This window comes from Scyliorhinus torazame, chromosome 8 (assembly GCF_047496885.1).
Source record: "Scyliorhinus torazame isolate Kashiwa2021f chromosome 8, sScyTor2.1, whole genome shotgun sequence".
Classification (NCBI taxonomy): domain Eukaryota; kingdom Metazoa; phylum Chordata; class Chondrichthyes; order Carcharhiniformes; family Scyliorhinidae; genus Scyliorhinus; species Scyliorhinus torazame.
The window spans coordinates 55,893,706-56,010,732 of record NC_092714.1 but is presented as its reverse complement, the minus strand read 5'-3'; the positions used below and the strand labels follow the sequence as shown (position 1 = coordinate 56,010,732).

General features: G+C 46.4%; 2 protein-coding genes across 6 annotated transcripts; one reads left to right on the top strand and one right to left on the bottom strand.

The window, feature by feature from the left end:
• Nucleotides 1–21,710: 21,710 nt before the first annotated feature.
• LOC140427854 (uncharacterized) lies at nucleotides 21,711–70,007 on the top strand. Of its 4 annotated transcripts, none has more exons than XM_072513642.1 (12): nucleotides 21,711–21,837; nucleotides 29,168–29,234; nucleotides 32,084–32,160; nucleotides 36,609–36,669; nucleotides 38,280–38,423; nucleotides 48,795–48,862; nucleotides 50,973–51,077; nucleotides 53,402–53,492; nucleotides 55,373–56,859; nucleotides 66,778–66,838; nucleotides 68,309–68,381; nucleotides 69,082–70,007. In XM_072513642.1, the coding sequence occupies exons 1-12, from the start codon at nucleotides 21,718–21,720 to the stop codon at nucleotides 69,125–69,127; spliced, it is 2,400 nt and encodes a 799-aa protein (XP_072369743.1). In that variant the 5' UTR covers nucleotides 21,711–21,717; the 3' UTR covers nucleotides 69,128–70,007. The 4 variants fall into 4 exon arrangements, with proteins under 4 accessions (XP_072369743.1, XP_072369744.1, XP_072369746.1 ...); XM_072513644.1 differs by lacking the exon at nucleotides 21,711–21,837 and adding an exon at nucleotides 21,980–22,172; XM_072513643.1 differs by lacking the exon at nucleotides 38,280–38,423.
• Nucleotides 70,008–75,682: 5,675 nt separating this feature from the next.
• Nucleotides 75,683–98,192, bottom strand: LOC140427853 (T-cell receptor-associated transmembrane adapter 1-like). 2 transcript variants are annotated; one of them, XM_072513640.1, is made up of 6 exons: nucleotides 98,081–98,192; nucleotides 96,474–96,587; nucleotides 91,691–91,730; nucleotides 84,354–84,412; nucleotides 82,257–82,318; nucleotides 75,683–77,805 (listed from the first exon to the last, which is right to left on the bottom strand). In XM_072513640.1, the coding sequence occupies exons 1-6, from the start codon at nucleotides 98,082–98,084 to the stop codon at nucleotides 77,497–77,499; spliced, it is 588 nt and encodes a 195-aa protein (XP_072369741.1). In that variant the 5' UTR covers nucleotides 98,085–98,192; the 3' UTR covers nucleotides 75,683–77,496. The 2 variants fall into 2 exon arrangements, with proteins under 2 accessions (XP_072369741.1, XP_072369742.1); XM_072513641.1 differs by having other exon boundaries at nucleotides 77,500–77,768.
• Between the last annotated feature and the right edge of the window lie 18,835 nt (nucleotides 98,193–117,027).

Here is a 117,027-nt window from a genome sequence, read left to right as displayed (position 1 = left end):
ACTTCCTTGCTTTCATATCACATTGAGCTTAATTTTGCTGATATTTGTAAAACGGGCCTTCTGGTTTGAATTTGGTTTGCTTTGTTTGAGTGTTGGAAAGAATAAAGGATTTCTCAAGGTAAGGAAGCATCCTATATGTGTATGCAGCTGGTGGAGGCAAAGGACTGGCCCCAATATTAACGGAGCTGGGGAGGCCAAGGTGGAGGGGTGGGTGGCTTATCATCAACAACACTGGAGGGTGGTCATTGCCTGTGTGGAGGGTAGTTTTGAGATTGGGTAAGTGAAACAACTGAGGATGGGGGGCACTTCCGGCTCCAGGAGTGCTAGTCAAGAAGGGTGGGAGGCAAGAAACTACAGGCCAGTTAGCTTGTCTACTGTTGTGGGGAATGTGTTAGAATTGATCATTAAGAGGTTATAGATGGAGCTTAGACAAGCTCATTAATTGGGAACAGCATGGTTTTATGAAAGGAAAATAATGTTTAACCAATTTACTAGGTTCTTTAAAGGAGTAACATGTGCTGTGAATAGAGGGAAGCCTACAACTGTTCTTGGACTTCCAGAAAGCATTTGATAGAGGGCTGCATCAAACGTAATTGGTAAATATAAAAGCTCATTGCGTAGGGGATAGTAGAATAAAAGAGAATCCCTACAGTGTTGAAGGGAGCCATTTGGCCCAGAGAGTCTTTACCGACTGAAAGATCACCCTACCCAGGCCCACTAACCGTTGGACACTAAGGGGCAATTTATCATGGCCAACCCACCTAACCAGCACATCTTTGGACTGTGGGAGGAAACCAGAGCATCCAAAGGAAACCCACGCACACACGGAGAGGATGTGCAAACTCCACACAATCACCCAAGGCTGGAATTGAACCAAGGGCCCTGGTGTTGTGAGGCAGCAGTGTTAACCACTGTGGCATAGTGGTTAGTATATTAGTCTGGATTGAAGATTGGCTGGCTAACAGAACACAGCGAGCATGCCTAAATGGGTCTTTGCCTGATTGGCAAGATATGCTGAGTGTAGCCCCACAGGGCTCAGCTTTTTAAATTTACAGCAATGACTTAGATGAGGGGAATGAAGGCATGGTAGTGATGCACGATCAATTGCACAAAAACTAAAGTTGGGTACAACTGTGGCTTTATTACAGTCAGATGCGTGGCCTCCTGCTGCAGCTGGTGAAATGGCAGGGCACTGGAGGTCATGCATATTTATACAGTTCTCCGTGGGCGGAGCCAGCCGGCAGGAGCTACCGGCGAACCTGTATTGCAGGTCCTACCTTACATCTCCTAATACACTGGTTCACCACATTCACCCCCTGTTAAAAGTGAGTCTGGCGGGGGTGACGTGAAACTATACAATTAGTGCAATTATGTACAGTGGTAGGAAAAGAAAAGTCCATGTTGACGGTCCGGAGTCCGTCAAAGGTTCAGCCGGTCCGGTGCTTTGGTGCTTCGTTGGGAGTGGCACAACGGCGGCGGTGAAGTCGGTGGTGGAGGTGGCACCAATGGCGGTGGCGGCGTTGCTGATGCTGGCCAGTCATCGGGGAACTCCGGGAGCGTGCCGAAGTCCTCTTCTTCCTCTTGTGCGGAAAAGGGGAGGGGGGGGTGGTCTGGTGGGGTCAATATTGGTGGGGGTGGGGGGGTGGGTGTGTGTGTTGGAGTGGAACCTGACGGTGCCAGGTCCCAGAGTGGGACAGTATCTTGGCGGCCTTTGGGGATCTTAACGTAGCCAGATTGAGGGTTGGCGTGGAGCAGGTGAACCCTGTCCACCAAGGGGTCCGCCTTGTGGAGTCGGACGTGCCGACGGAAAAGGACAAGTCGTGGAGCAGCGAGCCAAGTCGGGAGCGACACCCCGGATGTGGACTTCCTGGGGAAGGTAAAAACACTTACATGGGGTGTGTTATTAGTGACGGTGCACAATAGTGACCGGATGGAGTGTAGAGCATCAGGGAGGACCTCCTGCCAGCGAGAGGCTGGGAGGTTCCTGGACCATAGGGCCAGCTGGACGGCCCTCCAAACCGTCCCATTCTCCCGTTCTACTTGCCCGTTTCCCCGGGGGTTGTAGCTGGTCGTCCTGCTGGAGGCTATACCCCTGCTGAGCAGGAACTGACGCAGCTCATCGCTCATGAATGAGGATCCCCTGTCACTGTGGATGTAGGTGGGGAAACCGAACAGAGCGAAGATGGTGCTGAGGGCCTTGATGCCGGTGGCAGACGTCATATCGGGGCATAGGCTGGCGAAGGGGAATCTGGAGTACTCGTCGACCACACTGAGAATGTACGTGTTACGGTCGGTGGAGGGGAGGGGCCCTTTGAAATCCACGCTGAGGCGTTCAAACTGGCGGGAAGCCTTCACCAGGTGCGTATGGTCTGGCCGGTAGAAGTGCGGCTTGCACTCCACACAGACCTGGCAGTCCCTCGTGACTGTCCTTTCTTCCTCGACGGAGTAGGGCAGATTGCGAGCTTTGACCAGATGGTACAATCGAGTGCTCCCCAGGTGACAAAGGCTGTCGTGTAGGGCCCGGAGTTGGTCCACTTGTGCGCTGGCACATGTACCTCGGGAGAGGGGTCTGGGGGCTCGTTGAGTTTACCGGGGCGATACAAGATCTCGTAATTAAAGGTGGAGAGCTCGATTCTCCACCGCAATATTTTATCATTTTTGATCTTGCCCCGCTGTGTGTTATTGAACATGAAGGCTACCGACCGTTGGTCCGTAAGGAGAGTGAATCTCTTACCGGCCAGGTAATGCCTCCAATGCCGCACAGCTTCAACGATAGCTTGGGCATCCTTCTCGACGGATGAGTGTTGGATTTCAGAGGCATGAAGGGTGCGGGAAAAGAATGCCACGGGTCTGCCTGCCTGGTTTAGAGTGGCGGCAAGGGCGACGTCTGAAGCATTGCTTTCTACTTGGAAGGGCAGTGACTCGTCCACTGCGCGCATCCCGGCCTTGGCGATGTCTGCTCTGATGCTGGCGAAAGCGTGTCGTGCCTCGGCCGCGAGGGGGAATTGGGTGGTCTGGATGAGTGGGTGAGCCTTGTCCGCATAGTTTGGCACCCACTGAGCGTAGTAAGAAAAGAACCCCAGGCAGCGTTTGAGGACCTTGGGGCAGTGGGGGAGGGGAAGTTCCATGAGGGGGCGCATGCGGTCGGGATTGGGTCCGAGAAGTCAGTTTTGGACTAGATAGCCGAGAATAGCTAACCGGGTCGTGCTGAACACACACTTCTCTTTGTTATAGATCAGATTGTGAAAAGTGACAGTTCGGAGGAATTTATCGAGGTTGGCATCGTGGTCCTGCTGGTCATGGCCGCAGATGGGTCAGTCTTCACAGTGGAGAACACAAATAACATGCCAGTGACTGATCGAAATAAGGATATGATAGGTGAGGACCTTGAGATGATTGTAATCAATAAGGAGGCAGTATTGGGCAAGCTAATGGTGCTAAAGGTAGACAAGTCTCCTGGCCCTGATGGGATGCATCCCAGAGTGTTAAAAGAGATGGCTAGGGAAATTGTAAACGCACTAGTGATAATTTATCAAAATTCACTAGACTCTGGGGTGGTCCCAGAGGATTGGAAAGTAGCAAACGTGACACCACTGTTTAAAAAAGGAGGTCGGCAGAATGCAGGTAATTATAGGCCGGTAAGCTTAACTTCGGTTGTAGGGAAAATGCTGGAATCTATCATTAAGGAGGAAATAGCGGGGCACCTGGAGGGAAATTGTCCCATTGGGCAGACGCAGCATGGGTTCACAAAGGGTAGGTCGTGTCTGACTAATTTGGTAGAATTTTTTGAGGTCGTTACCAGTGCAGTAGATAACGGGGAGCCAATGGATGTGGTATATCTGGATTTCCAGAAAGCTTTTGACAAGGTGCCACACAAAAGGTTGCTGCATAAACTAAAGATGCATGGCATTGAGGGTAAAGTAGTAGCATGGGTAGAGGATTGGTTAACTAACAGAAAGCAGAGAGTGGGGATAAATGGGTGTTTCTCTGGTTGGCAACCTGTAACTAGTGGGGTCCCTCAAGGATCAGTGTTGGGCCCGCAGTTGTTCACAATTTACATAGACGATTTGGAGTTGGGGACCAAGTGCAATGTGTCAAAGTTTGCAGACGACACTAAGATGAGTGGGAAAGCAAAAGGTGCAGAGGATACCGGAAGTCTGCAGAAGGATTTGGATAGGTTAGGTGAATGGGCTAGGGTCTGGCAGGTGGAATTCAATGTTGCCAAGTGTAAGGCTATCCATTTTGGGAGGAATAACAGCAGAATGGATTATTATTTAAACGGTAAGATGTTAAAACATGCTGCTGTGCAGAGGGACCTGGGTGTGCTGGTGCACGAGTCGCAAAAAGTTGGTGTGCAGGTGCAACAGGTGATTAAGAAGGCTAATCGAGTTTTGTCTTTCATTGCTAGAGGGATGGAGTTCAAGACTAGTGAGGTTATGCTGCAATTGTATAGGGTGTTGGTGAGGCCGCATCTGGAGTATTGTGTTCAGTTTTGGTCTCCTTACCTGAGAAAGGACATATTGGCACTGGAGGGAGTGCAGAGGAGATTCACTAGGTTGATCCCAGAGTTGAGGGGATTAGATTATGATGAGAGGTTGAGTAGACTGGGACTGTACTCATTGGAGTTTAGAAGGATGCAGGGGGATCTTATTGCGACATATAAAATTATGAAGGGAATAGATAGGATAGATGCGGGCAGGTTGTTTCCACTGGTCGGGGAAAGCAGAACTAGGGGGCATAGCCTCAAAATAAGGGGAGGTAGATTTAGGACGGAGTGTAGGAGGAACTTCTTCACCCAAAGGGTTGTGAATCTCTGGAATTCCTTGCCCAGTGAAGCAGTTGAGGCTCCTTCTTTAAACGTTTTTAAGAAAACGATAGATGCCTTTCTAAAGAATAAAGGGATTCGGGGATATGGTGTACGGGCCAGAGAGTGGAGCTGAGTCCACAAAGATCAGCCATGATCTCATTAAATGGCGGAGCAGGCTCGAGGGGCCTCACCCTGAAATTCGGCGGGCCCTTACCCCCCTTTACCATTTGCGGCCTCGCGACCCTCAAGGTTGTTCCCCCCCTCCCGTTTTGCCAATCTAATTGCGCATTGCAAGCCCGTTGCCACTAGGAGCAGATGGTACAGCACCCAGGACAAGACCTTCATCAGATCCGAAGTCCAGCGGCTGCTTAAGGAGGGTATTATCGAGGCCAGCAACAGCCCCTGGAGAGCCCAAGTGGTAGTGGTTAAAACTGGGGCCTACTCCTGTTCCTAATTCTTATGTTCTTATGTTCTTATTATCTTAGTACGGAAAGGTGGCCCGCAAACCGTACTGGTCGGCCATTCGGTCCATCTCTCTTTGGAAGACCGAAACCCCATTTGTGACACCGAAAGGGACCCTAAGGAAGTGGTAGATGCGACCGTCCACCTCAAAGGCCGTGTATGGCCGGTCCCACTTCCGGATGGGGAGCTGGTGGTAGGTGGATTTCAGGTCAATTGTTGAGAAGACCCGGTACTGCACAATCTGATTGACCATATCAGATATGCGTGGGAGGGGGTACGCGTCGAGCTGCGTGTACTGATTGATGGTCTGGCTGTAGTCCACGACCATCCTGTGTTTCTCCCCAGTTTTAACCACTACCACTTGGGCTCTCCAGGGGCTGTTGCTGGCCTCGATAATACCCTCCTTAAGCAGCCGCTGGACTTCGGATCTGATGAAGGTCTTGTCCTGGGTGCTGTACCATCTGCTCCTAGTGGCAACGGGCTTGCAATGCGCAATTAGATTGGCAAAACGGGAGGGGGGATCAACCTTGAGGGTCGCGAGGCCGCAAATGGTAAGGGGGGGGTAAGGGCCCGCCGAATTTCAGGGTGAGGCTCTGGAGGGTGCACTGGAAGTCCAGGCCCAACAGGAGTGCAGCCCAAATGTTAGGAAGGGCAGAGAGGCGGAAGTTACCAAATTCTACGCACTGGACCGTGAGGGTGACTGTACAAAAGCCTCGGAGCGGGACGGCGTGAGATCTTTTGATTGGCAGGGAGGACCGCGAGGGAGCAGCGCCTTACCGTATCTGGGTGAACAAAGCTTTCGGTGCTCCCGGAGTCCAGCAGGCACGAGGTCGCGTGGCCATTGATTTTAATCGTCGTCTATGCGGTGGCCAGGTTGTGCGGGCGAGATTGGTCCAGCATCATCGAAGCAAGCTGCGGGTAGCCATCGGATGCTTCGGGTGGCGAGCGTGTGCGGTTCCGATGTCGGGCTGTCCGGAGACCCTGTGGGGGACAAGATGGTGGCGCCCATGGTGCGCACATTGCGGGGTCGGGACAAGATGGCGGTGCCCATGGAGCGCACATTGCGGGGTCGGGACAAGATGACAGCACCCATGGGGCGCACGTGGCCGAAGGGGGGCAAGATTGCGGCGCCCATTGGTCGCACATGGACCCGGGAGGATAAGATGGCGGCTCCCATTGTATGCCTGGCGTGGGGGAGGGGGCGATAGCGGGCGCAATCGCAGCAACTGCGCGGGCCTGGCACACAGCCGCGAAGTTGCCCTTTTTACTGCAGGCTTTACAAACGGCAGTGCGGGCCGGGCAGGTTTGGCGGTGGTGCTTCTGCTGACCACAGAAGTAGCAGCGGGGACCCTCGGGGTGCGCGGATAGGCGTGCGGCGCAGGCGTATTGGAAAGGCAGGGCCCCGGCTGAGGAGGTCGTCGGCGGGGTCCAGGAGGGGTAGGAAGGAGTAGAAGGGTGGGCAGCGCGGCGGGAGGGGTACGATTGTACGTTACGGGATGCGACCGTCATAGAGAGCGCCAAGGTTTTCGTCTCTGCCAGTTCGAGCGTGGCCCCTTCCAGTAATCGTCCGACACAATCCCCGTCACGAAGGCATCGCACATGAGGAGATTTGCGTGTTCGGCGTCCGTAATGGCCTAACAGTCACAGTCCCGGACGAGTGGATTGAGGGCCTACCAGAAATCTTCGATGGACTCACCAGGTAGTTGCGAGCGGTTGGCGAGTACATGCCTGGCGAAGAGCATGTTCGCCTTCTGCGTGTAGTGTTCCTTAAAGAGTTCCATTGCTTTTATATAATTTGTGGCGTCTTGGATCAACGGGAACACGCTGGAGCTCAGTCTGGAATACAGGACGTTTATCTTCTGAGCCTCCATTGGCGCAGGGTCCACCGCGTTGATGTAGGCCTCAAAACATGCTAGCCAGTGAGTAAAGTATTTTCTGGCATCGGGCGAGTGCGGATCCAGCTGCAGGCGATTGGGCTTAATTTGGATATCCATTCTGCGGAAAATCTGACTGTAATAAATTGATGCACGATCAATTGCACAAAGACTAAAGTTGGGTACAACTGCGGCTTTATTACAGTCAGATGCGTGGCCTCCTGCTGCAGCTGGCGAAATGGCAGGGCACTGGAGGTCATGCATATTTATACAGTTCTCCCTGAGCGGAGTCAGCCGGCAGGAGCTACCGGCGAACCTGTAGGGCAGGTCCTACCTTACATCTCCTATTACAGTGGATCACCACAGGTAGCTAAATTTGCAGATAGCACAAAGATAGGCAGGAAAGTATGTTGTGATGAAGACATACAGAGTTTGCAGATGGATGTAGGTATGTTAAGAGTGGGCAGTAATCTGGCAGTTGGCATACATGGGAAAATGTGAAGTTGGTCATTTTGGCAGGAAGAAGAGAAAAGCAAAGTATCACTTTAACAACTGCAGAATGCTGAGGGATCGAGGCGTACTCGTGCATGAGGCACAGAAGGTAGTATGCAAATGCAGCATTTAACCAAGAAGCCCAATGGAATGCTATCCTTTATTACAAGAGGAATTGAACATGAAAGTGAGGATGTTATGTTTCAGTTATACAAGGCACTGGTGAGACCGCATCTCGCATACTGTGTGCAGTTTGGGTTTCCTTACTTAAAGGAAGATGAAAATGTGTTGGAGATGGTTTCGGGAGGTTTAGTAGATTGATACCTTGAATGAGTGGGTTGTCTTATGAGGATAGGTTTGAAAGACTGGGCTTGTTTCCAATAGAGTTAGACGTGTGAGGAATGAATTGTTTAAGTTTATAAGATCCTGAATGGTATTGTCAAGGTAATTGTTGAAAGGATGTTTCCTCTTGTGGGTGAGTCCAGAACTTGGATTTGGATTTTGTTTATTGTCATGAAGGTACAGTGAAAAGTATTTTTCTGCGAGCAGCTCAACAGATCATTAAGTACATGAAAAGAAAATACATAATAGGGCAGCACAAGGTACACAATGTAACTACATCGGGTGAAGCATACAAGGCTGTAGTGTTAATGAGGTCAGTCCATAAGAAGGTCGTTTAGGAGTCTGATGACAGTGGGGAAGAAGCTGTTTGAGTCTGTTTGTGCGTGTTCCCCGACATTTGTATCTCATGCCCGATGGAATAAGTTGGAAGAATGAGTAAGCCAGGTGGGAGGGGTCTTCGATAATGTTGCCAGCTTTCCCCAGGCAGTGGGAGGTGTAGATGGAGTCAATGGCAGGGAGGCAAGTTTGTGTGATAGACTGGGCTGTGTTCACGACTGTCTGAAGTTTCTTGAGGTCTTGGGCCGAGCAGTTGCCATACCAGGCTGTGATGCAGCCAGAAAGGATGGGCGCGATTCTCCGCTCCCGCGACTAAGTGCCCACGCCGTCGAGATTCACGAAGGCGCGAAACGGCCCCGATCCCGACCGATTCAGGGCCCGAAAATGGGCTAGGATCGGGGCCGCGAGAAACCCGGGGGGGGGGGGGGGGGGGGGGGCGTGTCGCGAAAGCCGCGTCATCACCGCGCGACGCCCGAATGACGCGGCGCTGCATCATAAATGGCGCGATCCGCGCACAGAGGACCCGGAGGAGAAGAGAGAGGAAGAGATGGCTGAGCCCCGACGAGCAGCACCGAGGTTCCGGGACACGGATCTGGACACCCTGCTGGATGGGGTTGAGCACAGAAGGGACACCCTCTGCCCAAGATGTGGGCATCGCCAGCCATCCAGCGCGGTGTGGCGCTGTTAGCATGAGGTTGGCACCGCTGCGAGTGCTGTGGGGCAGACCCCCCGGACGGGGAGCAGTGTCGGGCGAAGCTGCACGACCTCACTCGGGCTGCCAGGGTAAGTGCCATGAAGGAGGGAGGAGGAGGTTCTGGGGCCCGTCCCGGTAGCTCCATCAAGGGACGTCCCGGTACACTCGGCCTCCCCCCGTTTAGTCCCTGGCGCATCTGGTGGGGAGCGGGCAGGTCAGGGTGGCACCACGCCATCCAGCACGCCCGCCGAGCAGCCTGGCTCATCGAAGCCGGGCCGCCCCAGGAAACGTGTGCCGACGGGGAGCCATGTCGAAGGGCATGATTCTCAGCAGTCCACCTCCACTCCTGCTGTACCATCTGGGAACACACCTAGTAGTAGTAGGGCCAGTAAGGTAAAGAAGTTAGGCACGTAAGAAGTTGGCACGGGTGCAGGGCACAGTTTAGTTCTAGGGGGTAGGGCACCTATGTTAATCACACAAATAAACTCACTGTTGAATTTGACTTGTAAGACTGTGTGCTATGTCCGGTGCCAGGGGGCTCGTGAGGGTGACCGAGTGGCGCTGTGGTTAACGAGTGGTTCAAGGTTTGTTCCGGATGTGCTGACCCTTTCCCCCCTGCCTCCCATAATCGGACACCGTTGTCCTCGGTACACCGACGCCAGCCACCCCATACGGGCATGTGGTGAAATATCCGTCACGAAGGCTGTGACCACCGGAGTGCATGGTTCAGCTATGGCCATGAGTCAGACCTCGGCTGGCGAATCTGAGCACACAGCTCATCGCAGAGCGGGCCGTCATCACTCAACATGGCACTGATCACACCCGCTTACCCAATCATCACTGTTGTGCAATCCCGTTGTGCCGCAATGGTAAGGTGATGTGGAATTGGGGCCGTGAACGCGGTGCGGGGGTGCAGGGGGGGCGGGGTGGTGGGTGCCTTGTGGTGCCAGTGTGCAGGAGTGACGGTGCAAGTGGCAGTGTTCAGCGAATCCCACCCCCACAGTGCGTGAACCGTGCGGCCACAAACGCGTCGCCTGCCCGCTGTCTGCGGCGGTGCCGTTGTGCAGCCTCCTGGATGTAACCAGCACCCGGGCATGGGGACGTGCACACCATCGATGACACCCTGGACCATCGGTATCCCGGCCACCTTGGCGAATCCACGTGCCGGTGCTTCCTGCTGTGCTCGCTCCTCGTGGAATTTTATGTACCTGTCCTCGATGGCGTACAAGGCGTCGGTGACGGCCCTGATGCACCTGTGTGCCGATGCCTGTGATATCCCGGAGAGGTCCCCACTCGGCGCCTGGAAGGAACCGGTCGCATAAACGTTTAGGGCCACCGTCACCTTGACAGAGACTGGTATCACGTGTCCTCCACCAGTTCCAAGTGGTGCGAGGTGCGCCACAAGGTGGCATATATGTGCGACCGCCTCCCTGCTGAACCGTAGTCTCCTCCTGCATGTGATGTCTGGTAGGGCCTCGAATGACATTCTGTCACGGTACACCCGCGGCCTTGCTGGACGCCTGTGGCGCCCTGGCACCACCATCAGTGGATCCTCCTGCTCCACCTGCTCCTCTTCCTCCTCTTCCTCCTGCTCCCCCCCCCCCCCCCCCCCCAAGCACTTCCTCTGCATTCCTTGCCGTCAGGGGGGTCAATGTTCCCCTCGGCATCCCGCTGTACATTCGGGTCCTGAGCGCCTGCGGCCTGCGCGGCGACGACGGGCCACTCCGCGGCCATCCCCTCTGCTGCACCGGCAACCGCTGCATCTGCAGCCACTGTGGGCCGTCTGACTCTACGCTGCCGGATGGCAAACTCCAGAGCTGCGGCTCCAACCACGGCAGTGAACATCGCTCTCTGGTTGGCATACATGGTGACCTGCAGGAGGGTGGTGGGGGGGCAGAGAAACGACATGTTACACAGAGGTTCTTCCACACCTCGCCAGCCGGGTTGCATGGGATACCTGTGGGACGGTGGCCTGGTCGCGCTGCAGATACGCAGCCAGCCTAACACCTGGTCACTGTCTGCGTCCAACGGTCAGTTCACACCATCCTCCTCACTAGTGTGCCAGTCGCCTGTGCCCATCAGCCACACGGCAACCTGCAGCCGTGTCCTCGTATCCGTCCTGCCATATCAGGGTGGCTGACATGTGGCATCCACGGATGGACGATACCATCCACACTCTCCCTCACCCCACTTGCACACTCTCCCTCGTCCCCCCTCCCACCTGTACATTCTCCCTCATCCCCCTCCCACCTGCACACCCTCCCTCACCCCCCTCCCACCTGCACACCCTCCCTCACCCCCCTCCCACCTGCACACCCTCCCTCATCCCCCTCCCACCTGCACACTCTCCCTCATCCCCCCTCCCACCTGCACACTCTCCCTCAACTCCCCTCCCACCTGCACATTCTCCCTCATCCCACCTCCCACCTGCACACTCTCCCTCATCCCCCCTCCCACCTGCACTCTCCCCCACCCCCCTCCCACCTGCACACTCTCCCTCACCCCCCCTCCCACCTGCACACTCTCCCTCATGCCCCCTCCCGCCTGCACACTCTCCCTCATCCCCCCTCCCACCTGCACACTCTCCCTCATCCCCCTCCCACCTGCACACTCTCCCTCATCGCCCCTCCCACCTGCACACTCTCCCTCTTCCCCTCTCCCACCTGCACACTCTCCCTCATCCCACCTCCCACCTGCACACTCTCCCTCATCCTCCCTCCCACCTGGACACTCTCCCTCAACCCCCTCCCACCTGCACACTCTCCCTCATCCCCCCTCCCACTTGCACACCCTCCCTCACCCCCCTCCCACCTGCACACCCTCCCTCACCCCCCTCCCACCTGCACACCCTCCCTCATCCCCCTCCCACCTGCACACTCTCCCTCATCCCCCCTCCCACCTGCACACTCTCCCTCAACTCCCCTCCCACCTGCACATTCTCCCTCATCCCACCTCCCACCTGCACACTCTCCCTCATCCCCCCTCCCACCTGCACTCTCCCCCACCCCCCTCCCACCTGCACACTCTCCCTCACCCCCCTCCCACCTGCACACTCTCCCTCATGCCCCCTCCCGCCTGCACACTCTCCCTCATCCCCCCTCCCACCTGCACACTCTCCCTCATCCCCCTCCCACCTGCACACTCTCCCTCATCGCCCCTCCCACCTGCACACTCTCCCTCTTCCCCTCTCCCACCTGCACACTCTCCCTCATCCCCCCTCCCACCTGCACACTCTCCCTCATCCTCCCTCCCACCTGGACACTCTCCCTCAACCCCCTCCCACCTGCACACTCTCCCTCATCCCCACTCCCACCTGCGCACTCTCCCTCATCCCCTCGTTGGCCGCAGCCTTCTCGGGGAAGCCGACCCGGTCTCCAGGAGCTGCGGAACAGTCCGCTCACCTCCTCACTGGTCAGCGTCAGCCAGCACGACTGGCTGACGACTTTAAATAGCAGGTGTGAACTGCGACGGCGTGAACTGAGGTCACGCCGTCGGGACTTCGGCCCATCCGGGCCTGAGAATAGCGGGGGTGCCAGAGAATCGCCATTTTGGGTGTCTCGGGCGATTCTCCGGCGCAACTCGACGGGGCCGTTCTCGCCGCTTGGGTGAATCGCTTGGGTGAATCGCGGGAGGGCGTCGGACCGACGTCGCGGGACAATTTGGCGACCCAGGCGATTCTCCCAACCGGCGCGGGAGCGGAGAATCGCGCCCGATGTTTTCTATGGTGCATCTTTAAAAATTGGTAAGAGTTGGGGGCCATGTTTTAAAATTAGGAGTTTCCGTTATTGAACAGAGATGAGGAGAATTCTTTTTCTTGAGTGTTGTGCAACTTTGGAATTTTCTGCCTCAGAAGGTAGTGGAAGCAAGGTCACTGAATATTTTTAAGGCAGAGGTAGATAGATTCCTGTTAGGAAAGAGAATTGAAGGTTATCAGGGGTAGATGGAAATGTGGAACACAAGACAAACAGATCAGCCATGATCTAATTGAATGGCGGAGCAAGCTCAAGGGGCCAAACAGCCTACTTCTCCTATTTTGTATGTTTGTATGAAGGAACTGACCTGGCAGCTCTGATCTCAGATTAGCCGTCAGGAAGTTATCAGGCAATTACTTTGATGTTCGGCCTTTGCCTTTTTTTGGAGGATCCTTGTACATGGTCTGATTTCTGACCCTTAAAAGTTAAAGGGGTGAGAAGGACATTCTAGTTTATATATTAACTAATTTTATTTTCTCCTGAAGGCATACAGTTGGAGTAGTTAACTTGGTGCCAAGGGAAAAAACAGTAAAACGGGGAAGTAAGAATACTGGTGCAAACTGCCTTTTCCTTCTAGTGCTGATTTTTGTCCCTATGGTATACCAAGGGTAAGGGATGGGGTGTGTGGATAAGAGTGATAGTGTTGGACTAGCTAATCTTTCCCTGCCTGTCAATCTTGCACATTAGTTATTCTCCCCAAATAAGGGATATCCCATTTTTGTTGCACAAACTGCATCAACTACCGAGATTGACTGAGGAAGGTTCCTCTCGTATTCATTCCTGCATTACAACTGCATTGACTATACTTTAAAATAACTCATCAGTTGAGAGCATTCAGTGGTAGTGAAAGGTACTACATACATGCAAAAAATTTTCAAGAAGTTGCATACCGCCTGTGTAATGCTGCACATTCACAAACTTTATTAGAAACACCAAAGAATTTTGTGATGAATGTAGACATTTCAGATGTATTGTATTATAGGTATTTGGTGCAGTAAGAGTTAGAAGCCTGGGCTAGAGTGTGTTTCACTGCTGCAGTCATGTTTTAAAAGTAATCCTAGTTTGAAAGGTTGGGAGCCAAGGGTGCAAATAAAGCATCGTAAAATATTTTGGGTTAATGGCATTTTGTTTTGATTAAGGGAATTCCCTGTGGAATTAATTGGATTTCAGCTTGGTAAGATGATGTCAAAACTGGGTGGAATGAAGGTAACAGACATTTTGTTGGAAAAGCAAGTCAGCGCAATTCTGGATGAAGCTGTGATGACAAGTCAGGCAGATTGCTCTCTGCAGTTCAATTAAAAGAGATTAACAGTCTTTAAAGCAGTGCAGACTTTTCTGAAAACAAGGGGGGGGCTGATGCAAGCTGAGGAACAGCTTCTGAAGACATACCACCAGAGTTTCTGCATGGGTCTGACAGGAGTCAGATCTTGGCTTTAAAGCAGTATCAAGAGATCTCTCTTTCTCAAAGAGCATCTCTGTAAAGCAGGTATTACTGAATGCCATTGGCAGTTACAGTGGATTAAGAGCTGAGATTTTTTGTTATTGTTGTTTAGGTGGGAATAAAGATAGCAATTAAGGGTGTTGTATTCAATATATTGAGTAGTATTGTTTATGGGGTAATTGTAAGCTATTTTCTAGTGTGATGTTAAAGATTTTAATACCATGTTAGTAATAAAGTTTGTTTTAATATACCATTTCCCTATTTCATTGTGTAATCACTCCTGGAGCTAAGTATCCTTTCCTCACACTCTTACAAAATTAAAATAAAATATTAGGGTTTCTGTCTAGTATCCAAGCTTCTGTTAGGGTCTGGTCTGGGATCGTAATAATTTATTAATTTAAAAAAAAATGTATTCTCCTTTTTCACATTTTTTCCCAAATTTACACCCAATAAACAATAATCAGTGACGAATGTAATGTCAATCCCCATATCAATAACAACAATTCCATCCTCCCACCAAATCCCAAACATTAGCCCGCATGTTCACATAAACAAATGACAAAAAGGAATTAGGAATCACCCACAGTCACCATTAACACATCCAGTCCCTCTCCCCCCAACCCTCCCAGCCCCCCACCCCAAATGTTCAATGTGATCCAATTCTCGAAAGTGCATAATGAATAGCGCCCATGATTTCTCGAACCCCTCCATGCTTCCCCTCAGTTCAAATTTGACCTTTTCAAGCATCAAGAATTCCAACAGGTTCCCCGCCACATCAGGGCACAGGGTGGAGAGGTTGATCTCCACCCTAACAGGATCCGCCTTCGGGCGATCAATGAGGTGAAGGCTACAACATTTGCCTCCGCACCCGTTTCCAACCCCTGCTAGTCCGACATCCCGAATATGGCCTCCTGAGGGCCCGGGTCCAGTTTCACATGCACCACTCTAGAGATTACCCTAAAAACCTCCTTCCAGTAATCCTCTTGCTTTGGACAGGCCCGAAACATTTGAATGTGGTTTGCGGGCTCCCCCCCCCCCCCCCCCACAACATTCACACACATCTTCTACCCCCTCAAAGAGCCGGCAATTCCTTGCCCTTTTAAGGTGCGCTCTATACACCACCTTCAGCTGCATCAGCCCCAACCTCACACACAAGGTGGAGGCGTTCGCCCCCAGGAGCACCTCACACCAGAACCCCTCCTCCATACTCTCTCCCAACTCTTCCTCCCACTTTGCCTTTATCCCTTCTAGTGGCGCCTTCTCCTCCTCCAAAATAGCCCCGTACACCGCCGATACTACCCGCTTCTCCAGTCCCCCAGTCGTCAGCACCTCCTCCAGCAATGTGGAAGCCGGCTCTACTGGGAAGCTCTGTATCTCCTTTCTGGCAAAATCTTGAACCTGTATGTATCTAAATATTTCCCCCTGCTCCAGCCCATACTTCACTCCCAGCTCCTTCAATCCCGCAAAACGACCCCCAAGAAACAAATCTTTTAGTGTCCTAATTCCTTTCTCGTCCCATCTCGGAAAATTTCCATCCCACTTCCCTGGCTCAAATCTATGGTTCCCCCAAATCGGCATTTCCCTAGACCCTGCCCCCAGCCCGAAGTGCTGTCGAAACTGCCTCCAAATTCTCAACAAAGCTATTACTACCGGACTCCCTGAGTATCTCCGTGGGGCAGTCGGGAGCGGCGCTCTCGCTAGTGCCTTCAATCCCGACCCCCTACACAAACTCTCCTCCATTCTGACCAATTGGGAGTCAACCCCTCTGACCAAGCTCCACACCTTCTCGTAATAATTTATTCATAAGAACTGTACAGCAGTACAGGAACTACACAGCTGCAGTTTCACAGACTTCATTGGAAACACAAAAGGATTTATTAATAAGAACTGTACAGCAGACACACAACTGCACCTAGACCTCTACATGTCTCCTACCTAAGAGAGGATACCACCATCTGGGGTGATTACCCACTCTGAGTCCCAATTTGTTCCCAGGCAATGTGACTCTTACTCTGCTGTGTTGCTCTTAAAGGGACAATTGCCACAGCCTGCCTGTAATTCCTGGAAAGTTTCCATGGAAAAAGGGAGTTATTCTTCCTCTTCTTAGGATTGGCAAACCTCTATCTAATCTCAGCACAATACCCAACCAAATAAACAATTTGCAGCCAACCAAGCTTGAGCCTTAAAGGTTCAGCACCTGAACATTTATGTTGCTGTCCAAGAAGTATTTTGGGCGGTACTCTTTGATCCTGAGGCTAAGTGTTGATGCCGTCGGAAACGCTCCAGCTGCTGATCCTGGCGTAAACTGAGCGCCGTGGGATCCGCGCATGCGCAGTGGCACCGGCGCCAATGCGCGCATGCGCAGTGGCACCAGCGCCAACGCGCGCATGCACAGTGGCACCAGCGCCAATGCCCACATGTGCAGTGGCTCCCCTCGCCACGCCGGCCCTGACGCAACATGGTGCAGGGCTACAGGGGCTGGCGCGGAAGAAAGGAGGCCCCCAGCCAGAGAGGCCGGCCTGCCGATCGGTGGGCCCTGATCGGGGGACAGGCCACATAGGAGATACTAATATCTGATCGAAGCAACTTTGAGGTTGGAAAACTGGAACAATGATGAAGGGGTACATACCTGAAATGTGAACTATAAAACAATGAAATCAATCCCCTCTTGCAGACAGTTCAGGAGGGGGTTGTTCACTTTATCAGAACCCTAGACAGAACTGCTCAGTTCCAGCTCTCAGTTCATGTATTGAGTTTCAAGTCACAAATAGAATGTCTCTGCTGTCAAGCATGACCCCAGGCTTCCAGTTGTTTGGCACTTTAAAGCAGCTCTCAGGTACACATTTCTTTCTTTGGCCTGCTGCAGGGTTCCAGTGAAACTCAACACATATTTGAGGAACAGCATCCCACCCTCCGATAAGGCACTTTGCAGCCTTCCAGACTCAACATTGAGTTCAACAATTTCAAACCATACATGCACTTTGTCCCCAATGTTGATTTTTTTTTGCCTTATGCTGGTTTGAATTTTGTTTTTCATGTTTATACTTTCACACAGAGGTGTTAATTGTTCTGGCATTTATACTCATTCTGGACTAATGCCTTGTCTGACAGTTCAATATCAGCTGCATTGTCATACTTGGATGTCTGCTCAACTGAAACTGTTGACAGTTCCAATGATAGCTCCTGCGGTTAACTCCTCATACACAGACTTTTTTAGATTACCCAATTATTTTTTCCAATTAAGGGGCAATTTAGCATGGCCAATCCATCTACTCTGTACATTTTTGGGTTGTGGGGTCGAAACGCACACAGACACAGGGAGAATGTGCAAACTCCACACGGGCAGTGACCCAGAGCCGGTATCGAACCTGAGACCTCAGCGCCGTGAGGCAGCTGTGCTGACCACTAGGCCACCGTGCTGCCCCTCATATACAGACTTCATAATCAACCCAATGTTGATTATGCTGCAGAATAATACGGGCAGCACGGTAGCATTGTGGATAGCACAATTGCTTCACAGCTCCAGGGTCCCAGGTTCGATTCCGACTTGAGTCACTGTCTGTGCGGAGTCTGCACATCCTCCCCGTGTGTGCGTGGGTTTCCTCCGGGTGCTCCGGTTTCCTCCCACAGTCCAAAGATGTGCAGGTTAGGTGGGTTCGCCATGATAAATTGCCCTTAGTGTCCAAAATTGCCCTTAGTGTTGGGTGGGTTTACTGGGTTATGGGGATAGGGTGGAGGTGTGGACCTTGGGTAGGGTGCTCTTTCCAGGAGCCGGTGCAGACTCGATGGGCTGAATGGCCTCCTTCTGCACTGTAAATTCTATGATAATCTATGATAATTGGGCAATTAGAAAAGTTTGATGATCCTCTGGCAACAGGGGGCATAGATCACTCACTGAGGGTGGTGCTCAGAACACCCAGAATTAGTTATATAGGTATGGAACAAGCAAACCACGGTAGCACAGTGGCTGGAACGGTTGCCTCACAACTCCAGGGTTCCAGGTTCTTCCCGGCTTGGGTCACTGTCTGTGTGGAGTCTGCACGTTCTCCCTGTGTCTGCGTGGGTTTCCTCCGGGTGCTCCAGTTTCCTCCCACAAGTCCCGAAAGATGTGCTGTTAGGTGAATTGGATATTCTGCATTCTCCCTCTGCGTACTTGAACAGGCGCCAAAATGTGGCAACTTGGGGCCTTTCAGAGTAATTCATTGCAATGTAAGCATTACATTGTCACAATAAAGTAAGAAGTCTTACAACACCAGGTTAAAGTCCAACAGGTTTGTTTCGATATCACTAGCTTTCGGAGCGCTGCTCCTTCCTCAGGTGAATGAAGAGGTATGTTCCAGAAACATATATATAGACAAATTCAAAGATGCCAGACAATGCTTGGAATGCGAGCATTAGCAGGTGATTAAATCTTTACAGATCCAGAGATGGGGTAACCCCAGGTTAAAGAAATGTGAATTGTGTCAAGCCAGGACAGTTGGTAGGATTTTGCAGGCCAGATGGTGAGGGATGAATGTAATGCGACATGAATCCCAGGTCCCTGTTGAGGCCGCACTCATGTGTGCGGAACTTGGCTATAAGTTTCTGCTCGACGATTCTGCGTTGTCGCGCGTCCTGAAGGCCGCCTTGGAGAACGCTTACCTGGAGATCAGAGGCTGAATGCCTTTGACTGCTGAAGTGTTCCCCGACTGGAAGGGAACATTCCTGCTTGGTGATTGTCGCGCGATGTCCGTTCATTCGTTGTCGCAGAGTCTGCATGGTCTGGCCAATGTACCACGCTTCGGGACATCCTTTCCTGCAGCGTACGAGGTAGACAACATTGGCCGAGTCGCACGAGTATGTACCGCGTACCTTGTGGGTGGTGTTCTCACGTGTAATGCTGGTATCCATGTCGATGATCTGGCACGTCTTGCAGAGATTGCCATGGCAGGGTTGTGTGGTGTCGTGGTCACTGTTCTGAAGGCCGGGTAGTTTGCTGCAAACAATGGTTTGTTTGAGATTGCGCGGTTGTTTGAAGGCAAGTAGTGGGGATGACCTTGGCAAGATGTTCATCTTCATCGGTGACGTGTTGAAGGCTGTGAAGAAGATGTTGTAGTTTCTCCGCTCCGGGAAATGCTGGACGACGAAGGGTATTCTGTCGGTTGTGTCCCATGTTTGTCTTCTGAGGAGGTCGGTGCGGTGACATCAATAAGTTCCATCCAACCATCAGACTCACCATGGACTACTCTCCAAAATCAGTTGCATTCTTGGACACACTCGTCTCCGTCAAGGACGGTCACTTCAGCACTTTGCTTCACCGCAAGCCCACGGATAACCTCATGATGCTCCACTTCTCCAGCTTCCACCCTAAATATATTAAAGAAGCCATCCCATATGGACAAGCTCTCCGTATACACAGAATCTGCTCAGACAAGGAGGAGCGTAACAGACATCTACAGACGTTGAAAGATGCCCTCGTACGAACGGGAGATGGCGCTCGACTCATCGATCGACAGTTCCAACGCGCCACAGCAAAAAACCGCACCGACCTCCTCAGAAGACAAACATGGGACACAACCGACAGAATACCCTTCGTCGTCCAGTGCTTTCCCGGAGCGGAGAAACTACGACATCTTCTTCACAGCCTTCAACACGTCATCGATGAAGATGAACATCTTGCCAAGGTCATCCCCACACCCCCACTACTTGCCTTCAAACAACCGCGCAACCTCAAACAAACCATTGTTTGCAGCAAACTACCCGGCCTTCAGAACAGTGACCACGACACCATACAACCCTGCCATGGCAATCTCTGCAAGGCGTGCCAGATCATCGACATGGATACCACCATTACACGTGAGAACACCACCCACCAGGTACGCGGTACATACTCGTGCGACTCGGCCAACGTTGTCTATCTCATACGCTGCAGGAAAGGATGTCCCGAAGCATGGTACATTGGCGAGACCTTGCAGACGCTGCGACAACGAATGAACGAACATCGAGCGACAATCACCAGGCAGGAATGTTCCCTTCCAGTCGGGGAACACTTCAGCAGTCAAGGGCATTCGGCCTCTGATCTCCGATTCACCTGAGGAAGGAGCAGCGCTCCGAAAGCTAGTGACATCGAAACAAACCTTTTGGACTTTAATCTGGTGTTGTAAGACTTCGTACTGTGCTCACCCCAGTCCAACGCCGGCAACTCCACATCATGATCTCCGGGTAAGCGTTCTCCAAGGCAGCCTTCAGGACGCGCGACAACGCAGAATCGCCGAGCAGAAACTTATAGCCAAGTTCCACACACATGAGTGCAGCCTCAACCGGGACCTGGGATTCATGTCGCATTACACTCATCCCCCACCATCTGGCCTGCAAAATCCTACCAACTGTCCTGGCTTGACACAATTCACACCTCTTTAACCTGGGGTTATCCCACCTCTGGATCTGTAACGATTTAATCACCTGCTAATGCTCGCATTCCAAGCATTGTCTGGCATCGTTGAATTTGTCCATATATATGTTTCTGGAACATACCTCTTCATTCACCTGAGGAAGGAGCAGCGCTCTGAAGCTAGTGATATCGAAACAAACCTGTTGGACTTTAACCTGGTGTTGTAAAACTTCTTACTATATTCACCCCAGTCCAACGCTGGCATCTCCACATCATGTGACAATGAAGATTATTATTATTAAACCCCTCAGCCTGGGAGTGTAGGCTCGGCTAATGCTTGCACTTGTGCTCAGGTCACAGGATGTAACGGAGTGGCCGAGCTGCCACCATTCTGTCATGTGGTGTGGGGAGGTTATGGGTGGAGATACACATGGTGGTCACACATCAAACGAATTGAAGACTGGGTATCCATTTGGTAGCCAGGGCTCTCTGGGAGCTTCCTATCCTTAAAGAGTGCTAGCTGTGTGCTGGGGAATCCTTTAAACCTAGCGCCTAGATTACTGAAGCTCTAAAGTGGGGGAATCAGAGGTTGCTGCTGCGCCGACAATCCAATGTTAAACCCGTGCCTGCACAATACAGCAGATCAACACGCCATTGGTGTCAGTGAGCCCAATGCGCTTTCCCCACAAGATATCAGGCATTGCCGATTTCTGGGATGATTCTGCCTTTTGTCTCTTCATTATTGCCGCTCCCTTTGTCATTTAATCCCTGCTGCCCCCTACCATATCCTGGGTCTTCACTTTGTTCTTCCTCCCCTTTCGATGGAATAAACCCCATCACATTTTCTTCCGGTATGGAAGAAATCATATTTGACTGAAAACATTAACTCTGTTTCTCTCTCCACAGATGCTGCCAAACCTGCTGAGCATTCCCAGCAGTTTCTGTTTCCATTTTAAATCTCCAGCATCTTCAGCAACATCCTGTCATGCCTACGTTGCGCATGCGTGACCGTCAGCAAGCGCCTGTCATGCCTACTATGCGCATGCGTGGCTGGCGAGCTCCCACCCCCCATTCCTTTGGACCAATGAACTGCGTTGAGACGTCAGTTTCCTGTCAGCCAATCAGAATGCACGCTGCTCCGGTTTGAATGACCGGCGGTTGGCGGGGCTCGAGCCCGGCGGCAGCGATGGGGGAGCGTGATGTCTACCAGAGCCTCAAGTGCAATGGCTACAAGTTCATGCAGGCGTTGGAGCGGATATTTGAGAAGGTAGTCAGAGGCCTGAGCAATGAGAGCTCGATAGTTTGTACCGGGCTCGGTCGGTGCCTGCTTGATTTTGCAAACTTCAACTGCGAGCTGCTGTGAACGGGCAGTGGTTGGTGCTGATGTGGATATCCCTACGCTGGCGGGTCAGTCAGGCCCATTGCCCCCTCTGGCAACCTAGGGAGTGGGGGAATCAATCAGCCAGCCCACTGTTCCCTTAGCGCTCCTCTGCACTGCGGTTGGGCAGAGGGATTTGTCAGGGTCCTGCCGCTGGGAGGATGTGTCGGTTGGTTGAAGAATGGAGTTTGTATTGATGCACTTTGATAGAAGAGTGAAATGAGGTAATATAAACGAACTAGTGCCATTTTTAAGGGGATGTATGAAAGAAATTATCTGGTTCTGTGGGTTCTTGCATAACGATGAGTCCGATCCCAGAGCTGCATCTTTGACACTTGGCAAGAGTTTCCGGGAGAAGCGATTAGCCCTTGGACTCCAGATCGCTGGTATTTTCTTCTCAGGCTCCATTTCCTGGCCTCCCCCCTGCCGTCAGGTGCCCTCGAAGAATTGTGTTCCTTCAATAATCTTTTTATTGTCACAAATATGAAGTTACTGAAAAGCCCCTAGTCGCCACATTCCGGCACCTGTTCAGGTAAGCCGGTACGGGAATTGAACCAGCGCTGCTGGTCTTGTTCTGCATTACAAATGTGCTATTTAGCCCACTGTGCTAAACCAACCCATATATCAGGAGGTTCCTGCAAGTAGGTCTCTTCTGAGCAAGGGTGTCTCAGATGTTGACGCTGCATTTCTTGACGTAAGCCTTCAGGGTGTCTTTGAAGCGCTTCTTTTGCTTTCCTCATGTTCGGAAGGCTTCCTTGAGATGGGTGAATTGCTTTGCAAGTTCGGACCCTGGCGTCCTAAATGCATGGTAGGCCCAGCGGAGCAATCCTACTGCCAAGGGGAACAGTGTTTCTTTATTCATTCTATCAAAACCTTTCATAATTTTGAATACTCATGTTAGATCGCCCCTTGAGCTTTACTGCTTTAAAGAGCGCAACCACAGTTTTTCCAGCTTTTTTGCATGACTGAAGATTCTGATCCCTGTTAAGCAAATATCTCCTGCACTTTCTCTAAGATGTCAGCAGCCGTCCTAAGTTATTGTGCCCAAAATAGAACGTGTTACAGCTGAGGCCTAATCAGTGTTTCTATAAAGGTTTATACTAATTCCCTTGCCTTTGTTCTCTTTCAACAGCTTATATAAAATGTCCAAAGGTGATTGAAAAGATGCTATAAAGTAAAATTGGGTGAGCCGCCACACGAAGCGGTGTTAAAGCGGTCCAATACTCTGCTAGTCTGGGGCAAGACCAGAACGTGTGGGCGTGGTTGTCTGGGCCTCCTTGGCACCATTCTCATCTATCCTCTACCTCTGGGAAGGACCTATTCATTTGGGTTCTGGTCAAGTGGGCTCTATGTTCCACTTTTAGCTGTGTTAGGTTGAGCCTTGTGCATGTGGAGGTGAAGTTGACCCTGTGCAGTTGCTCCAGAGTCCCCACCCTATTTAGAGCCCCAAGTCGTCCTCCCACTTCTCCCTTGTCGCGTCCAGTTTGGCGTCGGCCCTCTCTCAGTCATCCATACATGTCGCTACAGTTTCTCTGCCTAAGATGTCTGCGTCCTGTCATTCTAGTAGTGGCGATCGTGGGTATGTTCTTGTTTCCTTCCGTAGGACGTTTTTGAGCTGCAGGTACCTGAATTTGTTGCCCCCTGTTAGTTGAAATCTTTCCATCAGTTTGTCTGTGTACATATCTCTAACTGTCAATGTCCCCCTGTCCTGCCATCGCATTTTAAAGGCGCACCCACGGTCTCTGGCTCCTTTATCCATCCCATTATTCTTTCTGCTGTCGCTGCTCAGTGGTAGTCCTGCAGGTTTGGGAGGTTCTGTAGGACCTTCTTTGGGATCCTTGCATTCCCCCACCCCCAACACACACACGCACGCATCTGCCATAATTAGTTTGTCCAGTGAGTTGAAAGAGGCCTTGCGGGTATAGATCGGGATGGATCTAAGGAGGAAGAGGTACCTGGGCAGCATGTTCATTTTGATCATCTGCACTCTCCCAGCCAGGGAGAGAGTAGGAGTGTGTTCCATCTCTGCAGGTCCTTCTTAACTTCCTCTGTCAGACTGGTCAGCTTCCATTTGTGGACCCCTGTCCAGTCATGGGAGATTTGGATCCCCAGGTAGTCGAATTTATGTCACGTTTGATCTTCTGCGACCATCTCTGGTACGCAGTTCTCAAGCCTCTTGGTTAAGATCTTGGCCAATATTTTGGCGTCTGCATTTAGTAGCGAGATGGGTCTGTATGAACCGCACTCTGTTGGGTCTTTGTCTTTTTTTTCTTTAATAAATTTAGAGTACCCAATTCATTTTTCCAATTAAGGGGCAATTTAGCGTGGCCAATCCACCTACCCTGCAAACACGGGGAGAATGTGCAAACTCCACATGGTCAGTGACCCAGAGCCGGGATCGAACCTGGGACCTCGCCGCCGTGAGGCTGCAGTGCTGCCCGTCTTTGTCTTTTTTAGGTATTAGCAAAACTGAGGCTTGTTCCAGCATAGGAGGCAGCGTGAACATCTCCCACAGGTGCAGGGCCAGTGCTGTCGCAAATTATTTTGTCGAAAGTCCTCGGGAAACCGTCCAGTCCTGACGCCTTCCCACCTGCATGGAGCTAATACTCTCATGACCTCTCCCAGTTCTAGTCGTGTCCAGGCCCTGTTACCTGTCCTCCCTCATGACGTGCATGTCCAGTCCATCGAGGAACTGCTTCATCCCCGAATCTCCTGCTGGGGGCTCGAGGTGCCAAGTCCCCGGTAGAAGGCCTCGACGGCTTTGTTGACCTTGCCTGTTTCTGTTTCTAGTGTGCCTCTGCGATCTCTGTGCAATTTCCCTTGTAGCTGCCGGTTTTCTCAGCTGATGCGCCAGCAGGCGGCTGGCTTTGTCTCCGTATCCATATAGGGTCCCCCGTGTCAGGCAGAGTTGGTGCAATGCTCTCCTTGTGGAGCGCAGGTCAAAAGTCCATCTGTAGCTTTTTCCTCTCCGCCAGGAGCTCTACGATGGGGGCCTCGGAGTATTGCCGGTCCACATCCAGTATGGAGTCAACTAGCTGTTACCAAGCCTCCCTCTTGTCCCTATCTTTTTATGCTTTAAAAGCGATAATTTCTCCCCTGATCACAGCCTTTGGTGCCTCCCAGAATGTGGAAGGTGAGACCTCCCTGTTCTGGTTGTTCTTTATGTATTTGTCTGGCCTATGATATTTTCTTGCTGACAGCCTTGTCAACCAGTGAGGCCATGTCCAACCACCATGTGGGGTTTTGGGCACTGCCTGTCTCCAAACTCACATCCATATAATGTGGGGTGTGGTCGGAGATTATGGTTGCAGAGTATTCTGCCCTGACCAGCCCCGGAAGCACCGATTTTCCCCACTACAAAGGAGTCGATCTTTGAGTATACGTTATGTACTGGGGAGAAGAAGGAGAACTAATGACTTCATTGCCGATGTGGAGACCCGAAGCAATGAAGCCCATGTGGCCACCCGGGCTGCCATTGAGCCGTGGATTGGTTTGCTCAAAATGCAGGTCCAATCCCTCAACTGCTCTGGTGGTGCCCTACAGTACCGCCCCCCCCCCCAAAATACCTTGTGTTGCCTGCTTGTGGTGGTCTGCTGTGTCCTCCACAACCTGGCACAGCAGCGGGGAGACGTGGTGGAGGATGAGGAACACGTGGCCACCTCCAACAAGGACGAGGATCATGAGGAGGCACCGGACCGGCAGGGGCTGGAGGACGATCCTGGGGAGGAACCGGACGACGATCCAAAAGTTACAGGACGGCAGCGGCGAGGGTCCGGCAAGCCCGGAGGGTCAGCAGGGCCCTCATCCTCACACGGGACTTGGCCTGGTCCATCAACGCTATTTTCTCAAGGTCTGTGTTACATCAATCCAGGGTGCTGGGACTGTGTCGGCATGTCAGTGGGTCACTGTCGAAGGCAGGAGGGGTGATAACCCGCAGAGATCTAGGGCAAAGGTTCAGAGGTCGGTCGGCCTGCAATGTGGAAGAAAGTGACAGAGACATCATGCTGGTTATGGTAAAGAGTTTTTAATGTTTCATGCAAGTTTCCAACACTGACCCGCTCTCCTGATGGTGCCAACCCCATTTCCCCCAAAGTCCTCGGTGATCTTCAACATGGTTAGCTTTCCTTGCTCTACCACTGCATCTAGGTGTGTCTCCAGGATGGACATCAGAGGTGGAGGCAGCCTGCTCCTTACTGTGGCCTTCGATGCCGGAGGGCGTCAGCGCACTTAGAGGCACATGCACAGTACTGTACAGGGTACTGACTGCGAAACGTGGCATCGCCAGAAGGGTGGAACTCGTGGGAGCTGGTGGCCACCCTCCCCACTCCATGGGATAGGTCCAGGTTGGCCCCCAGCGTCCCTCCTCCCACTACAGTTGTTGTCCGAAGGGCTCTGGGGTTCATCTCCGAGAGGGGCATCTGGACTGAGCTCTGGCTGCCCCTGAGCCACCTGGCTCTGCCAGCCCTGGCGGCTCCTCAATGCCTGCATCATGGTGTTGACGCCCTCGATGATGCTCCTCAGTGACTGCGACATGCTCTGCAGTGCCTTGACAAATATGACTGGGCCAAGCTCCTCAGCTATTCCAATCTGAGACTGGGACATGCCTCACGGTGCCTCATCAGGGTCCCCCATCGAGTCGGACATTCTACCGAGGCGCACAGCCATGCACCAGGCTCTTCACTGTGGTTGCCACCCTAGCAGTGTTGGCCTCTGCTGGCGCCACCTTCTGCACCCTTCGCCTCTGGGACTCCTCTAATCGTCTCTGGACCTGCCGGAAGGTCACTGACATCTCCCTCTGAATGTTATTGCCGCACCCTAACATCTTCAACAGCTCTGGGTAAACATGTCCCAGTGGCTCAGCTGGGTCCTTGGATTCAGCTGACCTCCGGTGCTGGGTGGGGATGGTACCAGGTGCAGACGCTTTGGGGCGGGTGCCAATTCACCCATGCAGCCTGGTGCAGATCGTTGACGTTGCAGCACTGGGTGCTGGTCATCCTGTCTGATCTGACAGCTTCTGCTGCGGCAGCACTGGCTGCCCTCTGGCTCACCCTCTGTTGGGGGGGGGGGGGGGGGGGGGGGGGGGTGCAGAACATCACTCCTGCCCTCGACAGGCTCTAAGGGCCTCCCCTGGTCTGCATCCTCGAACCATGGGGCCGGTTGTCTCGGCGCCATGCTGCGAGCTGAGTGGGGTTGGCTGTGCGAGTGCAGTTAAGTGCTGCTCTATCTTGTTAGCGGGGACGGCTGGCGAGTCCCAGCGAACCGGCTGGCGAGCCTTCATTTGCAGCATGATGCCCGTGTGGCATCCTTAAGTGGACCAATTGACGTGGTATTTCGGTGACGGTCTCATCAGGCCATGTGCGGGGAAGCTTGTTGCAGTTCCCGCTTGCTACGACACGTGGAGACCTTTTGAAGAATCAAGCCCATTACCTCCAAGCAGATACTCAAACGTGGGAAAATGTGCCATGTTGCAAAGTGAGAGCTGTTTTCCCAATTAGTTTATTTTCAAAGGCACAAACACTCGTGGAGCATCGCCTTAATTTATTTACTTTCTTGTGTTCAGGATATTAAGATGCTAATTAATGCCAACCAAGAAGTCGAGGTCCGCCAGGCATTGAATATTCTGTAGTTTAGCCACTGGTTTATTCTTCTTCATAAATCTTCGATCTCGTGTCGCATTTCTTAGAAGCGCTTTAACAAAGTCCAGCAACTCCGCCAGTGCATTTCTCAGCGTAGTAAGATAACCTTTGCTGAATTAGCAGAGTGAATTGTCAGTGATTGAAACCACCAGTTTGGATAAAATTAACATTTTATAAAAACACTCATTACATGTTACATATCGAGAGTTTTAGCACAGATTGCTTCTTGGTGCAGAATACAATTAAATGCACAGAACTCATTATTTGGATTGTCACTCAGGATTTTTTGTTTTAACCTTGCAGCTACTCCTGCCTTTCTGCTCACCAAAGATCATGCTCTGACTTTTGCAATGCTCACCGCCATACTCCAATACTGTTTTTACACTGTTAAAAATATCTTCCCCTTCAGTATCAGTATAGTAATTGGCAATAACTCCACAAATTTCTTCTTGCATTAATATTATCATCAGTACCACGAATGAACACAGCTAACTGTTACGTCACATAGGTCCATGCTTTTATCAATTGCTATTGAAAAGGCTGTAAATGGTTTTACCTTATCCTGGAGTTTATTTGTCGTTTTTTCAAAAAGCTAATATTTTGAAAAAACTTGCTTGTCTGGACATACAATGTTCGCAACTTTCATCATGCATTTTTAACAAACCCTTCCTCAGAAAATGACTGAAAACGCTGCAATTTCTTTCACGATTACAAAACTTGCATTTAATGCTTTGTCACTTATATTGAGCACATTTATGAATGCATATTGTTGCTTTATCAACAATTGTTACAATTCTGCCAGCATGTCTTCGGGTGTATTGCCTGTGTCCTTGCCATATGTATCAATGTGGAATGATTCACAATGTGGTATTCTTTGGCAACATACTGTTTGCAAACAAATTAAGCATAGAAGCTTTCCACTTGCTTTGTTTTAAAAAAAGTTTCCATTTGCTTAATGCATGGCATTATTTATCAGTTTTTCTCTTCATAGACATAGTTAAGTATGTTTTTATGTTACAAGTAATTCTGCAGCTATCTACACATGCTGAAATGCAGTCATTGAATGAATACCAGTTAGGAGCAATATCGACCTAAATTCCACACTCCAGATAAACTTGCCTGCGCAGTTGGTTATACTCTGCAGAGGCACATGCTGCCTCATCACCGTTAAGCTCTCCCCAGCTTTTAATGTTTTTTTCATGGAACAATTTGGTGTAACTTTAGAAATGTTCAGTGGGCCGCACAGCAACATTACACGGGTCCGATGCAGCCGTAAGACATAGGAGCAGAATTAGGCCATTTGGCCCATCGAGTGTGCTCCGCCATTCAATCATGGCTGATATGTTTTTCATCCCCATTCTCCTGCCTTCTCCCCATAACCCCATATGTTGTCTCCCCATAACTCCATCGGTTGTATCTTTGACTCCTCTGAACTAAAGTTAAAATATGTAGATTTCAGTGTGTTTTTTTAAAAGGTATATTTATCATACATTTTATCAAATGTAAAAAATAGCACAGATTTTGTATGTAGTTTGACCCAATCGAATGGACATATGAGTGAAATATTTTTGGGTTTCTTGTAGTACGGCCAACCATTTGAAGATGACCTTGTTATTAATCTTGAGGATATGACTGTTGATACTCCATCAGGTAAGACAAAATAATGTGCCACATAATATCTTCTAGGAAACTTGCAGGTCTTTTATTATTCTTTCATGGGATGTGGGAATCACTGGCAAGGTCCGCATTTATTACTTGTTACCCATCCCTCATTGTCCTTGAGCAGAGTAGCTTGCTAGGCCATTTTTGAGGTCAGTTAAGAGTCAACAACATGATTGTGGACCTGGAGTCACATATAGGCCAGACCAAGTAAGGATGGCAGATTTCCTTCCCTAAAGGACGCTAATGAGCCAGATGAGTTTTTATGACAATGAATAATAATTTTGTGGTCCCCAATACTGAGACTAGCTTTCGATTCTGGGTTTTGTTAAATGAATTTAAGTTCCACCAGTTGCCATGGTGAGATTTGAACCCATGGCCCCAGAATATTAACCTGGGCCCCTGGGTTACTGGTTCACTGATATTACCACTGTCATATTTTTGCAAGTGAGGTCAGAGGGGCTAGAGGTTTAAGGAGATTGTTTGTAATGACAGAAAAAAAGTAATTTTTCTTTGGCCTTTGGTCTTTAGGACAGTCCTGACTCAGTGGACAGTTTTGATGTAGCCAAACTGTTATGTCTAATGTGGTTCAACCAAATCCTGGTATTGGGTGGCTATACTAAGTGTGTCCCCGATATCCTCTGGTCTCTCCCCATTGGTTTTGTGCAAGCAAAGAAGGGTCCCATGGTCAGGAGTATTACTGGGTCAAGGTTTTAGCGGTAGCGTTTCGGACTAGTTGAGCAGATCCGTAGTTGCAGAAGTCGTTGTAGGAGTGGGAACAACAGATAAAGAGGAGTTTATAGAACATGTAGATGGATTAAACAAGGTGAGATACTCCTAAGGAGGAGAAGCTTCCTGACGATTAGGAGGAAAGTAAACTGATGAGGGTTAGACATCAAGAGGCTTGATTAGAGCAGGTGGGTGAAAGTTTAATTCGATGTTTCATGTGCCAAATTTCAGTCAGAGCCAGATGTCAATACAACCTTCCATAATAAGGACGTTTAATCACAAACAATACACAGGGAAATGTAGTATTTGTTGTTTCACTGACGAGAGTTCAAATGAGTTGTGGCTGATAGGGTGGGCTGGATGGAAAGGCGATTAACCAGGTTAGTCTCCTTTGAATGAGTTGGCTGGAAGATTGGTGACAGAGGAGGGTGGATTTAATGTTCTGAGTCCATGTTATGTTTATGGACTCAGCGTTGGCTCAGTTTCTTTCTCCACAGATACTGCCAGACAGGAGTTTATCCAGGATTTTGTATTTTATTTGGATTTTCTGCATCAGCAGTATTTTGTTTTTATTTTAAAAAAATTGTAGTTAAGCCTCTAATCAGATTTGGATGTAACTTTCTGTGGCTTTTAAATGAAGCCACTTTTCACATGGTGACTAAAGAATTAAGTGTAATGTTAATTCCTCGGAACAGTGATCAGAACATAAGAATAAAGAAAAGAACAGCACAGGAACAGGCCCTTCGGCCCTCCAAGCCTGCGCTGACCATGTTGCCCGTCAAAACTAAAATCTTCTACACTTCCGGGGTCCGTATCCCTCTATTCCCATCCTATTCATGTATTTGTCAAGATGCCCCTTAAACGTCACTATCATCCCTGCTTCCACCACCACCTCCGGCAGCGAGTTCCAGACACCACTACCTCTGTGTATAAAAAATTAAAAAAACTTGCCTCATACATCCCCTCTAAACCTTGCCCCTCGCACCTTAAACCTATGCCCCCTATTAATTGACCCCTCTACCCTGGGAAAAAGTCTCTGACTATCCACTCTGTCTATGCCCCTCATAATTTTGTAGACCTCTATCAGGTCGCCCCTCAACCTCCCTCGTTCAGTAAGAACAAACCAAGTTTATTCAACTGCTCCTCATAGCTAATGCCCTCCATACCAGGCAACATACTGGTAAATCTCTCTAAAGCCTCCACATCCTTCTGGTAGTGTGGCGACCAGAATTGAACACTACACTCCCAAGTGTGGCCTAACTAAGATTCTATATTGCTGCAACATGACTTGCCAATTTTTATACTCAATGCCCCAGCCAATAAAGGCAAGCATGCCGTATGCCTTCTTGACTGCCTTCTCCACCTGTGTTGCCCCTTTCATTGACCTGTGGACCTGTACACCTAGATCTCTCTGACTGTCAATACGCTTGAGGGTTCTACCATTCACTATATATTCCCTACCTGTATTAGATCTTCCAAAATGCATTACCTCACATTTGTCCAGATTAAACTCCATCTGCCATCTCTCCGCCCAAGTCTCCAAACAATCTAAATCCTGCTGTATCGTCTGACAGTCTTCATCGCTGTCTGCAATTCCACCAACCATTGTGTTGTCTGCAAACTTACTAATCAGACCAGTTACATTTTCCTCTAAATCACTTATATATACTACGAACAGCAACGGTCCCAGCACTGATCGCTGCGGAACACCACTAGTCACAGCCCTCCAATCAGAAAAGCACCCTTCCATTGCTACTCTCTGCCTTCTATGACCTAGCCAGTTCTGTATCTAAAAGAATTAGAGGTTATTTATGTTCCTGTGGGAAAGTACTTGCTTTCTACCAACTTCCGTTCTCCAGAAAGAGTGAAAATACAACCTGCTGCCGGAAGACTAACCTTGGTGGAGGCTGATGTTGAATCAGGCTGACTTAACCTAACCTGTATAGGTCTTTTTAAGTAGGAAAAATGTCGAGATTTCATGCACTGAAAATCTGAAATCACTTGCTTAGCTTGACTGCATTTGGGAACATCAATTTAAGGTGATTTTGATATTTTATTTTCATATTTATAAAGTGAGAGATTCAGTAATGAGAAAGTCTTTATCTTTTTAGGTCCAATAGTATGGTGTCCCATTGACTCTCCATCTTGTCACCTGAGAAAACAAACCAGAAATAAGCCCAAGGAAAAGGTACGTATGAATAATGTATCCTGGAACATTTCCTGTTGCTTTTCAGTTAATTTACCAGTATTACGATGCACTAATGTTGATTTGGAGTTTAACGGATAAGTTTTGATTTTGGATATACTTTTCATAGGAACATGGGAATTAGGAGCAGAAACAAGACATGCCTATTTCAAAAATTGGCACTACTTTGAATTAGATCGTATGTGTAATGGAACCTACAGTATGTAAGGAGCCTACAAGGGAGCAAGCTATCCTAGATCTGGTCCTATGTAATGAGAGAGAAATAATTAATGATCTCATAGGTAGGGATCCTCTCGGAAGGAACGAGCATAGTATGGCTTAATTTAAAATACAGATGGCGTGTGAGAAGGTAAAATCCAATACCAGTGTCTTGTGCTTAAACAGAGGAGACTACAATGGGATGAGGGAGGAGTTGGCTAAGGTACATTGGGACCAAAGACTTTGTGGTGGGACAATTGAGGAAAAGTGGAGGACTTTCCAAGAGATTTTTCACAGTGCTCAGAAAAAATACATACTAGTGAAAAGGAAGGATTGTAGGAAAAAGGATTATCAGCCATGGATATCGACGAAAATAAAGGAGGGTATCAAATTGAAAGAAAAGGCATTCAAAGTGATAAAGATTAGTGGGAAACTAGAGGATTGTGAAATCTTTCAACGTCAACAGAAAGCCACGAAAAAAGCTATAAAGAAAAGTAAGATAGCTTATGCAAGTAAACTAGCCAGAATATCAAAACAGATAGCAAATGTTTCTCCAAATATTTAATACGAAAAAGAGTAGCTTAGGTAAACATTGGTCCTTTAGAGGATGAGAAGGGGCTTTAATAATGGGAAATGAGGAAATGGTTGAGGCTTTGAACTGGTATTTTGTGCCGGTCTTCACAGTGGAAGGCACAAATAACATGCTAATAATTGTTGACCACGAGGCTCTGGGAGGGTTTCCTGAGCTTCAAGGATCTGGAGGAGGAGTTTGAGTTGCCAGATGGGAACGGGTTCCGGTATTTACAAATGAGGGATTTTGTGCGGAGGCAGGTTTCGACCTTGCCACACCGGGGATTACAGGATAAGGTGGTGTCGAGGACAGGGGTAGGAGGGAGCCTCGATAGGGATGATGAAGAGAAGATGGGAAGAAGAGCTGGGTGGGGAGCTGAAATCCGGATTATGGGAGGAGGCCCTGAGGCGAGTCTGCTTCCTCGTTGTGTGCCAGGCTCAGCCTGATACAATTTAAGGTGGTCCACAGGGTGCACATGACTGGCTTGGATGAGCAAGTTCTTCGAGGGGGTGCAGGATCGGTGTGGGCGCTGTTCGGGGGGTCCTGCGAACCATGTCCATATGTTTTTGGCATGCCCGAGGCTGGGGGGGTTTTGGCAAGGGTTTGTTGACATCATGTCAGAGGTATTAAAAGTGAGAGTGGTGCCGAGTCCAGAGGTAGCGACCTTTGGTGTGTTGGAAGATCCGGGAGCCGAGGGGGTGAGAGAGGCCGATGTCCTGGCCTTTGCCTTCCTGGTGGCCCGGAGACTGATCCTACTAGGATGGAGGGACTCAGAACTCCCGAAGTCGGGAGTATGGGTTAGCGACATGGCGGCGTTTCTCAGACTTCGAAAAAATTAAATTTGCCTTGAGGGGATTGTTGCAGGGGTTTGCTCGGAGGTGGCAGCTCTTCATCGACTTCTTAGAGAAAAATTAAGCTGTCAGCTGGTGGGGAGAGGAGAGGCATGTGTGGCATGAGTAAGGGCAGGAGAATCAATAGAAGGGGGGGCTGGGGAAGGTGGCCATAAGACCATAAGACATAGGAGCGGAAGTAAGGCCATTCGGCCCATCGAGTCCACTCCACCATTCAATCATGGCTGTCTGTGTCAGCCATGTTGGCTGAGGTTTGTTGCCTGGGGGTTTCTTGTTCTGTTCTTGTTGAAATTTGAGGTTTAAAATTCTTAAAACTTTAAATGCAATCAGTGGCTAGTGGTTTGCTTTGGGGATCAGCATTGGGTTCGCAATTGTTCACAATTTACATAGATGATCTGGAGTTGGGGACCAAGTGTAATGTGTCAAAGTTTGCAGACGGCATTAGGATGAGTGGTAGAGCTAAGTGTGCAGAGGACACTGAACGTCTGCAGAAGGATATAGATAGTTTTAAGTGACTGGGAAAGGGTCTGGCAGATGGAGTTCAATGTTGATAAACGTGAGGTCATCCATTTTGATAGGAATAACAGCAAAATGGAGTATTATTTAAATGGTAAATAATTGCAGCGTTCTGCTGTGCAGAGAGACCCGAGTGTCCTTGTGCATGAATTGCAAAAAGTTGGTTTGCAGGTGCAGCAAGTAATTAAGAAGGAAAATGGAATTTGGTCCTTCAGTGCTTGAGGGATGGAGTTTAAAAGCAGGGAGGTTATGTTGCAGCTGTAAAGGGTGCTGGTGAGGCCACACCTGGAGTACTGTGTACGGTTTTGGTCTCCTTACTTAAGAAAGGATGTATCGGCACTGGAGGGTGCGCAAAGGAGATTCACTACGTTGATTCTGGAGTTGAGCAGATTAATTTAAGAGGAGAGACTAAGTAGACTGGGACTATACTCATTGGAATTTAGAAGAATGAGGGGGATATTATAGAAACATAAAATCATGATGGGAATAGATAGGATAGAAGCAGGGACATTGTTTCTACTGGTGGGTGAAACTAGAACTAAGGGGCAGAGCCTCAAAATAAGGGGGTGCAGATTCAGGACTGAGTTGAGGAGGAACTTCTTCACCCAAAGGATCATGAATCTGTGGAATTTCCTGCTCTGTGAAGTAGTTGAGGCTATCTCATTAAATGTTTTTAAAGCAAAGGTAGATAGAGATTTGAACTGTAAAGGAATAAAAGGTTACGGTGAGCGGGTGGGTAAGTGGAGCTGAGTCCACAAAAAGATCAGCCATGATCTTATTGATTGGCAGAGCAGGCTCGAGGGGCCAGATGGCCTACTCCTGCTCCTAGTTCTTATGTAATCTATTCACAGAGAATCACAGAAAAATACAGTGGTCCTTTGAGCCTGCTCCACCATTCATTATGATCAATAGCCTAATCCCACTTTTCCCTCATATCCTTTGGTCCCCTTTGCCCTAAGTGCTTTTTGAAAACATGCAATGTTTTTGCCTCAACGACTTCCTGTGGTAATGAATTCCACAGGCTGACCATTCTCTGGGTGAAGAAATTTCTCCTCATCTCTGTCCTAAATGATCTACCCCATATCCTCAGACCGTGGCCACTGGTATGGACACACCCACCATCGTTCCTGCATCTACCCTGTCTAGTCCTGTTAGCATTTCATAGGTTTCTGAGACCCTCCCCTTCATTCTACTGAACTCCAGCGAATACAATCCTAACCAATTCAATTTCTCCTCGTACATCAGTCCCGCCATCCCAGGAATCAGTTTGGTAAACCTTTTGCTTCACTTCCTCTAGAGCAAGAACATCTTCCTTACGAGAAGGAGACCAAAACTGCATGCAATATTCCAGGTGCGGCCTCACCAAGAACCTGTTTAATTGCAGCAAGACATCCCTGCTCCTGTACTTAAATCCTTGCTACGAAGACCAATGTACCATTTGCCTTCTTTACCGCCTACTGTATCTGCATGCTTATGTTCAGTGACTGGTGTACGAGCACACCCAGGCCCTGTTGCCCATTCCAATCTCCTAATTAATGGCCATTCAGATAACAGTCTGCCGTCTCATTTTTGCTACAAAAGTGGATAACCTTGTATTTCTCAAAATTATACTGCACCTGCCACTCATTGGTCCACTCACTCAACTTGTTCAAATCACACTAAAGGATCTCTGCATCCTCCTCACAGCTCACCCTCCCACAAAACTTGATGTCATCAGCAATTTTGGAGATATTTCATTTTGTTCCCTCATTTAAATCATTAATATATATTGTGAGGAGCTGGGGTGCCAGCACCAATCCTTGCAGTGCCCTACTAGTCACTGCCTGCTCTTTGAAAAAGACCCGTTAATTTCTAATTTTTGTTTCTTGCCTGCCAACCAGTTTTCTATCCAGCTCAATATACGATCCCTAATCCCATGAGCTTTAATTTTACACACTAATCGCTTCTGCAGGACTTGTCAAAAGCCTTCTGAAAGGCCAAGTATACCACATCCATTGGCTCCCTCTCGTCAACTCAACTATCCTTGAAGAATTCCAGTAGATTTGTCAAGCATGATTTCCCCCATCATAAATCCATGCTGACTCTGTCTGACCTTGCTACTATTCTCGTCAACTCAACTATCCTTGAAGAATTCTGGTAGCTTTGTCAATCCTGATTTCCCCCATCATAAATTCATGCTGACTGTCCGATCCTGCCACTATTTTCTATGTGCTCTGCTATAATATCGTTGATAATGGATTCTAGAATTTGGAGAATCAGGGGAAAACATTTTTTTGTCGTTGTGTATATTTCAGTATGAAAAACTGTATGAATCTGATGAGAGCCAGGAGAACCTAATGAGCACCAAGTTATCAAGTAAGACAAAATATTCTTCCTATTATGTTTGACTGTGAAGTTGTATTTGTGAGGAGCAATGCATACGGAAAAATGATCAGCTGTCTGTAAAATATTTAAAGTTATAATTTCAAACTTTAGTGTGAACACCCATGCCACTGCTTCATTCTCATCATCAAGAAACACAAATTGAAATATTTTCTTGGATCAAAGATGATGACAACATTCCCTAAAGTCCCTCTGCTATGGTTGTGTTCACTATGGTTTTTAATTTCTTGCTCCCATGTACCCAACCTGCTGGGACTTCTAATTTAATAATCATCTGCAAACTTGGATGTAGAAGTCTATTCCTATGGGTTACTGGCAGATATTGATTGTTACAACCTGCCAATCAAAATGTTTCCTTTTATTCCTGCTCTGCTTTCCACTTCCTAACCAATTGCCAACCCATGTAGCAGGATTGCTTCCAATTCTTGTGCATTTCCATTTTCACTGATAATCTCTTGATGTTGAACCTTATCAAGTGATTCCTGAAAGGCTATAGACCGTCCCTTGCACTCGGTGCTGGTGACTTCACAGAAAAAGTGAATGGGAGCCAGACAAAACCCACCCTTCCAAAATGTATGCCAACTCTCTCAACTCCATAAATAGTCCTCAGTCACGCTGTCCATGAGAGATTCCAGTAACTTCCCAAAATTGAAAAATTTGCAAATCTATAGAGATTTGGTTTTCTCTCTCCCTCAACATAAGAAAAGGAGCTGGAGTGGGACATTTTGCTCTTCCAAGCTTGTTCTGTCATTCAAGATCATGGCTGATCTGATTCTGTACTCCACCTTCAGGCACTATCCCCACATCCATTAACCACCCAAAAATCTATCCACCTCTATTTTGTAAATATGCAATGACTGAGCATTGCAGCCATTGAAGTAGAGAATTCCAAAGACATTTTTGGATGAAAACATTTCTCCTCATCTCAATCCTAAATAGCACGGTGGTGTGGTGGTTAGCACTGCTGCCTCACGGCGCTGAGGATCCAGGTTTGATCCCGGCTTCGGGTTACTGTCCGTGTGGAGTTTGCACATTCTCAATGTTTGCGTGGGTCTCACCCACACGACCCAAAGATGTGCAGGCTAGGTGGATTGGGCACGCTAAATTGCCCCTTAATTAGAAAAAGAATAATTGGGTACTCTAAATTTTAAAAATAAATCTCAATCCTAAATAGCTGAGACTGCCTGTTCTAGATTTTGCAGGGAGGGGAACCATTTTTTCAGCATCTACCCTGTCAGTGCCTTAAGAATTTTGCTTTGATTAGATCACCCTCCCTTTTCTAAACTCAAGGGAATTTAAGCCTCATCTTATCCTGAGACCTGCCTAGTGAAGCTACGCACTCCCTCTGAGCCCAGTATGTTCTTTTTGGGGACCAAAACTACACCGTAATCGATATGCCGTGTATAATTTTAGTACAATTTCCAATCCTTTTGTAGCAAAAGCTAGCATATTATTTATCTTCCTAATTGTTTGTTGCATCTGCATTAATAACATTTTGTGATTCTTGTACAAAGTCACCCAGATTCTTCTGAAGACAGACATTTTTCTAGTTTACTATAGTTAATTCATTTCTCATCTCATAGAATCAAAGAATTTGCAGTGCAGAAGAAGGCCATTCAGCCCATCGAATCTACACCAGCCCTTGGAAAAAGCACTCTACTCAACCCACACCTCCAGCCTATCCTGTAATCGTGTAACCCCAACTACCCATTTTTTGGACACCGATGGTAATTTAGCATGGCCAATCCACCTAACCTGCACATCTTTAGACTGTGGGAGGACAATGGAGGGCCCTGAGGAAACCCAAGCAGACACTGGGAGAACGTGCAGACTCCACACAGACAGTGACCCAAGCTGGGAATCGAACCTAGGACCCAGGCTCTGTGAAGTGACAGTGCTAACCACTGTGCTACCGTGCGGCCCATCAAAGTTTGCCTTATTAATATTTAAAACCCTATTTTGTAACTCCCTCCTTTGCATATTTAATATTCAATGTCATCCCCATCCCAGACACATCATGATTATCTTGACGTAGGTAGGAAAGCAGTTGAGCTCTTACCTCCACGCTATACTTACAAAGTTTTCATTGCTGATCGAACTGACTGAAATCCCTTTTTAATATAGAGATCATTATTTTGTTAATATTGCTATTCCCCTCCTAATTTTCTATTTTGCCTGATGATCCCATTGCCTGGAATACTTCCCTCCAATCATGCTCATTTTGTAGCCAGGGTTCTGTCTAATATGTTTCTTGGGTCCCATCAGTATATTTTTTCAGGTGAATTTGCACTTGTAGCTTACTTTTTTTTTTGAAAAATATTTTTATTGAGGTATTTATATATACACAACAAACAATCACAAGTCAACCCCCTCCCCACTGCTGACATCCTAACTATTCTCGAAGAAGTCGATAGACGGCTGCCACCTCTGGGCAAACCCCTCCACAGAACCCCTCAAGGCAAACTTTATTTTTTATAACCTGAGAAACTCTGCCAGATTACTCACCCACACCCCCTGGCTTTGGGGGCCCCCTGGGTCCCTCCATTCCAAAAACATCCGTCTCCAGGCCACCAGGGAGGCATAGGCCAAGACATCAGCCTCTCTCACTCCCGGGTCTTCTGATACTCCAAAGATCGGTACTTCTGGACTCGGAACCACCTTTATCATCAGGACCTCCAACATAATGTTGGCAAACCCCTGCCAGAATCCCCAAGCTTCGGACATGGCCAAAACATGAGGACATGATTCTCTGGCCCACCCGCACACTGCCCACAGCTATCCTCTGCCTCTTGAAAAAACCTGCTCATCCTGGCCACAGTCATATGTGCCCTGTGGACCACCTTAAACTGGATAAGGCTAAGCCTAGCACACAACGAGGATGCATTCAGCCTCCTCCCACAACCCAGCCTTCAACTCCCTACCAACTCTTTCTCCCACTTGCGCTTCACTATCCCTACCTATCGGGGCTCCCGATGTAATTTTATGTAATTCTATGCAAATGCATGTAAGATCTTTCTGACGTATTTTTTTTCTCACTTTTTTTGAGCTGCATTGGCAAGTTACCCTTTTCCCCAAGAACCTCAGCTGCTCTCTTTTAGATATGAATCAGTATGTCCATGTAACTGTTGCTTCGCCTCAAAAATGGTTCTAGCGGGTGGAACAGATGCGGGAGCACAAAATGGCGGCCAGCTCGGATCAGGCAGCGTGGGCCCAGTGGTCGCGGGAACAGCAGGACTTCCTCAGAAACTGCTTTGCAGAGTTAAAAATGGAGATGCTGGCCCCGATGAAGGCCTCAATGGAGAAGATTGTTGAGGCCCAGAAGATGTAGGAAAAGGCGATTAAGGAGATCGAGAAAAAGGTCTCTGATAACGAGGATGAGATACTTGGTCTGGACGTAGGGGTTGAGGCACATGATGACTTGCATAAGAGATGGCAGGATAGATTGGAAGACCTTGAAAACAGGTCCAGGAGACAAAATCTGCGAATTTTGGGCCTCCCTGAGGGTGCGGAGGGTTCGGATGCGAGTGCATTTGTGACCACGCTGCTGGGGACTCTGATGGGGACGGGGGCATTCCCTCGGTCTCTGGAACTGGACGGGGCGCACAGAGTCCTTGCAAGGAAGCCCAAGACTAACGAACCGCCGAGGGCTATGGTGGTACGATTTCACCGCTTCTCAGACAAGGAACGTGTCTTGTGGTGGGCCAACAAGGAGCGGAGCAGCAAGTGGGAGAACAGTGTAATTTGCAGATACCAGGACCTGGGAGCAGAACTGGCCAAGAGGCGTGCTGGATTCAACCGTGCTAAGACAGCCCTCCACAACAAAGGCGTGAAGTTCGGGCTGCTTCATCTGGCAAGGCTTTGGGTCATGTATCAAAATCGTCATTACTACTTCGATACACCAGACGAGGCGTGGACATTTATTAAACAGGAAAAGCTGGACTCGAGCTAAAGGGCAGCTACACTTTGATGAAACACTCTGGTGTGGATGTGTAACATGATGCTGTCCTAACATAAGATTGAGAGTAATGTTAAACGCTTGAGGGGGCTGGGGAGGTGGCTGGAGGGACCTATGTTATGTTATTTCCCTTTTTTTCCCCCTGTTTCTCTGGCCATGCTCTCTGCTTTTGCGGAGCTCAGCCACAGAGGGGGGAAGAGGGCCCCTATACTTAGGGCTGCTCTTCATGCATCTGGAGCTGCTTCTTTTATGGGGCCGGGTTAATGCCCGGGGTTTGTTTGTTTTGTCACTGGGGGGGGGGGGGATTCTTTGGGGGATGTAAAGGCAGTTAAATTGGGCTTTCCATGGGAAGAGAGGGACCCGAATAATGAGACAACAGGATGATCGGAGACAGAGGCTGGAGTGTCCGAGGTCAGCGTGGGTCAGCTGACTCACGGAAGCGTAATGGGGGGGAGAATGAGTGTTAAGCTGGTGCTTGAATTGGGGCGGGGGGGGGGGGGGGGGGCCTTCAGTGGGACGGCTCGAGTAAGCTTGTGGCTGGCCGCAAAAGGGGGCTTTCAGTGGGAGGGCTCGAGTAAGTTTGTGGCTGGCCAAAAAAGGGGGATAGTTAGTCGGTTGGGGGGTGGTAACCCATCCAGGCTGATCATGTGGAATTTGAGGGGTCTGAATGGGCCGGTCAAGAGTGTTCTCGCACCTAAAGGGGTAAAAGGCAGACGTAGCCATGCTACAGGAGACTCATTTAAAACTCGCAGATCAAACAAGATTGAGAAAGGGGTGGGTGGGCCAGGTGTTCCATTTGGGGCTGGATTCAAAGACCAGAGGGGTGGCAATTCTGGTCAGTAAACGGGTGGCATTTGAGGCAGGGAGTATTGTGGCTGATAAAGGGGCAAATACATAATGGTGAGTGGAGAGCTGCAGGGGACCCGGGTGGTGTTAGTGAATGTCTACGCCCCAAACTGGGATGACGTGGAATTCATGAGATGCATGCTGGGTAAAAGCCCGGACTTAGAGTCACATAATTTGATCATGGGGGGTGACTTTAGCACAGTCATTGACCCTGTATTGGACCGGTCAAAGTCCAGGTTAGGAAAGCGACCGGCAGCGGCGAAGGAACTGAGGGGTTTCATGGAACAGGTGGAGGGCGTAGACACATGGAAATTCGCTCGGCCGAGGGCGAAGGAGTTCTCTTTTTCTCTCCCACGTTCACAAAGCTTATTCTCGTATAGATTTTTTTGTTGTGAGTAGGGCGTTAATCCCAAGGGTGGAGGGGACGGAGTCCTCGGCTATTGCAGTCTCTGACCATGCTCCGCACTGTGTGGACTTGCGACTTGGTGAAGAGAGAGGGCAGCGCCCACTCTGGAGGCTAGATGTGGGACTGCCAGCGGATGACTAGGTTTGTGGGCGGATAAATAGGAACATCCAAAACTACTTGGAAACAAACGATACGGGAGAGGTAACAGCGACTACGGTTTGGGAGGCTCTGAAGGCAGTTATCAGAGGGGAGTTAATTTCTAGCAGATCCCATAGGAAGAATAAAGAAAGAGCGGAGAGAGAGAGGCTAGTAGAGGAGCTACTCGGAGTAGACCGGAGTTACGCGGAGACCCCCGAGATGGGGCTATTTGTATGGGCAAATAAGACCCCGCGAGTAAAGAGACTGTTTCTAGAGCGCAGTTGGGGGGAGGGGGGGCTGGCGCTGCCGAATATTTGCAGCTACTACTGGGTGGCGAATATAGCCATGATTAGGAAATATGTATTGGGCGGGGGTCCATATGGGAGCGGTTAGAGGCGGCGTCATGCAAAGGCACCAGCTATGGGGCACTCGTAACGGCACCTCCGCTGTTCTCGCCGGCGCGCTACTCCTCATGTCTGATGGTGGCGGCGGCACTAAGGATCTGAGGTCAGTGGAGAAGGCATAGGGAAGTGGAAGGAGCCTCAGTTTGGACCGCGATACGCAACAGCCACAGATTTGTTCCGGGCAAGATAGATGGAGGGTATCAAAGTTGGCATAGGGCAGGTATTAAAAGGATGGGGGACCGGTTCATAGACAGGACTTTTCTCAGCTTGATGGCGCTGGAGGAGAAATTTTATCTGCTCCCTGGAACTGCCTTCACATACCTTCTAAAAAAGAAACAGGTGGTGACATTTCTGTTGCTACCCCTACGTAGGATACAGGATAGGGTGGTCTCTGGCACCTGGGTAGGGGAGAGGAAGGTGTCGGACATCTACCAAGAACTACAGGAGGCTGAGGAAGCCCCAGTGGTGGAACTTAAGGGCAAGTGGGAGGAGGAGCTAGGTGGGGAGCCGGATGCGGGCCTGTGGGCTGATGCCCTAAGCAGGGTTAATTCCTCCTCATGTGCCAGGCTTAGCTTAATTCAATTTAAGGGGGTCCACCGGGCGCACATGACGGCTGCGAGAATGAGCAAGTTCTTTGGGATTGAGACGAGATGTGCGGGAAGCCCAGCGAACCATGTGAAATGAAATGAAAATCGCTTATTGTCACAAGTAGGCTTCAAATGAAGTTACTGTGAAAAGCCCCTAGTCGCCACATTCCGGCGCCTGTTCGGGGAGGCTGTTACGGGAACGGCCCCATGGCCGTTACATGTCCATATGGCTCTCAAAGAATTCTGGCAGGGATTCGCTACGGCCATGTCCAAGATCCTAAACCCGCGGGTGGTGCCGAGTCCATAGATAGCGATCTTTGGTGTGTCAGACGATCCGGGAGTTCAGGAAGCGAAAGAGGCCGAGGTTTTGGCCTTTGCCTCCCTGGTAGACCGGAGACGGGTCCTTTTAATGTGGAGAGATTCAAAACCCCCGAGTATGGAGACCTGGGTTGGTGACATGGCTGGGTTTCTATGTCTTGAGAAAATAAAGTTTGCCTTGAGAGGGTCCATGATGGGGTTTTCTCGGAGGTGGCAGCCGTTCCTCGACTTTCTAGGACAGCATTAAAATGTCAGCAGCAGCAGCAATCCGGGGGGGAGGGGAGGGGAATGTTCACTTACTGCATATTCTTTTTTTTAAATATAATGTTAACGTTCACCTTGTTTTGTTAAATGTTGTTAATGGTTATGTAAAAATTGTTATAATAAAAATCTGAATAAAAATAATTTTAAAAAAGCATTCAAACCCTCCACCACCGACGAACTGGCAGCCATGTGTAGCATCTACAAGATGCACTACAGTAACACACCTTCCAAACCTACTACCATCTAGAAGGACGAGCAGCAGATAACTGGGAACCCCTCCACCTGGAGGCTCCCCTCCAAGTCACTCGCCACCCTGACTTGGAAATATATCATCTGCTTCATCAATGACCTCCCTTCCATCATAAGATCCTTCCTTCACTTGTCGCTGGGGCAACATCCTGGAACTCCCTCCCTAATAGGACAGTGGGTGTACCTCAAGAACTGCAGTGGGTCAAGAAGGCAACTAGGAATGGGCAATAAATGCTGGCCTAACCAGCAAAGCCCACATTCTGTAAAAGAACAAAAAAAATAATATTGTACTGTTTTCTCCCTTGGGTAACCACTTGTCCTTCAGTGCCTTCTAGTTGCTCAGTTACCATCTGACACCCTTTTTATCCACATCGCTGGGACCTAAAGGAGGTGGACTGTTGGACAAATTCAGCTGCCCAAGTGATTCCCTTTCTACCATGACATGGGGCGGGATTCTCCCCTACCCGGCGGGGCGGGGGGTCCCGGCGTGATGGAATGGCAGGAACCACTCCGGCATCGGGCCGCCCCAAAGGTGCGGAAGTCTCCGCACCTTTAGGGGCCAAGCCCTCACCTTGAGTGGCTAGGCCCGCGCCGGAGCGGTTTCTGCTCCACCGGCTGGCGGGAAAGGGCTTTGGTACCATGCCAGCCGGGGCCGAAAGGTCTTCGCCGGACGACGCGGGTCCACTCATGCGCGGGAGCGTCAGCGGCTGCTGACGTCATCCCCACGCATGCGCAGGGGAGGGGGTCTCTTCCGCCTACACCATAGTGAAGACCATGGCGGAAGAGAAAGAGTGCCCCCCCCCCCCCCCACGGCACAGGCCCGCCCGCGGATTGGTGGGCCCCGATCGCGGGCCAGGCTACTGTGGGGACCCCCCCCCCCCCCGGGGCCAGATCGCCCCGTGCCTCCCCCGGAGCCTGCCCGCGCCGCCTTGGCCCACCGTTCAGAAGGTGGTTTAATCCACGCTGGCGGGACAGGCATTCCAGCAGCAGGACTTCGGCCCATTGCGTGCTGGAGAATCGGCGGGTGTGGGCCCGCCGACCAGCACAACGCGATTCCCGTCCCCGCCGCATCTCTGGTGGCGGAGACTTCGGGACACGGCGGGGGCGGGATTCACGCCAGCCCCTGGCGATTCTCCGCCCCGTCCGGGGCGGGGGGGGGGGAGGGTAGAGAATCCTGCCCATCGTTCCTACCCTGTTTCCCAATCATCAACCAATCTCCTTTGCCAACTGTGCTACTGTTGACGACCTGTGTGGTGAAATCTGGAGCATCTTCTCCAGGAAGCTTTCTCCCTCGTGAATTTTGTGGATTATGTCCAATTGACTCAACTGTGCAGCTCCATTTTTTGTTCTTTTTTTTAATTTAGAGCACCCAATTATTTATTTTCCAATTAAGGAGCAATTTAGCCTGGCCAATCCACCTAACCTGCACACCTTTGGGTTGTGGGGGTGAGACCCACGCAGACACTGGGTGAATGTGCAAACTCCACAGACAGTGATCCAGGGCCGGGATTCAAACCCGGATCCTCAGCGCCGTAGGCAGCAATGCTAACCAGTTCAGCTCCATTTTCAAGATACTTGGAAATCTAAACCTATCAACATTTATTTCCACCAAAATCAAGTACATGCAATTGTTTTTTGAGGAACTCTTCCTTGCTTTCCTAAATCCAGAGGGATAGATGAGGCCAAAAATTTACTGTTAGAGTGTAATTAGATAAAACGTCACTTCACTGGGAGAATTTACCAGTGCGTTTGTAGGAGTTCAGTAGGAATAATTCTATCCTTAAATGCAACCTTCTGTCTGTCTTCCAAAACATCATCATTGTCATAATCATCTACGAGTTCTGACAACATTTCTCAGTTTTCTGAGGCTTTGCTGAAATCACAAAGCAGAAGGTTTCTCTGAACTTTAGATTTGTCGTTTTTTGGATTTGCTGGTTTCCATGTTCGAGATTTATGTACACGTCTTACCATTGGGGCTTTTTTGACCAGAGGATTTCCCTTCCGTAATCATCTTGACAATACCATTTTTACACTTGCTAATAACATTTCTGCGTAATGTTCCATTGGTTGAAATAACATTACCCACATGAGCAGTACTGTGTATTTACCAGAGTCTGATTGGATTCTCAAGGGGATTTAATTTTCTAAGCTGCATTGAAAATTTCACATTGTGGCTATTTTAATTTGTGAGACACCCCGTAGTCCAAGAGAACATCAAGTAGTTGATTGAGACGACTGTCAATGCATATTGGATGCTTGCTAGATATTAGGAACTTCCCACAAGCAATATATAAGAGCAGCACAACTCTCCATGAAATAATCAAATGGTGTACACTCTCAATTGGATATGTTTTTTTAAAAATATATATTTTATTAAAGTTTTCAAACACAATTTTTTCCCCTTACAAATCAAAAAAAAAAAGTAACATGATAACTGCAATATAACATTGTTTAACTAAGATGGTAAACTAACCAAATAACACAAAGTAATACTCCCCCCCCCCCCGCCCCCTCTCCCCCTCCAAAAACCCAAACAATTTACCCCCCCCCTCCCCCTGGGTTGCTGCTGCTGGCCATCTATCTTCCCTCTTTAACGTTCCGCTAGGTCGTCGAGGAACGGTTGCCACCTTCTGGTGAACCCTTGAGCCGATCCTCTCAGCGCAAACTTCATCTGCTCCAGTTTTATGAACCCTGCCATATCGTTTATCCAGGCCTCCAGTCCGGGGGGTTTCGCTTCCTTCCACATGAGTAAAATCCTACGCCGGGCTACTAGGGATGCAAAGGCCATGACATCGGCCTCTTTCGCCTCCTGCACTCCCGGCTCATCCGCTACTCCAAATATAGCTAACCCCCAGCCTGGCTTGACCCGGACCTTCACCACCTTCGAGATCACTCCCGTCACTCCCCTCCAGTGCCGGACACAACCAAAACATATGTGTGTGGTTCACCGGGCTTCCCCCGCACCTCCCACACTTGTCCTCCACTCCGAAGAACCTGCTCAACCTTGCTCCCGTTATGTGTACTCTATGCAGCACCTTAAATTGGATCAGGCTAAGCCTGGCACACGAGGAAGAGGAATTTACCCTGCTTAGGGCATCAGCCCACAAACCCTCCTCAATCTCCTCCCCAAGCTCTTCTTCCCATTTTCCCTTCAGTTCGCCCACCAACTCCTCCCCCTCTTCTCTCCTCTCCCGGTATATCCCGGTACACTTTGCCCTCCCCGACCCACCCCCCCGAAAGCACCCTGTCCTGGATCCCTTGTGTCGGGAGCAGCGGAAATTCCCTCACCAGTTGTTTCGTGAACGCTCTCACCTGTATATATCAATTGGATATGTTGATAGCTTTCTGGCAAATTTTCCAATTTTGAATTGCCTCACTGGGGTAGAAGGGCCGAATGGAATGCTGGGCTTTATATCTAAGAGGCTTTGATACAGAAGTTATGGCGCATCTTAACTTTAAAAAGCCCTTGTTAAACTGCACCAGCACTGCTGCTTGTAGTTATAAATGCCTTGATAAAATATTTTCTTAAAAAAAGCGTATAAACATTTCTACACGTTTGGAAGTCTTAAGACTAGGGGAGATGGCCAAACCTTTCACGGGTAAATTATGAAATACTTTGATAACGATGACAGAAGTTCTCTCTTTGTAAGTGGCAGCTGATGCTAAATCAACTATTAATTTTAAATGAGAGTTTTGTTTATCAAAGGACATGCGGCAAGGGTGCGTACACCCCAATGATCAGTAATGACATATTTGGATTGTTGAAAAGACACATGGGAGTTGAATTGCCTGCTCCTGTTCCAAATAAGGCAGTTTGCATTATGTCAACTAACTTTGTTTCCTAAAGTCTGTATCCCAGTTGTTGAGCTTAAAAAATACTTTTAAGGCTCAGGCAGACAGGATCATTTTCAAGTTTCTAACATTGGATTACAGCTGCCTGAACAGTTGTCCAATTAGAAATTTCACAAGTATTTGTGTACGGAACTGCAGTATTACTGTGGATGGGTCATATAACTCAGCGCCATCCCAAACCTAGGACATGGATGTTTAACGATACCAGTATTTTAGCTAGCATTAGGGATAAGTAGACCATAGTCTGTGTTAAACTCAGGGTTTCTCCGATAAATCGCAATCATGAGTTAGGTTTTTTAATTCTTACCTTCCTGAAGATGATAATGCTGGGAAATGAGTGTACCTTCTTGCATCAGATAACAACTTCAAATATTTTGAACACTGCCAAGCTAGATGGCATGAAACCTATTTTTCAAAAGGGACTCCTTTTTCCTCCTTTCAACTTAATTCACAAAGATTTCTCTCAGCATCTCAGCTGTTTGTTCTCAATTCTGCTGAGAAAACATGTGCTTAAACATACAACAGGTTGACTTGTCATGTGACCACCATCCAATTGACTGGTAATTCAAACATGATTGTGCATTCCAGTTGAAGCTTGGTAAGATCAGATACCAGAATACTCCTTTCAACCAGGGTCTCAATGTTCAAGCAGTTAGATTTGATGCAATGTCTCCATCCAGTTGAGTATCTGGACATTGTCAATGGAATAGGAAATGTGATTCATTGTTTTGGGGATTTTGCAAACGTCGGCGTCCCCATCTCAGTGGGGTTGGAATGTGAAATGGATTGTAATGTAAATTGGGTAGTCACCTTGGCTTTGAGTTCCAATCATTTAGTCTGTTAAAACCTAATTCATGTTTCCAACCGGTGGATTAAAAATAATTATTTGGCATAAAGCCCATCTTCATGACAAGCCCCAGCAGGATTGCGCAGTATATCTCACTGGTGAGGGAATAAGCAGGCAAAAATATGGCAGAAAATAAATAAATATATATATATATATATATATATATATATCAAAGTTATATTATCTTGTATGTGTTTAAAGTGAACTAAGAGTAACTTTTTTAAAATTAAAGGTCGAACAGATCCGATGTCTGATATTGAAATTTTAAAAGATGGAAAGTGCATTCAAAGTACATCCAAGGTACGGTGTGATCGATGGTGATATAAAGGTGTATGTATTAAACTGATTTCAAATGTTATGTGGACCAGATGCATAACATCAATGGTCCCAAGTTCATAAAGAATGGTCCTAAGTTCATAAAGAATTGAAGTGGGTTTCAAGCCATTGAAAACCAAATCACCCAATTCACTACCGTTGGCATTTATTTTCCTATTGTCATAAAATTTGTTTTCACAAGCAGCATGTTAGATGTTGTTTGAGAAACACACATTGGCCAAGATATTAGGACAAACCTCCTTGCCTTTTATTCTACATCTACCTGAGGGAACAGACAAGGCATCATTTTAAAGTTTAATCCAAAAGACATCCTTGCTAATAGTGTATGCCTCTCGCCATACAGCACTAAAATATCAGCCTGGAATAAAAATCTCTGCAGTAGAACTTGAGCTCACAGTGTCCATATACAACAAGAGCTTGACAACATTCGGACTTGAGCTGCTGTGTGGTGCAAATGTTACTTGCCACAAGTGCCAATAACGATCTCCATCAAAAGAGAATCTAACTCTCTTGCTGGGCATTCAGCGGCATTACCATTGTTGAATTCCCCATTATCAATATCTTGTAGGTTTCCATTGACCATAAACTGAACTGCAACAGCCATATAAATACTGTGGTTACGAGAACAGGTCAAAGGTTGGGAATTCTGTGGTGAGTAACTCGCCCCGGACTCCCCAAAGCCTGTCCACCTTCAAGCCAGGAGTGTGATTGAATACTGTCCACTTGCCTGGGTGAAGGCAGATCCAACAACATTAAAGAAGCTCAACACCATCCAGGGCAAAGCAGCCCAATTGACTGACCCCCTATCCATCTCCTTAAGCATTCGCTCTGCTGCCATTGTGCATCAGTGGTGGAGAGTGTGCACCATCCATAACATGCAATGTAGCAACGCACCAAGACTTCTTCAATGGCACTTTTCAAACCCACAATCTCTACCACCTAGAAGGGCAAAGGCAGCTGATGAACGGAATACCACAAGTTGCCCTTCAAATCAGGCATCATCGGAACTATATTACAGTTCCTTCACTGATGCGAGATTGAAATCCTGGAATTCCCACCACCTAACAGCACTGAGTACCTAAACCACATGGACTATAACAGTTCACAAAACTCTACCACTTTCTTGAGGGCAATTAGGTATGGGCAGTAAATGCTGGCCTAGCCAGCGACACGAACCCCCCCCCTTCCTCTAATAGATTAAAAATATCTTCTGTTTCGGAGGAGAGTGCGATACCATTGAACATCCCATACGTGATGCAAATTTGATGAGCATCTTTATTTGCTACCTTTATTCTGGCTTATATCGTGGTGGCTGGTAAATAGAAATGGACTGATTAGATGCAAGGAGAAACTTCAGAGAATAAATAAGGTATAACCTTGCAAAGCAGACTAACGATTCCCACCTTTGAACCCTGCTGGTCATGCCTGTATTGGCAAAGATGGCCCAATTATGATTTTCTTTGAAATCTCATAACTTGATCATTTGTGTAATGTTAATGTTGACAGCTCTTGTACAAACATTTGCCTGAACCAAAGTGGTATCTTTTGCAACAGTCCATTAAAATCTTTCTTAATTTTGCCTTAATTGCTTTGCTGTCACCTTTTTTGACAATGCTTGATTGAAGTATTTTGGATCAGGATGATATTTTAATCCTTTTGCATACTCGGCATGAATAACATGTAATACAATCTGAAAGAATCCCTACAGTGCAACGGCGGCCATTCGGCCCATTGAGTCTGCACCGACCCTTGGGAAGAGCTCCCTACCTAGGCCCACACCCCCACCCCATCTCTGTAACTCCACCTAACCTTGTGGACACTTGAGGAACAATTTAGCATGGTCAATCCACCAAACCTGCACATCTTTGGACTGTGGGAGGGAATCAGAGCACCCAGAGGAAACCCACGCAGACACAGGGAGAACGTGCAGATTCCACACACAATTGAACCCGAGTCCCTAGCACTGTGAGGCTTCAGTACTAACCACTGCCACTGTGCTGCCCAATCGTGATTTTTAAAAAAAAAATCTTATAACTTGAGCAATTATGTAATGTTGCATTTTTTTACCTACTAGCTGCAAACCTGTATCTCCTTGGGGAATATGAATGTGGGAGATAAATATAAGATAGATGTTGACATACTGACTACCAGCAATGGTAATCTTGAAAAGCAAGTCTTGGTGAGTATCGCACTTGTATGTATATTAAAATACAGTATTTTCATTGTTTGGGAAGTGATGAACTTTATGGAATTAACAATATTTATGCAAATAGAAAAATCAAAGTCGATATTTAAAATTTGACCATAAATATACAGAATATTGCTATTAAATCTGATTTAATTTTAGTAATTAAATTTGTCACAGCATTAGGATGCTTAGTCACACTTTAATGCTATGACTAAATCTTCAAACTTGATACTTGGTTTCAAGGATCACTAGTGATGTACTAATATTTTGTAAGCCATCAGATTCGTAGAACTCTACAACGCAAAGTCCATTTCAGCCCACTATGTCTGTGTTGCCTTTTTCAATGTGTAATTCGTTTGTACCATCCCCTGCCCTTGAAAAATGTTTTTTATTTCAATATTTATTCACTTCCCCTTCAAGCAGTCATTTATTCTGTAACCACCCCTCTTTATTGGCGGGCATTTCATGGCCAACACCTTACTTTAAAATAAAATCTTGTTCCATTGCTCTTTTGATGATGCACTTAAAATTGATGCTCTCTAGATTCTGACACAATAGTAGGTGCAGTGTTATCCAGCTTGTCATTTCAGAATCCTGCAGTTTTTAACATCTTTGTCAGATTTCCTCTTACCTATTTTTTGTTCGAATGAGAATAGCTCCAGGTTTCTCTAGTTTAATTTCCTCTTGCCCATTTTTTGTTCTAATGAGAATAGCTCCAGGTTTCTCTAGTTTAATTTCCTCTTGCCCATTTTTTGTTCTAATGAGAATAGCTCCAGGTTTCTCTTTTCTCTCTATAACTGAAGCCTTTTAGATTTAGGATTGTTCTAAGTAAATCTCCTTTGCATCCTACTCGCAGCCTTGATATCTTTTACATAGCAAGGTGGCCAAAAAGGAACACCATATTCTCACTCTGGCCTCAACACTGATTTACAATTACCCTGTTTATAAAATCTGGAATCCTATATGCTTTTTTAAAGTTTTATTAACCCAAGATTTGCTTCCATATACAGGTTGAAAATCCTATATCCAAAATGCTTGGAGTCAAGTGTGCATCAGATTTTGGAATTTTTCAGAATATACTGCGCATGTGCTGCGTGTGTCGGGAACTGTGCATGTGCAGAACATTGAGAACTGTGCATGTGTGGTGGGCGTGGGAAAAGTGTGGATTTCAGAAGTTTTCAGAATTTCGGATAAGGGATGCTCAACCTGTACTGTACCTGATTCACCTGAGGAAGGAGCTGTGCTCCAAAAGCTAGTGATTCCAAACAAACCTTTCGGACTTTGACCTGGTGTTGTAAGACTTCTTGCTGTGCTCACCCCAGTCCAACGCCAGCATCTCCACATCATGTCAATCTGTACTGATGCAGTTTTCTGGAGTTTGAAAGCATGTTTGTGTACTGATCCACCCTAACTGGAAAGATTTACCAAAATGATTTCCGGAATGAGGGATTACAGTCAACTGGATAGATTGGAGAAGCTAGTGTCGATCTCCTTAATGCAGGGAGGACTAGGAAGGAGCTTTAATAGAGGTGCTTAAAATCCTAAGGGTTTCGAGTGAATAATGCTAAACTGTTTTCAATGGATGAAAGGCCAATAACCAGATGACACCGCTTTAGTGTTTAGCAGATGAACCAGAATCAACATTTGTAAAACCTTATATGGAAGCAGAGCCTCTGAATGTGTCTAAGGGAGAGGTAGTTAGATTCTTAATAAACATGGAGGCAAAAGGTTATTGAGGGTAAGCAGGAGGTTTCAATAGGATCAACAGTGGAGCAGGCTTGAGGGGCCGAGTGGTCTACCCTTCCTAATTTGTATGTTCGTATGAATGCAGGCTGTGTGGAAGCTGATTCAATAGTAGCTTTCAATAGGGAAAAATCAGAAAAGAGAAAACATTTCCAAGATTATGGGAAAATAACTAGTGGGACCTGATTGCTCTTTGTAGAACCGCATTGACTCAATGGGCCAACTGGTGTAGCATTCTACAATGAAATCCTTCATATTAGCCATGCTGCCATGGAAAGGCATCGTTAAGAAATCGGTTTCTTATTCGTAGGGAATTTTGAGTGGAGAGCAGCTGCATGTTTTTCGCACATGTCCTAATAACTAGTTTCAAAACAATATTGGCGATGGTCCACCACAAAAGTATCTCGAGACGATTATTTTCCCAAGGGACACATATGACCTACGCTGTTAGGATAACTGGATCAAGGTATTGTTGGTTAGCCTAATATGCAGTGCAGTGTAAGTGCTTTTAAATAAAAAATATACAAAACATGTGTATTTTCTTGTCTTAACCATTAAATATCTTTTTAAAGGTGGAATGTGTAGGGAGGACCAAAGATAAACCAGTGATCATGTTTACTCCTATGTCGAAGGCAAAAGTTGGACTGTCACGTGTTTATCCTGGTATGGTTGTGTAGTAGTTATACCAATGCTGCCTAAGATTCTGTAACCACTCGAGCCATTAATTATTTTAATTATCAAAAATGTGATTACCATAAGACATAGGAGCAGAATTGTGGCATTCAACCCATCGGGTCTGCTCCACTATTCAATCATGGCTGATATGTTTCTCATCCCCATTCTCCTGCCTTTTCCCCAAAACTCCTGATCTCCTTGTTAATCAAGAACCTATCTATCTCAGTCTTAACGACACATCCCTTCAGTGTGAGCCTGTGCCCTTGGGTTCTAGTTTCTCTGACTAGTGAAAGCATATTCTCCACGTTCACTCTATCTAGGCCTCTCAGTATTCTGTAAGTTTCAAGGAGATCTCACCCATATCCTTCTAAACTCCATCGAGTACAGACCCAGAGTCCTCAACTGCTCCTCATATGACAAGTCCTTTTTTCCAAAGTTCATTCTTATGAACCTCCTCTGGACCCTAATCCAAGGTCAGTACATCGTTCCTTGGATGCGGGGGCCCAAAGCTGCTCAAAATATTTCAAATCGGGTCTGACCAGAGCCTTGTACAGTCCCAACAGTACATCCCTGCACTTTTATTCTAGCCCTCTCGTCATGAATGCTGATATTACATTTGCCTTCCTAACTGCCAATTGTTCCTGCATGTTAACTGTAAGAGAATTGTGAACTCGGACACCCGAGTCACTTCGTGCTTCTGATTTCCGAAGCCTTTTTTCCAAAATTCTTTCTATAATTTACTATCTATTATATTTGTTCTTTTCGGCATTGAATATTTTTGTCTTGATTCTTGTGCAAAAAGAAGCCTGTAGACATAAAATTACTTGGTGCTAGAGGTAACAGCTGTGCTGGTCACCTCTGTAAGTGTGACAAGACATCATCTGCAGTTATCTTGGCTAATGGGCCAGGGATAAGGTAATAGACTGTCATTCTATCATTGGCGCTGTGTGAGCTGTGACACTCCACTGCCTTGTCCAGCTTTTAATATACATTGTCAAAACCTGAAACCCCTCTCTCTCACTTTTTAAACACAACATTCAAGCGCAGCTTAATCCTAAAATATTTTCTGGGGGATTAAAGTTCATAAAATGTGACCGCTTCTTGGGACCTTTAAGCCTAGTTACATATAAGGTACACTGGGCAAAAACTGTAAACACGAAGAGGTTCAAAGGCTGTGAGGGATAGTAGATTTATTTTAGATTATTTCAGTATTATGCTGGCATTTTTGAAGCAGTATTGTATTTTTGTAAGCGAGCTAGTTTCCTGCTCTGAATCATCTGATCTTTTCCTAAAAGTAAATAATTTTTATTGTAATAGCACCTTTAATGTACGATGGTGCTTCACAGGAGAATTAATTTTGACGTGTAGTCACTTATGTATGCAAATGCAGCAGCCAATTTGGAAAAACAGGAATCCATCCATAAGTAAGCAGTCAGTCTGAAATTATCCATGGTTAAAATTTCTGGCCATTTTAAAGTACTTTACATCGTGAAATTTCAACACTGTTCCTCAGGTAACTTTTGTTTTGTCGGGGAAGATTATTATATCCATGGCAGCTTCTCATCAATTATCTATTCTATTCTAAATTCTATTCTATTCTATTCTTAGGTGGATTGGCCATGATAAATTGCCCTTCGTGTCCAAAATTGCCCTTAGTGTTGGGTGGGGTTACTGGGTTATGGGGATAGGGTGTAGGCGTTGACCTTGGGTAGGGTGCTCTTTCCAAGAGCCGGTGCAGACTCGATGGGCCGAATGGCCTCCTTCTGCACTGTAAATTCTATTCTATTCTATCAGCTGGTTTCTGATGGCGCCAAATGTGGTTTGTGCTTATTTTGATGTCTTATGTGTATAATTTCTTTATCTCTTAGACTGCAGTAATGACTTTCAGCCAACACTTTCTGAAGAATTAAATTATTTGTCAACATCGGAACGTGATGACAAAGAGGATTCAAATTCAATTTCTTCTGTGTCCTCTGACCTGTTGTTGGTGAACCCACTTTGTGAACTTGGTAGCAAAGAGCTTTCTTATCCAGTCAGGTTTGAAAAAGATAGAAGCAATGTTTTGGATTTGGGAGAAACTATTTCCGCTTGTATCAATGATGGTTCCGTGGAAAGCCATGATGATACATCTGGTTTAAGTGATACAACCCTTATTGATATCTACCCAAGTATGCTAGCTTCAATGAGCAACTTGCTTGACCGTAGCTACAGGACACGGGTTGCCTCGAGGTTAATAAAACACTATCGACGTCTCCAGTTGAATTCATGCAAATCAAAACTAAATACAACTCTAGATGAAATAAGAATGAAGGCCAAGATGAATGCCCAGACATTAAAGGAGATGAAGGGTCATCCTGTTGTTGAATTAAAGGCATGGGCTGGCACCAAACATATGAATAGAAAACTTTCTTCGCTGAAGAGATGCAAAATCGCAGAATGTAATCCTGACACAAGTTTGTCTACGATTGCTGCTGAAGATTTTATGGCTGCACAGGCAAATTCAAAATCATCTGAAATTGAAACTTTTGAGTTTAGAAATTCATACAGTGATGCAAATTACTCTCAGCCACTACTGCTAAGCCCTTGCAAGCCAAGAAGTCCAATACCAATTACAAATTGCTGCAACATGAAGAAAACTTTAGGTTGTGTAGTAACTTCTTTGAATGGACAATCTTTGCCCCAGCTGGATACTGTGATTGACTCCAGTTTCAAATGTTTGAGCACCAAACCCAATATGGCAAAGGAACAATCGCCATGCTCAAGAATCATTCTTAACCATGCAGCAAACGCAAAACAGTCTCCACTGAACAACAGTACAATGACTAAAGAGGATTCTGCAGTCGCAAATTTCAGCAGATCACCATTTAGAATGCATTTGTGCTCAGGTAACATTTCCTATACTGGCCAAAGAAGTAAATGGAGGCATTCATTTTCCTCTGAGAGTTCCATTCCAACCATGTTCCATTCTATAAAGAGCCCATTTAATACTCAAGAAAAAGAAATGGATACATTTGAATCCATGTATCATAATTTGGTTCATAATTCCTTCTCTCTTTCAACCGTGAAGCTTCCCAATATTTTGAATGTCTGTTCTGTCCCTGGTAAAACTATTACATCAATGACATCTGTTACAAACTCGCCTACCCAGCTATCAAGGAAACGGGCTGCCTGTATTGCCCAGTTGCGGGAAACTTCTCGATTACCATTAAAGAGGTTCCGCTCCTTCCCAGAGTCCTCCAGTTCAAGGCAAAGTAGTCAGAAAATGTTGCTGCTCAATACTGTATTACAAGAACAGAATTACGACTCTACACAAATGAGTGCTTTTCATTCCCCGAGACGCCAGCAGTCCAGAGAGGTGAGGTCCTAATTGTTTTTTAAACCCGCATGCTTAGTTTCATACAGATGAGTGTTAGCAGGATTTTAATAAAATAATCTACTGATATTTGAAACATCCATACTGTGCCCAACAAAGATTCATGACCCGTACATCGTGCCTAACAAACCTCATTTGAATTTTTTGAAGAATGGCTACGGTAATAACAGGAAAATATCTATAGATATTATTTATATGGGCTTTCAGAAGGCATTTAATAAAGTCCCACATAAAAGACTGTTAACTGAGGTTAAGCCCACGGAATTGAGAGAAAATTACTCTCGTAGCTGGGAAATTGGCTGAGTGGCAGAAAGAAGGTTAATGGATAGGTACTCAAATTGGCAGGACGTGACTAGTGGTGTCCCACAAGGATCTGTGATAGGATCTCAATTATTCACATTATTCATTAACGACTTAAATAATGGCATATAAAGTCACAGTCATATATCAAAATTTGCTGATGACTCGAAGTTTGGTGGCATTGTAGACTAGATGACAACATAAAATTACAAAGCGATATTGATAGACTAGGTGAAAAAGCAAGTGTGAGGTTATCCATTTTTTTTTTACCAGAAAAGGATAGATCAGGGTACTTTCTAGATGATATGAAGCTAAATTCAGTGGATGTCCAAAGAGACCTGGGAGTTCAGGTGCATAGATCTTTAAAATGGCACGAACAAGTGCAGAAAATAATCAAGAAGGCTAATGGAATGCTGGCCTTTCTGGCGGCACACTGGTACAATGGTTAGCACTGCTGCCTCACAGTGCCAGAGTCCTGGAGAGGGGGTGCAACATAGGTTCACCAGAATGATACATGGACTTTAGCGGTTAAGTTATGAGGAAAAATTACACCAATTAAGCCTGTTTTCTGTAGAATTTTGATTGTTAAGGGGTTAAGTCTTCAAGATCTTAACAGGAGAAAACAGGGTAGATAAAGATAAACTGTTTCCACTGGTTGGAGACGCTAGAACTAGGGGGCATAGTCTAAAGATTAGGCCATACCATTCAGGAGAGATGTTACAAAGCACTTCTGCACACAAAAGGTGGTAGAGGTTTGGAACTCTCCAACAAATGGCGATTGTCGCTATATCAGTAAATTTAAAATCTGAGATAGATACATTTTTGTTTTTAAAAAAAAGACATATGGTTTTGGGCCACAGATAAGCCATGGTCTCATTGAATGGCGGTGGAGCATGTTCAAGGGGCTGAATGGCCTACTCCCATTACTGTGTTCCTATTAAGACCATAAGACATAGGAGCAGAATTAGGCAACTCGGCCCATCAAGTCTGCTCCATCATTCAATCATGGCTGATATTTTTCTCATCTCCATTCTCCTGCCTTCTCCCCATAACCCCTGATTCCCTTATCAATCAAGAACCTATCTATCTCTGTCTTAAAGACGATCAGTGATTTGGCCTCCACAGCCTTTTGCGGCAAAGCGTTCCACAGATTTACCATCCTCTGGATGAAGAAATTCCTCCTCACCTCTGTTTTAAAGGATCGTCCCTTTAGTCTGAGATTGTGTCCTCTGCTTCTAGCTTTTCCTACAAGTGGAAACACCCTCTCCACATCCACTCTATCCAGGCCTTGCAGTATCCTGTAAGTTTCAATAAGATCCCCCTCCCCTCATCCTTCTAAACTCCAACGAGTGCAGACCCAGAGTCCTCAACCGTTCCTCAAAAGACAAATTCTTTATTCCAGGGATCATTCTTGTGGACCTTTCTGGACCCTTTCCAAGGCCAGCATATCCTTCCTTAGATATGGGGCCCACTGCTCACAATACTGTAATTAACAGTGGGGTTACAGATTTTCATTGTCACAAATTAGGGTTGTATCTGGAGTAGGTGATAAATATGATGAGGCTTCACTGAGGCAATTAAGAGTACTGCATCACAAATTACATTGGCTTAGTTCTGGGTAGTGATACCACAATACTAAATATGCACTTAATAACAAAACTAGCCACTGTCTGTAACTAAACCACAACTCAATTTGAAGATCATGTGAAATCATGAAATCTAAGTTGAGAATTAAGTTTATTTGCATTGAGCTTGAATAGATCTCTGCTCGGAGTTATAATCTGTTGTAGGGAATGTTTACATCTAATTTATTTTAGGTGTTCTGACTCTTTTTGTAAATTATAAGTATTTGTCTAGTTGAAGGGGTGGCCTGTTATAAGCTGTGTGTTCACTATATTTCTTTTCACACTTTCCTATTAGGCTTACTAAGGATACAATACACAAAGCTTTAAACAAACGTTCAGTTGTAGTATGGTATGTTGGAAAATGTTCACAAAATGAAGTACAAATTGTTGCAATCTGATTAGTCTTGCTTCCCTTACAACTTAAAGCCTCTGGTGCATCAGTTGTACAGGAAAAGCATGTTCTGCCATCAGTTTCCTCTTTGCATGGGTGTTTTTATTTTTTTTTAAAAATATGTTTTATTGAAAATTTTTCCCCAAACAATTTTTCCCCTCTTACAAAGCAAACGCAACAATAACAATACAGAATTTTTTAACAATACACAAGTAACAAAACCCCATTATCTTTAACCTAAACTAAACTAAACCCCCCTCCCCCCCTTCCCCCTGGGTTGCTGCTGCTGGTCATCTGTCTTCCCTCTAACGTTCCCCTAGGTAGTCAAGAAATGGCTGCCACCGCTTGGTGAACCCTTGAGCCGATCCTCTCAGGGCAAACTTTATCTGCTCCAGTTTATTGAACCCCGCCATATCATTTACCCAGGCCTCCAGTCCGGGGGGTTTCGCCTCCTTCCACATGAGTAGGATCCTGCGTCGGGCTACTAGGGACGCAAAGGCCACAACGTCGGCCTCTTTCGCCTCCTGCACTCCCGGCTCTTCCGCAACTCCAAATAGAGCTAACCCCCAGCCCGGTTTGACCCGGGCCTTCACCACCCGCGAAATCACTCCCGTCACTCCCTTCCAATACCCTTCCAGTGCCGGGCACGCCCAAAACATATGTGCGTGGTTTGCCGGGCTCCCGCCACACCTCCCACATTTGTCCTCCACTCCAAAGAACCTGCTCAATCTTGCTCCCGTTATGTGTGCTCTATGTAGCACCTTAAATTGAATCAGGCTAAGTTTGACGCATGAGGAAGAGGGATTTACCCTGCTTAGGGCATCAGCCCACATACCCTCCTCTATCTCCTCCCCTAGTTCTTCTTCCCACTTTCCTTTTAGTTCGCCCACCGACTCCTCCCCCTCTTCCCTCATCTCTCGGTAAATCTCTGACACCTTGCCCTCTCCGACCCACACCCCTGAAAGCACCCTGTCCTGTATCCCCTGTGTCGGGAGCAATGGAAATTCCCTCACCTGTTGTCTAGTAAACGCCCTCACCTGCATATATCTCAAGAAATTTCCCCGGGGCAACTTATACTTTTCCTCCAATGCTCCCAAGCTCGCAAAAGTCCCATCTATAAATAAATCTCCCACCCTCCTAATTCCCAACTGGTACGAGCTCTGAAATCCTCCATCCATTCTTCCTGGGGCGAACCTATGGTTGTTCCTGATTGGGGACCCCACCAGGGCTCCCCGCACCCCTCTCTGTCACCTCCACTGTCCCCAGATATTCAATGTTGCCGCCACCACCGGGTTCGTGGTAAACCTTTTAGGTGAGATCGGTAGCGGCGCCGTCACCAGCGCCTCTAAACTCGTCCCTTTACAGGACTTTCTCTCCAGTCTTTTCCACGCCGCTCCCTCACCCTCCATCATCCATTTACATATCATTGCCACATTGGCGGCCCAATAGTAATCGCCCAAGTTCGGTAGTGCCAATCCTCCTCTGTCCCTACTGCGCTGAAGGAACCCCCTCCTTACTCTCGGAACTTTCCCTGCCCACACGAAGCTCGTGATGCTCCTGTCTATTTTATTAAAAAAGGTCTTGGTGATTAGTATAGGGAGACATTGAAATACAAATAAGAACCTCGGGAGGACCATCATCTTAATTGCTTGCACCCTGCCTGCCAGCGATAGAGGCTGCATGTCCCACCTCTTGAAGTCCTCCTCCATTTGTTCTACCAACCGTGTCAGATTAAGTCTGTGCAAGGTTCCCCAGCTCCTAGCGATCTGAATCCCCAGGTATCGGAAGTTTCTTTCCACTTTCCTTAGAGGCAAGCCTTCTATCTCTCTACTCTGGTCCCCTGGATGTATCACAAATAATTCACTCTTCCCCATGTTTAGCCTATACCCCGAGAAATCCCCGAACCCCCTCAAAATTCGCATAACCTCTATCATCCCCCCCGCTGGGTCCGACACGTATAACAATAGGTCATCCGCGTATAACGAGACTCTGTGTTCTTCTCCCCCTCTAATCACCCCTCTCCATTTCCTGGAGTCTCTCAACGCCATGGCCAGAGGTTCAATTGCCAACGCGAACAACAATGGAGACAGCGGGCATCCCTGTCTTGTTCCCCTATATAGTCGGAAATACTCCGATCTATGTCGACCTGTAACTACGCTTGCCGTTGGAGCCCCATAAAGAAGTCTAACCCAGCTAATAAACCCGTTCCCAAACCTCCTTAACACTTCCCATAAATACTCCCACTCCACCCTATCAAATGCCTTCTCTGCGTCCATTGCCGCCACTATCTCTGCCTCCCCCTCCACTGGGGGCATCATTATCACCCCTAATAGTCGTCGCACGTTAACATTCAGTTGTCTCCCTTTTACGAACCCTGTCTGGTCTTCGTGCACCACCCCCGGGACACAGTCCTCTATCCTCGATGCCAGTACCTTTGCCAACAACTTGGCGTCCACGTTCAATAATGAAATGGGTCTATAGGACCCGCACTGCAACGGATCTTTATCCCTCTTCAAAATTAACGATATCGTCGCCTCCGACATCGTCGGGGGTAGAGTCCCCCCTTCCCTGGCCTCATTGAACGTCCTCACCATCAACGGGGCCAACAAGTCCACATATTTTCTGTAATATTCCACCGGGAACCCGTCTGGTCCCGAGGCCTTCCCTGCTTGCATGCTTCCCAGTCCCTTAATAACCTCGTCCACCCCAATCGGTGCCCCCAGGCCTACCACCCCCCGCTCCTCCACTTTCGGGAACCTCAATTGGTCCAGGAACTGCCGCATCCCCTCCTCTCCCTCTGGGGGTTGAGACCTATACAGTTCCTCATAGAAGGTCTTGAACACCTCATTTATCTTTCCTGCCCTTCGCACCGTGTCTCCCCTTTCGTCTCTAATTCCTCCTATCTCCCTCGCTGCTGCCCTCTTTCGCAATTGATGAGCCAACAGGCGACTAGCCTTTTCCCCATATTCATACCTCCTCCCCTGTGCCTTCCTCCACAGTACCTTCGCCTTTCTGGTGGTCAGAAGGTCAAATTCCGTCTGGAGTCGTCTCCTCTCCCTGTACAATTCCTCCTCCGGGGTCTCTGCAAATTCCCTATCCACCCTTAAAATCTCCCCCAGTAATCTTTCCCTTTCCTTGGCCTCTGTTTTCCTTTTGTGGGCCCCAATGGAGATTAGCTCTCCTCTGACCACCGCTTTTAGTGCTTCCCATACCACTCCCACAGGGACCTCGCCGTCGTCATTGACCTCCAGGTATCTCTCAATACACCCCCGCACTCTTGCACACACTCCCTCATCCGCCATCAGTCCCACATCTAATCGCCAGAGTGTTCTCTGCTCCCTTTCCTCTCCTAATTCCAGGTCCACCCAATGTGGGGCATGATCCGAAACCGCTATGGCTGAGTACTCAGCTTCTTCCACCCTAGAGAGCAACGACCTTCCCAAAACAAAAAAAATCTATCCAGGAGTACACTTTATGGACATGGGAGAAGAAGGAAAACTCCCTAGCCCTAGGTCTAAGAAATCGCCATGGATCCACTCCCCCCATTTGGTCCGTAAACCCCTTAAGTACCTTGGCCGCTGACGGCCTTCTTCCGGTCCTTGAGCTGGATCTATCTAGCCCCGGGTCCAGCACCGTATTGAAGTCCCCTCCTAAAATCAAGTTTCCTACCTCCAGGTCCGGTATACGCCCCAGCATCCGTCTCATAAATCCCGCATCGTCCCAGTTTGGGGCATACACATTAACCAACACGACCTCCATTCCCTCCAGCCTGCCACTCACCATTACATATCTACCTCCGCTATCTGCTACGATGTTCTTTGCTTCAAATGCTCCCCGTTTCCCCACCAAAATTGTCACCCCTCTATTCTTTGCGTCCAGTCCTGAGTGGAACACCTGTCCCACCCATCCTTTCCTTAACCTAACTTGGTCCGCCACCTTTAGGTGCGTCTCTTGGAGCATAACCACGTCTGCCCTTAGTCCTTTCAAATGCGCGAGCACTCGGGCCCTTTTTATCGGTCCGTTCAGGCCTCTCACGTTCCACGTGATCAGCCTCACTAGGGGGCTACCTGCCCCCCTCCCGTGTCGACTCGCCATTACCTTCTCTAGGCCAGTCCCATATCCCGCCTCCGCGCTCCCGCTCGCTCCCCCAGCGCCGCACACCATCCCCGCCCACCCACTCTTTAGCCATTTCCTTTTGGATTTCCGCAGCAGCAACCCAGTTGTCCCCCTCCCCCGCTAGATCTCTTTCTAGCATGATTGCTCCCCCCCATATTACTTCCGTAAGTCAGCTGACTTCAACTGACCCCAGCTACTCCTGCTCACTCCTCAACCCCCCCGTGTGGGGAACTCCCATCCGCCTTGCGCCTGTCTTCCCGCCTTATTCTTTCTGGCGCGGGAACATCCCTTTACCTGACCCGCCTCTTATGGCGCAGCTCCCTTTCCCCTCCCCCTCCCCCTCCCCATTCTCCAACTATGTCCAGTCTTTCCCCCCTCACCGGCGCCCACATTTCCCCAATGTCTCCTCCCTTCCCAATTTACTTCTCAATTAACTTCAACCATAACATTAACAATAACATTTCCTGCAGCATCAGTCCCTCAGTTCCGATCCAATTTCTCTTCTTTGATGAAGGTCCATGCTTCCTCCGCCGTCTCAAAATAATGGTGTCGCTCCTGATACGTGACCCATAGTCTTGCCGGCTGCAGCATCCCGAACTTCACCTTCCTTTTATGCAACACCTCTTTGGCTCGGTTGAAGCTCGCCCTCCTTCTCGCCACCTCCGCACTCCATCCTGGTATACCCGTACCACTGCATTCTCCCATCTGCTACTCCGCACCTTTTTAGCCCATCTCAGGACCTCTTCTCTATCCTTAAGGCGGTAAAATCGCACGATTATCGCCCTGGGTGGTTCTCCCGCTTTTGGTCTTCTCGCCGGAATCCGATTTGCCCACTCCACCTCCAAGGGGCCCGTAGGGGCCTCAGCACCCATCAGTGAGCTCAGCATCGTACTTGCGTACGCCCCACAGTCCACTCCTTCCACACCCTCAGGGAGACCCAGTATCCGAAGGTTCTTCCTTCGCGCTCCGTTTTCTAGGGCCTCGATCCTTTCAGTACACTTTTTATGAAGTGCCTCGTGCGTCTGTGTCTTAACCGCCAGGCCCAGGATCTCGTCCTCAATATCTGTCACCTTCTGCTCCACCACGCGGAGCTCTGTCTCCTGGGTCTTTAGTGTCTCCTTGAGCAATTGCCTGTAGCATCGGGGTCAGCACCTCCCTCTTCAGCAGCCCCATGCACCGTCTCACAATTTCATCCTGCTCAGGCCCCCGCATGGGTGTTTTTATTAACTGCATGTGTTGTTTGTAATGGAAATAATCACGGATCATGATTAATCATTGCACTCACGTCACACAGGTCCCAGGTTCGATCCCAGCTCTGGGTCACTGTCAATGTGGAGTTCTCCCAGTGTTTGTGTGGGTTTCGCCCCCGCAACCCAAAAATATGGAGGGTAGGTGGATTGGCCATATCTTTTCATTAAACAGTAAAAAAATATATACAAGACCAAACGGTACAAACACTAATTTTATGTTGGAGAAACATGGTACCCTCCCCTCAGTACCAACGTATGGGGCGGGGAGTAGGATACTCTGATTATTAAAACAGTGCACAACACAGTTGTACTAAAAAACAAACGGTACACGCACTAAACTTTGCGCTGGAGAGACCAGGTACCCTCGCCTCACTACTAACAGTAGGGAAAGGAAGGGGCGGAGAAGGGAAAAGAGCGTGGTGGGGAGGGAGGGAGTCGGGGTGTTGGTGAGGGGGGGGGGGCAATAGGACACTGCGTGAACTATCTACGGAGGCAGAAAAACAAAAACACCTTGAATTATGATGTGCCAGATTCCAGGATGGACCATGCTATATTGCCCTTTAATTGGAAAAAATGAATTAGGCACTCTTTTAAAAAAATTAAAAAAATTTTAATTAAAAAAAAATGTTAAATGATTAATTTGTGACCTTTAATTTGGACTAGCTAATAAACGTTGTCCTTTTTAAGTGGAACGTTGATTTGTCTAAATGTCTCCATTACTGTATCTAAATAGATTTTGTTGACTAATAAGGATTAAAAAATGCAGGGGTTTGTAGAGACTTAGATGGGACAGGACTAACGTACAAATGTGAGAATTAGGAGCATGAGTAGGCCTTTAGTGGTTAAGACAATTAAAAATGTTAGAATAAGTGTTCGGAAAGTTATCTAAAGAACCTTGAAATTCCTGACCAGATACAGACCACTCCGAGTACAAGTTGTGTTGTCACAATTTTCAGAAAATTTATTAAATTAATTTTAATAAGTACAAAGTTATAATACTCACAAAATGGCAGCGAATCTGTACACTGGCTCTCAACTTTGACTGTACTCTCTTGCCTATCTATCTTTCTTCATGTTGTGTTGTGCATGCCTAACCACTGCAGGTTGTTGCTTATTAATCCTTGCAGTAGTATCCTTTAGTTCCAATTGGCCCGAACAACACACATCATTCCATGATTGGTTAAATGATGCATGGTCAGATTGGTTGCTTAAAGGGGATGGTCATCTACTGATATCATTCCTTGTTGTCTCCTGACTGGCCCTATAAGATGTCAATTACTCATTGCACTATCCCTCATTATAGTCCTTGCCATTTCATTAAATTTTTCAATTTTCTTCCAAGATAATGAGGGCCTTAGGATAGGTTTGATGTCTGCTTATTTGCATAAGCAAGCCTGTGATATCTGATAACAACTGGATTCATCGGTCTACATGTCTAATTGATCTATCGGTATTGCACATTGCACATCCTGTATAACTCATTAAAACAGGCACTTATCAGTGTGTTTTGGCTAAAAGGACTGTTTTGCCATTGCATTATTTTGTTATATCTAACAGTGCTTCGTATGTTAATTAAAAATACAGTGATGCATAGCCTTACTGAAATTAAACAGACTATATAAAATATATATGAAATCGGTGCTTAAAAATGATTGGTGTGGTAAAGTTAAGGCAGCAAGATTCGCATGTAAAAATATAACATGCATTCCTCAGTAATAAAGGTCATGAGAACTACTCAGCTGCAAAGGCTAATTGCAGAAGTCAAATATGAAGAAAAGATGTGGCTGCTTTTGTAACATCACAAGTTAAGCTACATAAAGCCATAGGCTAGATGTTTTAACACCTGTTTTTCTTTGCACACTAGGCTTTTGAATATAGGGAATACAAACTGATGAGTTTTGATTGTTAGGGTGCTTGATAGTCTCAGACCAGAACTGTTTGATCCATCTTGCATCACTGGCTTGAGGCCATGTGGTCTTTCTTACTTGTAAAGTGACTGAGATGCTAATGTCCACAATTCAGCATGATATCATGCTGGATTAATATACTTGGATTACTAAACTTGAACTTTTCCTCTGTGGAGCGGGGCTAACTGGATTCTCTTCAAATGAAGCAGCGCATGCTCAATGGGCCAAATGGCCACCACCTGTGCTATTATATGCAAATCAGCCCATTTTGACTTCTATTTATAATTTTTTTCTTTTAAAATTTTTTACAGGCTATTACTTTGGGCCCATATATTAAATGGGAAGATAATGCTAGGTTGTACTCCAGTTGTGGTATGTATTTAAAATATATCATCTACCTATTTGTACTTGGTTACAGTCAACCTAATGGAATTGTTTTGCACTTGTTTGAACCCCTAGTTGAAGGTAAACAGATGGTGACTCGATATGAAATGAAATGAAAATTGCTTATTGTCACAAGTAGGCTTCAAATAAAGTTACTGTGGAAAGCCCCTAGTTGCCACATTCCGGCGCCTGTTCGGGGAGGCTGGTACGGGAATTCAGAAATGTTGATGTTTCAGAAATTTTGCATTGAAAATTTCTAATATATTTCTGTGAAGTGGAAGATGCTTTGTGGCAAACATTTAAGATATAACCACATCCCTGTCACCACTCCAGCTATGAAACCTTGACTATAAAATGCAAAATATCTCAGAAGTCATCTTTCAGTACACAGTACTGTTGGATATTACTTGCAGCAACAGTGCAAAATAGTTTTGACTTTGCAGTAATGCAAAACGGCTTAGAAAATGGACCATGGCGTGCCATATTATGAGGTTCCAATATACCTGGCAGCAGTAGTACATCTTGGCTGTATAGGGCACCTGTAGTAATCAATGATGCCTGCCTGAAACTAACCTTAGGCCAAACATTTGCATCTGTAATGGACCTGTTTTCTTTTTAAATTTGTTTGCCTGACTACAACTTGCATGGTGGTCTCATTTATCTCAATTGCACAGCAGTTGACCAGTGATCCTTTAAAGGGACAACCAGAAAACTACTAACCAGAATATAACCTTCCAGTTTCTGTTTTGAACCTCTGTGCTGACATGAGGAGGCATGCTCCTTCCAGCTCTACCTTTAAAGCCCAGGCTGCAGCCGGTCTCAGCTGAGACCCTTAACCAGGGTCCAAGCTGACCGCATTTGCTCCACTTCCGTATCCAGTGAGCTGTCTCTGAGACTGACTGCTATCACTTGGTGATACTGTCACAGTGGTGCTGCGGTTCTTTCATTCCCCGCTTTACTCGCTTGTGCCCTGAATTCTCTCAATGCAATTTTTAAACTCTGGGGTGCAAATTTAGCATTAAGCCCTGAAAAGACTTCAAGGTGAAGGAAAGTACCTCTTACAGGGATCTCGTGTCTTTGCTTTTGCTTTGGTGTCCAGTTGATTTTTGACTTGAGCATCAAAATTAATTCACATTGCTACAGTACTATTGGTGCCTTCTAGTTTAAATGTCTTCAAACTATTTTTATTTCATTTCATATGATTTTGCATCTTGAAAACTCTGAAGAGAAAATACATTGGCTGGTTTTTAAATTGTAACAGTTGGTTAAGCATATGGTTAACCAAGTATTAGATTTTTCTGCCGGTCAGATTAGTTTGAGATGAAGACCACTCTCCATTCTATTCCATATTCATTAGCTCTGCTGTGGTAAAATCAATCCTGCTGGTTAAATTTTATTTTTCTGCATTTGTTTCTGATGCAACTTGAGCGATGTTAAATTTAATTTGCTTATTTTTAGGAACTGCTTTGCCTGTCATAAATAGATCAGGGAACACTGTGAGCTTATGTTTATCACCCAGATTTCGAAACAGGTATGTGGTGAAGTATTTATTGCATTGTTCAATTAAACTATAAACTAGCCCTATTATGTAAACCTCCTTCAGTTTTTTGTGATTCTCGAAGAAATGATGCAGCACTGCAGCATAACTGGGTGTTCACATTTTAAAAAAATGTTATTGTGAAAACTTCATTTTACCACCAGATGTGAAATTTTTAAACAAAAATATATTTCCCTCAGTAATATGTTCCATCTGAAGTTCAAAATTATATTCAATAAGTTTCCTAGCTATGCATTTCCAACCTATACTTCAGTAAAGAAATTATGATGATTCGCATGTTGGTCTTCTGAAGAATGTACACATGAGTGTGAAGGTGAAAAGTGAGCATTGAGGTTTTAAAGTACTGCAGGCAATTTTATAAGTAAAATATTTTTCAATTCCTTTCCACCTATTGAATTATGAAATGGGGAACAGCATACTGAACTACAATACACGTAATTTATTTCATATGATCTGCCATTTGGCTCTCAATATTGGTTTCTGCTTAATACAGTACATCCCTTAGTACAAAACTGACTGAAGAAATAATTTGAATAAGTATGTTAATAAAGTGGGATTTTAATGCTTTAAAAATTGACTCAATTAAGAGTAGAATAAACAGTTACTAGCTGGAATGTTGTAATTCCATAATTAGTGGGAAAAACTTTTGTTTTTGTTTGTTTCCTCTTAACAGAGTGTCTAGAAAACTGGACTATAGCAAACTAAACACCCCAGTGTGAACTACCCTGACTTCATTAAGCAACTATGATGTGCACCACAAGCCTGCTTTTGATTGATTCTGACGTTAATCCTTTTAATGACAATGTTTTTCAATATTATAAACGCTTTGAATGTTGAATGCCCTGATATTTAGTGTGTTTTCCGCTGTACTCTTCCTTTCCCGCAAGTGTGATTCTGTGCATCTTGAACCACAGGAGATTATCTGATCAGCTCTCACAAAAGACTACCAGTAGTTGGTACCTGCACCTCTGAAGGAACGTTATCTGAATGCTGGTCATTGCAATATTTTTAATCCTAAACCAAATGTAAGCCATATTACCATCAAGCCTTTATAGCAGAATTTGAGTGGGAAATTATTTACTTTTTCACTTTTTGTTCGTTCTAATAGTCCATATTTATGACTATTTTAGTCCTCCTTATTAATCGTCACTATATTATGATACAAATAGCTAAAATAATCTCCCTTTTATGGTCTTTTGATAAATTTTTATCGCTGATTTTTATGTATTGTGCTGAATTTTATGCAATACTTTCTTGTCATTTGTAGATGGTTGTTAAGACTCATCTGGAGTCTTAATTGGTCTGAACGAAACTGTGGTATTCACGTCTTAGGTTTGCCATCAATTTGTATGGACTAATATTTCCATGTACGTGTCTAAAATATGATTTGTAATTTCTTGCTAGTGTCACTAAACCTCAGCTTTTTGTACTGAATTGTGCCTGTATCACGAGAAAATGCTGACGGTGCATTAATTCTTATTCTTGTCTTGGCATTGGCTATCATAAATAGTAGTGAGCATGTATTTGTTTTATGTTACGATTTCTGTGCTTCATTTATTTCTTGTGAAGTAAATTTGAAATAAATATGAAATTTCTAAATTGCTTGTAAGGACGAATGAGGCTATGAGCCCTGACAACATGTTGGCTGCATAACTGAAGACTTGTGCTCTAAGGCTAGCCATGTCCCTAGCAGCTTTTCCATTGCAGCTACAAAATCGGCATCTGCCTAACAATATGGAAAATTTCCGAAGTATGATTGGCCCGCAAAAAGCAAGATAAATCCAATCTAGCCAATCACTGCCCCATCAGGCTGTTCAGACATCAGCAAAGTGCTAGCATGTATGGCTGATGGTGCTAGCAAGTGACATTTACTCACTAATATAGATGCTCAGTTTGTGTTCTGCCAAAGCCACTAGGCTCCAGACCTCTGTTATTGCCTTGTCCACAGATGGACAAAAGTGTTGAATTTCAAATGTGATGTGAGAGTTACTGCCCTTGCCATCAAGGCAGCTTTTGATGGAGTGTGGCATCAAAGAACCCCAGAAAAATTGAAGTTGATGTGAATTGGGGGTAAACTCTCGACTAGTTAGGAGCCCTATGTGACAAAGGAAGATGGTTGTGATTGGTGGAGGCAAATCATTTCTGCCCCTTTACATCGTTGCAGGAGTTCCTTTGGGAAGTTCCAGGTCCATTCAGCTTTAGTTGCTTTATCAATGACATTCTCACCATCATAAAGTCAGAAGTGGGAATATTTGCTGATGAATGCAGTTTTTAATACCATTTACAAGTCCTCATACTGAAGCAGTCTGCCTGGCTGAGTGCTGCACCGAACAACCCATCCAGGGCAAAACAACCCACTTGACTGGCGCACTATTCACCACCTTAAACATTCACACCCTGCAGCACGCTGGCAATACCATACAAGTGATACTGCAGTAGCTCACCAAACAGCTTCCACACTTGTAACCTGTGCTACCTAGAAGGCTGAGGGCAGTAGAATGCATGGGAATTCTGCCACCTGCAGGTGTCCCTCTAAGTAATAAACCATTCTGACTTGGAACTAGGAGAATAACAGTTCTCTACCAGCCTGTTCCTGCTACACACAACTGCCCCAAACATCAAGATCCACATTGAGCCCTTGAACAATGTGGATCGTTACCCATACCTCGGGAGCCTCCTCTCATGCGAACAGACATTGACAATGAAATCCAACATTGACTCCAATGTGCCAGTTCAGTCTTTGGGCGCCTGAGGAACAGAATATTCAAAGACCGAGACCTCAAACCCAGCAGCAAGCTCATGGTCCGCGTCCTGTATGCGTCAGAAACATGGACAAGATACACCAGACACCTCAAATCTTGGAGACATATCATCAACGCCTCTGCAAATCCATTAGCAGAATATGCGTACCAATGTAAGCGTCCTCTCCCAGGACAACATTCCCCCCCCCCATATGAGGCACTGATCATGCCACATTGCCAGTATGTCTAAAAGCAAATTACTGCGGATGCTGGAATTTGAAACGAAAGAGAAAATGCTGGAAAATCTCAACAAGTCTGGCAGCATCTGTAGGGAGAGAAAAGAGCTAACGTTTCGTGTCCGATGACTTAGCTTTGACAAAGAGTCATCGGACTTGAAGCGTTAGCTCTTTTCTCTCCCTACAGATGCTGCCAAACTTGCTGAGATTTTCCAGCATTTTCTCTTTCGTTGACAGTATGTCTGACAGACTCCCAAAGCAAGTGTTCTAATCTGAGCTCTGCAATGGCAAACGATAACTAGGAGGGCAGAGGAAACGCTACAAGGACACTCTGAAAGCTTCCCTAAATGAATGCAACAACCTCACCAAAATCTCTTGCCTTAGAATGCACAAACTGGCGAAAAGGCATCTGCAAAGGTGCCAATCACCTCAAGCATAATAGGATGGAGCACACTAAGGCCAAGCTTAAACAGCGTAAGGGGAGCGCAGAATCCAGAGCACCCCACCCACCCACCTGTAAAACTTTTGGCAGAGTGCAGATCCTGGATTGGACTATTCGGCCACAGCAGAGCCCACCTTCCCAGAATAGAGGCAAGTCATCCTGGATGCTACAAAAAACTCATGATCACCTCCAGGGCAATGAGGGAATGGAAATAAATGTTGGCCTTTGCCCATATTCTATGAACAAATTTATATAAATGTAATTGTGTGCTTCAAACATTCAGGTGGTTAAACGAATGTCTCCAGCATGGTCACTTCATGAGACTGGAAAATGTTACAGCTAAACATTAAAAAGCAAAGGGAAGAAATAAAATGCATATTACGAAAAGTTTTTTAAAAAAGGTAAATATGGGAAGGTTGAAAGGAAAGCTTGCAAAAAGATAAAAGTAGAGTCTCCTATCTCAGAAAGCTGGTATAAGGTAGGTTAATACAAAAGTCACCACCCCAAACACAAACCAACAATTGCATTTTAACCTCAACCCATATCCTAAAAACAATCTATCCCACATTATTAGAGAGATGGTAGGCACTAGTTAAGGTCAGATGTTAAAGCCAAAGGGCTGAAAGCACTAGAGAACTCTAGTTGACTTTCATGGAATTGTGAAAATCCAATGAAGGAAACTCTGTGTGACAGAGAATTCAAGTGACAAAACAGGAAATTTGGGATTGTGAAAATAGGAATTCCGCAAAAAGGTAGCTCTGCATTTGTCTCCAACATAGCAAAAACTAATTTGTGTATTTGCTTAGTATACTGCATTTGTTGCTTGTGTTGCTGGTATGAAATTATCAAAGTGTGCTGATTCAAGATGCCAGAGACAAGCACTACACATCACATTGCTTGAAGCTTTTCTCCACTTATGCTTGATGGGTTTGAATAAATCCTATTAAGTTGGCTAATGAAATTGCCTGAGTTTTGGACGGGTTCGAATCCCAGCCCTTGGTCACTGTCGATGTGGAGTTTGCACATTCTCCTCATGTCTGTTGTGTTTCACCCCCACAACCCAAAGATGTGCAGTGTAGGTGGATTTGCCACGCTAAATTGCCCCTTAAGTGGAAAAAAATAATTGGGTACTCTAAAAAAAAAAATTTTTTTTTAAAAGGTTTGGATATTTGTGCTAGTAGCATTTTTAAAAAAGATTGAGGAATAAATTTACATTTAAGCTCTTCCATGTACTTTGCTAATGGGGTTCTCAGCACTGGAACAGTATCCCTCCCCGTGAAGTCCTGCAAATTGACGGTTGGTTTTTAGAATCATAGAATTTACAGTGCAGAAGAGGCCAGTCGACCCATCGAGTCTGCATCGGCCCCTGGAAAGAACACTCTACCCAAGCCCACACCTCCACCCTATCCCCACCCCATTGTTTTGAACACTCAAGGCAATTTAGCATAGCTAATCCACCTAACCTGCACATTTGGACTGGGAGGAAACCAGAGCACCCGGAGGAAACCCATGTAGACACGGGGAGAAGGTGCAGACTCCACGCAGACAGTGACCCAAGCTGAGAATTGAGCCTGGGACCCTGAAGTGGTGAAACAACGGTGCTAACCATTGTGCTACCACGCTGCCCACCTTCGTTTGATAGTAGCACTCTTGCCTGTGGGTTTAAGTCCCACTATAGAATGTGAATATAAAATCTGGACTGACACTTGCGTGCAGTACACTGTTGGTTGTTTTTGGATGAAGCATTGAACTGAGAAGCTGCCTACCTTGGGTGAAGCATGGGAAAGAAGTTGAAGAAAAACTCACTAATAGGTGTCTCAACTTCATCCTCCGATGTTTCGACATAAGTGCAGGTATGTCACCAATCTTTCCTTTCTATGCACAGATAACGCTTCATTCACACTTCTTTTGTCCAACAGAAATCTTTGGATCTTCAGGTGATGTCCCGGATGACTGAAGAATAGCCAATGTTGTTCCTTTGTTCAAGAAGGGTAGCAGGGATAATCCAGAGAGCTACAGGCCTTACGTCAGTGGTAGGGAAATTACTGGAGAGAATCCTTCGAGACAGGATCTACTCCCATTTGGAAGCAAGTGGACGTATTTGCAAGAGGCAGCACGGTTTTTGTGAAGGAGAGGTCGTGTCTAACTAACTTGACAGTTTTTTGAGGAGGTCACAAAGATGATTGATGCAGGTAGGGCAGTGGATGTTGTCTACATGGACTTCAGTAAGGCCTTTGACAAAGTCCCTCATGGCAGACTGGTACAAAAGGTGAAGTCACACGGGATCAGAGGTGAGCTGGCAAGATGGATACAGAACTGGCTAGGTCATAGAAGGCAGAGAGTAGCAATGCAAGGGTGCTTTTCTGATTTGGAGGGCTGTGACCTAGTGGTGTTCCACAGGGATCAGTGCTGGGACCTTTGCTGTTCTTAGTAATAATAAATGATTTGGAGGAAAATGTAACTGGTCTGATTAGTAAGTTTGCAGACGACACAAAGGTTGGTGGAATTGCGGATAGCGGTGAGGACTGTCCGAGGATACAGCAGGATTTAGATTGTTTGGAGACTTGGGCGGAGAGATGGCAGATGGAGTTTAAACCGGACAAGTGTGAGGTAATGCATTTTGGAAGGTCTAATACAGGTAGAGATTATTCAGTGAATGGTAGAACCCACAAGAGCATTCACAGTCAGAGAGATCAAGGTGTAAAGGTCCACAGGTCACTTAAAGGGGCAACACAGGTGGAGAGGGTAGTCAAGAAGGCCTATGGCATGCTTGCCTTCATTGGCCGGGGCATTGAGTATAAAGATTTGCAAGTCATATTGCAGCTGTATAAAACCTTAGTTAGGCCACACTTGGAGTATAGTGTTCAATTCTGGGCGCCACACTACCAGAAGGATGTGGAGGCTTTAGAGAGGGTGCAGAAGAGATTTACCGGGATGTTGTTTGGTATGGAGGGCATTAGCGATGAGGAGAGGTTGAATAAACTTGGTTTGTTCTTACTGGAACGATGGAGGTTGAGGGGTGACCTGATAGACGTCTACAAAATTATGAGGGGCATAGGCAGAGTGGATAGTCAGAGATTTTTTCCCAGGGTAGAAGGGTCAATTACTAGGGGGCATAGATCTACGGTGCGAGGGGCAAGATTTAGAGGAGATGTACGAGGCAAGTTTTTTACACAGGGTAGTGGGTGCCTGGAACTTGCTGCCGGAGGAGGTGGTGGAAGCAGGGACGATAGTGACGTTTAAGGGACATCTTGACAAATACATGAATAGGATGGGAAAAGAGGGATACGGACCCCGGAAGTGTAGAAGATTTTAGTTTAGACGGGCAGCATGGTCGGCGCAGGCTTGGAGGGCCAAAGGGCCTGTTCCTGTGCTGTACTTTTCTTTGTTCAATTTGTGTGGAGTTTGATTTCCTTTTCAAATTTGATCAGTTTGCTTTGAGCTTCTGAATCCCATCTCATTAGACCATAGCAGTTGTTTGGGCCATCCCGTTCAGTATATGGCTACACACTCCTCTAATAAGTGCCTGTTTTTTATCTTTCAGCCAATTATTCATTAATTCATAAAATGCACCCTGAATCTTCCGTTGGATCTTCTATCATTCAAAATGTTTTCTGATAATTTTACCATTTGATTTGTTTTTTTAAAAAGTGTAGAAGTTTCAAAATAGCAAGCCTTGCATTGAAAAATTATTTTATGGGATCATGGCTAACTATTATATTGCTGGTGAATTTTTATAAGAAAAATGAAAAGATTTCCAGTGGATTCATTGGAAATGTCCTGTGAGTGTATATTTATCTTACATTTACAGCTTAGCAGACTAATTTTAGCTCAAGAAGTATATATCAAAATGTAATACTTTATATAATTTAATGTTTATTTAAATAATCTGCAGCAAGTAACTTCAGAATACATACTCCATATATAAGAGAATATAATCGTTAACATTACCATTTTGTTAGCAAATCTACAAATAGTATGTTGCCCCATCACCTGTGTTGTTAATGCCTCCTATTAGAAGTAGCAACCTTTTCAAAATCTGCCCCAGACCTAACCATTAAATGAAAATGGAGATCATTCCTGTTCAGTTAAAGGCAAAATAAATTATAGGATTACAATGCACGTTGACCACTATCTTCACCACGTGTCTTTAAGTTAAATGCTGACATTCCACTAATCTTTGTGGTCCCTCAGTGGTTGAGACCATCAGACTTCATCTTGAAGTATCTTATTTTCAATTTTATCATGTTGGTGATTATTTGAAAAATAAAGGAATAATTTCCATATTTGCCAGCCTGTGCGTTTCTGCTTATTCACTTGAATGAAAGGGTAGTCACAGACTGCTGAGTGAAGCAGAATTCCTACCCCAAAAAGCATTTTCAAATGCAATTTGAGGTGACTGGCCACAACTTAACTTTGCACATGTATAGCTGTCTGTTTAAACCTATATCTTGCTGTGAATTAAGCCTTTAAACTTGCATATCAGATTAGAATTTGACATTTATCATTGTCTTACAGTTGCTACAATCTATATTAATCACAAGGAAAGTTTGTTTTTCCTGGTTTGTAACAGCATCCAGTGGTAAGACAGAGAAATGTATTTATATAAATGCTATTTAACGTGAACACTAGATTACCAAAACTTTGATCAAAACGAGATTTTAAGGAGTGCCTTAAAGAAGAGGTTGAAGGAGGAAATTCCGGATCTTGAGGCTCTCACAGCTGAGGGGCTGAAGGATGAATGTCCACCAGTGGTGGAATGATTAAGAGTAAGGTGCTTAAAAAGCTACAAATAGAGCAGCACAGATTGAGCACAATGTTGGAGATCACAGGGATAGGAAAGCCAAGGTCAAAAATTAGAATTTAAAAATTGGGGCATTGCTTAACTGATAGCTAGTGTAGATCAAGCATCAGAGTGAAGAATCAACAGGATTTGTGTGAATCAGGGCATGGACAGCAGGGTTTCAGTTTGCCTCAAGTAAGACCCTGGAGGCTGGCGATGCATGCCTCAGGGAGCCTTGAATCTCACCTATTTTTTTTAATGGCATACTCAGCTATTTTTAGGCTAATTTGTAAACCGAGAGTATTGCCAAATAGCACAGCTCTAGCAGGTGACTCAAACTATAAAGTGACCTGATTTCAAACATTCAAACAATTGGATATTTTTAATAATTCCACACCCCAAGAATCAATTCTCAGTTCAAACATGTGATATTGGTCATCCTGCTTCCCCTGCCTCAATTGCTCAATTCAAATGGATAGAGGCAGAGATGATGTATTTCTATCTTGTGTCTTCAATGAGTTACAACATGGAGACCTCGGACATGTGAATGAACTTAAACGTTCAAATTAGCTAGAACCCCTTTGATTAAAAATACAAAAGTAATGGGTAAGTTATGGAAAAAATAAATATTAATTGGCATATTTAATTTTCAGTGCAGTTCACTGCTGATGAATTTAAAATTAAGTTTCTAAAATGGATTTTTTTTTTTGGAAAAGTGATAGAAATTTAAAACTAGAAATAGTTTGTTCTTCCCTAGTTTCCCATTTCAATGATGCACAAACCAACTTTCAATGTAAACTTTTTCATAAACTTGTACACGTTTCCTTGGATGTTGCATTCTTTCATGATAAATCTTACCAGCATTGATACCAGCACAAACTAACGGTCATTTTGTATGGTCAAATGCTGTTACTGTATCATTTATTGATAAGGTGCTTTGAGATGTATTTATTCTGCCATAAAAAATAACTGGATCATCGTGACTAGTTTCTTCTCTTCTATCTTCATTAAAAGAAAGTTGCTCGCTGTTCAGATAAAGGCTGGGTCTGGTGGTCAATGCGTGTGTGTTAAGTGGCATATTATCATCCTGTGGTATATCATTATTTGTCTTTTGTTTTTCCATCTTTCTGCGTCGTTTTTTTCGTTCCATTGAAAGATCTAGAGATGCATAACACATTTGATTTTCAATCACCACCTATGAACGAACATAGCAACCTATTAGAATATGGAGATTATTTCATGCTCACTTGAAAGATTTTAGGTGACAGTGGCAAAGCCTTCCACTATATTCTCAAGTCAGCGGATAGCAATTCACAAGTTTTTCAGTCAATGGCAAATAAGACTTAAAGAGAGTTTGTATATAGAGAAGAAAAGTGGTGTGGGGGATTCTCCACTGAACATATGCCACATTGACACTGGTCAATTGCAAGAATTGAAAGATGATATAGGTAGGCATTTGTAATAAAATTACCATTATAAATCTAAAGTATTAACAATGTCCATTACAGATTTAGTTTTCAGGGGTTACCATGTCACCATTATATCTTTTCTTTTAAACAAGGTATTTTATTCCAAACACATCAACAAAATGCATAGTCCATCAAATCACAATTTTTCCCGTTATCGCGCCCCCCCCCCCAACCGCAACCGCATCGGACAACTCCAGTAACATCTTGAAGAACCTCCACTGCACCTCAAAGCCCTCCTCCGACCCCCTCAACTAGAACTTAATCTTCTCCAGCCAGAGAAAGTCATAACAGGTCCACCAACCAAGCTGCCACCCTGGTGGTGTATCTGACCTCTAATTTAACAGGGTCCTTCGGGCAATCAAAGAGGCAAAAGCCACCACATCAGCCCCCTTCCACTCAAGCAGCTCCTGCACTTGTGAAACCCCAAATATTGACACCCCCATTATCTTAGATAGGGTCCCAAGCGCTGCCTCTCAAAAATTCTCCAGCTTCTAACAGCCCCAGAACATGTGAGCATGATTCATCTGCCCCCCCCGCCCCGTCTTCTCACGCCCATTGGCCACCCCTGGAAGAACCCACATATCGTAGCCCGAGTCATGTACACCCGATGCACCACCTTAAACTGAATCAAACTCGTCCATGTGCAGGAGGAGCTTGAGTTCACCCACTGCATCGCCTCATAGTGTCATAGAATTAGAGTCATAGAATTTACAGTGCAGAAGGAGGCCATTTGGCCCAGCGAGTCTGCACCAGCCCTTATAAAGAGCACCCTACTGAAGCCCACGTATCCCAATAACCCCCACTTAACATTTTTTGGACACTAAGGACAATTTATCATGGCCAATCCACCTAACCTGCACATCTTTGGACCGTGGGAGGAAACCGGAGCACCCGGAGGAAAGCCACGCAGATATGGGGAGAACGTGCAGACTCCGCACAGACAGTGACCCAGCCGGGAATCGAACCTGGGATCCTGAAGCTGTGAAGCAATTGTGCTAACCACTATGCTACCACGCTGCCCGGTCTATGCTACCCCCTCACACCGTAGCCGCAACCTATTTCCGTCCCCAGCTTCTCCCATTTACTCTTAACCCTCACCTGCGCCCTGCCCTGCTCCCCCAACCTCCTGTATATATCTCCAACACTGCCTTCCACCAAGTCGCCAGGAAGCAGCAGTTGCTCTAACAGCATATACTCTGCTAGCTTGGGGAACGTCTGCCACTTGTCGCGCAAAGTCCCGCAACCTGCATATACCTAAACTCTCTAACCCTCGACACCTCAAACCTCTCCCGCAGCTTGTCCAGTCTCACAAACTGCCCCTCCGAGAACATGTCCCAGACCTGCTCCACGTCCGCCTCCTCTACTTCCCATGCATCCCGTCCACCTCCCACCCCCAGGCTTAAACCTGTGGTTCCCACACAGTGGCGCCAACACCAACAATCTTTCCAACTTAAAATGCCTCCCCAACTGGTTCCATATCCTGATTGCTGACGTAGGTTCCCAGAGCGAACAGTGACAGGACCATCAACAGGGCCCTCAGACTAGAACCCTTGCACAAACTCAGACAGGCTGCCTGGGCATGTCTGGATCTGACCTGTCAATTGCCTGGCAAGAGATTATTGCACCCTATTGATATGCACCGGTCTACTGTCCATAGCCCAGATTGAGCCAGACTTGGGCGCTCAGAGTTCCTGCAGTCACCTTATTTGTGCAGACCACACAACCGGAGATGGACACCTGGGGCTGGCTCAGTCCATCACACAAACCTACCTCCCATCCATTGACTCCATTTACACCTCCTGCTGCCTGGGGAAAGCGGGCAGCATAATCAAAGACCCCTCCCACCTGGCTACTTTCGTGAGAAAACACACAAACAGACTCAAAAACCGCTTCTCCGCTGTCACCAGACTCCTAAATGACCCTCTTAAGGACTGACCTAATTAACACTACACCCTGTATGCTTCATCCGATGCCAGTGCTTATGTAGTTACATTGTCTACCTTGTGTTGCCCTATTATGTATTCCCTTTTCTTCCCATGTACTTAATGATCTGTTGAGCTGCTCGCAAAAAAATACTTTTCACTGTACCTTGGTACACGTAACAATAAACAGATCCAATCCAGTCCACCTGGAGGTTCTCCTCCAAGCCACGCAACAGTCTGACTTGGAACTACATCACTGTTCCTTCAATGTTGCTGGGTCAAAATCCTGGAACTCCCTAACAGCACTGTGGGTGTACCTGTACCCAATGGACTGAAGCAGTTTAAAAAGGAATCTCATCACCTACTCAAAGGCAATTAGGGATGAGCAATAAATGCTGGTCTGGCCAGTGATAAATGAATTTTAAAAACTGCTTCCTAAAGGAAAGTCCTGCACCTTTTTAAAAGCTGTGGAAATTCTGGCTGGAATATTGCTGAGACAATCAGTACCACGAAGCCCAGGAGTAATTGAGCTGTTCAGCCTATCAATAGTTACCTTTCAATTTAAAATTAGTGTTTTTAACAACAATGATATTCAATGTTCGATCATCAAGATGAAGAAATTTGTGAAACTGGCGACTTGAAATTTTCTTGCATTGCATTTATGATTATGCTCATATTGCCATCTTCCACTCAGTGACTCTGGCCGCCACAGCCAGTGACAATACCAAATAACTTGTCTGATTTATTAAGAGTGAAATTTGGAAGGAGAGTTCTTAAAGCAAAGTGAGCATTTTAAGCAGCCAGCAATTGTGAATCTGGCAAGTTAACAATGGTGTTAGTTGTCAAGACTTCCATGTCTAGAGCTGGCAGTGTTTTTTATGAAGATGCATGATATCAAAGCAGCATTAATAATAAAACACTTTTCAGCTTTTGACACCATTGCCAAGATATTTCTGCAGGTGCGAGATTTCCTTCGTAAACAGGTGTCAAACTTCCCACTCCTACCGCTGAGGGGAATTCAGGACAGGGTAATTTTCAGAGGGTGGGTAGGGGAGGGGAGCGTCTCGGACATCTATAAGGAGCTTATGGGGTCGGAGGAGACGCAGACGGAGGAGCTGAAGCGCAAGTGGGAGGTAAGATAGAGGATGATCTATGGGCAGACCCGTTGAGTAGAGTCAACGCGTCCGCAACATGTGCCAGGCTCAGCCTGATACAATTTAAGGTTGTGCACTGGGCTCACATGACTGGCCCGGATAAGCAGATTCTTTGGGGTGGGGGACAGGTGCACAAAATGCGCGGGAGGACCAGCGAACCATGTCCACATGTTTTGGACATGTCCAAAGCTTAGGGGATTTTGGCAGGGGTTTGCGGATGTCATGTCCAAGGTTTTAAATACAAGGGTGACGCTGAGTCCAGAGGTGGCGATTTTTGGGGTGTCAGATGACCCGGGAATCCAGGAGGAGAAAGAGGCAGATGTCCTGGCCTTTGCTTCCCTGGTAGCCCGGAGACGGATACTATTATATTAGCATGGAGGGACTCAAAGCCCCCGAAGTCGGAGACCTGGCTATCAGACATGGTTAGCTTTCTCTGTATGGAGAAAATTAAGTTCGCCTTGAGAGGTTCACTGTTAGGGTTCACCCAGAGGTGGCAACCGTTCATCGACTTCTTCCCGGAAAATTAATCGTCAGCAGCGGCGGGGGGGGGGGGGGGGGGGGGGGGTAGTTTAGGTTAGAGTAGGGGGTCTATAAGGATGGGACCTAACGAAAGGTAAACGGCTTTTGCACTATGTTTATGGTTTCATGTATATTGTCTATTTTGTTGTTGTTACTATACCAAAGATACCTCAATAAAATGTTTATTTAAAAAAAATATAATAATAATTCTGCTATTATGCCAAATATACGAACATCAAATCCATATAGATAAATCCCGCTACATGCAACATTGATTCTACCAAACACCATCAGGGTCTATACCTTGCTGTCGCTGTTATTATTTTCTATTATTTCTTTCCAGTTTTGCAATGAATTAATAGTTTCAGCATCCGAATGTGGCAAACTCAATATTATGCAACTATTATGTTTAAAGTTATGTTGCGTGGAGACATTTCAAAAAAATGTCTTGTAATCTGGCATGAAGTAGGAATATAAATGCTGAATTAACTTCACAAAGTTCCTCTGTCCTATCAAATTGAGCACTGCGTTTGACAAATTGAGATATGAATTGCCGATGGATTCTCTCCTTGATAGAAATACCTTGGTTTCATCTCCGTATCTATTAGCTGGTGTCATGGCTTCATAACAGCTCTCGTCTTCAACTTTAAAAACAAAAAGTTTTCACTTGATTATTTTCTGCGGCCAAAAATTGTTCATAATGATTTATTTGTTATTAACACTCATTATTGAGCTTTTGACTTTGAAATTTATAACCATACCAGTTATCGTAGCTGCCAGCTTGAACAGATTTGTATCCTATGGGATTTTACCGTAACACATAGTACTGCTGGCTGCTGGGGGGTTTGCAGGAGCAAGGGAAGCCAGGTCTGCTGGCTGCCAGGGTGTGGGAGAGTGAGGGAGTTGGGTCTGACTGGGCTTGGTGGGGAAGAGGGGTGGAGTGGCAGTGACCAAGATGTAGGCTGGAAGTCGGGCCTGACTATAGGATGGTGGGGGTGGGAGAGAAGATTGGGGCAGGGAGTTCCCTTGGTGGGGGGAAGAGTCCCAGGGAATGAGGTGTCCCATTGTGGGGGTCCCCTGAAGTTTATAAACATCTAGCTATGATTGACAGCTCTTGGACCACATTAAAGACTGTTAAATGTTTTCTGCAGAGATCAAGAGGAAGTTAGAGCATTTAAAGCACTTAACTGGTTAGTTTCACACATTGGTGCAGAAACTGGAAGTGTCACGTGTACATCACCTTTCTGAAACATATTTATATTTTAGTTGAAAGCAAAAACCGATTAGACTTCGACTAGGAGCTTTTCACAGTAACTTCATTGGAGCCTACTTGTGACAATAAGCGATTATTACAATATTATTATTGAAAGCCACTCAAGCCTGAAGGAAGATGAATGAAACTATGCAGACAGCTGGGTGTGTATGGAAGCTGTCAATCACAGCCTAGTTAAAGCAATTTTACAGATATGAATGGAAGACTTGCAGGTGAAAGATCTGAGGGGTTTTAAACCCAGTTGATTGGTGTTCACTTTCCAAGAAGGTGCCTGGGCTCTGAACCAGCAGGTGAGTTTAAAAGCAGCAATTTGTTTCACTGCCTCTGTCTTGACAGCTGTCCAGCTTCCAGGCAGGGGTCTCTCTTACGGGGGCATCCAAGTAAGGGTCTTTCATGTAGAAGTGGGTGTTAGGCAGGCATCTCTCCTTTAGGGAGCTTCCAGGTAGGGGTCTCTCATAAGGGGGACATCCAGGTAGGCGTCTTTTTTATGAGGGGGTTTCCAGGCAGGCATCTCTCTTATGTGGGTCTCTGTAATTGGGGGGGGGGGGGGGTCTGTGGTGTGGTCTCTATCAAGTGGGGTCTTGGGTGGGGCGCTGTTGGGCAGGCTTTGTAGTGTGGGGGGAGGGTGGCCCTCCGATGGACTTTGGTGGGAACTCCCTTGAAGAGTTTACCCCCTTGGTTGACTGTGAGGTCCACTGCATCAGGGCCATGTTTGTAAATACCTGCACCAATTCTTGTCCACGTGAATCCTGGCCCAGAGACTATAGAATCACGTGGGCTTCGAGAATATGGTGCCCGGCCCATCTAGTAGGATGCAATGGATCTAAATGACCATTTGCATCCTCCTGCTGGTGTGGGGCTGGTGGAACCTTAATGCCGCTGCCAGTGGAGGATCATCGGAGCATCAGGAAGCCGATTCTGGTTTTGACCGACGCTGGATTGTCCGCTGCATCAGGAACTCCACTCCCAGCGGCGGGTGGCAGAGAATCCAGCCCGAGAGGTTGCATCCCATTGTTATTTAGTTTATTGAGTTATATATAGGCCAGAATCCCCCACCCCCCCCACCCGGTTTCCCAGGGACGAGGAGTGGCTTCACTGGGAAATCCCATTGACAAGTGGGAAGAGAAAATCCCACTGCCAGCGAACGGAGCGTCGCCAAGGAACACCTGACTGGGGGACCAGAGCATCCCACCTTAAATCAATCTCAAATTTCCTGATGCACTTCGATGACTTAACATCTTGTCGACATTTTAAACAAGCCATTGACCTGTCAAAGATGTGCATAGTGTCTTGATATGAATGTGCGGAATGTTTGTATGATAACTTCACTCTCAGTAATTCCAGGCTTCTGTTATCTCCAATTTGAGCAATGATTTTACATGGTACGTTAAGAATAGGAAGCATACCTGTGTTCTCCTGGTTGAGATTACCATAAATTGGATTGTCATCCACCTGAATCACAGGACTAAAGAGTAAAAACAAGACAATTACATTAAATAAAGAATTACGCCAATAGTGTAGCATTTCTGTTTTACTGCTCCTTTACTGAAATAGTTTTAAACAATGCTCAGCATAGACATGGTGGGCTGAAGGGCCTGTTTCTGTACTGTATGACTCTAAGATTGCCTTGGGCTCAGCTACTAGTTTGTAAAGATACACTCTTATGTATTTGTCAGCTTGTAAATCAGACTGGCTAATGCACTATGTAACTTGCTGTGCTGTTCCATGTGATTTTCCACCTTCCCCCATGATCACTATACCCTTTAATTCCCTATTGGGCTGTCTTCACTCCAGTATATGAGTATATAATAATGTAGTAACTGTTTCAGGCACATTTTGATCCAGCTAACCCATCAATGTATTCCTATTGAGCATTTCCACAAATCCTGAATTATTTTGCTGATGAGAATCTATGTAATTCTTGAAATTCCCTAAGTTTACTTCTTCTACCATCCTTGCCAGTAATCTGTTCCACATACTTATTACCATTTAGTTAGAAAATGCAGAAGGAACTTATTTTTATATTCTTTTGTTGCCTTTAATTTTTTAGGGTGGCCCTTTTAAGCATTCATTCTTACTTGGATCTAATTTGTCCAAGCTAAAAATTCTTGTCATTATCCCTTCTCAACCTTCATTGTTCAAAAGAGAAAATACCCAGCTAGTACTTTCTTTTCCTAGACATCATTCCTTTAAGTTCTCAGATCAACTGTGCAGCACTTCTCTGTAACTCCTCCAATAACTGAATATCCTTTTATGGTGCACAACTGGTTTAACCACTCATCACCAGATCTGGCTGGATGGAGCTCATCATTCACAACTGAGCACTGGTCTCCTGTCAAAGCCGGGCACTACTTCATAATCACCTTGGAATGTGAAGACAAACCTTGGCACCATCTGCTTAACCATCTTTCCCCACACTCTAGTCCTCTCTGGCAACAACATAGTGGGACATAGAGATCCTTGACCATCTGTTTGGCTATCTTAGCCACATCTCCCTTCCACTTGCCAACCAAACCAGATTTCCCCCAAGAGGAGATTGGGCATCTCCTCTATTCTCCAGCTAAGTGGGAATGCCATGACATAGTTTCGGCAAGTGAGGCTTTCCTGAAATGCATTCTCTTCCCATCCTTTCATTGTTATCTCTGGAGACCCCAAAGTTTAGCTCCTGTGCTAACTCTTGAGTTCCCATCTTTCTCTTGTCTATTTTCTATTTCATGTTGTTCACTAAATCCACCTCCTGTTCCTTCTGCCCATTCCTACTAAGTGCTGACCACCCAACTTATCTTCCTGATCCCATGCTAGCCCTCCCTTTAGAATCGGCTGTTAACAGCCCCCTGTCAGCTTCAGTGAAACAAATCTACCCTTGGCACCCCTGCCCATTTTTAACTTTCCTTTTCTTTCCAAACTCCCAGAAAATGTTGGCATCTCCCGAACTTATTCCTATCTTTCCTGCAACCCCATGTGAGGTTTCTGCCAACGCCACCACATTGAAACTGCTCTAACCAAAGTCGCAAAATGCATCTTTTATTACTGACTATGATGCACTATCCTATCCTTCTTGATCTGTCTGCAGGTTTTCACATGATGGCTAAACTATCCTCCTCAAATGCATCTCCTCCATTCTCCAGCTAAGTTGGGATTGCTTCACATAGTTTCTGCAAATGAGGCTTTCCTGCAATGTTGTGTTTTCCCACCTCTGCATTGTTAACTCTGGAGACCCCAAAGGTCTCACCTTTGCCCACTCCTTTATCTCCAATCCACATGCTGCACCATGGGAGTTGGTACTGTCAGGATCCACATGTACCCTGATGACACCCAACTTTACCTCGCCAGCATCTCTCTCGCCTAGTACTCCCTGCTTTAGCACGTTTTAAGATTGATTTTCCAATATCTGGTCCTGGATGATTGAAATTTCCTCCAGCTAAACATTAGATCAAAACCACTATCTATGGCCTGTGTTTGAAACACTGTTCCCTAACTGCCAATTTAATCCCCATTCCTGGCTACTGTTTTCACTCTATACCAGATAGTTTGTAACCATGCCGTGCTGAGATTCCAACGCAGTACTCTCTCCATCACTTCCAGCTTCGTAACCTTGCTCATCCCACACCTGCTTCAGTCCATCCACTTTTGAAATTCTTAATCTTGCTTTTGTGGCTTCCAGATGTGAATATTCAATTATGTCCTTCCTGTCCCTCTAGCTGATTCCACCTAATCCAAGGCTACCTCTATTCTAATTTGCACCAAGTCCCATTCACCATCATGCTTGTGCTTGCTGACCTATTCTGATTCACGATGCCTCAATATTAAAACTCTCATTCTCCAGTTCAAATCTCTCTAATTCCTTCTCCTTATATTTTTAATGCCAACCCCTAAAATCCTCCAAAGAATGTTGCTATCCTTCAATTCTGCCCAATGAATGTTTCACTTCTCTTGCGACACCATGGTTTCAACTAACCAGAGCCTAAGCTTTAGAATTTGCTTGCAGACGCGCTTCCAGTAATGGGGCCTGTGCTGAGTGGATGCAGGAAAGGTGGTTATCCTCGGGGAACTCAGAAAATCGGACTTTTAGTATAAAAATAAACCTGCTGAAACCCCTCCAAGACCACCACAACGCCCAAGAAATGCCTGTGAATTACTCTAGGACCTGAAACGACAGTAGGTTCAGCAAAAACCTAGAGAGGAAGAACGGGACGTCGGCGAGCACCCGGGGCGAGCAGGAACCAGCCACACCCGAGCAGGCTGGGTCGCCGGGGCTCATGCCAGACGACCCACCAGTAAGCGAGTGGGTGGACTTCCTGACTCAGGAGCTACTAAAACACAGTGATGCCATCAAACTCAAAATAATGAAAACAGTGAAGGTAGCGGTAGCAGACGCCCTGGCCCCCTTCAAGGTGGCGTTAGAAAAGACAGAGCAACGGTTGGAGGCACAAGAGGTGACAATCAGAGACCTGGAGAAATTGGTGACCGACCTGAGTGACCAAATCACCTCCTTGGAGACAGAAATGGCAAGGTTAATGGTGACGCAAGGGACACTGAAGAAGAATGTCAAGAACCAGGAGAACCAGTCGCACTGCAAAACCGTGGGTCTGCCGGAGGGTATCTAGGGCAGGAACCCCTCTGAATATGTGGCCCAGATATTGGGTAAACTGTTTGGGAGGGAGAGCTTTCCCAAATCCCAGAACCCACAAGGCACTCGGGCCAAAGCCTAAGGGCGAGAACAACCATCATAGCGAAACTTCACAGGTACCAGGATCGGGAGAAGATTCTGAACTGGAAAAGACACACAGTCTTGCCAATGGGAATGCCACTCGATCTGAGTGTACCAGGACATTAGGGTAGATCTGGCCAAGGGGCACGCTGAATTTAACACAGCCAGGGTGGCCCTTTACAAGTTTGGAGTGCGGTTTAGAATACTGTACCCGGCCAAACTGTGGGTGATGTTACGGGGAAGGCGTACTACTTCACCCCACCGGCCAAGGCAGACTCGTTCGTGCACAGCCACGGGTTGGGAAGGCAGCGGCACCAGTAGAAATAAACTCCATGTAAAGGATCATTGCGCACGACAGAACTGTCTCGCTTTAAACCTAACTTTGAGTCCCTGGAAGGAGCATGTGAGAGTGATAATGTGCAGAATCAGGTGAGGGAGGTTGGGAGGTGAGGAAGAACACAACAGATGGGGAAGGAAAAATATTGCTCCCAGGGTAGGGCCATCACACTAGCTGGCAAATAAGCGCAGGGGGTTCGCGCGAGGTGAGTGGGGTGGGGAGGAGGGGGGTGCATGGTACAGCTTCTGACAGGGCCGGAATGCCTGGCAGAAGAGGGAGGGAGGAAGCTAGACAATGGGGGAAAGGGGAGAAATTATTGCATTCCAGGTGCACAAAGGCAGGAAGGAGAGAGTGGCCAGGCAACAGCTGGTCGACTCCATTGTGGAGGTGGACTGACGGTACTCCATGGCCCCAACTGTGGAACTACTGGTGGATGGGAAGAAAAACATTACAAATCGCCCCCAGAGCAGCGAAGGGGTGGAGAGGTATCAAAAGGGGAGAGAGAGCACATAAAGTCTCGCTCTTTGCGGATAATCTGCTCCTGTGCGGACATGTATGGCAGACTGGTGAAAGAGGTACGTTCATCCCTGGACGAGATGAGGAAAAAATGAGGAGGAACTATGCATGGAGGTAGGGGGAGGACTCTGGATCGAAGCACTGAACAGGGAAACTTCACCTCCATGTGCGCAGGGCTGAACCTAATGCAGCTAAAGATGGTGCACAGAGCGCACTTAACAAGAATGGGCAGGTTCTCCCTGGAGGTGGAGGACATATGCAAACGGTGCCAGTGAGGCCCGGCCAACCACGCCCAATGTTCTGGTCCTGCCTGAGACTTGTCGGGTACTGGACGACCTTCTTTGACGCCATGTCCAGGGTTGTGGGAGTGAGTGTGGAGCCGTGCCCAAAAGTGGCGATCTTCGGGGTATAAGATCAGCCAGAGCTCTTCATGGGGAGGGGAGATGCGCCCTAGCCTTTGCTTCCCTGATGGTCCACTGGAGAATTCTGATTGGCTGGCGATTGACAGCACCACCCAAGACTGCAGACTGGCTATCCAACATGGCGGAATTTTTCAGGCTAGAGAAAATAAAATTCGCCATCCGTGGAATAGTAGAAGGCTTCCACAGGAAGTTGTTGTTGAGATGCTCTTCAGTTGTGAATGTGTTACTTTAGTGTTGTTTGTAAATGGTTGGATACAAAATATGAAAACTCATTTTTTTAAAAAAAATTTAAATAATTTGATTGCAAATCCAAGATCTCAAAATCTAGCTCTTTGACCAAACTTTTGGCTATCTGTTCTGATGTCACTTTCTTTAGTTCGGTGTCAAATGTTGCCAGAACGTATTGCCTTGGGAAATTTCATTACATTGAATGCACTACGTAAATACAAGTTGCTGTTGTTTTTGAAACCGGCAGACCAAATTTACATTCAGTACTCTGGATAGGGTCTCACCAGGGTGAAAAACAAAAAGACTTCTACATTTTTTACTTCATGGATACTTTTCTATTTTTATAATCAATTGTGCAATTAACATTTGTGTGCAATCTAGAGTGTTATTGTTGGTGATTTCCTATTTATAAATTCAGGTTCATTCCTCTCAGACACTATCAATATTGAAATCATAATGGAACCGATCTGATGCACAGTGGAAAGCAGCTTGCAAAATTAATCTTTTATGTCTCAGAATTAAAAGATCACAAGGCGATAATTCAAGACTGCAGACAGAAACCTTGATGCACAAGGCGACCGGTATCCTGCAACCTAAATGTCTAAAATCAAGCAGTCCTGGTGCCTGGCTAAATCTAGCATTCATAGAGATGAGAACTTGGCAGCTATTTTAGGACCCTTTGGGAAACTGGTGTCTCAATGAGCAGAGCAGGACCCATGCATGCATCTCTTAACTTCAACTGAGTGGATGTGGCCAGAGTTTTACTCTTTGTATTCCTCCTGTCGCCACAACACAATTTCTGGCCAAGACAGTTAACCTCCTAACATAGCCGAAAACATTTTTATAATATATCTGTAAAAACTATTTATTATTTCATGCCAATATCTGGAACACTTCGAAAAATCTGAAATAAGATTTTGTGCCAATATTGCGATTCATTGCTATGTGTGAGTGAAGAATCCAGGAACAAAGCCCCGGCTAAAAGAATCAATCCTAGAATACTGACTGAGTAATTTCAGTAAATAAGTGAGTTTACATAAAGCTCTTCTGATTGTGGATTAGTTGTGTGGCCTATTCTGTTTGCATGTAATGGCCATCATTGCTGATGCAAATAAGTTTCAACAGTAACATTTTAGCAAACCTTTTAAATACGTTAATTACAATGAAAAAAAACTAAGTGAAGTAACATTTGTTTTCTATATTTCTATATTTAACATTAGAAACTAAGAGACATTTTGTGAGAGATAATTGTAGAAATCGTGCAGATTAGCATTGCCAGTCAGGATATGTTGCAGAATCTAGTCCAACCAGTTCCTGTTCAAATATATATTTCTATTGCACATCAGATGTTCATCAGCTTGCAATTCACAACCATTGATATCTGAAGTGGTAATGCTTCTCCGCTTTCTTTTATAGGATTGGATCCAATTGAACAATTTTCTTGTAAAATTATTTATCTTTTAATGCAAATATTTGCCTGCTGGTCAATGTGGGTAAGTCAGGAACGTGGATGATTTTGATTATTTGAAACTTTAACTAATTTATTAAGAATGTCTGGAGCATTGAAATAAAGCTGTGGGTTATCTAATGGTCTCACCTTGTCCAATCTATCTGTAAAACAAATTTGGATTCCTGTAGCATATTAAATATGTCACGTTAGCACAGTGGTTAGTACTGTTGCATCACAGCTCCAGCGTCCAGGGCCACACTGGGTCACTTGCTGTGCGGTGTCTGCACAGTCTCCCTGTGTCTGCATGGGTTTCCTCCAGGTGCTCCGGTTTCCTCCCACATTCCAAAGATGTGCAGGTTAGGTGGATTGGCCATACTAAATGAAATGAAAATCGCTTATTGTCACAAGTAGGCTTCAAATGAAGTTACTGTGAAAAGCCCCTAGTCGCCACATTCCGGCACCTGTTCGGGAGGCTGTTACGGGAATCGAACCATGCTGGTGGCCTGCCTTGGTCTGCTTTCAAAGCAAGCGATTTCGCCCTGTGCTAAACAGCACCTCAGCTAAACAGTGCTAAATTGCCCTGTGTCCAAAAATGTTGGGGATAGGGTGGAGGTGTGGGCTTAAATAGGGTGCTCTTGCCAAGGGCCGGTGCAGACTCGATGGGCTGAGTGGCCTCCTTCTGCACTGTAAAATCTATGAAAGGCAATATCACTAAATCATAAAAGTTCAATTATACTTATCACACATTCACTGTATGTGCCAGGCTCCTTTGAATTTCAGAACACCACTGTGCACATCTAGACACAAGCAGTGTGTCCTGTGTCAGTCACACATGGGTATATGCATAGTTGTGTTTTGAATTCAAGGGGAAACCTGGCCAGTGTGATCTAATGGCAAAAATTGTACTAATGCCCAATATGACATAGTCAAGGGACCCGAGACTTATTTAGATCGGTTTCCTGTACAAATGTAACTCATTAGGCTCGAGGACACCACAGATCCTTTGAGAAGTATATTTCCACAATAAGAAAAATTATTCAGAGTCCAGACAACGGGAATATTAGTTGAAATTTCCATACCTCTGCAATTGTTCATCGCTGTGGTATATTGGTCTGTGAGCTGTAAATCAGAAAGTATGGTTCATTCTTACAAGTCAAACAAACATGAGTTTTAGAAACAACGAAATTACTGGAACATATTTGAGTGATAGTTGAAATGGAATATTTTTCTTGATGACCCAAGTCTTGTTTTGTATTGTTTTAGCCAAGAAGGCAGCAAATTATATTCATAATCCAGTTGATCTTATTTAGCTAATTTTGAAATTAAGCTGAAGGGTAAGAAGTTTAAGGTGCGATTCAGCAACCCCGTTCCACCCAGCTCGAATCCGGGTGCAACAGGTAACTTTCACGCCACCCTCCAAATTGGGCTCTGTGCCTGGCCGATGGCGAGTCAGCCGACGTGATCTGAATCTCTCCCTCGCTGCGTAAGATGCAGACCTCAATATTTAAATGAGCCAGACTGCTCATTTCAATACCCGGACGAGAGATACACCCGGCGTTTGAGACTCATCGGCCGCATGGGTCAGGCATAATGGCACCTGGGGAAATCTCCGAGGCCCTTGGGTCCCCAGGTACTGGGGAGTACCAGGGTGCCACCCTGCCACTGTGGCAGTGCCTGTGTGCTAGGAGTGCCAGGCTGGCAGTGCCAAGGTGCCCAAGTGCCAGGATGGAACTGCCAGGGATCAGGCCAAGGGGGGCAGTGCCAAGTCGAGGGGGATGAGCGGAGGTTCTCGGGGGACCTCGCCAGGGTTGGGGGTTATGGGGGGGGTCAAAAAAGCAGGGGGGGGGGGGGGTGAAGATTGGGGTTGTTGGGCAAAATGGCACCCCGATCTGCGAGCAGCCATTTCTGCTGGGCTAGCCAGCAGGAAATCCCTTGAGTGCAGCCTCGGACCTGAGGCCAGAAAGAGTGGTAAAGTACTGTTTGAAAGCGGGATGTTTCTCTGCTGCCACCGAAAAACACCCCACTAAATGCACCGTTCAGCGGGCTTTAACTTCTGTCCATTGAATCGCGCCCCTGGTATATTGCTAGAATTCTAAATTATCTCTCGCACAATATAAACTAACCAACACGTTAAAAGAATGTGACACTCGGATAGTTGGGAGTGAATGCAGTTATGGAAAAGGACAAAGATGGAACAGGAGTTAAAGTTCTCAACTGGGATAAGACCTATTTTATTGAGCTGCAGAGTGATTTCGCAAAAGTGGATTGGAAACAGCTACTTGAGGGTGAAGCAGTGAGAGGCATTCAAAAAGAGATTCAACAGGTCCTGGGTAAACATGTTCCCACAAATTAAAAAAGAGTGGAGCAGCCAAATCTAGAGTGTCCTTGATGTAAAGTAATATACAGGGCGATGAGGCAGAAAACAATAGCTCATGTCAGACATTAAGTACCCAATATTACAAAAGTTACGAAGGGTATAGAAAGTGTAGGATTGAAATGAAAAAAGAAATTAGGATAGCAAAGAGAAGACCTGAAAGAATATTGGCAAGTAAAATCAAGAACTCCAAGATGCTTGATCAGTACATTGAGTAAGAGGATAGCTAAGGAAAGAGCAGAACCCATAAAAGGCTAAAAAGGTGATATATGTGTAGAGGCTGAAGTTGTAAGTATGGTTCTTAAATAGTTTGAATCTGTTTTCACAAAAGTGGGGGTGATGCAGGCATTGTAGTTGAGGAGGAGGTGCATGGAGTAATGGATGCGATAAACATCAGGAGAGAGGAAGTATTAAGGGAATTAGCATCCTTGAAAGTGGATATGTCAAAGGGCTTGATTAAATGTACCCCAGGTTGTCAAAAGAAGCCAGGAAGGAAATAGCAGATGCTCTGGCCATATTTTTCCAATCTTCATTTGAGGCAGTGGTTATGCTTCGGGACTGCTAACATTGTAGTTTTGTTTAAAAAGGGAGCGAGGCATAGACTGAATCATTACAGGCCAATTAATTTAATTGGAATCAATTCTGAGACACAGAAAAAACTATCACTTAGAAAGGCATTGAGTAATTAAGGACAATCCACAAGAATTTGTTAAGGGATCGTGGGAGGGATTCTCTGATCCGCCGCCGGATTGGAGAATCCCCGAGGGGCGGAGCGAATCCCGCCCCGACGCCTGCTGTCGTATTCTCCGCCACCGGTTTACAGGCGGGGCGGGGATCACGCTCCCCCCCCCCCCAGCAATTCTCCAGGACCCGATGGGCCGAGCGGCCGTCCGTTTCTGGCCAGTCCCACCGACGTGGATTAGATATGGTCCCACACGGCGGGACCTGGCAGGTAAGTCGGCTGATGAGGTCCTTTGGGGGGAGGGGGGCACGGTGGCCTGGCCCACGATCGGGGCTCACCGATCTGCGGTCAGGCCTGTGTCGTGGGGGCACTCCTTCCTTCCGCGCCAGCCCCTGTAGGGCTCCGCCATGGCCGGCATGGAAAAGACAACCCCCTGCGCAAGCGCCAGAATACGCCGGCTGATCTGCACATGCACGGAACCACGCCGGCGGTTCTGCGCATGCGCGAGATCACTACGGCCCTTCGGCGCATGCGCTAACTCTTGCAGACCCTTCGGCGTTGGCTGGCGCAGCGCCAACCCCTCCAGCGTCTACCAGCCCCTGAAGTGCGGAGAATTCGGTGGCTGGTGACGTCGGAGTGGGGGCTCGGTCCCTGCACAGGAGAATTCCGCCACATATCTGACTAACTTGATTGAATTGTTTGAGGAGGTAACAACGAATTGACGAGATAGTGCAGTTGATGTGGACTACATGAATTTTAGCAAAGCTTTTTGCACATGGCAGACTAATGAAAGATTGGATAGACTGGGGTTGCTTTCCTTGGAATAGGAGGCTGAGGGGAGATTTGATTGAGATGTACAAGACTGTGAGGGGCCTGGATAGAGTGGGTGGGTAGAACTGTTTCCCTTGGCAGAAAGGTCAGTGACTAGGGGGCATAGGTTTAAAGTGATTGGTAGAAGGAGTAGATGGAAGATGAGAAACAATCTTTTCACCCTGAGGGTGGTAGTGGTTTGAATCACTGGGAAAAGGTATTGGAGGCAGAAATCCATGTAAATGGCCTCTGATATGCACCTGAAGTTCCATAATCTCCAAGGCCATGGGCCAAGTGCTGGAAAATGGAACAAGGCTGGGTGGTTTGTTTCTTGCTGTTGCAGATACAATGGTGAGGCCTCCTTCTGTGTCATAATGTTCTCTACATTTTCTAAATTTTCCAAATATCTGAAAGGGAAGAACGTGCAAGGATGTAGGGAGAGGGCAGGCAGGCAAGTGACACTATCTAAGTTGCTCCTTGAGAGAGCCAGCACGGACGCAATGGGCCCAATGGCCATCTTCTGCACTGTAACAGATCTATGATTCTATTCTATGATTCTGTGAACAAGCTGATCTGCACTGTATCAGTTTACTTGGCAAACATTATCTTTCCATTAACTGTCCTCTAGTTGCTCTTTTGGAACTCATACTCTTATCATTTTAGATTATGAAGTGACCAGCAAGAGACAATGTTGTTTTCTTCCTGCAGAGACTGACCTTGGTGCTTTGAATTACAAAGCAAAGTTTTGGAAGCTCCATGCCCACATATTTTCATGGTTCTATCTCTAAATTACAAGAGCCCAGCAATTTTACAGTACTGCCTACATTTGCTGCACTGTTGCTGCCCCTACGCATAGACAAATGTAGCTTTGGTTTTCTGATGTATTGGAAACATGGCTTTGCAACGATGGAAAGTTACAATGAAATAATTTGTTACAGTGAGGCAAGTTCACTGCTGCATTATCTGCTATTCACTTGATACTTCAAGTTGGTAAACTTCGTTTCTCAAATCATTATTATCCATCTAAAATATACTTGAAATAACATTCTAATTCAAATATACACTTAACCTGAACATGAAAACGAATGTTCAGTTTGAATCTGCAATAAAGTCAAATTCTAAACCCACCGTAAAGTTGCTTTAAAAAAAGTTAATACTCTGGTCCTCAAAGGATGAAATTATATTCAGGCAAAAACATCTTGAGAAATGTGACAAATGGGCCCAGCTATCCATATTTGCTCTCTGTCACTGCTAAGTTGTCATTCAAATCACCAACCTAGAGATTAATAGCAAGTTTTAAAAACATGAGCGGATTGGTTTGTGTTTCCACTTTTCACTTTCTCATCACGTTATAATTTATTTCATGTTATCTCTTTTTTCTTTGTTGCCTCAGTCCTTTCTCAATTATTCTGTTTGCCCTCTGCAATCTTTTCTCCTGTTCAATTTTTTCCTCTTTTAGCTGGGGAGTGTTGCGCTTATATAATCTATATTGTCACAAATAGGCTTACATTAACACTGCAATGACGTTACTGTGAAAAGCCCCTAGTCACCACATTCCGGTGCCTGTTTGGGGACAGAGGGAGAATTCAGAATGTCCAAATTACCTAATAGCATGTCTTTCGGGACTTGTGGGAGGAACCCAGAGGAAACCCATGCAGACACGGGGAGAACGTGCAGACTCTGCACAGACAAAGACCCAAGCTGGGAATCGAACCTGGGACCCTGGCGCTGTGAAGCCCTAGTGCTAAACACTATACTACCGTGCTGCCACATGCAGGATAGAGTGCTGGGCCCTGATCTGCAGCATTAAAGGCTTCAGGCCTCATTACAGCAGGAATAGTGTGTCCTTCATGCCTGTCAGAGTGTTTAGGAATGTAATGAACATTATGCTGCTAGTATATCTTAAGAAAGAAAACAAGTTCGTAAGAATTTAAGGAAACATGTTTACAAATGAAAATTGAAACTTAAGACATTGAACAATAGAAAGGGCGCTCACCTTTCTGACGGTTCGCTGTACAGTAGATGACGTTCACTACAAGAGAAGTCATCAGGGCTAAAATGCAAATTCCCAACAATCCCCAAATTCCAATATGGCATTTGGTTAATTCTTCTGAAAAAATAAATGATTATTATTGCACATTTCCAGCAGTGAGCAGCTTTTTCAAGACTGTTGCTATCAAAATGCTTCCTCAACCAGCTTTGAACCATCCATCCAAATGTACAAGCCAAATGTATTTTAGCTGTAATAATTTAGGCTTTGATAGATGGATAGTCAGTCATTGCTGGCCTGGCAGCAGTGGTCAGGTAGGCAAGAACCCCATTCAGAATTTTGACTAAATGTTCAAGTCCTACACAAAAAATGTAAGAAGAGAGGCAGCCAAAACAGGTCTCTGCTTCATGAGATCCATTCTTTCCGAGTCTAATGTGCTCCATCCACCAAATCTACCCTACTCATTTCATTTTTCGAAGAAAGCTGCGGCAAAGTTTCAAACCCCATTCTTCAACGTATATGTAACTAAAGGTGAGACAGTAGTCTCCATTGCCACGTGTCCAATAAACAATCCAGGTCAGACCCCATTTGGAATATTGTGAGCAGTTTTGGGCCCCGTATCTAAGGAAGCATGTGCTGGCCTTGGAAAGAGTCCAGAGGAGGTTCACAAGAATGATCCCTGGAATGAAGAGCTTGTCTTATGAGGAATGGTTGAGGACTCTGGGTCTGTACGAGAGGGGATCTTATTGAAACTTACAGGATACTGCGAGGCTTGGATAGAGTGGAGTGGACGTGGAGAGGTTGTTTCCACTGGTAGGAAAAACTAGAAGCAGAGGACACCATCTCAGACTAAAGGGACCATCCTTTAAAACAGAGATGAGGAGGAATTTCTTCATCCAGAAGGTGGTGAATCTGTGGAACTCATTGCCGCAGAAGGCTGTGTAAGGCTAAGTCCCTTTAAGATAGAAATAGATAGGTTCTTGGTTAATAAGGGGATCAGGGGTTATGGGGATTTAAATATCAGCTCTGATTGAATGGCGGAGCAGACTCGATTCGCCGAGTGGCCTAATTCTCCTATGTCTTATGGTCTTATAGGTCGGAGTGCAATGTCCTATTAATGATCCAGTGTCTGCAACGCCTGTGTCCTAATTATCATTTCACCATCCTTCCAGTTAAACAAAGAAAAGCACTAAAGGGTCGCGGTGTTCGTGAAGAGTTTCCTCCCCTTTGATCAAGAAACTCATCACCGGATCATCATTTTTTTTAAAAAACTGTTTAAACAATCGAAAATGCTACCAGTGCACTCTGCAATCTGGCAACATACCTTTACCCAAATCAGCAGATTATTCTGCTGCGTTAACGTTGTTTGGAGTGAATAAACTGTAACGTACGTGGCCCCAATGTCACTCAACAATAACTGTCCTCTGACATTTTTCTTTTGCTTACGCACCATTATTACCAGCTACTCAAATGCAACCTTGCAATGTTTGCAAATGAACAGTCCCTGTGCAATTAACTGAAGGCAAACTCAATCGTCGTACATAGCGCAAAGAAAACGTTTCGAGAATCTATTTTGTTAACTTTTCCGAAAGCAGATGAGGATCATTACGTACCCATTGTGTCCCCAATTCTGTAACTCTCAGTCCTGATGCAGACGGGGTCATCAGAACTTCCCCAGTGCTCACTGAGCCGCTTCCTTCAGTCTGTACATATCAGGGGCTGTCTGGTACACACGCAGCAACAGGAAATCGCTGACTTTGTTGCAACATTGCACTCACATCAGATGAACTCGGCACCACATTTGTCTAATTTTAATGTGAAAAATATAAAGTGAACGGGGCATACAGAGAGGAGGGCGGGAATGATGTTTGGCGAAATTTTTTCATGGACCTTATCTGAAAAATAGGTTATGGGTTATTGAAAATATCGACTCTGACTTCGTAGCTGAAAAGCCGTCTCGACACTCAATGTCTTTCAGTGTGACTCCCCATTGGACTTGGCAGTTTATTCCTTGGTGCATTGGAGATGCACAGCATATTAAATCGGGGCTGCTTATGTGGTGTAGCAGCGAGGCTTCCAGTTTAACTGAGGCAACTATTATGGAATGATCCACTGTGAAGTAGGCTGAACCATCAGATGTACCTGGATTTATAGTAGAGGGTCTATATATGAACAAGACGTGTTTAATCAGTTTGTCATGGCCATCAGGGAACGTTCAACAATGAGCTAACCTTAGGGGTCTAAGGAGAAGGTAGTGGTTAGCACTGTTGCTTCACAGCGCCAGGGTCCCTGGTTCGATTCCCGGCTTGGGTTAGTGTCTGTGTGGAGTCTGCACATTCTCCCCGTGTCTGTGTGGGTTTCCTCCGGGTGCTCCGGTTTCCTCCCACAAGTCCTGAAAGACGTGCTTGTTAGGTGAATTGGACATTCTGAATTCTCCCTCAGTGTACCCGAACAGGCACTGGAGTGTGGCGACTAGTACTTTTCACAGTAACTTCACTGCAGTGTTAATGTAAGCCTACTTGTGACAAAGATTATTATAAGTAGCAGGGGTCTCACCCCGATTGTTAGATAAATGCTGTCATACCTAGAATCATCACAGACCTCTAGTTGGAATCCTTTTTCTGCAAGAGGCACTTTTATTCTTTCATTTCCCACAGATTTGTCCTAGAAACAATAGTAATGCAACTTGCTATTACATCCATCTGCACATGAGGGAACAATTCATTCTGCTGATCTGTCCTTGCCAACCTTCATGCTCCAGTCAAGCCTCCTCCCATCCTGCTTCCCGCCTTCACTTAACCCCAATATCCATAAGACCATAAGACATAGGAGCGGAAGTAAGGCCATTCGGCCCATCGAGTCCACTCCGCCATTCAATCATGGCTGATTTCAACTCCATTTACCCGCTCTCTCTCCATAGCCCTTAATTCCTCGAGAAATCAAGAATTTATCAACTTCTGTCTTAAAGACACTCAACGTCCCGGCCTCCACCGCCCTCTGTGGCAATGAATATTGTTTCCCTCTATCCCTCTCCCTCATGTGCTTTTAGTTGAGTTCATTCTATATTCACCTCAGCCCCCCCTGGCGCTTGTGAGCCTCATTTCTACCCGTGCACCAGACAAATAAGTTTCCCCTGAATTTCCTATTGGATTTACCCTACCCAACCCTTTCATAATCCTAAAAACCTCAATCCGGTTACCTCAATCTCTCTTATCCAGAGACAAGAGCTTCAGCCTGTCCAATCTTTCCTGGTAGCTCTCAGTTTTGGCCCCATCCTTTAAGATCTTTCATGCACTTCCCCAATTCTTCCCTATCCTTTCTCCAACTTGAAAAGCAAAGCAGGGCACTCCCAAATTTGGTCTAACCAGATTTCTGTACTCAAACTTCTCTGCTTTGCACTCCAGAACTGATCGCCAGTGATGTGTTTGTTTTCATTGTTACTATTAATTATTTTCAGTCACAAATACCCCCCCCCCCCCCCCCCCACCCCAATCATTGACATCACAGGGTGTTCAAATTAGATTAGGAACCTGTACAACGAGTCGAAATAGCTTCAAAATACTACTTTAAATCCAATATTCGGCGGTGTGCTGGCTAGTTATTATTAAAAGGCAGTCGGTGATATTGGAACTGGATAGCTGGATGTTGTCACAATAATACTGCTGCTCATACAGGGGGATGGAGGTCTGATGGGGTTAGGTCTTCCCATAATATTGTCATTGCAAAGAAAAACACAACATCAGCGGAAAACTTCATGTTCGGAAACTAGTCCAAGGTGCTGTCCACCGCGGCTAATCTATGATGGAAGGAGATGTCTTGCCGAGATAAAGTGCACAATAGAAAACCGCGTTTTCAACAGAAAATAAACCACAGGCGAACTGACCTTCATTCAACAGACAAACAAAAAGCGCTAAGAACACAATCCCAGATTTATTTTGGAAGGATAATTCGGAGTGGTGCATACTTGATGCTGGACGTATATATGCTGGAGTGTGTTTAAATAAATGCACTGCAATCATTGAATCAGTGCTAATAAAGGATCAACGTCAAATGAAATCTGTTCTTTGAATCAAAATGGTTTGGTGGAAGATGAAACGTTTTATAAATGCATTTTTATGTAAAATATAATCTTTAGTGAGAAGTAACTGGATTATAGAGGATGGTTTATAGTTCCAGAATGTGTGTGTGTCCGTTCGCTTATCGGTTATATGTACTGATATACTTAATCCCCACATGCAGATTGCTTACATTTTCAGCCTGCACATAGATATATATCCGTGACCACATTCTTATACTGTGTGACTACGTGTGCATATATGGGGTTGCCTATAGTGGTATATAAATACACTAAGTTTAAATACACAAAGCTATTTGATTTGTATTGGTAGCAAATTACAGGACTGATATTTCGCTTATTTTCTGTTTCCTCCTTGCGGACTTTTCCTGTGTAATTGCCAGCCGCCTTCAGGCAGTTAGAATATAGAATAATAATGTCAGGTTGTTAGTGTGGAGTCACGCTATAGAATCTGGCAGTTTCTTTTCCCAATCTACTCTTCAAATGAGCCTCATATAATCCTGGCTATTTAAAAATGCATTTTAGACGGGCAAACTTTAGATAATCTGTTTCCTGCGGCGGTTTCGTACTTCAGAACCATTGGCAGACAGTGTTTACTGGATCCCTTGGGAATTCTACCACTTGTATAAACCTCTCCAAGACTGATACATTCCAAATTAAATAATAAAAGACAAAGTCATCGGGGTTTTCGAGTTAAGAATGTGTGATGCGCCATTCTCTATAAGGAGGAGAAGAAATGAAAAAGAATATGATGATTTGTGATTCGGGTAGACTGACATTGCTCAGCTTTTTCTGTCGGGAGCACTTTGCAATCAGCTACCAGTGGTGGTTAGCAAAGGGCTGGGAAATATGGCCAGTTTACAATTTATTCTTTAATTTTTCATTATCACAAGTATGAAGTTACTGTAAAAAGCCCCTAGTCACCACATTCCATCACATGTTCGGGTAAGCTGGTACGGCAATTGAACCCGCGCTACTGGCATTGTTCTGCATTACAAACCAGCTGTCTCGCCCACTGAGCTGAACCAGCTCTTATAACTGTTGTGTTATTCACCCTGGGATAACACGGACTGTAACTGGATGCAGTTGTACTGGGAAGCAGACACCAAACATAGACGTTGGTTCAATACGATTTATTGAACTTCTGTAACAGTGCACACAGCTTGCTATGGGTTGACACTCTACTACTTTAAATATGCTAACTCTAACTAACTAGACCAGACTAACTCTGAGCCACGTGTAGAAGGTGCTAACTGATTTATACACCCTGACTGTCACTACAGTTGTCACAAGTGGAAAGAGGCAGAGTGCTGATGCCTCATGTGTTTTATAGTAGGAAACCCCCCTCTAGTGTTCTGTCTGGTGATTGCTTGTGTTCTGTCCTGTGTGTTGATTGGCTAACCTGGGTGTCTCACTGCTTGTCCTTACCTCATTATGTGCATGTGTGCATATCATGACAATAACCACATGCAATGTTTGCTGATATATTCCAAAATCGAACGGGCACAATGTAAAGGAGGCAACATTGCAGTTAAATGTGTGGGCGCTTTTTAAGATTTCTACGGAAAAGGTCACATTTTAGGCACCGTCCTAAAAAAAATTTCAGAATCAGCTTAACATGATTATTTTTTAACAATATTTTTATTCAAACCAGGACATGTATGAACATAAGCACATAATCAATCAAAAACATACCAATCCCCATCATTTGACATTCTCTCCCCCTTTTTTCCCCTTAACCTCTGCCCCCACAGCCATTGGCATGGACAGGTCCTCAAACAGGGGCATGAACAGCCTCCATCTCGCCCAGAACCCTTCCAAACCCCAAAGAGAAAATGTAATCTTCTGCAGTTTAAGGAATTCTACAACATCCCCTAACCACACCGACACACTCGGTGGTTCCATCAATCTGCATTCCAATAGAATTCGCCACTCAGCGGTCAGCGTGGCAAAAGCCACTACATCAGCCCCCCCTCTCTTCCGGTAGTCCAACACTCCAAAGATCGCCATCAGAGGGCCCGGCGACATCTCCACCCTCACAACTTTCCACAATGCTTCAAGTATACAGCCCCAGAACCTCACCAATCGTGGACATGACTGAAACATGTGGACATGATTTGCCGGCTCCCCCTCCACATCTCTCACACTTATCCTCTACCCCTGAAAAGAACCCGCTGATCCACGTCCACGCCAAGTGAGCCCTATGAATCACCTTGCACTGTACCAAGCTCATCCTGGCATGGGACGGTGTTGCATTTCCAGGTATCTCACTCCACACCCCCCATGCCAATGGTTCTGAATTTCTCCCCCTCCCCCCTCAGCAACTCATATTTCTCCTGTAACTCCCACAAGTCGCAAACCGTCCTTCCACAAACAAGTCCCTCACCCGTTCCATCCTGTGTCACCGCATCCATGTCACCTCCGTCCCTGCCGGGGCAAACCAGTGATTCCCACAAATAGGAGCCAACACCGACAAACACCCCCATGCCAAAATGTCGCCTCAGTTGGTTCCAAACCTTTAAGGACAACGCCATCACTGGACTCACCGTATACCTTCCCCTGGGCAAACAGAAACGGGGCTGCAGCCAGAACCCTCAGACTTAACCCCACACACATCGCCTCCTCCACCAGCACCCACTCTGCTCCTTCCACCCCCTACCACTGCCGGACCTTCTCCCCATTCGACACCCAGTAACAATACAGCATGTTCGAGTTCACAAGCTCCTCCCCACCACCACCACCCGCTGCTTCATTTGCAGAAACACCCAACAAACCAACGGCATCTTGCCATGGAACCTCCTCCACCAAACCAGCCAGTTCCATTTTTACATCGTGGCCCAGTCACGAGCCACCTGAACACCTAGACAGCTGAACCTAGATGAGCTGTCTGAAATTGACTCAAATCAGCCCCTCTCCTCAGGAAATTTACCAGAAACACTTCACTTTTGGTCAAATTCAATTTGTAGCCCATAAAACGTCAAACTCCTCCATTTTACCCATAATCCTATCCACACAATCAAATGGATTTTAAATATACAGCAACAAATTATCCGTGTACACCGTACAATATCTGGCCAGGCCCCCCCCCCCCGGATGACCGGAGTACAATAGCCAAGGGCTCAATAGCCAATGTGAACAGAAGTGGGGATAACAGGCACCCCTGCCTCGTACCCCTGTATAGCTGGAAGTCTCCTGAGCTGATCGAGTTTCTCCTAACACTAGCTGAGGGGTGTCGGAAATGCCAGAGCTGTTGGAGGGGGGCTGATGTAGTGGCTTTTGCCACTCATGTGGTCAACATGGGTCCAAACCCGAAGCTTCCCAGAACCTTGAACAAATACCTCCTTAATAATGCCTTCTCCACATCCGGAACCCTGCCGTTAAACGGCATCATAAGCACATTCACTAAACGTCTGATATTACTCGATAGGTGCCTTATCTTCACAAAACACGTCTGATCCTCCAACAACATCTCCGGCGCACACCCCTCGAAGCACCTTGCCAATACCTTAGCCAGCACCCTCACATTTGTGTTTCGTAGGAAGATGGGCTATACTATCCACATTCCACTGGGTCCTTTTCCTACTTGGGGATTAAGAAAATCGACACCTGGCCAACATGGACAGCAGTTCCCCCCACGCAAAAGAGTCGGAAAACATCTCCAGGAGATATGGGGCCAATTCAGCTACAAACTGTTTGTAAAAGTCAACCAGGAAACTATCAGGTCCCGGCGCCTTCCCTGACTGCATCAAACCAATTGCCTCTATCACCTCTTGTAATCCCAATGGTTCCAATCCCTGCCCCTTCTCCCTCTCAATCTCCGGGCCCATCAAGAAACTACCCGCTCTCAGCCCATTTGCCCTGAGGTTCAGCCTGTACAGTTCCCTATAGAAGATCTCAAATGCCTTATTATTGCACTCCAGCTTCATCACCCCACCTCTTTCATGCAGCAGCTTGTCACCTCAGTTGATGCACTAGCAGGCGGCTGGTTTCCTGCTCATACTCATTTAGGATCCCCCTTGCTCTCCGAAGCTGGCCCACCGCCTTCCCTGTCGTTAACAAATTAAATTCCACCTGTAGCTTCTTCCGCTCTGCAAAGAGTTCCCTAGTGGGGCCCTAAAGTACTGCCTATCCACCTCCAAAAGAGCATCCATCAATCGCTGCCTCTCCACCTTATGGACATTGTATGCAGTCAACTCACCCCGCGCCACCACCTTCAACGTCTCCTGAAACATGGAGGGCGAGACCTCCCCGTTCTGATTAAATTCTACATACTCCTTAATTATCAAAGCCATCTTTCCGCAAAACTTTTCACCCGCCATTACGCTGAGTCCAACCTCCACAGGGTCCCTGTGACTGGCCAACACCTATCCTCACATCCATAATATGCGGCATGTGGTCTGAAACCATGATTGGCCCATATTCCACCCCCCACTATCCCCGGGAGAATTGAAGTGCCCACCATGAAAAAAATCTATGCAGGAGTACACCCGATGCACATGGGAGAAGTACGAAACCCCCCCCAACCCGGTGCCAAAGCCTCCTAGGATCCAACCCGTCCATTTGGTCCATAAACACCCCTGAGGAGATTCTGCCTTCTGGACCGATTCCCCTGGTCATCCACCCTTGTTTTCAGCTCCTTGCAGGCCGCACCCAGCATCACCACCTCCGCCTCTAAGTGCACAATCCGATCACTGTGGTCTGTGACCACCCTTTCCACCTCTTGGATCATTGCAGCTTGTGACTCCAGGTGCTTGTCCACCCGCTCCATGGCACCGTGAAGAGGGTCAACCACTCCCTCAATCGCCTTTGACCAATCCTCCTGCATCTCTAGCCAATGCTGCCGAAGGTCTCCTTTAACCATCCCCATCAATTGCTCCAACAATGACATCCCTGTCTCCGCCACATCTTCTGTAACTGCACTACGCAGACCCTCCTCCTCTAACACCATTGCCTTATTCGATCTCCCCCGGGTGCAGTAATCCACTGCCATTCCATCTTGGAGGAGAATTCACTCCCCACCACTAATTCCACAAACTTTCCGACCAAAGAGCCCATTAATCGGGCAGAAAGGGCCAAAAACCAAAACCTTCAAGCAGGAACTGCCCTGTGTGTGATCGATCAGCAAATGGCCACCACCGGAAGTCCCAGCTTAACATGAATAATGAGCTGTAAATTTTATCAAAATCATACTTCATAATTCCTGTGGTTGGTATTTATAAAATATTTTAATGGCTCCTTCAACCTTCCAACAGTTTGTGTGCATTCATGGAACCTTGCTCCTTCAAAGCTCCTGCCTCTCACAGGCCTGTCCTTGGTGAGATTGGGTATCTTTAGGACTTGCACAGGTCCAAGTTTGTATTTACACTCTGCAATAGTAGTGTTTACAATGACAGAAATACCAGGTTAGGATACTGCAAGTTCAGTAACAGCCTCTTTGTGTTACCATGTTTTATTTAGAGAAGTGAAAGCACAATACAATGATTAGCTACTAAAGGCTTTGATCTTTAAAGATACTCCCCTAGCCTTCAGCAGTAAAAAGCCTTTTGCACCTGAAATCTATCTCTCAGTGCAGAAAAAACTTCTAGTCAGGCCAACAGCTCAGGCCCATATCTACTACTTTGCTTTTAAATGTCACATTTTGCCTTTAATTCACCTGGACATTTCATATTCACATTGAATTTACTGTAATGGTGGACTTTCCAATAGCTTGTTTGATCATCCATATGACTATAGGAGAGTGCTGATTTACGGTTCAGCATACCAACTGGCCCTCCGGCATAACTTTGGGATGAACACTCTTGTGAACTATCTTTCAAACAGATTTTCACAACATGCTAAAAGTTTTTTGAATGAAGTAGACAGGCCTACCACTGAGACCTATTTCACCAGCCCCATCCAGAATAATGACATGATGGAGTAGATGGGCCGAAGGGCCTGTACTGTGCTGTACAGTTCTATGTTCTATGTATGTTCTATGACTTAACAGTACCATTCAGCACATATTCTTCAGATATTGTGATCACAAGGCAATGCAGGTGGTATCTGCAATAGGAATCTTATGCTTCTGTCATGTTTCCATTGCTGTATTTGAGTGCTAAAATTAAAGATAACTTCCCTCCAGGTGCAAACACTCTAAACCGTTGGTCCCTTCACCCTCCAAACTTTCCAACATACTGCTACATGCTCCACATTAAGCCCTGCTCATTCATCACCTCTGCCCTTGCTGACCTAAATTGACTCTTAAAGTCAATTAAATGTAAAATCTTCAACCTTATCTTTAAAATCCTGCATCGCTTTAAACTACCCATTCTCCCCCAACTTCATTAACTACATACCATTCATTCAGCCTGAACACAGTTCCTCTGACGCCAGCTATTTTGTGCATGCCCCATTCTCTTTGTCCAAAAAATAGTGGCTGTACCTTCAGCCATCTGGTAATAACTACTTAAATTTCCCTATCTCTATAGTTCTCTCTTTATTTTTAAACCCCTCCTTAAAAATAATCATCCCTTCTGCCAAATGTTCAGTCACCCTCTCCTGATCCTCCCATCATGACTTTGTGCCCATTTTCCAGATCTGTGCCTATGAAGGATTTTTTTGTTACCTTACACTTGCTATATTAATACAAGTTGTTCAGTCATATGCATATGAGTGAGGAGTTCCATAGTTACTCAGTGAAGAATGAAGAGACAGACACAGCTAGAATCAGATGTAAAGTGTGCCAGGAAATTATTTGACTGCAGATAAGCTTTGAAGAGAGTGCGGAAATACTAGCAGAGGATCAAAATCTCTGTGTCACACATAAAGCAACCATATTACTTTGAATCAATACAGTGCAGAAGGAGGCCATTCGGGCCATCGAGTCTGCACTGACCCTCCAAAAGAGCAGCCTACCTAGGCCCATGACCCCACCCTATCCATGGGCAGCACGGTAGCACAGTGGGTAGTACTGTTGCTTCACAGCTCCAGGGTCCCAGGTTCGATTCCCGGCTTGGGTTACTGTCTGTGTGCGGTCTGCACGTTCTCCCTGTGTCTGCGTGGGTTTCCTCCGGGTTCTCTGGTTTCCTCCCATTCGTCCCAAGAAAGGCGCACTGTTAGGTGACTTGGACATTCTGAATTCTCCCTCTGTGTACCCGAACAGGCGCCGGAATGTGGCGACTAGGGGATTTTCACAGTAACTTCATTGCAGTGTTAATGTATGCCTACTTGTGACAATAAAGATTATTATTATCCCCGTAACCAAACTGTTGAATCCATGGTAGAATCAATACAGTGCAGAAGGAGGCCATTCAGCCCATCGAGTCTGCACTAACCCGCTAAAAGAGCAGCCTGCCTGGGCCCACGACCCCACCCTATCCCCACTGTTGAATCCGCGGTAGGCAGAACTCATAGACAAAAGTAGAAATTATGGAACAAGGTTTATTTCGATACAATTACAAAACCCCTCCAATCCCCTAAGGGCCTCCTTCCCCGACCTGCAGCTAGGTCGGGGTTTTTATACTACTGGTGCTCTCCTGTAAAATGAAAACCCCACCCCCTTAAAGGGGAAGGCCTGCCTGTCTTAAAGGGAAAGTTCATATTCCGGGGAGGTCATGGGAAATCATATAGTCCTGATCCCGGGACCACCATTGGGGTTATAGCACACACCTAACCTTTTGGACTCCAAGGAACAATTTAATGTGGCCAATCCACCAACCCTGCACATCTTTGGACGGTGGGAGGAAACCAGAGCACCTGGAGGAAACCCACGCAGACACGGGGAGAAAGTGCAAACTCCACACAGAGTCACCCAAGGTCAGAATCGAACCCGGGTCCCTGGCACTGTGAGGCAGCAGTGCTAACCACTGTATCACCTAGCCGCCTTTCTAAATGTACTTTCTAATTTAAAGCACAGTTTTCATGAACAGCCTACTTGCTGTCCCGTCGTAAGACCCCATGCTACTGGAAGTGCCAAAGGAAGTAATTTTAAATATTGGCATTGACAAACCCATCATCATTGGTGAGTATCCACACTGTTGTACAGCAAAACATAATATAGAGCAGTCGGAGTGTCTTGACAATGGAACAGAGATTATCAAGAAATATAATAACAGAAACCTTCAGCAACTTAAAAAAAACACTGCAGTCAATGATGTGGCTTTTGTTAGCAAAACAAGAAACCTCAACATTCTGCAGCAAGTCAGCTTTATCTACCTTCACCTGCACATGTTCTGCGCAAAACATCAAGTGCTCAGCCCAGTTACAGTGACGATACGCATTTTGTTGATTCAGCGAGACTGCATGTAACTATTTCGACTAATCAAATATAGCCGACAATGTAGCATTCATATAAGTGATGCTTCAGGAAAATAATTTGATTTGAATGTTGCATTGTCATGTGGTGCTGCATTTTGGAAAAAAAACATTGCAAGTCTTTCCTGCAAATGCAATCTGAATTTAGCTAACTTTCTAGCCAGGTGTTGTGAGTTTGTTATGCCCTCAATACTTAAGAGAGAAAAAGTAATCATTGTAGAAGTGTGGCATAGAGGGGAAGGAAGAAGAACGATGCAGATAGTTAGTGACTGATATAGCGGTGGTTAACATCCTCGCTGTGGTTGCAGGTTTGAGTGGGAAGGTTTGTCATTTCTGTCACTGCTAAGTTCTTAGATCTCAACTTGAACGTCTAGTGGGAGAAAGATTTGAAAATATAAGCTAACATTGAGGACCGCTCAGACCTGAAGGATATCATAACACATCCGGCAAGCCTGCTGGTTTTTTTACAGGAAGGTAAGCAATCATTATGAAAAAAAAAGGGAGGAGAGAAATGTTTGCGAATTGGGCAAAAAATGCATGTTTTAAAGATGGTGTCACATGCAATGGACAGTAACTTGAATGATAGATCATTGTACCATTGACAAAGGAGACCTGAGTCCAAATCTAAATCCTGACTCACCTGCAGTTATGTTTCTTTTTCAGGTTAAATATTACCAAAATTTGACAGCTGTCTGAAGAACAAAAAAAAAATGATTCTGACATGACTCAAATGTATCAAGTCAAATGGCGACTAGGGGATTTTCACAGTAACTTCCTTGCAGTGTCAATATAAACCTACCTGTGACAATAAAGATTATTATTATTTTTATTATTATTATTAAAATTTAAATTTTAATTAATTGACGCATTGTCAGTTAGAGGGGTGCAGTGCTCTGACTGTGAGATGTGGCAGGTCCGGGAGGCTTCCAGCGTCCCGGATGGCTTCATCTGCAGAAAGTGCACCCAACTGGAGCTCCTCACAGACCGCATGGTTCGGTTGGAGCAGCAATTGGATGCACTTAGGAGCAAGCAGGTGGCGGAAAGCGTCATAGATCGCAGTTATGTAAATGTGGTCACATCCAAGGTGCAGGCAGAGAAATGGGTGACCACCAGAAAGGGCAGGCAGTCAGTGCAGGAATCCCCTGTGGTTGTCCCCCTCTCGAACAGGTATACCCCTTTGGATACTGTCGGGGGGGGTAGCCTATCAGGGGAAAACAGCAGCAGCCAGAGCAGTGGCACCGCGGCTGGCTCTGATGTTCAGAAGGGAGGGTCAAAGTGCAGAAGAGCAATAGTCATAGGGGACTCTATAGTCAGGGGCACAGATAGGCGCTTCTGTGGACGTGAAAGAGACTCCAGGATGGTATGTTGCCTCCCTGGTGCCAGGGTCCAGGATGTCTCCGAACGGGTAGAGGGCACCCTGAAGGGGGAGGGCAAACAGGCAGAGGTCGTTGTACATATTGGTACTAACGACATAGGCAGGAAGGGGCATGAGGTCCTGCAGCAGGAGTTCAGGGAGCTAGGCAGAAAGTTAAAAGACAGGACCTCTAGGGTTGTAATCTCGGGATTACTCCCTGTGCCACGTGCCAGTGAGGCTAGAAATAGGAAGATAGAGCAGCTAAACACGTGGCTAAACAGCTGGTGTAGGAGGGAGGGTTTCCGTTATCTGGACCACTGGGAGCTCTTCCGGGGCAGGTGTGACCTATATAAGAAGGACGGGTTGCATCTAAACCGGAGAGGCATAAATATCCTGGCCGCGAGGTTTGCTAGTGTCACATGGGAGGGTTTAAACTAGTATGGCAGGGGGGTGGGCACGGGAGCAATAGGTCAGAAGGTGAGAGCATTGAGGGAGAACTAGGGAATAGGGACAGTGGGGCTCTGAGGCAGAGCAGACAGGGAGAAGTTGCTGAACACAGCGGGTCTGGTGGCCTGAAGTGCATATGTTTTAATGCAAGAAGTATTACGGGTAAGGCAGATGAACTTAGAGCTTGGATTAGTACTTGGAACTATGATGCTGTTGCCATTACAGAGACCTGGTTGAGGGAAGGGCAGGATTGGCAGCTAAACGTTCCAGGATTTAGATGTTTCAGGCAGGATAGAGGGGGATGTAAAAGGGGAGGCGGAGTTGTGCTACTGGTTCGGGAGAATATCACAGCTGTACTGCGGGAGGACACCTTGTGGTGATGGGCGACTTCCCCAATATTGACTGGGACTCACTTAGTGCCAGGGGCCTAGACGGGGCGGAGTTTGTAAGGAGCATCCAGGAGGGCTTCTTAAAACAATATGTAGACAGTCCAACTAGGGAAGGGGCGGTACTGGACCTGGTATTGGGGAATGAGCCCGGCCAGGTGGTAGATGTTTCAGTAGGGGAGCATTTCGGTAACAGTGACCACAATTCAGTAAGTTTTAAAGTACTGGTGGACAAGGATAAGAGTGGTCCTAGGATGAATGTGCTAAATTGGGGGAGGGCTAATTATAACAATATTAGGCGGGAACTGAAGAACATAGATTGGGGGCGGATGTTTGAGGGCAAATCAACATCTGACATGTGGGAGGCTTTCAAGTGTCAGTTGAAAGGAATTAGGACCGGCATGTTCCTGTGAGGAAGAAGGATACATACGGCAATTTTCGGGAACCTTGGATAACGAGAGATATTGTAGGCCTCGTCAAAAAGAAAAAGGAGGCATTTGTCAGGGCTAAAAGGCTGGGAACAGACGAAGCCTGCGTGGAATATAAGGAAAGTAGGAAGGAACTTAAGCAAGGAGTCAGGAGGGCTAGAAGGGGTCACGAAAAGTCATTGGCAAATAGGGTTAAGGAAAATCCTAAGGCTTTTTACACGTACATAAAAAGCAAGAGGGTAGCCAGGGAAAGGGTTGGCCCACTGAAGGATAGGCAAGGGAATCTATGTGTGGAGCCAGAGGAAATGGGCGAGGTACTAAATGAATACTTTGCATCAGTATTCACCAAAGAGAAGAAATTGGTAGATGTTGAGTCTGGAGAAGGGTGTGTAGATAGCCTGGGTCACATTGAGATCCAAAAAGACGAGGTGTTGGGTGTCTTAAAAAATATTAAGGTAGATAAGTCCCCAGGGCCTGATGGGATCTACCCCAGAATACTGAAGGAGGCTGGAGAGGAAATTGCTGAGGCCTTGACAGAAATCTTTGGATCCTCGCTGTCTTCAGGGGATGTCCCGGAGGACTGGAGAATAGCCAATGTTGTTCCTCTGTTTAAGAAGGGTAGCAAGGATAATCCCGGGAACTACAGGCCGGTGAGCCTTACTTCAGTGGTAGGGAAATTACTGGAGAGAATTCTTCGAGACAGGATCTACTCCCATTTGGAAGCAAATGGACGTATTAGTGAGAGGCAGCACGGTTTTGTGAAGGGGAGGTCGTGTCTCACTAACTTGATAGAGTTTTTCGAGGAGGTCACTAAGATGATTGATGCAGGTAGGGCAGTGGATGTTGTCTATATGGACTTCAGTAAGGCCTTTGACAAGGTGCCTCATGGTAGACTAGTACAAAAGGTGAAGTCACAGGGGATCAGGGCTGAGCTGGCAAGGTGGATACAGAACTGGCTAGGCCATAGAAGGCAGAGAGTAGCAATGGAAGGATGCTTTTCTCATTGGAGGGCTGTGACCATTGGTGTTCCACAGGGATCAGTGCTGGGACCTTTGCTCTTTGTAGTATATATACATGATTTGGAGGAAAATGTAACTGGTCTGATTAGTAAGTTTGCAGACGACACAAAGGTTGGTGGAATTGCGGATAGCGATGAGGACTGTCGGAGGATACAGCAGGATTTAGATTGTTTGGAGACTTGGACAGAGAGATGGCAGATGGAGTTTAATCCGGACAAATGTGAGGTAATGCATTTTGGAAGGTCTAATGCAGGTAGGGAATATACAGTGAATGGTAGAACCCTCAAGAGTATTGAAAGTCAAAGAGATCTAGGAGTACAGGTCCACAGGTCATTGAAAGGGGCAACACAGGTGGAGAAGGTAGTCAAGAAGGCATACGGCATGCTTGCCTTCATTGGCCGGGGCATTGAGTATAAGAATTGGCAAGTCATGTTGCAGCTGTATAGAACCTTAGTTAGGCCACACTTGGAGTATAGTGTTCAATTCTGGTCGCCACACTACCAGAAGGATGTGGAGGCTTTAGAGAAGGTGCAGAAGAGATTTACCAGAGTGTTGCCTGGTTTGGAGGGCATTAGCTATGAGGAGCGGTTGAATAAACTTGGTTTGTTCTCACTGGGACGAAGGAGGTTGAGGGGAGACCTGATAGAGGTCTACAAAATTATGAGGGGCATAGACAGAGTGGATAGTCAGAGGCTTTTCCCCTGGGTAGAGGGGTCAATTACTAGGGGCATAGGTTTAAGGTGAGAGGGGCAAGGTTTAGAGTAGATGTACGAGGCAAGTTTTTTACGCAGAGGGTAGTGGGTGCCTGGAACTCGCTACCGGAGGAGGTGGTGGAAGCAGGGACGATAGTGACATTTAAGGGGCATCTTGACAAATACATGAATAGGATGGGAATAGAGGGATACGGACCCAGGAAGTGTAGAAGATTGTAGTTTAGTCGGGCAGCATGGTCGGCACGGGCTTGGAGGGCCGAAGGGCATGTTCCTGTGCTGTACATTTCTTTGTTCTTTGTTCTTTGTATTATTATTATAGATGTTCAGTTCCAGCTTCTAAGAAAGGAAAATGCATCTTAATATTTTAATTACTCTCCCATAGCACCAAAGTACAGAACATAACAATATATGCTTTTGCTGGATACCAAAAGCCCTCTGCCCAACAAGTCTGTCTCATTTTTATACTTCAAGCCATCTCCTTACTCAGTGTCGAAGGTCCTTTACTCTCCAATAAGGCTTCCAGTTGCTATATGATCATGTTAATAGAGTCCATTTCACTCTCTTCTCTGGTGAGGAATTCCATGACAATTCTGGCAGAATTTTCCCTGTGGGCATCGGAATCCTGCCATCAGGCTCAAATGAGGAGCTCACGCCATGTGGGAACCAGGCACAGAAACAGGGCACTTGTCCAATCTGGGGTTTCTGTTCCAACAGAAAACTTTCACCCAACCATCTTCATCTAACCCTATCACTATAGGGATAGGGTCATATCCTTTCCTTATTCCCTCATGTCTTTATCTTTCCCATTACTTGCAGCTATGCACTGAGTACAATATGTTCCAAACTTATCTGAATGCTGCTAATTCTATTTTTTTGTGAACCTTTGTGTTCTTCAAGGTGAGAGTTGTTGATGCTGAAGAACAGAACATCCTGCCAATTTTTGCACAGCTCCCAGATTAAACTTGTTGCAGTAAAAACCTCAGCTGGAACAAAGAGTTTAAGACCCAATTTCAGAACCCACTCTGACTGCACCAACATATCTTCTCCCTGCACGATTCCCAGCTAATTTCAAATGCCCCCTGAGCCCCTGAGAAAGAGAGAAAGGACATCACTAATAAACAGTGACCAACCTGCCAAAGCTAGATGTAAAGCTGGAATTGTTTTTGATCCCCCCCCCCCCCCCCCGCCCCCCTCCATTGCCAGCCCCACCAAGGAGCGGAGAGCGGACAGGGAGGCGGTTGGGGGGTTAGATGGCACATCAGTCACTTCTGTAGACTGAGGATTGGAGGTCTCTCCTGATATGGTACCATGTGACCCGAGCAGCCAGTGTCACTTCATTCTGGGCGACCCCCCCCCAACCCATGTTCCCGATCAGCAGGTTACCTCTTCCTCCTTCATCCACCTCGCTTGGGCCTGTCTGATTGGTCTTGGTGAGCCCTGACCCTATGTACTTGCACCCCAGGCCTCCTCGATGGCTGTTGCCCTGGGAATTGCTGCAGTCCAAGGAGTGGTCACTGCTTCTGGTCACACTGGAGGTGGGGCATCCTGTTTTAGAAGGCCAGATGTCACAGCTCCAGACAATTAATTACTTCAGGACAGTAAAATTCCTTTGTGGATTCCTGGCTGGCAGAGGCTGGGTTGCTGTTTAAAAGCCCAACCTATGTGTCAGTAAAATTGTTAAACGTTGATAAAATATGCCACATGGGTCAGTCTGTTATTTTACTTTCCTCACACCTGTCAGGTTGTCAACCATATGGTCATCGTTCGCCTCTTCAGGATGGATTTCTGGTGGGTCACAACCTCTGCCCCTCTGAACCTGCTGCAGCCTCCACCCAGTTTCCTGGATCCCAGCTCACTCAGTATGCTTGGCAGGCTCCAAGATACTCCTGCTGCATCCAAAGAGGCAGCAAGCAACATAAAGGCCCAGCGATTCCCTCTGATTTAATCAAGGCTGCAACTGAAAGCCTCGGTAAAGAGTGGGACCTTCATCAGGTAAGTGCTAGGTCTGAATTGGTGGTGGAAGAGGCCATCAATTTGATGATAGGCTCTCTCCCTCCATTGGGAAAATTAAGGCTTTTATGATTTCCCAGAACCTATCCCATTACCCCAGCCTTGTTCATTCCCAGATGATTTCCTGGTGAAAATGTAGGAAGGTGGCAGGATGCAAAAGAATATTATGGAAGGACTTCCGGTTGCGGCGATGACCAGCTAAGCCGCACGTTTCGGCGGCTCCAGCTCCAACGGACCTTCGGGCTCTTTTAAGAGCCCCAACGGGAAATTTTCGCACGACGAAACCCGGTGTGGGGTGAGTTAATAGGGAGTCCCCCCAACGAAAGAGGAAAATATCGGCGGCGGCGGCTACAGCGCGAGGAATCCTCGACGATAGGGACAGAAAGGAAAAAGAAGCAAGATGGCGGCGGAGAAAGCCCAGGCGACATGGGGGCCCGATCAAGACGAATTTTTAAGACGGTGTGTGGAGCTACTAAAGAAGGAGGTGCTGACCCCGATGCTACAGGCAATTGAGGGGCTTAAGGAGGCACAAAGGACCCAGGAGACAGAGCTCCGCGTGGTGGAGCAGAAGGTGACGGATAATGAGGACGAGATCCTGGGCCTGGCGGTCAAAACACAGACGCACGAGGCGCTCCACAAAAAGTGCATTGAAAGGATTGAGGCCCTAGAAAACAGAGCACGAAGGAAGAACCTTCGGATTCTGGGTCTCCCTGAGGGAGTGGAAGGAGCGGACTGCGGGGCTTACGTGAGCACGATGCTAAGCTCGCTGATGGGAGCTGAGGCCCCTTCGGGCCCCTTAGAAGTGGAGGGGGCTCATCGGATCCCGGTGAGGAGACCAAAAGCGGGAGAACCACCTAGGGCGACAATCATGCGATTTCACCGCTTTAATGATAGAGAAGTGGTTCTGAGATGGGCCAAAAAGGTACGGAGTAGTAGATGGGAGAATGCAGTGGTACGGGTGTACCAGGATTGGAGTGCGGAGGTGGCGAGAAGGAGGGCGAGTTTTAATCGAGCCAAGGAGGTGTTACACAAGAAGAAGGTGAAGTTCGGGATGCTGCAGCTGGCGCGACTATGGGTCACGTACCAGGAGAGACATCACGACTTTGAAACGGCGGAAGAAGCATGGACCTTTATTAAAGATGAGAAATTGGATCGGAACTGAGGGACTGATATTACAGGGAAATGTTACTGTCGATGTATATAGAGAAGTAAATTGGGACTGGGGGAGACACTAAGAAATGTGGGCGCCGGTGGGGGGGGGAAAGAAGAGACATAGGCGGATGATGAGGAATGGGAGTGGGGTGGGAAAGGGAGCTGCGCCACAAGAGGCGGGTCAGCTACAGAGATGTTCCCGTGTCAGAAAGATAATGGCGGGAAGATAGGCGCAAGGTAGATGGGAGTTCCCCACACGGCGGGGGGGGGGGTCAAGGAGTGAGCAGGAGAAGCCGGGGTCAGTTGAAGTCAGCTGACTTGCGGAAGTAATATGGGGGGAGCAATCACGCTAGAGGGGGATCTAGCGGGGGAGGGGGGGAGGGGGAGGGGGGAGGATAACTGGGTTGCTGCTGCAGAAATCAAAGAGGAACTGGCTAAAGAAAGGGTGGTCGGGGCTGGAATACGACACCTGGGGAACGAGTGGGAGCGCGGAATCGGGACGTGGGACTGGCCTAGAGAAGGTGATGGCTAGTCGACACGGGAACGGGGCAGGTAGCCCCCTAGTGAGGCTGATCACGTGGAACGTGAGAGGCCTAAATGGACCGATTAAAAGGGCCCGAGTGCTCGCGCACTTGAAAGGACAGAGGGCAGACGTGGCTATGCTCCAGGAGACGCACCTGAAGG

Excerpts from the sequence above, each read along its gene's own strand:
- LOC140427854 (XM_072513642.1), top strand. The coding sequence starts at position 21,718 with ATGACCGGCGGTTGGCGGGGCTCGAGCCCGGCGGCAGCGATGGGGGAG. Across the intron at positions 53,493-55,372 it reads ACTGTCACGTGTTTATCCTG|ACTGCAGTAATGACTTTCAG; the intron begins GTATGGTTGTGT and ends TTTATCTCTTAG. Across the intron at positions 66,839-68,308 it reads TAGGTTGTACTCCAGTTGTG|GAACTGCTTTGCCTGTCATA; the intron begins GTATGTATTTAA and ends GCTTATTTTTAG.
- LOC140427853 (XM_072513640.1), bottom strand. Across the intron at positions 84,413-91,690 it reads AGCGATGAACAATTGCAGAG|TCCTGTGATTCAGGTGGATG; the intron begins GTATGGAAATTT and ends TTTACTCTTTAG. Across the intron at positions 82,319-84,353 it reads TCTCAACCAGGAGAACACAG|TTGAAGACGAGAGCTGTTAT; the intron begins GTATGCTTCCTA and ends TTGTTTTTAAAG.